Genomic DNA, 144,179 nt, shown 5'->3' with positions numbered 1-144,179 from the left:
TCGTGGATAAATACTTAACAAACTAAACAACGTAATTGTCTTTTTGTTTATTTAGTTTTTGGTAATAAAAGCATATTTCATTATATTGTAAACATGAATTTCGTGGTTCTTAGACTCATCATTCTCTACATGGATGAAACATTGTGAGAAAATTGAATGCCCTCCTCAATCGTCAGATTTAACTGCATATCATTATGTTACATAGAGACTCTTATAAACCACGGATGTCATCCATTATTCGCAAGACATAAAATACTCTTGTGAACCTCGGACTTGATCCGAGATCAATGATTTGCAGGAGTGTTTTATGACTTGAGAACCATACACATTGGATCATATTTGAACATGATTCCAGATAAATTGTATTTAAATTTATGAGATTCATTTATTATTTAAAATGTATTAGAATCACATATTATACTTTAGGTAAACTGACTTTTTCCTCTCTTGTAAGATTTCATAGTTTAAACAATGAAAAAACTATTTCCTATTTTTTTTTTACATTTATAAAATCTTAATTATAAAACTAAAGAAAATTACGAACTTTGTGTAATTATCTAATTTTCATTTTCATTTTCAATGAATGCAAACATTAAATAAATCGAGTAAAACATTTACAAAGCTCATGCAATAGTCTAGTCACGATTGCTCTTCACTAAATCACTTCACTCGTGTAATTTATTAAAATGTAACTATCACGGACCAAACAATAATGCCTAATTGATCATGTCGTTTAAACAGGTGTTACGACAAATCTGCCTAATTGCCTTATACAGAGGATCACGTGACATGAATAACTTGTCGTTTAAGACGAAGAGAAATGCTCAGCTTTTAAAATAAAAAAGAAAAAAATAATAAAATGTATATAATTATAAAACCTCAACGTATTAAAAAAAATTATAACATTAAATAATGCAATTTTGATGAGGTTTTTAGAAGAAGCATTGACTTCTTAATAAGTCAAAATGTATTTATGTGATATAAATTTAAAATTTATTATTTATTATTTCTATGATTATAAAATACAGTTCTTCAAATTAGCATTGTCATTTCTTGCCTCTGAAATTGATACTAAATCGATAATGGCGCTAGATTGAAGAGATTCAAGCGATAAGAATTATTTGTAGTAATGAGGTCTACTCAAGTTTGAGTTCAGGGTTTGAAAATCACTTGATTTGGTGATAATGCCGTTTGTAATATAAAATTTAAGACATTTAGCAATTCACAGATAATGAAGGATTCTATATTCAATACTTTTGGAGACGATTCTTTCTCTGGCGCTTTACAAGGTTGGCGCTAATTGGAAGAGCATTATATCGAGACTTGACTTTATTGATTTTTCACTTCTAAAGCGTTCTTCATAGGTTAAATTTATAATGTTGACATTAATATTTCAGTAATAAAGATCTTTACCATTTTGATATAAAACATTATAGTTCTTTATGCGCCTCTTTTGAACTTTAGACATAAATTATGCTTATAAAATAGCAACATAAAATTATTTACAATTTAACTAATTGACTCTTCTTTCGAAGGTTACTTTTCCTATATTAATTATTTATTAAATATAATATTTCCTTCCAGTGGCATACTCGAAAATATAAAGATAGCCTATACTACCCTTAGGAAGTACTAAAGAGATTTACAGAAGTCTTTCATATGGATATTGAGGCACTGCATACTTTGAGGTCACCACATTCGCGAATTACGAGGGCTAAAATAATAGTCCTCATAATTCTTGCAAATTATTTCAGTATAGTATTTTATAACTGTCCAAAAACAGATTTCTATTACTTTCTTTGTTAGATTAACCTCAGGAAAATTATAATTTTATAGGCGCAGTATATTGGATTAAAGAAAATATATAAGAATTTTTAATTATATTTATAAGCTTTTACAATTAATAAACTATTTTTAAACTTATTTTATTGTGTTAAAAATGTTTACGGAATTTTTAAATCTTGTTTTTTCATTACACCGTATCTTATCATTCCATTTATTAAATAATATAGTTATATATATATTATATATCACATCATTAAAATATCAACAATAATTTAATGTGTTATGTAATTAAAACAATAAATTTAAAAATAAATATATTTATATTTAAATAATTTATTAATTAAAGTTACATATTTTTTAATATAGACTTTAATGGATTTGTATAGTCTTTTACTCTACTGTCTACATCCTTATTGTAAAGATATTACTTTATGTAATGATAACCATTGTGTAAACATTTCTCAACAAATATCATATTTATTTTTATATACTTTTTGATTCACTCACACCCTGTCTGCTCTGTACCGTAATAGAATCTTTTCTTTTTTCTTATTCTCTTTCTCATCCCTTCACTCTTTCTTTCTTCAGCCAAGACTTTTGAGTAGACTATATCCTAATAATATTCAATAATAATACCCAAAAAGCAGTCTCCTTTATATAGTGCCTATATACATAGGACTCTTCTCTACATTGAAGTAGAAAATTATGTTAATATTTTTATTTCACTACTTTGATTTTATTGTTATTATTTTATTTTATGTTTTAATTTCAATCTATTAATCTAATTATCTTAATTTATAAATAGGCTATATGAATCAAATTTCTATAAAATTATCTATTTGTAATATATCGAAAAGTCTATATATGTAGCCTAATTGCATAAAAATCGAACAATATTTACAATAAAGACGACTTGACCTAGGATTATCTTGATTTTGAAGTTTTAAAAGACTTAAATAAAAAAAAATATGTAATTTTTTTCGAGTCTATATATATAAATATATATAATTCGAATCTATATACATAATGTTAATCGTCATTTTTCAAATATATGCAGCGTAATATGGTATATAGTAGGCCTATATAGTATATACAGTAGCGTATATTAAGACTTTTTTATTGTATAGAGCTTTATTTTTAGATCAATTTATTATTTATCACTAATAATAAACTTTAATTTAAATGTTTAATTAATTTAGTTTAGATTCTATTTATTATAAAATTTATTTTATCTCAATATAGATTTTATTTGTTTAAATATGCACAAATATATAGGCTATTATTTATTTATAGCCTACAGAAAAATATAATTTAATACAAAATTTAAAACATGCGGTAACTTTAATTTCTTATTTTTGTCTTGTTTATTACGTTTAATTATGCTAAAGAGGCCCATATAGAAATAATTATACTGTACAGTATATTGAATTCTGTAATAGATATTAAATAGAATATTCAATGAATAAATTAACTGGTGTTTAGGGCTCCAGTATATATTAATTCGCCAAAAATACGCATAAATATATTGTTTTTATTATTTTAAAAAATTTTATAACTTATTTCAATTACCAAAATTAAAATGAGAATCGATTAAATGCAATTAATTCAAGAGATGCATTTTGGATCACGACCTCCTCTTGACTGATCGATACGAAATAATACAAATAAATTTTCCTCTTTCATGATTAAAATGCTGGCATAACTGTAACGATATTTAAAATAGGGCCTAAGACTATATTTTATATAAATGCTTATGTTGCTATATAAACAACAGAAAAGAAAGGTTTCTATTAATTTAAAATTGACTAAACTACAATTTATTAGACTTTATTTTTTTAAATTATAAAGATATTTCTATAAAAAACAGAAAAAAAGCCAATATTTTATGTTGAGAATTTATAAGTAAATTCAATAGTTAATTTTTATTAATTAATAAATAATTTATTTAAAAGAACAGTCACATTTAATCAGTCACATTATACATTTAAAAGAACGTCTAAATATTAATTTTTTTAAAAAATATTTTGTTGTAAATAATTTAGAAAATTGTATTGAAATCAATTTATCAGAATACTTTTTAAAATTTCTTCAAAGTAAAGATACATCATCTACAGGTATACTTTATGCTTTATCTTCAAATATAACAATCTGTAACAATTATGTTACTTTACTGCTAAGTATATAACAAATATATTTATTATTGAATAGGCTATGTATGTATAATAGCCTATATATTCGTTGAATTTATGACATAGATTATGAAGTTTCCTGCGGAACGAAAATCTTAAAACTGTAACATTTTGTTTATGGTAAAATATTTTTATATTATGGATTTATTATAAAATATTTACTAGTTTTTTATAATTCATAAATATTTTTAACATTATGACTTTAATTACTCGAAATTAATAGATCGACAGCCTAAACAGATTTTTGAGCTTATTATGGAAAACTCGAATGAAACTTAATTAATTATATAAGAATAAGTCTAATCGATATTTTTATTCAAGAATATTCTCATTTAATACACTTTATTTCTATCAGTAGATTCATTTTTTTTTAAATATATATTCAGGTAGAATATTCTGTTTAAATATAATTTATTCATAGATATTTATTAATGATATATGCCCAATTATAAGTAATGTAAAGAAAATTTTTGAATCGAAATGAGTTTATTTTAAATCAGAATCCTATATTTTCACTGATTTAAATTCAAATTTTGTTTAAATTTACCATTTCTTTTATTTAATTGTAAACATATTCTTAGCTTTACTCGAAGCAAGTGTAAACCGGGGAATCAGTAACAAAAAATTTTTCATTCGGATAGTAATTGTTGGTTATTTAAATACCGGAGCTGTATTTAAGATCGCTTTGAATGGCCAAATTGAGAGGCGTGTCTTAAGTAACGTTTTAAATCAAGTAGATACATATTTACGCGTTTCTCTCTACACGAAATTATATAAAAAAAACGGCAAATTAGACCCGTTACAATGCCAAAAAATATTTCTCCTCCCGTTGCCTCAGCGACTACGAACGAGAAACAACGCCCCAGTTGGAGTAACGCCTCCTACCAGGAATAAATAAGGGATCATCTCATCTGTCAGATTGTAAATGAAAGGTTTGGTTATGTATGATATTTTGCATCGGGCGCTTTTTTTTCTATCGCTCTATTATAACGCATGCGGTCGTCGAGAACCTGGAGGGACCTTTGCGATTCCAACATGTAATTTCTCAGGCGCTTAAGTCCAACAACCATCTGCAAGGTAAATGATAGATTTTGTGTTGTTATCATTAATACTGGCTCGGTACTTACGGCCAGAACGGAGTCGCTTATGCCCGTTTTATGCCTGCAGAAATAGGCAGTTCAGAATTAGCCTTTTTGTGAATCTTAATAGAACCTATAATAATTTTTTTTTCCTTTCAAAATTACCATGTTGTTTGTTTAATTGGCTGCTATCTGCTCCTTGTTATTTTCTGGTTTGACCTAAACTCGGACCATTAATAGTTCTTTCTTTATTTTAAATCTTCTCTTTCGAGTTCAATATTTAGTATTAACTATAGACTATTTGGTTCAGTACATTAATCGAGTTTTTATATAGCTTGGTAATAGGACTATATTATAAATTAAGCCATCAGAAAGCTTTGATCAAAACATGTTTCGTAAGTTAGGCAATGACATATCTTTCTTCTTGGACTTGATCTACAACAATTTTTTTTCTTTTTTATACGTTAAAACAATTTTTGTCAAACAATTTTCTTTCTTACAGCTCAGTTTCTTTACACGTTTTGATAATTTCATTAACACTGTTTACTAGGAAGTATACTTTTTATACTTTTTGCAGCTATAAATCGGCAATAAATAAATATAGGCATTAAAAAATCCGGTAATTTGTAGAATGAGTAAAGCAGATGTCCACATGATTAACACCAACAGAGGTCGACAGATAAGCAAATTGGCGTTAACAAAAAAGGCTTTACAGCCACGCAAAGCGAGTATTGGATTTCCTGACATTTATATCATCATCCAAATTGTCACAGTTGTCAGAGACAAGCGCACGTGCTGTCGTTGTGCCCCAGCAGGTCGCGTGCTGCCAAATTGCATTAGAACCCTCTCGCCATGCTCCATCGATTAGACAATGATTGAGAGACAGTCTCTGGTGTCTTTGACTAATACATAATTGTTAAAAGCCTACATAAAAGAAGACGTTTTCCCACGATAAAGAGCCTATCGTAAATTACTTGTAGCCCTTAAAAGACTGAATGGTTTTTATGGGGATGCCTGACTTAATTTTTGTGACTTCATATAATTATTGAGACGATCACATAAAGATATATTTTAATGATCTGTAGTTACAGCTGTTTTTCTAGTATCTGAATTAGACGACACTTAGACTTAAACGTAAACGGTAACGTAGAATTTCGGTATTTTATGCATCTCAGAGTAGAAATATCAACCTCCAAATTGATTTAATATTGAATCTTTTGATGCATATAAACTAAGTTTAAGAGCCTAAGTAAACTTATCATTTGTGATTAGATCCACATTAAGACAAGTTCTTAATTCTGTATTATCACTTGTGGCCTCTAATAGCTCACCCACATGGCTTTAGAGCTCTTAATGTGTTTCTAATTTTCCTTTACGACGCCTTTTCCTGCTAAAACTGCAATTCCCTTCTGTCGTTAATAAGGCCTTCTAGTAATTGTGTAATATGTGCTCTGATGGCTATTCTTCTCGTGTAATTAAGTCTTTGTTGGTAAATTCTTGTTCCTGATTTATAATTAAATTATCTTTCTATTTATTTATTAATTTTGAAACGTAATATTTATTTGAAAATATTTATAAACAGCTTATTTTCTTCTATTTTACTCTTTAAAGATGAACTAAGGAGTTTTAAACAAAAAAAAAAGTTAAACTGTTTAAATTTATTTTTAAGAGGCTTTAATTAACATTTATTAAAGAATTGAGTAATATTTAAATTAATTAATTCAGCTTTTAATTAATAACATCAATATTTTTTTAATAATATAACAATATAATAGAATTTCAATCGTTAATAAAATTTATATTTATAAATGTCATTAGAGGAAGGCCCTGAGAAGATGGGATGAAACCATGACCTAACCGTAACAGGCCCTAAGGCCTAACTAACTCTTATTGACTGATGATAAATATCATTTTTAAGTCTTGTATTTAAGGCATAGAATAATTAATATAGCTTATAACGTTTTTTAAAAAAAATTTAATTTTCTTGTAAAATTTAATTCAACTTAAAAATACTTGAAGAATAAAATTATTTTTCATTTTATTATACTTATACACAGTAAATTATTTTCCATTTTAAGTCTTGTTCGATTATGATGCGAACGATCAATAAATGGCCTAAACTTTGCTTTATTTTGTACTCTTTGTTGTAATTAATCTGTGTTCTCAATTTAAAAATGATTTAGGCTTAAGTTATTTTTAAAATTTAAATATTTTTTAGCTTTTAAAAATGAAAATATTACAATTATTTTTCTTGAATCTCTATTAAATGAAATTAATATATGAAATAAGCTTTTTAAAAACTATTAATTGCCTATAATAACATGCCGTTATTTACGATTATTTTTAAAGTATTTATGTTTATTTTGAGCTGAAATTCTAAATCATTTTCCTATTCGTAATCTAAAATACAGAATACAGTTAAACCTCGATTTAGCGCTATTATTTGTTTGCTTTTGAAGCTGCACTAGATCGAACGAGGCACTAAGCTGAAATATCTGAAAAAAGTAAGAAAATATGGTATTGAGGTATATACACAAATTTGAGAGATTGAAAGCCACTGATTTAGTGATAACAATGCCGTTTGCGATACAAATTCTCATCTTTATTAATTCAAAGATACTAAAGGGTTGGCCATTTAATATATATTGGGGACATCCGTTTACAAATATTTATCGGCGCTTTACGAGGTAGCGCTATTTCAAAGGACGCTATTCTTGGATCGCTTTCAGTTTATGAAATAACAGAGGCCACCGATATTTATAATATATCGTACAACTGATCTGTAGCTAAATGTGAATATTTATACATCTCTAGCTAGGTATATTCAAAGATCCTTATTTGTGATATTCGAATATATATACATAAACAGTCAAGCCTCGATATTAGCGTCGTCTAAAATAGCGTTACCTCGTAAAGCACCAATATGAACGGATCTTCTATATACATATTTAATAGAGAACTTTCTCTCGATCTGTGAATTACTAAATATATGATTTTTACATTGCAAATGACATTGTTATCACCAAGAAACACGATTCTCAATCTTGTGTGTAGATCTCGTTACTGCACTTGATTCTTATTTTTTGGGGTACATTACTTCAGATAAAGCCACACGCTATTTAGTGTCGATTTCATAGACAAACAAATAAAGACTTTAAATCAAGGTTTACTGTATAATTTTTAAATTTATATGTTATATATTTAAGATTTATAGATATTTAGATATATATAGACTATATTTTTTTTTAATTGAAATGTTTTAATTATATTATAATTAAGAATAAAGCAAGTCTGCACATTTTAATTTTATCTATAAATGTTATTTAGATTGGCATAGATTTATTTCTACTGATAATAAGAAAAATTGAAATAATTTCTGCAATTAAAAAGATATAGTTATAAGAGGACATGTAAAGATTTTCTAATGCAGTTGAACGTCTAATAAAGACCACCTCCCGACAACGGCATTTTTACAAGAGGTTGTTGTTGTTGTTGTTGTTATTGTTATTATTATTATTATTAGTTTTTTAACAAAAAGCATATAAAACCTCTAAACAACGCACACATCCAGACGACGACCATTTTTTTAAATGTTTCCGTTGAGAGATTTAACTGTACTTTTATTTAAATTTATAGATCCTAATTATAAAAAATTTATTTTAAATTTTTATGTTTTTTACATTTTTCGTTGTTAAAATAGCATAAATCCTATTTTAATATGATGTAACGACAGACAACCGTACAGACTTGCTGTAATATTTTACGCTTTGTATAATCCTACACAACATAGTTTTTATTGTAAGTGGACTTATACAGGCCTAAATAGTACAACAATGAGGTATACAAGTACTATAGGCTGGCGGATATTATAATAATACGGTTTCATCGCATTACTGTAATAAAGTCTAAACTATGAGTAGAAAGTAAGGATTGAAAGATTAAAACATAAAATGTAAGGCTGTTATTTAGACCTATTTACAGCTAAGCAATTTTATTTTCAGAAAAAACTTCCTTAGAATATTATTTTAATGATCTTTTGCTATCCCTTTTTTATATATTACAGGTTGCTTTTTATTTGTTTGTCAGGTTTCTAGTTTTCAATCTGTCTTTCCAGGATCCGTTTAATCTCGGGTAGAGATCTTCCCGGTCCTAATGTGAAGCTAACTATATATTAGATAGGTACAACACCTATTGAGGTTTCACGACAACAAAACCCCTATGTTATTACCATCTCTCCAAACTACCATCCGGCCCCTAATGAGTCGTAATTCTCCTTCCACCAGGTACCGTACAGTCACGTGACCAGCACCAGGCTTGACAATTTCTTTGACAATTGTTTATACTCAAATCTTTTTCCGAGATGAATATTATGAAAAAATTATAATTTATTTAAAATTTGACACTTAAAACAGAGTTTGAATATAATTTAAATCGATCGTTATGCTTGAAACTGACATTAAAGCATTAATTCGTTTATCATCTATTATGCTTCAGATATGTGTTTAAACCGGATTTTAATGAGTTGTAAAGCTTAAAGATTTAATACTACTGTATATTATAGTATTAAATCTTTATGTCTCTTTATAATACTATATTATTCTTTTAATATTATACAACTGTACAGTATGGTATAGTACTGTACATTTAATATACCATACTATCAATAATATACAATACTTTTACTACTATATTAAACTATTAATGCTATATTATAGCATTAAATCTTTATTTCTTTTATCAATAGGCTATAGATATGTTAAAAGAGGGAAGCAACTTCATATATTTTGGCGTTGTCTTCTATTAACACAATAAATAAATAAATACATTAATTTAACTTCTACTTATGGATCTAATCCCATTAAAATTATTTTTACTGTTTTTTATTTTTATTTTTTAGTGTCTGACTATTAACTTTCATACCTTTATGAGTTTTACTTTATTTTTTTCCTTTTTTTATTTCAGGTAAAAATCAAAACGATGCTACTTATTGTGACTATTGTGCCAAAGGCTGTTGTTCAACTCAAGCAGAACAAATGACAGTTTTACGAGAATGGTCTTTTATAATTTTATTTATTAGCAAAATTGTATTGTAATAACGTGCATAATGTGAAGATAATCTATTAAAATTAATTACAATTGAATTATTTATAAAATATAAACTAATTGTTTAAATTATCGAACATATTAACATATTCAAATATAAAAAAATAACTTATATAGGCCTATATTTAAGTCTACTAATGATTTCATTTAATGAATATTTAGAAATATATTTATAATAATGTCACTAATTGGTTAGATTTTTTAAAATTATGAGTTTAAACTTAATTCTTATTCATGAAAATAAATAAAATATTATGCATATTATTGTTTCTTAACGAAACGGTCCTATAGTTTCATTGATCTTTGATTAATCTTTATTAATTATTTATATTAAAAACAATATAGAAAATATGCTCACAATGAACAACAATAGAAATTAAATATTGTAATAAAATTAGCAACGGAACAAAAGAAAGTTCAAAGTTCACTGTTGATTGATTTCACTGGATTATCATTAAAAATTATAAGTGTATATATGTACTGTACAAATGATAGTTATGAAGTATATATGCTTAAAATTTTGTGTATAAATATAGGCCTATATATTTGTACGGTACTTATATAAAGGCAGAACCATCGAGAGCTTCCATTGGGTGCGGAATAGAGAGGATCAGCAAATTTTTTTAACATAAAATATTCCTTTATTAATAAAATCAGTCTCCAATATTTTATTTTTTGTTATAAAAATAATATAAATTTATAGGGGTAGGAACCACTACGGATTTCTAAGTTTACCCCGGATTCGGGGAAAGGATCTTCAACTCCCCCTCGACGGTCCTGTACACAGTTTTATATTTATATATACACAGTATATATTTGTATGCATTTATATACTTGTATACAGACTAATATACTTATATATGCACTTAATATTTAACTTACACTGTTATGTACTAATATATTACACGGATTAAATATACTAATAAATGCATAAGTGTCGTTCACAATATAGCTTAATTTGTTAAAGAACAAGTAAATGTAAATAAATAAAACGATTCTTTATTTTTAGAAAAAAAAGCATATCCTGATAAAGAGATATCGCCTTAGATAGGCCATTACCACGCCCGCTTTTTCTGATTGGTAAAAAACTGTAACATCGGGCGTGGTTATTCCCAGGAGAATTTATGAATTATTGCTCTTTAAAGATATTTTTCTTACTGAAGAAAAAAAAGGAGCAACCGCTTACATTTTCAGGATGCAATTATCGAAGATAACTATAGTCTACGACTCAAAAGGGACGTCGTCGCATCATTAATGATCTTTTTCTAATCTGTAAGTTGGTTTGAAAGGAGAAAGTTATATTTTTCACATGTTTATTAAATGAACGGAATACGTATAAACAAAAGTCTTATTGGAATGATCGTTAACGATATTATCCCTATAAGAATATTTGTAGGCTACAGCCTATAGGCCTATAAGTTAAATCTGTGGTTAGATATTTTTATTTGTAAAAAGCCAGTCGTGATATTTTTCAAATTGTTTGTTTATATTAGAAACAAAGTAGTGAAAACCTAAATCTACTTGCTTAAAGAAGAAGAATGTTTATATAATAGCTTTTTTGTTTTGTTTTTTTTAAATATTATTAGTTGATTCTTTATTATACTCTTCTTTTATAGGCTTATATTTCTTATACAGTTGAATTTCCAAATAACGGCCACCTACCAACTGTAAACAGCGGCCATTTTCTTAGAAACTTTTTGAGTAGAAATAAGAATATATACAAAATAACATCCAAACAACGGCAATCTATAATGTCAGTAGTCGTTCTTTAGATTTATTTTATTTATGAGTCTACATATAAACTTAATACGTTACTCTTTTTACTAATATAAATCGAAATAATTTGACGTTATTTATTATCAAACTTATTATTAATTTTTATTATAAAGTACAATTTATTATTTATTTTGAAAAATATTATTTAAATTCTTAAAAAAATGTCTTCTAAATTGGTTGTTACTGTTTCTCCATTTACATTTTATTTAATCCTCTAGCGCTTTATTCTGAAGAACATTATGTTGCTTAGGCTTAAACATAAAACATAATGCAAATATTTATTTAAATATTATTATTGAGATACAGAAACATGAATATTTTAAATTAACTAACTAATTAAAAGCTACTTATTATATTTACTTTGTATTTACATATAATATGATATTGAAACATAATGTATTATACATTATACAAATAAAATGCTACATAAATAGGCTTTATATATTTTAGCTTTTAATTCTTTAAAAAATATTTCAGTATTTCTATAGATAAAGTTATTATTATTTTTAATATAATATAAAATTATAAATCTTAAATAAATCTAAATTCCAGACACAGTGACCATAAAATGAAATTCAGATGCCAAGTTTGCTGGCTGTTAAGAGTTAAAACATGCTTTAAAACTGTTCAGAAATCTATTATCTATATGTAGGATGGTCAAACTCAGTTAATCAATTGAATACCTCTGCTTTGAAGTGGTTAACTGAGTTTTGGGTTACCCTGACGTTATTATTAACTAGCCTATTGAAGAAGTAGGATAGAGTGGAAAATTTAATATTTAAATATTATTTTTATAATGCTGAAAACACGACGAAGCAAATCTTTATTATACACCGAAAATATTTAATATTCATTAATTTCTTTTTAAATTATTTATAGATTAAATTTACATTTTAAGCGTAATAAAATTGGCTATTTTTTAAAATAGTTACGTTTGTTATGACAGATATTTAGTCACATTATCCAACAGAATGTTAAAGTCACTTGTTTATCTTGCCTTCTAAATAAGAGAAGCCTTTACAATGCGCATAACTTCGGGGCATATGTAATCTACGTTTTAATCTGCACAATAATGAGGCATCTTAGGCGTAATCTTCCGGCTTAAATTAACCTTTCAGCCACTCGGAGGAGAGTATCTTTTCTTTAAATATAAAGCTAGAGACCAATGCACATACGAGATACATCATAATGCGTGTCCAAATGAAGGAATATGCTCAGTCTGTTTAAGAGAGCGGTATTAAACTAGAGATTGTATCTGAAAAAAGTCGGACATGTCTTTATATTGAGTGATGAGGCTTGTGGTCGTGCAAAAGTGTTTACTTTGCTTCCACACGAACCGGAACGCGCTCTGTTAAGTCCAAATCTAGACTTAATCCATCACTTTTGCCATAAAGACTTCTAATGACAAGTCTGGGGCAGACACGATGTTGAGCTGATATCAGTATAATGCATTCTTTTGTTCTTTCATCTTCTTTCCATACAAGTGGCTTTTGCCTAAGTGAAATGTTTAAGTAGGCTAAGCTGTGTATTCAGGTCTTTCACCCTATAGTTAACAGTTTATATTATGATATTGTGTAAAGCGAAATGATATATAAGCGTAATAACAACTCTATAGCTTATTCTTATATATATCTTGAATGTTACGATTATAGACCATTAAATATACATATAGCCTGTATTAAAGAGAAAATATCATTTATTTTTAGTATTTTAATAATCGTATATAATCTAATAATTTCATTTTTAAAGCTAATTTGATAATTAAAATATATACTCGAAAATCTTAATATATTAGAAAAATTTATGATTAAAATTATTCAAGAATATGATTAAGTATGAATTTAAATCCTATTCTTCAATATAGCCTATAAGTTACAGAGAGTCTATTCGTATAGAGAAGCTCATAAATTATATGCACTAACTTAATTGTTAATTTACGGGCTAAATTTAAATAATTTACCTTATTATTTTAATATTTTATTACAATTTTGAATATTTGAACGACTACAGTGGTTAACTGACTTTTGAGTCACCATGTATATCCTGTCAAGTACTAAATTCAGTATTACAAGCATATTTGTGCATACTAGATGTCCTTAAAAGTGCAAGATTCTAGATAAAATCCTAACTTATCCATTAATCTTTACAATGATTAACTGAGTTTTAAATCACCGTTTTTAAATTTATAGATATAATAAATAATTCATATTATTCTATTACAGTGTTTGCCTTATTTAATGTTTTAGTAAAAACAAAAAATTTCTGGAAAGTTTTCATAAAATTAAATATTTTTTTCTTATAACAATTTCATTTTCTATTGTTTATTTGAATAAAAAAATAAATAAAATAAGTTTTAAGAGTTAATTATCAAATTTTATTTTCTAAAACAGTAAAAGTATTTTTGTAAGCATTTTTTTTTTTTACAATTAAAAAGTTCTTTATATTTTCAAATTTCATATTTTAAAATATTTTATAACATTTGAAATATGTTATATCTAAAATAGTTTAGAGGATAGATCTTAAGGATAATTTTATATACACACTCTAAATTATGCAATGAAAGTAACAACTAAATTGATAATTAGAGGCTAAGAGAGATAAGATTATCAGCCCTTATCAGTTAAAAATATGAGGCTTATTCTTCTCCGAAAGCCATAAATATATACCTATATATATATATATATATGTATATAGTATATATATATATATAAAATTGTCATCACATATCAAAAGAAATTTTAATTTATATCGCTTACGTGTCGTGTTTTTATTTAAAATACTAAATGTTTAGGGTCTTCTTTCTTTTACTAGCTCCTATTTATTTGGGCTTGTTAACAACCGTTAAATATTATTTTATCTATTTACTGTGAGCCGAAAATTATATTTCAGTCTAAAATGTTTTTTGGCTTGTATTATTCTATAAATTCACTACATAACTTAAAAGATCTTAATATAAAAACGTAACGTTCAAAGATCGAAATTTTCGGTAAATTATCACCTTCATTTCGTAAAAATTTCTAACTTCTTCGATATACATTATGAAATTATACATTTAAAATATTTTCAATTTATTAGAAGGCAACCAGCAAGGCTTTTCGAACCGAGAGGTCCTCTTCTGTATTTCGATGGTCCTCTGGAGTAGGCTTCACATTTTTTGACTGGTTCGGGCCCTTTCTTGTTTCTCTCAGGTTCTAGTTCTACGCACAGATAATTATATATATATTTTTATATATCCTATTATTAATATTCAATCCATTAATCTATATATAGATTTGTATAAAACAAAACTTCATTAATTTTACCAACTCAAAATCCTTCTTAATATCAGATCGTGGAATTATTTTTTTTACTATTAATGCAAAAATGCAAGTTACATTGAGTTTATTAATAGAATATATTTACGCTAAAAGCTCCTATTGCAAAGGGCCAGCAGGGTCATTTTTGCGGGCTTTAAATTTAGGGACGTCAAAAATATTTGTTACAAATTATTCATTTCCTTGTATTTATTGTCTAATAAGAAAAAAACAGTTTATTTTTGTCAGATTTTTATGATTTAAAAATATAATACAATTTTTTACATTTGATTCTTACTCCTTTAAAATACTGAAGCAGCAAAAATTAAAGTGGTCTGGATCTAAGAGGCCCTGTAAAATAATGAATATATTTTTATAGTTATAGCTACATTTTTATGTGTAGATATGCCAAGACAGGAGGTTTAACAGGACCATTTGGTGAGAGTCCTGGACGTAGAGAGAGCTTCAAAGAAGTTAAAATTTCTTTTGATGAGAAGAAAAATCTACTTTAGCATATGTTTTTTAACGGTTTTTGCAGAAAAGGCCATACACCGAAATCTCTGAAAAAGTGAGCTGAAGTTCGGGCTTCATCTCATCACTTTGAACCTTTAAACCTTTATATATAGGCTCTCTATATAAAGGATTTATATATATTCTAATTTGGTATACTGGCACAATGAAGTGGCATTTTCTTAATCAACACTGGGCGAGTTTTCCATCTTTATTTATTTAGTTAGTCTAACTAAATAAAGATGGAAAACTCGCCCAGTGTTGATTAAGAAAACGCCATTTCATTGTGCCAGTATACCAAATATAAATAACAACACGGTTTCGATTGTACCAAAATATATTCTAATTACAAAAAGCATGTTTCTTCATGCTTCTATGCATAATATTGTATAGAAACGTAAATAATAATGAAATAAATGCTTTAAATGAATGCGTAAGATTTTATAAAATATATTAATAGGTCTTACAAGTTAGTTGTTTGCAGTTTCTTCATGTTTCTATACATTATTATGCATAAAAACATAATTATACACACATAAAAAAAATTAGTTTATGCTCGTATATTGAAGCCAAGTGTTTCTATTCATCGCACACGTTTCATGTTTCTGTACATTATTATACATAAAATCATAAAGAAATGTTCAGAAAACCAAGTTTTTTAATTTAGTATAATTTTGTGCATTCATTTAAAGCATTTATATTATATATATATATACAGTTTTCAATGTATAGTAAGTTATTTTCAGAAAAATTATTAATAGACTAATTATCCAAGAAACGGTTTCAGTAATGAATCTTTTCTTAACAGATAAAGCTTCAAAATATAATTAATTAAAAATGTTATAAATGTTTCGATTAGAATACATAAAAGATATCAATTGTGATGATACAATTTCATCACAATTGATTTAAAATTTTATTGTGATGTAAAGGACAAAGGTATTACAACTTAGAACACCTGCAAGATATAATGTAAAATGTAATCGTAGGTAAGAGATATTTTGTATTATATTTCCATTCATTGTACGTTTTGAGAAGCGGTCTTGCAGCTTCTTTATTTGCACATTTAGTAGTTGAAAAAGTCCATAAACGGGAGTAAATACCACCGTAGCAGTAGTTCTTTCTGAGCGTGTGATCTCACACGGATGTAGCTAATATAGAGAATTTATAAAGCCAAAGATATAATGTTATCATTCTTTTTTCTCAATTTAGACTTACGTCAAACGTCTCACAATTTAAAGATTGAAAGGGAACCAAGATATACGAATGTGGAATATGAATATCCGGAGACAACGCCTCTTCTGGGTGTTCTTTATTCAAATAGTCAGAAATTATATATATATTGAGGGTGGAGATCCGAGGCGTGTCATATTCACACATTCATACAACTGCAGGCGTTTTTCTTAATTCTTAAGAAGTTAATTTTATTGTGGGTTGATTCTACCGACCAATGTTTAGGATAAGCGCTAAGGTGTGCCGAAAATTTTTTTGAATTGTATTTTAATTAAGTTGGGTGGTGGTAAATACAAGATATTAAAATAATAAATATGGAAGTAAATGCGTGAAGTTACTCTGTTGGTCGAATGAAAAAAAAAAAAAAAGGCAGTTACTAATCGACAATATAATATGAGCCATTCAAGAAAATTTTCAAAAAGAAAGTAAGGATTACGTTATCGCGGGCAAAACAAACAGTTTTTATCTAGATTATTGACAAATGTAGCGTAGAAAAGTATGTTTTAATATAACATCGTTAATGGTAACCATATTAAATTTTTAAATCTACATTAATATTTTTCCAAAAACCCTCAATATTCTATGAATATCTTTAAATTATAGTCTATTTAATATTCTGACATAGGCATAGATATCAATTATCTGAAATAGAAAAGGTAACATAATAGAAAGACCTTTCCTCCTCCTATCGAATGTTTTGTAACAGGGGAAAGAAAAAGAAGAAAAAAAAAGACCGTCTGTCTTCCTCACCCAACTAATCGCAGAGAGACACTTTCAACTTTCTTATTGAAAACAGCCAGGAGGCAATTGTCTTTTTCTGTTTTCCCGGTAGTTATTCCTCTATTTTCAAAGTATAATTAACATAAAGATATGCCCGAAAGGTTGACTAAAGAACTTTGCGTAATGTTAATTTGTTATCAATGAATGAAGTCACCTTCGTTTGTTTAGTCACATTTTACTTGTAACCACACACATACACTCAACATAAAAAAAGGTATAGCCTATAAAATAAAATCAATATAAAGAGGAGTAAACGTGAGAACTCACAAGATCTATGATATTCAGTTTAATTACATTCTGAGTCTCAATTTAATTAAGTAAATCAACGAATATATTACTAAGTATATTTTTAAAGTGTTAAATAAAGTTTTATGTGACGAGTTTAAGGTTAAAAGTAAATTTAAAGCGTAATTAGAAATCTTTCTTGTAATATAAATAAGTGAAGTTGAGTCGATCGTCGTGGGCAATTCAGATAAAAAAAAAAAAAAAAAAAAAAAAAAAGTAGGTCACAGTTGAGGCAGAACACTTATTTGAACAAGTAGAAGAGGCGGACATAGAAGAGTCAATAGGAATTGTTACGATCCAGATGGCGCCATTGTGTCACTGCTGAGCCTTCTAATTGTACCTTCAATTCCCAGGTTGTGAAATGGTAATGATAGGTGAGAGGACGGCATTTCTTAGAAGTCGTCTGTCGGTCGTAAAAGTCGGATCAGCAATTGAATAATCGCCTTGTAATAGTCCGGACTATCAACAAATCTGTAACTGGAAATATGAACAAGTTTAATATCCACATAATTGGTTAATTAATTTTAATTTGACAATTTTAAATTTTATTTACGTTCATAAACCCCATAAAATTTATTTATATTAGAAAAAAATAGACCTGTAGTTTATATGTAATGTATAGACTATTGGATTTAGACTATAGGCCTAAACAAAATTTTATATTTAACATATAGAAATCAATACATCATAATTTAAAGTAAAGACTGTTAATTTTAATATAATTTGAAATTAATGTGTTATATATACTGGTTTAAATTACTAGATAAGCTAATAAAATATGTAATTTATAAGTTAAACAATAGGTCATACAAGTGAAGTTTTCCGATGAGATTTCTTAAGGTTTCGAGGTCTTTTTTAAATCATGTAAAACGAAATAATGATAATTATAACATCGTAGCCCTTCAGGGTCCGTTTCAAAGTAAATAATAATCGTAGCGTGTTGTTGCGCGACACGTTTTTGATATTATCAAATTGTTTCCGCTAGGATGGCATAGGGAAAAATGACATATAAGGCGCAGGAAAATGAAGAGCAGTTACACCTTCTAAAAGAAAGTGCGCACACAATATCCGGGTCCCGAATTCCTTCGAGCGTGTCACTTAGGCGGTAACGAGATACCAAGTAGAAACAATTGCTAGCGAGAGATCTTTCAGAACGCTAGTCACCTGGTGTTCTCTTTAATTACCCGCACCACATCACGTTGTAATAGAAGCCCTTAAAACCTAATGGGACTTCTTATAGACAAAACGTACAATTTTCTACAATACAATAGGATAAAAATGTATAAGGGAGAAAGGACGAGGCCATATTCGGGATGAATCGGTCATGTATATTCATGTCGGTTTTGGTTCTAATTGGTATCATTTGTAGCCCGGGGAATTTTTGAGATTTTAAGATGTCTCCGTGACTGTTTAGGAGATGAAGTGACACACGTTCTGCCAATGACGGGAAATCGCCAGGTAGGCCTAATAGTCACGAAGATCTGCCTTACTGACTTTTTCCTTCTCCTCTACCACTCGTTCCCTCTCCATTTGTCTTCATTAACGAAGTTAATTGATGCTATTTTTTACAGCAAAATGGCCGCCGCACGATTGTGTTAGGTGTTGAGATTGAATTTTATTTTATATATTAAAAACATTATTTTAACACGTTTAATTTTATAAAAAAATTAACAATTTTCTAGCATTTATTTTTTTAATTTTATAGAGTTTTTATAAAACTGTTTAATTAAAAAAATTTATTTATTAGATATAGATTTAACACAAGAGCATTCTATTATATAATATGAAAAAAATGAAATTTTAAAAATTGATAAATGCATTATGCTATAATTAGGAGAATGTGAAAGGAAAGAAGATGGAAAATTTCAATTAAGAGCCCCTCTTAACTAAAATTTATGAAGCAAGAATAATATTAATGTTCGGTAGCTTTATAGCGAATCGGCATGCATTACAGTTGTATATTTATTAAAAAGCCAAGTACAACGACCCTTTACGGATGCTCTAAAGAAATATGACGCGAGATTAGGGTCAATATGGTACCTCAGTATTTATTAAAATTTTAACAAGACCTTTATAGCTTCAGTTTTCTCTCTTAACTACTGTGCGTGGTAATTTGCAAGTTACTTAAATATTACATTATTATTTAAATAAACTAAACTATCTGAAAATTATAACTGAAAAAAAAATAAAAAATATATTTAACGTACTTATTTCAATTAATATATTAAATGACAACACCATAATATATTTTTTTAAAATTGTAATAAAAGAAACCGTTAACAGATGGCACTACGAGATAGAAGTGTCTTCGTAGTGTTTCTTGATTTAAATTTAAATATTTAAATTCACTGTTTGCTTTAATTTCTAGTGTTGTAATTTAAATATTTAAAAAAAATATAATTTAGAAATTTATTTTTTAATTAGAATTTCAGAAATTTTATATGTATAGTCGAACCTTTAATTATGGCCACCTATAAACTGCAGCCATTTTTTTCAAAACAGAAATGCATACCGAACAACGGCCACTTTTTATATCTTCTTCAGTGGCCTCTGTTCAGAGGCTTGGCTGTATATGTATATATATAAAAAAAGCAGAAAATGGGGAATTAAACAAATAAAACACACTTCTTATAATGTTTTTTTATAAATATAATACTCTATTTTTTATCTTCGCGAGCGGAAAAAGGACAACAAAATGTTAAAAAGTAACAATTTTATCCAAAATTGTAGGTCTGCCCGTTAGTATATTCTGAAATCTGCGCTCTTACTGTAATTACTACAAGCAGGGGTAGGCCTCTTTCCGTTACTATAGAAGCGGATGTGCAGAAACGTTTTCTTTCTTTCTTTTTTTTGTCTCTGTATTTATTATTATTTTTTTTTCAGGTCGAGTGGTAGACGTGATTGCTAGCTCCCCTAGTGGATAATTAGCGAATCACTGATATGCCGCATTGATTTGATGGATGGCACTGCGAGTCTGCAACTAATGATGGCTTTTATGGATGGAGAGGACGCGAACGTCGTAGTTTAAGAGCCGTTTGACCCTCGTATTTAGTCTGTGAATAGTCATTCTGCTTGAGTTTTAAGGCAAAGATAAAAATGTATTATTTAAATATCAACTCCCCAAAGTGGGATGTTGTAGTTTGTGTTTACTTTTTTGCTGTATTTATTTTAATTATTTCTACGGGTGTATTGGTTACTAAAGATATTTTTTTAAAAAATAAATAAATCTACGGTAATTTAGTAACAGTATTTATTGTTATGCACGAGAGAGAGAGAGAGAGAGAGAGAGAGAGAGAGAGAGAGAGAGAGAGAGAGAGATGAGCAGCGTATTTTAAATAATGGATAGTAAAATATGTCCCGAGGTGATAAATATATACACGTCATTTTGCTGTTGCTCGTATCATACAATCGTTTATTTATTAATGTGATTATTGTAAGGAGGAATATTCGATTTAGAGAAAACAGTTTATTACCTCGGGTGCCGACATTTCAATCAAGTATCTTCAACGTGTATCTTTTTATTTCTTTATGTCTAGAATATAAAAAGATTGAATTTATTGACACATAATGTTTCATGTTTTACGCTTTTTATTGTTAAATAAAAATAAAATCTATAAAATCTTCAGTTTTGTAAAGAAAACATGAAAATATAACAAATCTTATAAAAGGAATGTAATTAATTGATAATTCTTTATATAGGGCTTGTTATAAAGTCGTATGATAGTCACCCATCGAATACCTCGTTATACGCCTAAACGAGACCCTCAATGAGTAGGTTGGATGATAACAGATGAGACAAACTACTCTTGAACGTTTCTGAGGATTCGACTCGAATTCGAATCTTAAATCCTCATTTATTGGAAAAATTGCACTTAAATAATTAATCTCAGTCAGTTTGGCACTAGGAGGGATTAGGCTTCGAGTTCGAGTTCACAAATTTACATACATTGAATGCATAAAAGTGACTCTTATCAAGTGCAAAATAAGCATTTGTTGACTTATACATGTTGGATCGCATGCACCACTTGTAAGTCAACAAATGTTTATTTTGCAGTTCTTTTTGAGAAACACAGTCAAACTTTGATATAGCGCTCCCCTGAATAGCGCAACCTTCATAAAGCGCAGTTTCTAATTTTTCTAAGCATGTTTTCCAAAAGACTGTGAATTATTAAATGTAACATTTTGCATTGCAAACGACATTATCATCACCAAATTACACAATTTCGAATTCACAGCTAAACTTATAGGCTATATAGTATTCACTATTTAGCCTATATACATTCCTATTGCTTGGAGTACTTCAGTTTAGCGCCACATGTAATTTAGTGCTAATTTCAAAGGCGAAATCGAGGCGCTTAATCGAGATAAGACTGTATTTTCAACGCTAATTATTTCTTATATAACTCATATTAGGAGAATTTAAATAGCTTATATTATTTTTTAATTTTTTTTTTATAATTTATGGTTTATAGTTTATAGATTTAATGCAACGATGACTTTAAAATAATGAAGAAAAGACGAACACTTTATGAGAAGTACAGTAAAGTGTTTATCTAGGTTACGGAGGAAAATAGAGAGAATAAACTGACCGAAAGAATTCCAAATGAAAAGATTATAAAAGGGTGAATGAAGAAAGAGATAGTCTACAAGGAGAAAAGAAAGGAGGATCTTTGTATATTTTGACAGAAAATAGTTTATTGAAAGAAATAGTGGGAGGGAAATATGTAAAAGAACAGGTAGAAAGAGAAAAATGTTGATTGATGACCTAAAAGAAAAGTTATCAAATTCATCCTGAAGAGGACGGCCAACTAGCGTGCAAATTGAAAAAATGAGTTAAATTGATCTTTGCGCTTGATCTCATATCAGGTCTAAAGATCAGTTCATCTCATTCCTTTCTTTCTCGTTCTCCAGGGATGAACTAATCTTTGGACCTGATCTCAAATCAAGACCGAAGACCAGTTTATCTCAGAAAAAAAGAGAAAAAGAAAGACTTTGTTCAAGCAAGAATCTATTTTCTTGTTCAATATTTTGATTTTCCTCTTTAGATTTTACACAAGTATTATCATCATCACCATTAAGAAAATTACTCTATAAATAGTTATGAAACTATTGCACAGTTATGAAAACATATTCCGTAATTTAAAAGAGAATTAATTTATAAATTATAGTAATTTTTAAAATTTATTTGTAACAATACTCTCTTTCTTCATGACAAATAAACTGATAAAAGTTATATATATATATATAGTCTATTGCAGTTTAACAAGTATAAACAATTACGGATTTAATTATCTTTAGTTTAAAAAAAATAATCGTCCTGTCAGTGTTTTGGTAGTTTAATTCAAATTAAATGTGTAAGCGTATATTTCTGTACATTTTCGAGTAAATGTGTCTTCCTACCAGGATTTGATCCCAAAATCTTCACTTAATGCGCTTGAATCATTGAGTTTTACTTATAATAATGTAAAGACGTTCTTATTTCTTGTCTTGTGTTGGTATGTTTATTTATGAACTTTTTACAAAAATTCTTTAGCACAGATAATTAAAACACTTTTAGTTTAGAAGCCGTGACGACAATATTGACTGAACATTCTAAAAAGACTGTTCATTTGATTTTTATCAGTCATAAATTCTTGGCAAGCTCCAAAATAAGTTTGGTCAATTTCTTGATGAGTAGATTATTAACAATTATCGATTTGCGTCTTAACAAAACTTGTGTCTATAATAGTTAAACTTATTAAGGACATGGTTTGGCAGCATTCGAAAAGCCTCATGAAAGAATCTGATGGTAGCAGGTTTCGGTCCACATGATAGAGTTTATTCAAATATCAGAAATGACCGAACAAGACATAAAAATCATTACACTCTGCGACAAGTCACCTAATCTTTTTGTTTCAGGCTTATATACTTGTACAACGTTAAAAACTCATCTCTTCTATTTGCCATAAATTGAGACGACGAAGAATATTTTTCTACTCTCTCTCTTTCTCTCTCTCGCTGTTTGAACTCCTTCGTTAGCACTTTCGGAAATGCAAAACTATTTCTGCTTCCGATCTATGGCCATTGTATTCTGGCATTAACATTGTAAAGAAGTTACTACATCCCCAAAGAACATCCTTTAATTGCAATCTTTAAGTAGACTTAATTACAACAATAAATTTATCTGAAATTTTAGCTACTTGTTAACGAAATGGTTCTGACATGGCTTCAGCTTGTTTTATTGCGTTTAAATTTATATAGTCCGAATGTTTATGCTATAATTTTAGTGATAATGCTATTTTGATCATATCTTATATAGTACGCTTAGTATCTCTAGTACGCTTAAATAGGATGCATTCACTGTTTGATCACAAAATTTATTCATTAAAAATATATAAACATTAATTATAGGAATTTTGATATACCAGGTATATAAATTGCAACTGTTTTAAACGATAGATTGAATTTGCCAATTATTCAATTATAGCTAAGACTATTTTTCTTGATATCATTCTGTAATCTTTCAATACATTGAAAATAGTATCGTTGAGAGCATGACATGAGGCTTTGTTCTCTATACCGTATCATACTTTCTCGAGTAAATTGATACCAGATTTTCAGTACCTTTTTATTAAGTATATTCCGCTAACATTGTCTTTTGCTTCTCTTTTTGTTCTAATTGTTGAAAAACTGTACACCCATAAATTCCTGTCTGTCTGTCAATCCTTAATCTCAAGAACGGAGTTAGATAAATGAAAGATGAAACCAGGTATAGAAATCTTAGGGCAGGAAGACCCGATTAATTATACAACAACTTCCGATGCAAAGCGAAAGTCGTGTTATTTCAATTCAAAAATTTTTCTCTAAAAGGCGTTAGATAAATGACCGGCACAACTCTATTGTAAAAGCAAAAGTATGATGTACAGGGGCAAACCACTACTAATTTCAGGTGGAGAGTATATATTTTAAATTAAAAATATGATTAAAAATTGCAGCCCGGCATTGTGACGATATCACAAGAAATATTTTGCTTGTTTGTATTTAAATTTAAATTAATAATCACATTTTAAACTCATTCTCATTTAATTTTATATTAAAACAAATTTTAAGAATCCTTTCTGCCGGTTTCCGAAGTGAAGACGGTTAGAATTAGCAGTACTGTACATTTAGCAGTAACGAAATATCAACGTATATATTCGAGACAAATTAAAAATTTATTGTGAATAAATTGTTTATAATTCAAACAGAATATTTATCATCATTGTTTTCCAAACTGTGCACCATAGCAGACTTACAGAGGCGCGCGTATTTCAAGTCTTCGATAAAAACAATCTCCAGATTAAGTATCAAACACAAATTTATTTAGTCAACTAAATAAAGGTGGAAAAAAGCCAAGTGGTTGTTATTAACACCTTTATTTAGTCAACTAAATAAAGGTGTAAAAAAGCCAAGTGGTTGTTATTAACACGAATTTGTGTTTGATACTTCAAAGAATAATACAACACGGTTTCACAAGAATCAATCAATCTCCAGATTACATAATGTGACATCACTACGATTTCTTCAAAGCACTGAATGCATTGTATCTCTCTCTCTCTCTATCTGTGTGTGTGTAGAAATACAACATGTCTGTACATTCTGAAAATCGCAGAGAAAGTTTCAGCCTTCAGGAAAATTTACTATTATGAAGTGAAAAAGATTGCTTTCCCATTGCAGCAGTTTGTTGCTACTGAATTATCCATTGCTATTTGAATTCATCTCTGCAAAAGAAAATCTTATTGTACTGCCTTAGGTACACGAAATTAGGTACAGCTATCAAGAACTCGCTTTTTTTTTTCCATGCCTATATCATCAAAAGCACAACTACATATCTATCATTAGTCAGAATCCTCGAAATTACTAGGCTGAAACATTGGCATGAAAGAATAAAGACTGACAAAGAGCGATATGAATATTGGCTCACTTGGAGAACCATAAACCGACTTCATACTAGATTTGGTAAATCCAAGACCACTCTAAAGAAATATAGCTATATAGAAGAATGTGATGTTTGTGAATGTCGAGGATATTAAAAAATAAAACTACAGTATCTAAATCTAAGTCGTAATTGCTGTTTTAGGTGTCCTAAATCTGGCCTAGCTAAGGCAACAGAGAGAGTCATTCAATGAGCAAAAACAGTTTTGATAAAAAATCTGATAAAAAAAAATATATATATATATATATATATAAAACTTTGCCTTGTCTTAACAATACTCTTGTTCATCTATGTCGTCACAATAATTTTATTGCCATGCGCTCATTTACATTTTCTTGCGCCATAACACTCAGTACACTTTTTGTCATGGCTCAAATACAGTATTTATTTATTTTATGATGAAAAGATTTATTTAAAGTAGATTCCGGTAAATTCAAATTTAATTTCTTTTGATAAAAGTGTAAAGAATTAAGTTTAACTAAACAAAAATAAAGAAAACAATGAGAAAAGTAAAAATAAAGCTAAGTATGATAGATATAGCTGGACTAAATATGGCGAATAGACGGCTGAATTGTACGGACCATAACATTAGTTATATGGTAGTGCCATCTAGTATATAAACAGATAATTACATAAAAATAATTTTTTAAGCTATTACCAACAAAAATAAAAACAAAATAATTATATAATGCTAAATGAAAGTACTTTAAAACGAAATACTTTTATCTATCTCCAAGAGGTTACAGATAATAACAGATAAAAATTTAACTGTTGATATTTAAATTGACATTTTTAAAAACCATTAATTCTAAACGACTTGACAAAAGAGATAATCACAACTAACATGATAAAGTATAAAATACATTGTCTGATAAGTGACAAATTTTTGTAAAAATAAAATAAACAATATACTGTATACATGTATATGCATATAGGCATATTTCCTAAGTAAGAGTCATCACGAAATATGTAGAAAATATCTATTAATATCTGTGTTTATGTTTCTAAACAGATGGGGATAAAATTACAGCGAGTTTAATTGTAGAATATTTTGAGTCATTTATGCAAATCGCTGTACGACATCATCTGCATGTTGTGCCGATTGAAATTATCAGCGGAATGTCATAGCACTGCAATATCTAGTATACTCGTGTTTGCTGCAGTCTACAACCTAACCTGCAGTGTATAGGCTATATATATATATATATATATATATGTATGTGTGTGTGTGTGTGTGGTGTGTAGGGCACGCAAACATTTTTTTAAAAAATCTAAATTCTAATTAATAGTTGATCACCGTTTCTTTGTGAGAGACCGGGGCTAATTGTCAGTTTTTAGTCATTTCTAGGTTTAAGGTCTATAATATCAATTTATTTTGGTTTAAGTGAAAATGTACACCTACATATCTTTTGATTTGATTTATAATAAATATATAAACATTCAAAAATTTTTTGTCATAGTTATTAATTATTTTAGAAACTGTGTCACCGTGTGACAACATACCCTTCTAGGGGTATGTCCTTGGGACCTTAGAAGGGTATACCTCTAGGGATATGTTGTCAGAGGGTGACACAGTAGTCTAAGTTCTCACATTTCCTGAATTTATTTTGGTTATGTTAAATTATGCGTAATATGACATTTACTCGTGCCAATTCTATTAAGAAAATAGATTACTAATTTACTATTATTTATTCTGCGAAAGACAAGTAACTCGAATCTTTACATATTGTCTTCAGAGTCACAGTTGTGACAAACATAATATGGATTTACATCTATACATAGCTCGTGAGACCAAACTCTCACCACAAACCAAACAGTATTTTCTTTTTCTTCTGATGAGTCAGTCTTAGTGACAAGTTGCCCCGTTCGATGTATGACAATTTGCCCCAAATGAACTTCCTTAACAAATCGGTTCATAGTTTCTAATTTCAAAATAGAAAATTCGATTCCTCGTAATGTATATATACAATAAGGACCCATCTAATAAGATATACAGTTGTTACTCACCTTTTACTAATTGCAAGTTTCCAAACGGCACAAGACATGACACCAAAATTTACGCGACTTGCTGTAAATCTTTTAACCGCTAATTAACGGAAAACAATAAAACGGATATTATTCGAATTTTGTGATGACGTAGGCGAGCGGTAAATGAACCTACTCCTAGATGACGTGACCATTCAGTTTTGATTATATAGGCGATATTTGCACCGTGACAACATACCCCTTGTGACAACTAACCCCGGTCTCCTCTACTATATGGACTTATCAGTCATCAAGTAGATAAAACTATTGAATATAGGTCGTGGATTCGCTCCTCACCAATGGGCTAGCAATTTGGAGTTTTCCGGGTTTTCTTCATTTGGTGTTAAGTGTCTAAAACCTAAATAAGGGACAGTTTCTCATAGACAGGGCCCATTTAGCAGATATCCCACGTGTTACGTTTCCTTATATCAGTGATTCTCAAAGTGGGGGTCGCGACCCCCAAGGGGGTCGTGAAAAATATTTGGGGGTCGCTGAAAAATTGATGCCAGATCAATTTTTTCAAATATTTTATAAATTTACTATGGATTCATGTTTAGAAATAATAGAAATAAAAAATATATGAAATAATTTTTACTTAAATAAATTGCACATATAAATAATAAAAATAATATAAATATTTAAATACGAGCCTAACCTCCTCCCTCCGGGATGTTTTTTGACATATACTTATTCTTCGGGGGTCCTTTGAAATTTTTAAGTGCAGAAGGGGGGTCGCGGTCCAAAAAGTTTGAGAAACACTGCCTTATATGATCCAAATTTTCTAAAATTTGGATCATATAATGGAATCATATCCAACATTTATCTTACTGTTCATAGAATTAAAGAAATAATAACATTGTTGATTTTATCGAATATAGTAATTTTTTTTTAATTCCGAAAATGTCTAAGTAAGAAATAAATCAATAAATTTGCGAATAAACTAGAAATAACAATCCTTGGACCATTTTTCTTAATTTCGTCATCCGTTAGATCACAAATAGCGAAGAAAATCGCCGGCCAACAAGCAATTTTCTGAACGTCTTTGCATTTACATCGTGGAATTCGTGGATTTTTCAACCAAATTATAAATTTCCTACGCATTTTTAATATGAATCTTCTTCGAGCAATTAAGGTACTTTTAATTTCTGACATTCCACTATTAAATGTTTCATTCCAGTTGATTCTGAAGTTTTGAATCCACTTCGGCATGTTTCGAATCTGATTTAAGTAATGTCGAGTGAGGCTTATTTTCTGTTTTTCTTTACCTCGGAGTATCAATCTATGGAAATGATGTATGTAGGAATTGACACCGATCGTAGTTTTATTAAGAAGAAATTTCAAAAAAGGATAGAACTGGTCCACTTTTGAGATATTCCAAATTTTAAGAGAACTATTTAAAGTGTTCGGGAAGAACGTAGAAGTGAAATTTTCTAAACTGATGTTCCGATAAAGAATTCCCAAATTTTCTACTAAAATATAAGCGTAAGATACTTAAATATTATTGTATGTAAGCACATGACAAGTAATTCTAGAAGAAAAAAAAAATGTTACCGTGAACAGGTTTAGCTCCAAATTTCCAAATAATGCAGGTATATATTATGAATATAATAACATCTATAAATAAAATCATTAGTTTCCTATGCAAAAGAAATCATTTAATGGATTTATTATTGAAATTTACTCACAAAGAGGTTTCATTTTAAACAATAGGCTATAACGCTCAAGATACGAGTTAAGTGTGTTATTGTAAACAATAGTTAAACAATAAGTAATTGTTAAGTAAATAAAACTATAGAAATTTCTTTTATTTAAAATATTCAGTAATTGAATATTTAAAATATTTAAACAGAATGAAATGTGATTTAAACTTGGTTTGATATAATACAGCAATGTAACATATGGGCGATCTGTCAAGGAGATGCTTCCCAGAAAAACTTTCTATGAAAAGCTGGCCCATAATTAGCTGTTAGAAACACGAAGAAAACCCAAAAAATTTCATGTGGCCAGCCCGTTGGCCAACTACCACTGTAGTACAATGGTTTTATTCACTCAGCCCCTGGTAGTTCTTTTAAATTGTAAGTAGTTATACAAAATATGCTTATAATATATTCTGTATAAGAAAAAACTTTTTTGAGTCAAAAATCATCTCAGAAAATTAAACTTATATATCTAGTATACTTTTTTAAGTTTTGTCAAGCAGTTTTGCCCTAGAAGAGGAGGCAATAAAGCGAAAAAGATAACGCCTAGAGACAAGCGATTTTAAGGGCCTTACAAATTTGATAGTAAATTTTAGTATTTAAATCATCAAATTAGTAATTATTGGAAAATATAATTATACTGATAATTGTCTGTTGCACTGTAGAACGATCATTTTCAAATTAAAATTGATCAAGAACTATCTCCAATCAACGATATGTCAAAAAAGACTTTCATCACTTTCATCTTGTCTACTGAAAGAGCAGAATTTTTTTTTTTGTTTTGCAATTGATGAACTCGTGCTGCTAAAAGCAGAAGAAAACTTGTTATAAAATGCTTCACACTTCTTTTAATTATATTTTTTCTTATATCAATATAGCTACCAATTTGGATATTAATGAAGACTTACCACACCATAATCAAAATATGACCCGATTAGAACTTTTTATTCTTTTAAGTAAACTCCAAAAGTGTACATTTAGGATCTTTTGAACCCTTTTCAGTTGAAGCTTACAATTCTCATAAAAATTGAAAAAAGAAGAATAAATTTTGCCTAGGGTCTTTCTTCTTTCAAGTAAGATTTTTAAAAAAAACTAGTACATTAGTACCTCGTACTTCAAACGACTGTTTTTTAAACCATTTTGGCGTTATAGCCTTGCCAAAACTCAGAAAACATATGTCCCTTATGCTTTTTATCCAAAGACATTACAACTTGATTTTATTCAAACAAAATTTGAAGTAAAAATTTTAAAATATGTTTCTAAAGAAAGAATACAATCTCACATTAGCGATAATATGTTAAATTTCACAAGTGTTATAATTAAATCGTCCATCTATGATAAGTAGCCTAAGAACAGCTTTCAAAAATATGCAAAAACTGCCTGTTTAACTAATGCAATCTTTACTTAAATTAATAATAACCATGGCATCCGAGAAGTGGATGGAAGCAACGAAGCCAAAGAGGACGGTTGTAATATCGTTATATACGTTCTCCTCTGCCCCCCAGCATTACTGAAATTTTCATTTTAAATAGTTCACTACCAAAATACCAATATCAGATAAAAATTATTTTATTTCATCTTTTAAAATAATTTTGTAAAATCATATCTGCAGCTTTCTCCGCAATCATTATTACAGGAATATTGGTATGACCTCCGATCAGTGTCGGAATAACAGAAGCATCAATTACTCTTAAATTATGTATTCCTTTGACCCTATTATAAGAAAAATTATGATGATTTTGTTATATTCATCGTTCTAAGAATAATCGTATTTAAATACTTACTTGAGTGCAGTATCTACAACTGTAGAAGGATCATTAGGATGACCCATTTTGCAAGTTCCTACAAAATGATGAGCTGATAGGGGGAATGCTATGAGCATACATTCCAAATATTCGTCACTATATAATTTATATTTTTCACATCCAGGAATGATATAGGATAGAGGTCGAACTGAATATCTTTCCATAGCTTTTGTTGATGCCAGTTGTAAGCAGAATTTCATACCTATAAGATTTATTAAGTATAGTATATTTTAAGTCATTCGAAATAGTATCATTTTAAACTTTAATAAATTTACATTACCTACAATATGTAAGCTACTGTTGCTAATACTTCTATTGATTTAAAATTTTTATATGATAAATTGTTATACTTTTTACATGCAATTAAAATAATATTGTAATTATTATAATTTTTAAAATACGGCTTTCATTCACAAAGAGACACTCTTAGTATAAAACTCCTAGTAAAAACATTTTATGATTTTGGCAGATGAATAATGAAGGTATCAATAATCCATAACTAGAAAGGCCAAATAGTGCCTTGCCTCCCTCATTATGGATTATTAATGTTCATTATACTCCTGCCCTCAACCGCCCAATTATGGTCTGAACTGCCAAAAACCCATGAAAGTTTGTAAAGATTAAATCAAAAGTTTCTCAGAGCGAAAGGTTAAGTGATAGGTTAGCTGAGAAACTGTCCAACTCGACAATAACGTACTCGAAATACCCTACCAGCTTCCTCTACAACATTATAAATCATCAAATCGACGCCTTATGGCAAGACGACTGGGATAATGCCACAGCGGGCAGGCTCTGCCACCAATACCTATCTTCGATCACTGCAAGGCACAAGCAGTGATCGAAGATAGGTATTTCATAGTAGGTATGAGCGCCTTGGTCTCAGTTATGAATCGGGTCAAGGCCCTAAAAATTTTTTTGTTGTTAAAGTAGGTATTTCAGCTTTCAGCCTTCTTTCACCCTCACGCAATGTCTTACAGATCATGGGAGCTTTGGTGCCTATCTTTACCGCTTTAAAAAGAAAACCAATAACTTGTGTGAACTAAATACTGACTGTGAAGATACTGCAGAACATTTCCTTTTCGAATGCACTAAATACCAGGACTTAAGAGACACTTTCCAGGGAACTTGTCTGTACGAAGGACTAAACGCCGCCCGGGAAGCACCAGCTTTTTAACAACAAAAAAATCTTTAGGGCCTTGACCCGATTCATAACTGAGATCAAGGCACTCATACCTACTATGAACTTTCCTGAACAATAGGACTCCTGGCATCGGCCATTTGTTGTGGATTTCTGCTGGTTTTTTTTTCTCCCTGCATGTAAGCTACTTGTTATTACTGCGAAGCTCATCGACCAGCATGTACATATTGTATACCTTCTTTTTGTAATTCTACTCATGTTTATGTTATTCGGGCTACCCTATGAACTCTCTTCTCGGTAAGGAACAAATGGTTCCAATTCTCATCTATAACCGAAAGTTCCGAAATGCGTGTTTACCTCCGTAATTTTAGGCCATATGGCCAGCAATGGAAGGCAATCATCTACAATTTTGTTTTCGGGAAAGTCTTCCTAATTATTACTGTAATTTTTACTGGAAAAGCTTTCCATCACTGTATACTGTCTTTCTAATAATTATCGTAAGCGATGCAAATGCCCGTGGGGTTCCATGGGGCACCACAGTTGCTCTTATTCTTCACTTTCCTACCTTCCTTACTTCCTCTTCCAACTAACTTCTTCTCTTTGTTAATCTCTTCTTTCCGTTTCTTTAGGGCAAAAGTCTGACATAAAGGTCAGACAGCTTTCTACCTTCTTTAAGTAAAGTAAAGTAGCGGAGAAACTGTATAGGTAATGGGCTAGGAACGTAGACTTTTCGGGTTTTCGTCACGTATCTAATATTCAAATAAAAGTCAGTTTCCCGTAAAAGTCATCCCGAAAGACACTTTCCACTTGGCAGATCGCTGAAAGCTTTGTCACGACAGGAGCCATATACTGCTCATCAGAAATATACAAGAGCCGCATGCTCTATTGCAGTGGTATTCAATCTATGGGTCGCGACCCCATTTGGGGTCGCGGAAAATTACCTTGGGGTCGCACTGTTAAAATATTTGAATACCATTGCTCTATTGGAATGCCTACTGGAGGAAAACATGATCTATTTATATTATATATATTGTAGTTAAAATACTATAGTTATCACTGTTCTATAGTTAATATCATTGTTACTTAACTGGTACTTTATGACTAAATAGGTAAACATAATTTAACTTTTTTGATTTTATTGTATCACAAACGGTATCACAGTACGGTATCACAAACTTTCAGTTGACTGTTCGTGGTTAAGTTGCAAGTTAACTTACAGTTCCTGTATAATTATACTACGTAATAGTCAGAAAACTTACAAAAATGTTATACACTATATGTGTAAATAGAATGGAGTCCAAGTTGACTGAGATAATTTTACCAGTGGTGGATTGATTCGGATATATTGATTTAGATATATTTCCTGTTGCCATCCATCTGACACCTCATACCAGACCTGGCTAAATTCAATGATTTTTTCTAAAACTATTATTTAGTCAGGTATTTCATATAATTGTTATTTTAGTGCTCGCAGGAAGGAAATAATTAAATTTAAAAAAATCTAGTATTTACCTTCAACTGAAATCTTTATATCATAATAATTTGACAACAGATTTAAATCAATTACGGGATCATCATATGGATTATTAGATTTTAAGGTTAGCATTCCTCGACTCTTTGGGCGAGTTACACGTGAACTACAAGTAATGGTGTCTAATAATGAATATTTTTCAAAGATCCTTTCAAGCTGCAATATACAAAAAAAAAAAAAAAAAAAAAAAAAAATTATAAATTGTTACAAAACTGAGAAATTTAAGTTTTTCAGTAAATTATTTTAAAATTCGTTCTTTATTTTTGCCAGTTTAGAATCTTACTAATAAGTTTCTTACTTCTTCAACAGCACCTGTAATTTTTCTCAACGATGTATCTGATGAAGCTGTTCGACTTGCCCAAACGATTTCTATATCAGGCCATTCTGGGTCTTCATTATATTTAGAATTCATAAATCCAAGAACTTCAATTCCCAGTGATGTTAGTGGCCCTAATGAAATTTTTAATTCTTATTCACTCATTAATATTAAATGAATGTAATGAGTACGTCAAACTTATTACCAGCGCCATTAATCCATTAATTAACATCTCTTCATAATCTCTTTTAGTAATTCTTGTTTCTCTGAAAGTAGAGGAATTAGTCACGAATTGAAGCCCGAGTGTTGATACGTGATCGTGTAAATTTTCTCCTACCAGTAAATCTGATCGTACTGGTATCTAAAATTTATAAAATATACAAGTATTTAAACATTTTAAATATATTACAGAGAGAGAGCGACATTAAATCATTTAAAAATTAACGTTTTTAAATTATTTCCAAAACCTTTGAACACTGGTAGTCAGTTGCGGATTTGCGCCTGACGGACTGATTGAGTGCAGTTTTTCGGGTTTCTCCCAATTCGGACAATTCTCCCAAACTCCTAGTGGCGAGTCCGTTGGTAAGGCGTGAACCCGTGATCAACTAACTACCAGTTATCTGTGGTTTTATCCATTCGATCACTATAAGAACCAGAGTAGTTCTTATAGTCACTATATCACTATAACGATCACTATATATCACTATAAGAGCCAGATCACTATATATCACTATTCGATTACTATATATCACTATAAGAACCAGAGTAGTTCTTATATGGTATCAAGAGACTTTATCTGTAGTTTTATCCATTCGATAGGAATGGATAAAACTACAGATAAAGTCTCTTGATACCACAGAGTCTCTAGATACAGATAAATAAATTTATTATATTAAATACGATAGATATACTAACGTGAAATTTCTTCAAAATCTCCTTTCGTCCAATTCCTGATAACATTAAAAGTTTGGGAGAATTGAATGTTCCTGCTGATATAATCACTTCTTGCCTAGCCAATACTTTATATGTTTGGTTACGATAATCGAATAATACTCCATATGCACGATTATGGTCATCGATTAATATCTGATAAAAAACATTTTTTTTTTAACATATCATTAGTAACAAGTTAATCTTTATATACCTACTTTAGTGACAAAAGCCGAAGTTATAATGCGTAAATTTCTCCTTCCTTCAATAGGTTTAATAAATGCTTGATATGTCGTCCATTTTCTTCCGTCGACGGTTGTACTTTGACTAGGCATAAAGACTGAAATTACATATTATATGTTACCATATTCTTCATTTACTTTAAAACAACAGAATTTCATTCATTCAATTAACTAATGAGTTACAGCGAAGAATTTATTTGTATTTTCGTGTCACATTCAATAATTATAATCATAATTATTATAATAAAAGCATAAAATAAATATGATTATAATTAGGGTCATCAGAGACATGGCCTGAGCCACTCACAAATAGTCTTCAATTACTTTAATGTCATGAATCATCATATACAGGATTAAATTTTAAGGACTTTTTATGTGAGGTTCGGGCTAAATGACCTTGCATCTCCCCTTTTTACTTAGGTCTAATTTTAAATTTCAATTATAATTTATTACAGAAAATATCACTATTAACAAAAAATTGGAAGCAAAAAGTGTATAATTAACTAATATTAGTTAATTTAAAATAACAGCAAATTAAAATAATTAGATATTCAAAAATCCACTAATGAATTCTGTAACTTTCTGGTTGTTATGAGATTTTATTTAAAAATAACTTTTATATTTTTATTAATCATCAAAATAAAATTTGTGTCACGCTATCTGTTGTTAAATTTTGCTATAAAGCTCTTTTTATATTATCTATATATATAAAAACGAATGTATGCCAGTCTGTCTGTGTGTTTGTCCTTCATGCATTACCACACCATTTATCCGATTGCCATGAAGCTTCTGGAAGTTGTTTAATACACTCCCGCGAAGGTTTTTGGCATATGTGAAGACCACCATTTCCCCCCTTTCAAAAATATATTTATATATGGATTAAGGCTTTTATGTCCAACAGATGGCGCTAACTTCCGACGACCTAAGTTTGCTTTTCTGTGAGGCATTATGCTTTTCTGTGAGAATGGACTAAAGCAGATCATTTTCTATCTATCTATATAAATAAAATATAACGTTTGTTTGTTCCTACCGATTCCTCTGAAATTTTGACACCATGTTGCATTCGAATACGCACGTGTTTTTATATAATATACATGTCGAAATTCCCCCCACTGGGGGGAGAGGGACAGGATTAAGGCTTACTGTGAAGAACTTGGCTTCTATTTATACTATTTTACATGCGGTTTTTTGCGTTTTTAATTGCGTTTTAATAGGTTACGTCAACAGAATATACACTAAAAAGGGATATTTCGATATTTCCCAGCGGGGAAAGGGACAGGATTAAGGCTTACTTTGAAGAACTCGGCTTTTATTATACTATTTTAGATGCGTTTTTGATTGCGTTTTAATATGGTACGTCAAGAGAATGTACACTAAGAAGGGATTTTTTGAAATTCCCCCCACAGGAAAAGTGTTATACATTTATAATAGATACATTTTGAGCCATAACAACGCGTGGCCGGGTCAGCTAGTTAATTATAAAATGACAAAGAGCTTAATTTTGAATGTAGAGATGACTTTAATAATAATAAAAAAATTGTAAATGCTAATAACGAGGTCGAGAGAGGTCGGAATTAATGAAGATTAAGTCCGACTCCTCCTCTCGACTCCTCATACATAACTCCTCTAACTGCTCATCCTTTGACTTTTAACCACCAAAATTTAATAGCATCAATGCCTTTACACAAACGCTACCATGCCAGATTTCGTTTCTTAGTCTTTACTCCATCCTCAAATATTAAATGAAATATAAGCCAAAAGACATTCACGAAATTTTTTGCAGTTTTTTTTTAGACTTTGTTGGGTTGAGGAGATCTCAAAACGTGAAGATTTGCAAAAAATCCGGAGGTGAAATTTGATACAATTCCAATACTTTTCCTTGTTATGTAGCCTATACATAACAGCCGAAAAGTAAAACTGAAATTAAATTTACATGGTACATTAGCATAGAACATAACAAGTTTTATAACGTTACTCCATTTAATTATAATTTAATATAGTAATATTTCCAATTAAATCATGAAAAAGATTTTGGTACAGAATTAAGAAATACTTTCATTTAATTTAAAATATATGCTCGCCACCTCAAATTAATATTGTAGTGTCTTGCCCCTGTAAATCATACTTTTTCGTTAGCTGTAGAGTCGTGCCGTAGAATCTAACTCCTTTCAGGAGAAAAGTTTTGAATTGAAATAACATGATTTCCGATTTGTATTGGAAGTTCGTATATAGTTAATCTGGGCCTCCTACCCCTAAGCTTTCTATATCTGGTCTTGACTTTCATGTACCTAACTCGAGATTAAGGAAGAACAGACAGAAGGGAATTTTACAGGTCTACAATTTTTTAAACTGCAGCCCAGAAAGCATAATTCTATAAATAAAAGAATGAAACAAAAGAGAGTAACATTTCCTTGCCTAGCAATTAAACATTTAATGTTTATAGATTATATGTCTTCTTAACTTTTGTCTCCTTTACCCTGTAAGCACTATGAGGATTTTTTAAATCACTACCCATCGTGTGTTAAACAAGACCCATAATGGGGACGTTTCGAGGGATGAGAGACGAGCCCGAAATTTCCGGGACAGACCACCCATTAAAAATTCCTGGGTTACTCGCTCAGATTCTATCTTGAATCTTCAGTGCGATTAGTAATCCGACCGATATTATACAGGCCCACTAATAGTCGATTGGCTAAAACTACTAAACACTTGCAGTTGGTCGCAGGTTCGTACCTTATCATAGGGCTGACTCTTGCGATTTTTCGGGTTAGTTTACGTATATAATTTCAAAATAGGAACCAGCTTCCCATAAAAATCCCTTCTGAGAGGGGCCTTACAGATCGCTCACATGCCTTATCTTTTCAAACCAAACCGAAGATATACTATAATGTTCTTATAAGCATGGACTTCTGTAGAAGGGAAAAATGGGATCACTTGCGCTTCCCTTGGATCGAATAAAAAATTCCACAAATTATAATTGTAAAAGCGATTGAGATATGTAACTCATTCTCTCGACAATGAGATGCTTTATCTGTCTTTTTACCATATATCGATGCAATAGTGTATTCTATAATTTACTGGTGAAAAACCTAAAAAATTAGATAATTAAATTGAAATTTATTTCTGTAATTATTTGTCTCCAAGCTCTGTCGCCCTGGAAAATTTTCAAGTTTATTGTTTTTACTGTAAAAACTTTTATTATTGATCTACTGTTATTATTTTTATTAAAAATTTTTAGTATTATTGTTAAGAGCTATACCAGAAATAAAGTATTATTTCTATTATTCAGTAAATATTAAAAATGTGAAGATTTTGTCAAGATTTATTTTCTTATGTATTTGAACTTAATGCCTGCATGTTTATGTTTCTGTTGTTTATTCTGATATAGATATTTATAACTCTGCCAAAAGACAATCTTCTGTACTCGTAGTAATTATTAAATAAATAAATAATAATGTTAATCGCAATTGAAAATAATCTTACTTGAGATTTGCTATGCTTTCTGTTCTGCTTTTTCCTAATAGCAATTTTATAAAATAAAGATATTTTGTGTAAATAAACCCGAATGTACAGTACTGTACTGTACATGTCAGGGAGCACAGGGCAACTGCCGTCTTAAATTCGGCAAAATAGTAGGGAAAATTCAGATAAAGCAAGAACAAATAAACCAGCAACGAGTTGCTTAACTTTCCCGCCAACAATTAAAATATTGGTGGCGCCGTCTGTTATCATATTTTATTAAAATATGGTAACAGACTTTTTATATTTTTAACTATTATAAAATGGCAAAAAGTTTAATTTTGAGGGTAGAGATGGGTTTCATAAAAAATTGTAAATGCTATAACGAGTAAAATCGTCATTAAGTCCGACTCTACTGGAGATACACATGACCTCCATTATCTTCCCACCCCTCGACCTTTAATCACCAAAATTTAATAGCATCAATTCCCCTAATACACAAACCTCCTTGCAAAATTTCAGAAACTTTCGACAAAAAACACAGTAGTTATTAAGCTTCAAAGAAGATGAAGTAAATCGTACATATACACACACTAACATCCATACATACAGAAATAACCCCGATTTTTTTTTTTTTTTTTTTGCATTTCTCGACGTTTCAAGGTGTCCTAAATACAAAAATGTAAAAATCTTGTGGGTCCATTTTTCACCATTTTTTCCGATTGCCATTCTTTCCCTCTGTTATATATAACTGTCGGAAAGTAATTATCAAATGGTGGAAAATTAAAAATTAGTAATTGTGTAAAATTTCGGACAAATCAACTTTCTCTGCCTCATAGAAAACCAAAGTATCACCATACGACTATGTGAATAAGTTTATTTTAATATTCGCTACGTTGAAATAACTTCAATACCCACGGAAAGCAGGATTTATTTCAGGGGTACATCAATGTACTGTAAAATAGAACGATTATTTAAATAAAGTAATTAAAATTACACTCAAACCTGTTTTTGTGCGGTCTATTTTTGTGCGATTTTTTATTTATGCAATTTGTTTTGTGTGATTTTTTGTGTGCGGTATATGAATTTCAATCAAATTGGTATACTGCACAAAAATAATTGCACAAAACACATTGCACCTATAAAAAATCGCACAAAAAAAAGATTGCACAAAAACAAGTTTGAGTGTAATTACTGAAGTATTAGTTACGCAATATTAATGAAACTTTGTAATTATCATTATATTCTACTCTTTTTTCCTCATTTCCACATTTTTAGTTTGAGATAAGAGGTGCTAGTGAACCTCTTTGCACTTCGTTTGGCTCTAGGGTCTTTCATAACTTTCAAATAGTTCAGCTAATAGTCATAGTTTAAATATTGCAGTTCACCCGTTTGCTTATACATCCATAAACATTAATTTCCTTTTGTTTTTAAAATTCATCATATTTATATTATGTATGAATAGAATGTTACCAGATTGATTCATTCCGTTGATATCTCCCATATGGTATCCAAGTTCTTCTGCGGCTTCCAAGTATCCTTTACTAATGGTGTAAAAAATGGAGGATACTGAACAATCAATTCTCCTTCAGTGTTGTGGTATCCTACATATGTGAAGTAAAACATTTTTATAAACATTCACACTCAATTAATGTAAAAAAATAATATAAAATTATTCAAAAATCCAATTTGTTTTATATAAATCAATATATTTTAAAAAAGGTTTGTCTTTTTTTTCGCTCCGTGATCACTAAGAGGACCTTTTTTCTACAGATTTTTAAAGTTATAGAACATTTGTAAAATTTTATTATACGTTTTGGAATTTATAAAATTTATATATTCATATGCTTTTTCTACGGGAAAAGAATCTTCCCATAAAAGAGCATCAAATTTTTAACGGCATTTACTGGATATTGCGCACATAATGGTGGCATAAAAGGTGACAATTAGCTTTAATTACCTCAGCCATTAGGTCATCAAAAATAATAGTAAAAAATAAAGTTATAAGCTTACAAATATATTTACCATTATAGAGTATTCCTGGATCTCTATTATTTTCATTTCTAAGAAATAAGGAAAGACGTTTTGCCAATCCCACCCAATTGCACCATTCTTAGCCCAATTATCATAATCTTTTCTATTTCCTCTCACATAAACGTTATGAATATGCATAGGCGATCCGCCTAATACTTTGCTTGCTGCTATATTAAAAGACTAAACCATAATCATGTCTTAAAATACTAAAAAATGATATTTTATTTTAAGAAAATAAGACAAAAATTAGAAAGATTGTACCCGTCCTTTCCTGGCATGAGCGATTGTTGAACTTGGTACAGTTGAAAAGCGCCAATTATGTTTCATAAAAATCAAATCTAAATGAAGTAGATTTATATTAGGAATTAAGGGAGGTCTTTCGCCGGCTTCCAATAAGAGAACATTAATTGATGGATGATGAGATAATCTATTAGTTAAAACTGATCCAGCTGAACCAGATCCAACAGCAAAATAATGTCTAAACTGCTATAAAAATCATTCACAAAATTAATTGTAAAACTTATGAATTAGAATAGACTTACCTATTATATAATCATAACTTTTTTCATAAGTCAGTTCACTCGAAACAAAAATATTATAGTAATTAATTATATAAAATATAAGAACAGCATAAGCATTCATTATTCTGTTTCTTCTGACTAGAGACAGTTTAAATTAAAATCTCAGTTTCAGAAAATACAGTATTTACAGTTCAATGACTATAGTTTTCCTTTAGCAATAAGACTAGAAAAAAATGGAGCTTTGACGTAAGAAAATAAATTTATTTTCATACTCCATTATCGATACAAATGACATATGATAAGTAGAAAAAAAATGACATAAAAGTAGAAATCAGGTTATCAGATATGAATGTAAAATAAGTTAAAAATGTTCTTAAGTAAAGGTTAAACCGCTAACAACGGCCACTGACGAAAACAAGAATATGGCCGTTGTTCGAGGTTATCATTGTTTAAAAGTTATTTGTATGCATTTGAAAAATGAGCCACCATGTCGAAGTGGCCGTTATTGGAGGTTCGACTGTATTATTAAATAATTTAATATTCATTATTTTATGAATGAAATTCTGTTTATTCCTAAAGTTATGGAATCTCCTCCAGAATCTATAAATATTAAATTTTTGGATAATTAGATCTTACAGTAAGCGTAATTTTAAAATTGTATACATAATTCTATACTTCCAAAAATTTAAATTTAATATTTATAAGATAAGAGGGGAAGAGAGATCCAACACAGTGTTATAAATTAATTTTATTAAATTATCACTTTTACCTTCTGTTAAATATAGGAATATTTAAAGACACAGAATAGAAATATATAGTGTTTTCTTGTGTTTTAAATTCGGGCGGTTCAAAGTCTCTATACAAAAGACAAACTACTCGAGACATACATGTCTGATGCGTGTGTGCCAATATTAGGCATGAATTCACTCTGAGTGGGAAGAAAGTTTTCAAGTAAATAGTGCTCATATTTAACATATTCTGTAAACGTATGAAATATCATATATATATATACTTTGCATACGTACGGGGATTTATGAATCGCCCTTATAAACTTTTATGTATATTGACTTTAAATATAATCACTTAATATAAACTTATTATGTTGGCCAGTTGACAGTAGGTAAGGTCTGGATTAGAATTATATATCAAAGAAAAAATTATAACCTATTTTTAAAAATAGGTTCATATAATAAAAGTGCGACTAAAATCTGTGCCCATTTCTAACATTGCGAATAATTATATATATATATAAAAAAAGGAAAAAATTGTAAGGAAAAAATAATTATAAAAAATAAAAGGAAAAAATATAAATAGAATTAACTACCGATTAGTTTTATAACTGCAATTTTATCATCAAGGATCATTGTTTTATCTAGACTCCATGGCCTGTAGATTTCGCTTAAATAGAGAACGGGGTAGGGAAAAGTGGGGATCACTTCTACAATATAAAACTTTAACTGTTTTGTAAATGGTATAACATTGGTTTTCTAAAGCACTTCAACACTGTCCTGCATGCTCTATACGGTGTCCAAAAATTACTGTGTAGATGAAATTTGTAATGCAATACAATTCATATTAATGGTCAACTAGTACCGAATAGACAACATGCAAGTTTCGTATGCAATACCGTACGTATAACTTTAATATCATTTCGAATTTCTCACTGCACAATAGCGAGGTTGCGGCCGAAGTTTTCATCTCTAAATCGTTTTAGAGATGAAAACTTCGGCTGCAACCTCGCTAATAACTTTTCGGACGTCCTGTATATAACGTATGTTAATGAGTTTATTAAGGATTTATAGATGTTTCAATAATACTTTATTTTAGGACCCTATATGATATGTGTACGTTTTAATGTACAATACAGCACACATTGAGAACATAAACTGTAACGTTGCTCGCCGAAGACAAAAAGAAATCCAGGAACGAGTTGCGCAACTTTCCCGGCATGAATGGGTAATATCTCAGAAATAGTAAAGTAAAATTTTATTTCAAGTATTTCTGAAATATTACCGACAGTAACATCTAGTTTTTCCGTAGTGGCTTAGTAAATTTTCCAGCTCCCCCTCTCGGCGACTCTGGTAGTTTTTTTCAGTATTTACATAAGCTCACTCTTTAAATATCATAGTTATTGTTAAATACTTATAACTTTTATTAACATCGATAAAATTATATTGTATTTCGGTAATGATTTGTGATTATTTTATATATATTTAACATTTTTATTTATAAAGTATCGTACCGCCATCTGTAGTTTATTTATTTAAAAATGGCTTCCTTAGTGTTTTCGGTGTTGAAGGTTAGCCCTGCACTAAAATTGGGTTATTCACCACTAAAATTTGGTGGTTTGTTATCTGTCAGGTACATTTTGCTTCTTTATTATATCAAAATCCATAGTTTTATATAGTAAACTATGAATAATCTGCATCTTTGAATAAATTAATAAACACATTTTATTGTTATGCATAACATTGAATATTCACTAAAGTCAGAAGTAAAGTCATGGGCATATTGCCTGAGCCATGTCCACCAACCTAGTTGACTGCAAGTTTCTTGCAGATTCTTTTAGAAATGACATCATTGGGCAATGATCTTCAGCAGTAGGCTAACTTCACTCATTTTATTTTATTTTTTAATCCAACTGCAAGTCTCTTCTAACCTGTCTAACTCTGCAAGTTACTCCTACTCTTGATGTCATTCTGCTGCACAGTTGGATAGGTTGTTTGACACAACTCTGATAATGCAGCTTTAATATAGCTGAATAAGGAAATCAATTACATAGCCCATTTCCATTGAAACAGACTATCATTGGTTTGTTTATCCAGCTGTATCGAAACCACTTAGTTACTCATTTAATCCTTTTGTAATGATTATTTTAAAAATTTCTGTATTTATATAATTAAACCTTTATCAATGATACAAGTTTTTATTGTACTGCAAGGTTCTTAGGGCTGTAACATATGAGTGGATATTTTCACACAGAATTTTGCACTAGTACAGACAGGACTAGACTTCTGCCTGTGCATGAAAGTCATAGGACTGGGCCAGTTTGTGTGTTTCATTTGGAAATGGAGAATAAACAATAAGTCAGATTCTATGCTAATATTTTATGGCTCGTGTTTGCTCTCATTCATTCCCATGTGTTGTCAAGATTTGCACCAAGCTATTTCAACATAAATTATGGTGGTGCAGATGACAGTTTTCATTTCTCAGTGCTGAAATTGCTCTGTGCAGAGGCTGTATGTTTTCTTTCATTTCAGTCCATGTATTGTCATATTCTGCATTTAAATAATTTTGGATGTAAAATATCCACCACGTGTTCTAGCCTTTATACATTAACCATACAAAAACAATTTAAAGTAGTAAAGTTAGCAATGAACTTTAGGCTGGTTAGTAAAGATTTGATTATCCAATAACTGGTTTCCAGCTTGATTTTCTATGTCTTTTATAGGATAAATTTACATGCATACTGTGGATGTCATGCCAACAATTGTTTAGCTGAAGTGAAAATTCACACCAAAGGCATTAAGGAGCATTTTAAGTAACTTTTTATTTCTGGCTGGTGCTTTTGACATAGATAAGAATGTTGTCCTCAGGCAGTAATTAAAAACGAACAAATTTCAAACGTGTTCAAATTTAAACATGTTCGAAATCTTGTATGTATAGTCTGTCAAGAAATATATATTTTTTTTGCAAAAGTATAATTTAACTTGGGTTTTTTTGGACAAGCTAACTCTGATAAAAATTAGTTGATTAAAGCTTTATTTGTGATTACAATAATTAGCTTCTATTGTGTATGGCAACATACAGGTTTGCTATAATTTTGTTACTTCAAACCTATACTTTCAAACTTATATTGATGATTAATTAATGTTAGACTTATGTTTGTATTACATATGAAATAATTTTTTTAAAATTTATATCAAATCATTTTTTACTTGTAATGATTTCTGCTTTTAACTAAAACTGAATCATTAATTTCATCATTTAAATGTATGTTTATAAAATAATTTATTATATTATAACAATTTAATTATAATAATTAATAGATTTAAAAGATTTATTATTCATTAACTTATATTTTTTTATATTTTTTATTTTACATTATATCTTTTATCAAACAATTTATAAAGTAAGGAAATTTGTGTGTTATAGTTTAACTAAAAATATACTATTTTAGAGAACCTTTATTATTATTATGAATAAAATTAAAATTATTTTCATGTATTAAAGTGATATACAACAAGCTAAATTTAAATTTTATGTAATTTATTTTTATAAATATTAATTATCTTATAGCTAAATAATAATATTTTATCAATATTTTATACTTATTTAACAATTATTTATATTTATGTTAGGCACAAAACATGGTATCCAGATATTGAATTTCTTAAACAGTTTGATGGACCTGTTATGTATCCAAATGAGATTACATCCAAGTGGCAAGTGCCTTCACTTAAAGGTATTTCTTAGTTTTTTAGTGAGAACCATTGTGTTCAATACAATTTTGCCACCAGATATATAAAAATTTGGTGTTTTAGAAACCTGAGACTCATGGAACACATTTTTAACATCTTGTCTGAAGTATTTCTTCTTCAAGAAGATATCCAGAAAGTGAAAATGTGATAGTCTGTTGGGTAAAAGTCTTGCAATTAGGGGATAAGACAAAACTTGATGTTCAACTTATACAATTTCTGCACTGTTTTTCTTGCATTATGTTGCATTGTCATGCAGGAGGATGATGCTTTCTGTTTGATAAGATTCTGTCCTACATATGGTTATATAATACATTTGAGACAATGTTCTCAAACTATTGATAGCTGTCAAACACAAACAGTTGGTACTGTGTAGGAGTGCAGATTTCCTTTCAAGAGTGAATCACTTTTTAGAGCAGATTGGAATAGTAGTTTTAGCCAGGAACTCTTCTTAAATAATGGTGTCAAATAAGACATGAAGACTCAAGCAGTCAGGATTGGGGTCAGTGCTCTCAGGGACAGTTGGTCTATGATATGCTTCTTGTTTAGTCTTGGTATAAACTTGTGTGCACTATGTTGGCCTTTCTTTAATTCTAGACTTATTACACCATCATGATGGTGTAATAAGTCTAGAATTAAAGGAGGGCCAACATAAACATAGTGTTCAGGAAGGCCAACATAGTGTTCACAAGTTTAAACAGTTAATTTGCCAAAAAAAAAAAGTGATTACATGATCTAGAATGTTTTTTGAAGTCACGATACATAAAACACACTGACCATTATCAGGGGTTGCTCTGAAAAATTTAAAAATATCACCACAATTTTGCCAGTTTAAAATTTTTTTTGCCACTTCAAATTATTTATTGCCACTGGTTATACTTCCTAATTAATGCAGGTAGTGCTGGTAGCCTTATCAGTTTGGCATCTGGAAAGCAAAAGTAACATATTAAGCTTTCACTTGCAAGGAGAAGTCCAGACATTTAGGTCTCTAATTTGAACAAAACATAGTGAGCATGTAGCCTTAACATTGGGCTCCCTGTATCAGGTGTTTTAGCTGAACTCATCATGTGGGATACAGAATTCAAGATTTTCATTGCTCCTCTTAAAGTTTGCTATTTTATTATATATTTCAGATATGTTGATAATGTATTGTTGGCTTTGGAAGGCTCCCATCAAGAGTTAGTTGCTTTCTTACAGCTTTTATCCTTGATCTACCAAATGATATCCTCTACTATTGAGCAGGTGGATAACAAACATTCATCCTGTGTTTGGATCTGCAAGTACATGCATATATAATAATTTAAGATTGTTTAATTGTTATTTTTTTAAATCTAAAATTCAAATAAGTTGCAATTTTGCTACAATTAATTAGGATCAACCATCACATTAAGTGTAAACTTTTAATTAAATATAATAATTCAGTTACAAATTGTTTTATAATTTATATTCCCTATTTTTTAATTTCATTTCAAAGAAAGTTTTTGATGTGATAAATGAATATAGGCAAACTAAAGTTTATTTCAGTCAGGTGAGTGCCTGGAAGGAGATTATACAAATTATAAAAGAGGATATGTGAAATAGGTTGGAAACTCCTGTTATATACAATAAACTGCAGTAATTTAATCAAATTAGAACAACATTTTACTTTAGAAGAAGCTATTTGTTGGGCTGCAGTTTTCAAATTACAGACCTATAAATTCCCATCGTCTGTCCATCTTTTGTTAATCTCAAAAATGGAGTGAGTTAGATGAAAATTGAGACCAGATATAACCAGATGTAGAAAGCTTAGGGCCAGAGATCCCAATTAACTATGATGATTTTTTAAATTAACAGATGATTAAAATTGTAGCCTGGGGAAAAATAATAAAAAGTAATTTCAATTTAAAAGTTTTACCTTACTGTATAGAGTGATATATTTGGTATAGAATTGATCCTTATGATAATTTATATTAAAATACAATTAAAAACTGCAGCCTGGCATTGTGATGATGTCACAATAAGTAAATTCAATTTTTAATTATTTAATTATTTTAAAACTTGTAATAATTTATTATTATATTTTTGATATTTTGCTTTTATTTTTAATAAAAAGTTAAAGTAAATTATATGATTCATACAAAGAATTTTATATGTAATGATTCTTATGATATTTATTTATATTGTGTAGAAAAATATTTACCTATAGAAAGGACTGTTCGCAATATGGTACTAAATTTTGGCCCACAACATCCAGCTGCTCATGGAGTATTACGTTTAATTATAGAACTGGAAGGAGAAGTAAGTTGTTTATAGTTTAATGTAAATATGCTTTTATAGTTTCTCTTTGAATCAACCGAAATTTTAAATTGTTAAAAAATTTACTAATTATAAGATTATTTGATACTATATGCAGAAAATCAACCCTGACTTATTCTAACAACAAATGACATTGTCGGATTAACTGCTGGATTAGAATTTGGCTAATTAATATGATAAATACTATTAAATTTGGACATAAGGTGGGAAGTTAAGCTGCCATTTTGTACTAAATTTAATAATTAAATTTATTTTGAATTAAATAATTTAGACTATTCTAGAATGAAAAATCAATCTAGAATGGGATCCAAACTTGCAACTTTTGTTACTGTGCAAGTGTGCCAATTATACTACTCAGACTTTTGTTTGATCTTCCTTGAAGACTAATTAATGTAAGAGAGATAGATAACCATACAGATTATATCTAGAACATGTTTTTATATGTGTGGGTATATGTCTTATCCTTTTATCGACACAAACAAGAAATTTTCATGTCTGTATTTTTGGTAGTGCTGGCCCTTCTGAGAATGTTTTGTACTTAAATTGAGTACTATTCATTAAAATTTTAATTTTTATCATAAAATTTATAAGAATAATGATAAAAATGCATTAATATCAAAACAATGAAATAAAGATTATATCATCTACAAAAAAAATAAAATAATCAAAATTATTCTTAATTTTTAATTACCTTATTAAACATCTTTCAAAAATTGTAGTAAATGGAAAAGTATTTATTGCATGCAAATAAAATTCTTAGGCATATCACTGGAAAATACACATTTCATAAGAGATAAACAATAAAAATGTCATAAATTTCCTGTGTCAATTGTTTCCCGCATCAGTTGTTTTTCTTCCCAAGTCCCACCAAAAACAATAGATTGAGGTTTCACTATATACAGTAGATAGAAGATATTCAAGGAAGCTTACTTTTCTTGGTGTGATATATGAGTTGTGACAATAAAATTTAGTGAATGTTCCCATATATCAGATGCAGCAAATGTCAGCAATGAGGGTATTGTACAATGACATATCTAAAAAAATCTTCTAGCATTCAAAGCCCCAAGCCCATAATTGTGGTAGCACTATGAGCATGCACTGACAGGTCATTTAGTGCAAGGGTATCCAACTTTTTTGTTTCTCTGGGCCACATTAGAAGAAGACATGGAGTTTTGGGCCACAAGTATATTATATATGCTTGTGGCCCAATCCTTAAATATACAAGTATATTTAAGGATTAACATGTCACGATTTTAGTAATAAGTATTAAAACTTTATAACAAAAAAGGATATTTTAAAAAATTACTTCTACAGACACTTTCAATTTTTACTTAGAAATAGATAAATTCATTTATTATAAAGGAGACAAACAAAAATTTATTTAAAAAACATAAATATTTGTTTTATTTGGTTTCTAATTAATAAAAAAAAACGATAAAATGTCATTTTAAAGTGCATTTATATTCAACTAATATATTTAAAAATAATGTAGCTCAAAAAGTAGCCAATGCACCAAATGATATTTTTTAGGCCAAACTAAAAAAAAGGTAGCCAAATTTGGGGCAAAGTAGTCAAATCTTGCAATGCTGGAAGGAATACTAAATAAAGCTGGAGTTAGGACTCAAAGGATTATAGACCCAAATATGGGAAAGGAGAGAAAGGACAAAGATAAAGAAGTGAGGAAGGTTGGAAAATTAAGGGTTAATATTTGCATAACAGAAGGTCTTTTTAACCTTTCTCACTACTTTTTATCTTTTGGTCTCTCTCTCCTTTCCCCAAATTTGAGTCTATAATCCTTTCAGTCACAATTCCAGCTTTATTTAGTATTCCTTCCTTATTTACACATTTCCAAGTATTTGAAAATATTTTTTTCCACTCAAAAATAAAATATGTATAAAGATTTACGGTTGTGAAACTTCTTTTTTGAGTTTAATATAAATAAATAAAATAAAAAAATTGTCTGTTTTGTTTACACATTTATTGGGCTTCATTGGGACTTGCTGTAGGCTGTGGGTTGGACACCACTGATTTAGTGCTTACTTTCATGAACAACAATGAAACAGACTCAATATCAAAATTTTGTTTTAAACTAGATAAAATGTTCACAGAGATGCACAAATTATTAAAAAAAAAATCGTACACACTTTTTACTTATAGCATTCTTGTATGATTGGTTTGTATGCTTCCACTAAGGAAAAGAATTGTTAGATGATCAATCCCATCCTTGTCATCTTTGACAAGCAGAAATCCTGACACTGTTGAATATGTACAACAGGTGATAGCAAATGATTGTCAATTGACTGTTTGATTGATTGTAAAAGAATTAAGAATTAACTAAGAAACAGTACATATCATTGTTCATGAGGATTTGAGTAAACAAAAGATCTGTGTTTAATTTGTGCTGAACACTATCACAGATGAGCAAAACACATGCTAATTTGATGCTCTTGGAGATTTTATTAGCATATACAATTGTGATCCATTTCTTCTGGGATTGGTCATAACAGGCAATAAGAGTTAGTTATCAGTTTAATCCCAAAATGAGATGCTAGTCAGTGGAACAGGGGATCTCTATCCCCACCTCAACAAACAAAAGTGTCTCCATAAATCCATGATGAAAACAATGTTGATCACATTTTTTGAGAAGAATCAATCATAAGTAATATCCGGAAAGATAAATTGTGAATGTTGAATTCTGTGTCAAGTGCATCTGCTGTGTGTAGTTATAGTTTCATGAAACTGGTTGTTGGTTTCTGCTTCATAATAACATCTCAGTGCATTCTGCACCAGATCTTGAGTCAATGTGGCATTAATCACTACTCTCCTGATCTTTCACTGCCTTTTTTTCTTCCCTGACTTAAGGAGACACTAAAAGGAATTGGATTTGCAGACATCTCTGATATTCAGAAGCATGTGACAACACTTCTTAAGGGGATTGACAAAGAAGAATTCTCACAGTTTCTGCACTATCAGAACTATAGTACAAGCACTATCAGAACTATATTGTCTCCAGTAGAGACTATTTTGAAGGATATTTTTGATATTTAGGAGCATTCACCAAACTTTATTGTCACATCATGTATACGCTGGCATAGGATTTTGTTTCGATTTTGCTCTACAACTTTAATTTTATTTTTTATTGATATTGACAAAAAAAGAAACATTAGTCACTTATGTATATCCAGTTTCTTTTTATAAAACAAACCCTTTGAGTATAATTTTCTGATTAGCTAGATATGATATAAATGCAATTTGTAAAAATTACTAAGAAAACCTATCAAAAATTCATTTATGCTGATTGATTTCCATGTATTTGTAAATAAAATTAAATAACATTTTATTTTTAACTAATGTAATTGAGTGCAATTAATTTTCATAATCAGTTGCATAGATAAAAATTCCACACAATAAAAATTCCACATAAAAATTTAGAATGGCATTAGAATTATGATGGATTGTTGGTGAAAGCACAAGTATGAAGGGCTTTAAGAAATGCTTTACCAACAACTTAGACAGAACAGAGGATGATGCACTGAAATAAGAAGCAGGAATGATAGCAGTAAAAATTCTGGAGATGAAAGGGATGAAGTATTGTTTCAATTACTTTCCAAATTTTTTTAATGCAAATTTCTAATTTTTTGTATGTAAATAAAATTAATAATAAAGGATCAACTTATAATTTTTTTCAAAAAATAAGGATTTTAGAATTGGTAGTCAACTTATATTTGGACTAATATGATAATTAGTTTAGATGGGAAGATCAGACAGAGGTCCAGGTAGCATAATTGTTGGCATTCTTACACAGTAAACAGAAGTTGTGAGTTTGAGTCCTACTCTACGTTGATCTTTTCTTACAGAGTAGTCTAAACTTAATTTAAAATTAATTTTATTATTAAAATTAGTACAAGATAGCAACTTAACCACTTACCTTCAGTCCAAATTACATAGAATTTATTACAGTAATTAGCCAAGTTCTAGCAAAAGTTAATCTAGTTTGGTGATTTGATGTTATGACAAAATAGATAAATTTTCTAGAAGTTTCATAAAAAAATCTTTATTGTATCAGTGTCAAATATTGTATTTATTTTCAGATTTTAATTCTGAATATCAGAATAAATGCATACTTCTCAAAAAGAGAATCTGTTAGTTGCACAAGCGAGAAACTAAGTACAGTGGAACCTCGCTTAATGAGCACCTTGCACAACGAGTATTTCGCATAATGAGTGATGAGGAGAGGGGAAGTCCTAAATTGTGCGCATGCGGCATGCTCCATCAGTCTGTGTTTAGCACTTGTTCCACTAGCGTCTTAGTGTCGCTTTTGATCACACATTTTTCCAAACTTGTGTTCACACATATTACTTATAAACATCAACAACCGTGACCCATTATATAATAAACACTGCAAACGATATGCCAAATTCTTGGGTCATTAAATTTAATGACCTATTCCAAATTAAATTTTAGAAATGTCTGAATTAAAAATTAACTATTTAAAATTATTGAATTTAATATGAGATGGAAACATAACTGCCTACCTCTAGTCAAATTAATTAATTTCTAATATTTAATTATAGCCTTTACATAACCAAAGAATTTGGCATATCGTTTAGTGTGTTTATCAAACATATTAGCTGTGATTTTTTTTTTTTTTTTTTGTTTGTTTGTTTGTTTCTGCAAATCGAATTCTCATTCCAGGATGGTTCATTCTGCACTAGAAGAAAAGATGATGATGATTAACACTCCTTAACAGTGTATATTGTACATTTTTTTTTTAATAAACGTTATACATAAAACCTTTGAGCATTTTTTCGACGTGGAATGCATTATCGTATTTTACATTAATTTCTATGGGAAAAATTGTTTCGCTTAACGGGTGTTTCGCATTACGAGTAAGACTCTGGAATGAATTAGGCTCATTAAGTGTGGTTCCACTGTATTTCTGAAATGACATTTTAAAGTATCATAATCCAAGTACAGTAGTGAACCGAAAATCGGAATCAATTGGGGACTGGGGTTGTTCAGATTAGGGATTTGTTCTGATTACAGATTATGTACGAAAAAATATATTAACCTGTCCGATGTTCAAATTTTTCTCCGTTGCGTGTCGCTTCGTGTTGAATTTTTGTCGATTTTAAGCCTAACAAAAATTTTTATAATAATAATCGAGGCTATCGTATTGTTAAAAATTATTTCTGCATTTTGTACAAACAAAATAAATATATTAAAGAATATAAAAACATGAAAATGATACTTTAGAAGTAAATTTAGTATCAAAAGCGTTCGATTCAGCACGACACAGTCCGACTGAAAATCATACCGATTACCGGCAATTCCGATTACCGGGGTTTTACACGGGATTTAAGAGTCTCTACTGTACTTTTGAGTGCTATTGGCTCATATTCAAGACATGAACTTCTAAACTAAAATATAAATTGTAAAAATAAACTAAAAATTAATTAAAGAATATATTAATCATTATATGTTAAAGAACTTAAACTTTAATTCTTAAAAGTTCTACTTAAAAATTTTTATCAAATTGCCAAAGGACATATTTATGATCATTTGATTTAAATTAAGTTCTAGAATGTGTGATGGTTAAAGTTTTATAGTTTTTTAGTTTATCTTTGCAATTTATGTATTATTTTATGCATTAGTGTTATAATCTATTTTAGATTATAATATTAAATTTCACTTTAGCAAAGTCTCTCTCAAAATCATATGGCTTCTTGCTTTTGAACTCTACAGGGGGATGAAGAATTATAAAATATTTCCATTTGCATATTTTTAAAAGTTATTTATTTAATCAAAAATTATTATATTTGTTCAGTAAATAAAATGTTCAATTCATTAAGTCATTAAATTAATTATTATTTAAATTTTAGGTTGTAGCCAGAGCTGATCCTCACATAGGACTTTTACACAGAGGAACGGAAAAATTAATTGAGTATAAAACTTATACTCAAGCTCTGCCTTATTTTGACAGATTAGATTATGTTTCAATGATGTGTAATGAAGAATGTTATTCCTTAGCAGTTGAAAAGCTATTAAATATTGACATCCCTGTTCGTGCAAAATACATTAGAGGTAATTACAAAATATATATACAGTTGAATCTGTCTATCTTGAATCTCAAAGAAACAAGAAAAATTTTCAAAATAAACAGGTTTCAAGATATAAAGGTTCCTACACAGTAAACAGTAATAGATTTTATTGGAAGTACAATACTTTATTAAATCTATAGCAAGTATAGGACATACCTATATTAAGTATTAATTAAGTATAGATTTTTGATAAACCTTAACAGAAATAATTTGTCAATAGTTTCTGATGCCTGACTTTCTTCAACAAATAAACACAAGTAACAACAAAAAAACACAAGTCAAACTTGTACCAATCATAGAAAAACTACATTAATTGCAGCTATGTACTGTATTGCAAGAGATGTTTCTCAACTATAGTTTATACCAGGGGTGGCCAACCTTTTGCATACCATGTGCCAATTTTTTGACAGACGAGTTCAGATGCGCCATATAACTCGAACACTTTTTATACCATCTTATGTTCATTGTTAGGGGTTGATAAATAAAGATAGAAATAAATCTGCTTCGCTTAGGGGAGAAAAAGAATAACTTAATCACGCAGTTAAATTAATTAATTTATGCCAGTTTATTGAAGCTCCAATTTACAATAGTCAGCAATGACCTCCTCTACGAGAGGGTGATCCGCTTTATGATGGTGCTATAGCTGCCAGAGTCTCGTTTGGTGAAGATTACTCTGGACCACAATTGTTGGCACTGAGAGCGAGATCAGCTTGGAACTTGGATTTGTCTGTTCTTTAATCACAACTTTAATCACAACTTTAATCACAATAAATGTTTTTGGCCAGTTACACGCCTGTAAACTGATCGGAAATAAAAATCGCAAAACTCAAAATACATGCATACACTGTAATATACTATATGGAGAACACTCACTTTATCTGCAAAGTAGATTGCAACGAATTGTGCAACAAATGAACTTGCCAAGACAGACTATAAAAAATTAATTTTTCTATGTAATATTCTTAATTGCAAAGAAGCCAAATCTGGCAATGTTGCTCAGAACTGACTGAAGCGCCACTTGAAATCGTCCAATGCACCATGTTTTGGCCACCCCTGGTTTATAACATCAAAATGTAGTCGCTTGGTTTTGAAACTGTAATTGACACTTCAGTCCATAATTTGAGATATAGAGGTTTTGGAAGAAAATTGCTTGAGATAAACATGGAAAAATATATTGAATTTATGTTGAAAATGCAGGGGGGGAAATAAATTTTGAGATAAACATGTTCAACCATATATATATTTTATTGTATAATTTATAATTTATATTAAGTACTGTATATCTTGGCAGATAAGACGATAGTTGAATCATAAAAAAGACCCCCAAAATCCGGGGTCGTCTTATAGGACAGATACAAAAAAAATTAGATTGAAATTTATATAAATTAAAACCATTATAAAAAATGGACAAACCGTAATTATTTACTAGTAGAGAGTAGGGTATGTGCACAAAATAGAATAGCCCACACGGCGTTTTTGTGAATAGTCAAGGTCATTACCTGAATGCTGAATCAGAAATCACTGTGAATGTTTGCAACAATCGCAAGGCAGTGCAAGAAAATAAAATTTGTTCATTCGAAAAATTACAAATAGGACATAATTCCATATACGCTATACAGTATTATTATTCAGATGATGATCGCTGATCTAAACTAAATTCATAGGCCGTTGATAGTTTGGGAGTCATCTTATAGGACAGATATATGCTAAAGCTATAAAACTTCAACAAAAATTTATACCTCGTCTTATCTGCCGAGATATACGGTAATTTTAGAATGTTTAGTATTTTAATTTTTGGACTTTTTTATCTCTTGAAGTTGAGCCAGGAAGGCTGTAAATCAGTGATTGCCAAACTTTTTGAGCCACAGCCCCTTGGTTTCATAAACTGATACCCATGCCCCACAACAATACTCCAACACTCCTAACCCATTATCCTTGTGTGAGAAAGTATGGAATATTCTTAGGAAAACTTTTCTATGAATCTCATACTTTGTCCTTACTGTACATTGTTCTCCATATCCAGAAACCATTAAACACAATACTTCTTAACTGTTTTAATGGATGAAAGAGATCATTTGGTCAGGACCCTGACTCCAGCACCCCCTGCTGTCAGTTTGCTTCTTATCACCCCCCTGCTGCCACTTTGTTTCTTATCACCCCTCCTAAGTTTATTCACTACTTTGGGAACCACTGCTCTAAAATTATGTTGTTATGAGCATGTAAAGAATTTGCTACAATAAAACTCAGTTGGTTAGTTAATATTTATTTTTTTATTTTCTAGTGTTGTTTGCAGAAATCACAAGAATATTAAATCATATTATGGCTGTTGGTACCCATGCTTTAGACATTGGTGCATTAACTCCATTTTTTTGGTTGTTTGAAGAACGAGAAAAAGTAATTAATAATATATTCTCTTTTATCTTAAAATATTTTTTTATTTGTAAAATCTATATATATATTTACTTCTTTTTATGAAATATTTACAATTTTATAAAAAAAAGTAGGTAATATAACTGCAGATTTCAATTAACATAATGCTTTTGTGGAAAGTTTTGATCAATAAATTTTAATGTTAATGTAATATTGTATAATATAAAAATGTAATGATTAATTTGAATTATTATTTAATACTTTATAATTTTGTTATTTTCAGAAATAGAGCATTGTAATGAACAATGAAATATTTTCTTTGATTTTCAGCTAATGGAATTTTATGAGAGAGTCTCGGGAGCTCGTATGCATGCAGCTTATGTTAGACCAGGTGGAGTTTCTCAGGATCTTCCAATTGGATTACTGGATGATATATATGAATGGGCTGAGAAATTTGGTCAACGAATTGATGAAGTTGAAGATTTATTAACAAATAATAGAATATGGAAACAGCGCACAATTGATATTGGAATAGTATCTGCTGAAGATGCTTTGAACTATGGTTTCAGGTAAATGTATTTTTGCATTTTTTATATAAAAGTTTTTCCATTTACATATTTCTAACGTTTATTATTTCTTGAGATTGAGTTCTAAAGTGAGGTATTATTCTCTTAAATGCTAGACCATATATGGCACATTAGACTGTGTATTTGCTGCTGATGTTTTGATGGGATGTTCTTCATTATTCCTTCACATAGCTTGTATTTATTCCCTTTTGACTTTTGTGTTTTTCCACTTTTGAAGAAATGCACATATGTGGTTGCAATTTTGTTATTGATGATGTAGTGATATCTGTCATTGCTGGGAGGTCGTAGCAATGGAATTTTTTGAGGATGGGATGAAAAAGTAAAATGCCTGAACAGACTGGGTGTTTTTGTTTAAAAATATAATATTGTTTACAGATAAATTCTGTGCATATTTATTTCTACAATAAATTTGTTTATTTGCTTTATAAAGTTACTTTTTGATCACTTCATATAGAAGTAAATAAATTGCTTGTATCTTCATAATTATCTCTTAGTGTGAGATATGCCGAGGGCCGGGGTTAATCCTTTCTGACCACTTACCAGCATGGGCTGGTAACACACTGATCTCCATGTCTGGCTGGATAGGCTGGTAACACCTGATCTCCATGTCTGGCTGGATAGGCTGGTAACACCTGATCTCCATGTCTGGCCTCCTCACTCAAAATTTAGCCCTCCTAAAGGGCTAAATTTTGAGTGAGGAGGTCACGTGGGTAAGTCAATAGGTGTTTCGGATGTCTGAAAAAGAAAGACAGGTTAACAAACATAACAAAATAAAAGTTTATTATATAACTAACCCTATGATATATACAATTCTACTAATTAGGCTAATTTCTACAGAATATGCGATTAGAAGTGATTACATATACTCTTATCGAGTGGTGTAAAAAAAAGGTTTCAATTCAAGCTCGCATACTTGACCTATTGACCTAATTTGGGTGCTAAAGTCACGGGGAGAGAGTTTACAATAATCTACTGATACCTCAATATTCGTTGATTGATTAAATGATGATTGTTCGATCAGAGAGAGAGAGAGGGATTCGAAGTTGATGGGCTGGCGCATAGGAGTCTTCTCTTTGGCGACTTGCATGGGCCGGGGCTGTCCGTTCATGGAAGTCCATTAAACTTGGCACCTTGTCATCATCTTCCCTTGGCACTAATTAACTTTTGGATGTGGAGTTGTCCAGATTCCACATCCAGAAGACCGTGAAGATTCCTTTGTATGTGGCATGGGACGAACACCTTCCTTTCAACGTGGTATGGAATGAACGCCCAGAACTTTGGGGGAAGATTTGCAGGAGTGGGGTTTTGATCGATATGTGTGTGTCCACCAAGGACAGGTTGTCCGCCTTACACAGGTGTCGCAAACACAAGGTTGGCCGCCTTAGACAGGTTTCTAGTTTTTTTAAGATAAGTTGCTACTTTATGCTAGGTACCTATTGTATAGAGCATAATTAGAATGGAAGAGAATCCTAGAGCTATGTTAGGGAGCATTGGAGGATTAGTTCCTCTACTTCCCTCCTTTGCTAGGAGTCAAGAGGGGAGAAGTGTCACCGATTTTTTTGAGTCCTTAAATGATCTTTTGAGGGTAGCTACAGTACAAACGTATGCAGTACGGTTACAAGTGTTGGCTACCGAGATCGAAATAAAACTGGAAGGAGCGGATGTGGCTGAAGTTGCAATGATAAAGCAAATTCAGGAAAAGGAACGAGACAAATGACTCATGGCCCAATTTTTAAATGGATTGATCTTAAAATTAGACAACAAGTTATGTCTAGGGAACCCAAAACATTTGATGAGGCTTTGCAGGCAGCCATAAGCAAAGAAACTGTCGAACTGCTCACGACCTCTATGCACACAATCATTAGGCCTATAAAAGAGGAAAAAGTCAAGAGAAAAATGGGAAGTGTTAACAGAAGCTATAGAAGAACTTAGGGTGCAAATGGATGATCTAATTCAAACCTCCTGCCTATAAACAGGAAATTAGAAATAGGAAACGCGACAGACCGGATAGCAACCTATGAGGAAACCTTTATCAAGCAGAACGACGCTATAGTAATTCAAGTAGAAACTTTTCTCCACCCCAAAAACGATCTCGGACATATAGAGAGAAACCCCAAACAGATTTATCAGGAGATGAAGACAAGACGAGGTGGAAAGGCAAGATAGGGGTAACGTCAACCTTCTCAAGACAGGAACCTATAATATTAATCTATATTAATAACGTTCCCATGAAGATGCAAGTTAACCCCAAAGCAGAATGTACACACATATCAAACAACTTAGCGAATAGATTGAAGGGGAAATCTCGCATAAAGTTCGGTCTTAGACGAAAATTAGGAAACGTCTTAGGAAAGCCGATTACTGCTATAGGATCAGCGATGCCCACGTTTGAACTACGGGGATAGAAATTTTCCATGCCGTGTGCCATCGTACGAGTAGAGGTCACAAATCCGTGTGAAGGAATATTGGGACGAGATGTTATCGAAGCCGTACGATTAACTCTCAACTTTGCTAACGCTCAAGTAGTTCTGCCCAATCAGAAGCTCGTACATTTTTGTACACCCCTACAACCATGCAAGAGGACAAGAAGATGGAAAGAAGTCAATAAAATGGAGAAAAACTCCCCTCAGACTACTACGATAAAAGAAATTCCTTCAGACATCCTCCAAATTGTACTAGTAACTCCCGCCAAAAGGAACAGAGAGAATCCGAAGGAACAGAAAGGTCAAGGACAGCTCAGAGTGGTACAGTTACAACCGACTCACCAAAGAGATCTCACCTAAGAGGAAAAAGAAGGGGAAACAGCAAGACCATAGTGCAATAGAAGAAATTGCAGCCCATAGAAAGATTAAGTGATGTAGAATAGAGTGGGATGAAGATCAGGAGAAATTTCCTTCACCCATCCCACTGGATCCAGGGGAAATAAAAGAAGTTAATAATATTTCAGCTGACATAATGAGTGCTAACAGCCCCTGAAGTGATCTATTGGCAGAAATTCTGCGATGTTTATAAACTGTTAAATTTCAATTAAGATTCAAACTGAATCCCATGCTGACAGAGCATGGGATTCAGTTTGAATCCCGATAGAGAAAGATTAGTTGATATCTCACATAAGTAGACAATGTGGGAAAAATTATAGTTTCCCTTAATGCATATAGTTCACATTCAAGACAGAAGTTAAATTAGTATAGTTGAGATCAGTTAGCAAAATTTTTGCTGGAAAAATTAGAGAGAGAGAGAGTGTGTAGTTAGTTGCAAACATTTTTTTTGTAAATGATATGGTGAACTTTGTGCACCAAATATTTTCCAGTTAATCCTATATAAGAAGAGAACATAGAAGCATCACTGACCACCATCAGTCAACTTCCAGCAAGACTGCTGCATCAAATTTTGCTTCCATCCCGACTGAATGGTCAACAATCAACAAAAGGACGGTGAGACAAAGAACTGGAGCCACATGTCGAAGACCTCCTGCAGTTACTTGTTATTTTGGCCAATGTCTCGGAACATTTACCGTGCATGAAGTGAATGTCATGATGTGCAATTTAAAACTTTTTTGTGTGGAATTTTAGTATGTAGAAATTTTGTTGGCATATTTTCGCCTCATATGTAAAATGATTTGTTGTCATAGCTGAATTTGGGAAGCATTTGTAACCCACATCAGTTTGGATGTTTCACTTGTAAAGTAGGTCACGGGATCAGTGACAAATTTCTGTAGAGAGAGAGTCCGAAACAAAATTTGTTTCCTGGACTAGCATTTTCTTGATGTAATCATCCCTCTACCTGGTAAAATCACACTATCCAAATAGATGTCTGATTTTAAAGATGGCAGAGACTGGTGTGAGCCTGCGGACCTGAGAGTGGGCCTGAGCTAATTTTGCTTAAAATTATGACTTTGTAATTTAATTTCTTAACGCGATTGTTAGAAAAAAACATCGCACTAGAACAGATTGAATGACGTTCTCTATAAACAAATGGGAGAAGAATTTTAACAACAAGATGTCAAAAAGAAAACATCTCATTATGAAAGAGGGACAGCTGAATCAAGTGTCATCAAAGTCAACGGAAGAAACCTATGCTCGCACCTGGGAATTAACCTTCAACTCCATTCACAGTCAATCATGTAATCATTTTCCCAGGCCAATAGCTTAAAAGGTGGAGACACCGAAGTTCCGGGCATTCATCCCATACCACGTCAGAAGGAAGGTGTTCGTCCCATATTAGCAAATGGCATTATTGACAACCAATAGTTGCTTTGACTGAAATTTTAAACAGCTTGATAAGTCATTTTTGCTAATGAAGATAAAACTGGAAGATGAAAGAATACAAAATGCAGTAAAAGAAATTCTTTCATGTTATTACATATACATTTATGATTTCAGCCATTGATAAAGGAAAAAAAAAATTTTACATGTTATACATATTGAAGCAAGTAAAGAGCCTGCAGGAAAAGGTCAACTCCACTGTAAGACTGCTTATTTTTGAGGTGTGAAAAGGATGAAGAAAGATGAAGAATCCTTGTGTTTTCTTCTGTTAATTTTTTCTGAAATTTTTTAAAACTTGTAAATTTTTTAAATAGAAATTGTTTCAGTTAAACAAAAATTGGTTAACACACACAAACATGTCTACAGATTTTGCTGCATAACTTGAAATTTTAATTTTCAGCAGTACTGTTCTGATATTAGAATGTGGCTAAAAATTCTTTTTCCCTGTTCAGTAGCATATTTTTCATTTAAATTGTCATATCATCATTCTATTTTTTAAATATTACATTACTTACATCAAATATAAACATTTATTAAAATGTTCGCATGAATTTCTATATTTTTAGTTAACATTCAATCAATATTGTTTGTTTCAGTTTATAGTTGCAACTTGTTGATAACATTTCTTTTCAAAACCTATCATTGATCATGTAAATAAATTGTTAAGATTCAAATTAAAATCATTACATTTATTGTCTAATGCAAATTGTTGGTTTATCACAAATGTGTGAATGTATCTGATATTTGTATAAATATATCTGATTTATATAAAATGAAACTTTTGTTTCATATAATGCAAATCAAATTTAGTATAGATAACTGAACAGAAACTATATTTATGTATTTGTTTTCTAATACAGATTTCTACAGATGAAAACATATGGAGCTAAATTAGTTAGATATTATAAATTTATTATTTTATTATATTAAAAAGATTGTAATATGTACTCATGTATTATTTAGTGGTGTAATGCTTCGAGGTTCAGGAATCAAATGGGATCTTCGTAAAACACAACCATATGAAGTTTATGATAAGCTTCAGTTTGAAGTTCCAGTAGGTGTAAAGGGAGATTGTTATGACAGGTAAGGATCATGATTTGATATAAACATGCTATTTAATATATGCATTTATCTAATATAAATTATTTTGTGATGGATTTAGATATTTGTGTCGTGTTGAAGAAATGCGTCAAAGTCTTAATATAATTGACCAGTGTTTAAATCAAATGCCAGCGGGTGAAATAAAAGTAGATGATCATAAGATAGTTCCACCAAAAAGAGAAGAAATGAAAGTGAGTGTAATTCTTTTATCATTTGTTTGATTTTACTTTATTTAAATATTTGATTTTTGATGAAAATTTTGCTGTTATATACTGAAATTGACTTGGAATATTGGTTGAAAATGTCTTACAATATTTTAGTTATCTTTTTCAATTTCTGATTGACTGTATGATTGTTATTACTAATTTCTTTACTATGATTAAAAAAGGTTTCAAAATTTTATATAAAGTAATGAAAAAGAATTAGATAAATTTTCCTGATTTAAAGACCTTTTGTTTTCTATTATCTGCATTTTAGACTAATTTTATTTATTTTTTGAAATAAGTATTTTTATCTTTTCTATTAATTTGAAGTAAATATTTTAACAATAAAATAACAATACAGGCTGTCCTCATTTTACTCTAGTTTGATTTACATCAATTGACAATAACACTGGTGCATATTTCCAGGATAAACTTAAAAATTTTTTCCCATAATGAGTAAAATATTTGCCAATGCTAAATGCAATTTTTTTTCAGGCCTAGTGGTAGTGCTGGTAGAAACTTCACTTTAATAGTGATTCTAAGCAGTGTCAGTTTGTTGTCCAAGTGGTATTTTGCCATTTTATAGTAAAGTTATTATGTAATAATGAAAATAGAAAAAGAACATCATGTCAAATTATAGGAAATTAGTGAATTAAAATGTCCAAGTTGTCAATTCTTATAGTTTGCAAGCTGTAAGAATTGTACCAAATGTTGAAAAGTTGAGATAAGTGTGAGTTAGAAAATGCAGATATCAAAGCAGCTAAAGCATTCCTGTAGAATTCCAAGCCATTGTGAATATCCTGAAGATTTTACTTTCAATGCATATGAGGCAAGACTATACTGGAAGAGCAGTGGCATAGCGTAGTGGGGGCGGCAGGGGGACACTTATAGGGGCGGCAAAATTTCGCAAGAAAATAATAATATCTTGTAAAAATACCTAAATAAGGGGGCGGCGAAATTTTTCTCTTCCCCGGGCGGCTGACACCCACACTATGCCACTGTGGAAGAGAATGCCTTTTAGGATCTTTATTGTCTGCAATAGTATTTAAAGTTTCCAAGGATAGACTAATACTCCTACTTGGTGCTAATATTTCAAGAATTTTGAAATTGGATCCACTGTTAGTCTATCACTCAGAAACAACACTTCATGCATTGAAACGATTAAGATAGCTAGTACTATTTTACAATTATATCAATGAATGTTTTTCTTTTCTTTCTATACTTCATCTAAGTAGACTAAGTTAATTAAATTAGTTAACTTATCATTTTATTTTCTCATAATGAAAATAATCCATGTTTTCTTGTAAATCTTTTCTTTACATTAATTTATACTTTCTTAGATATAAACTGATAATTGGCAGTTATACTAAATTATTATGTGATCATTTACAATATTTTAAGTTCAAAAAGTAACTATTTGACAGAAATGAAGTTGCATATTGATGACCTTCACATAAAGCACTGACTCTCAATAGTGTATCCAGAAGAATCCAAAGAGGTCTTATAAAATATTTGAATAACTAATAAATATCTTTTATTAACATTTGCACAATGATTGCATTCTGACTGGTTTGATAAACCATGTTTGCTTGATAAATGTTGTTTGAAATAATGTTTTGAAATTTGAACAAGGCTTAATTCCCTGCAGTTTCCTCTGGATGCTTCTACTAACTCTTCTGACTTCTCTTTGTAGGCTACTAGGAAAGTGATATGAAATGATTCCCCAGATATGTAAAATTTACAAATTTACATATTCTAAAACATTGATTAAAAAAATTTACAAATATTTTAGAAATAAATGATATAAGTTTGAATATCTGGCAGAGCAATTAGATCATTTTACACAAAGCCTACAAAGAGAAGCCCAGAGGAGTTAATGCCTTGTTTATGTGAAAGCTGTCAATATATAATTCTTAATTTGTGACTGGAAAAAGTATTTTTAACTAATATTTTATAATTATTTACAATTTTTTATAACGTTCATAATCATTTATTTATAATAGAGATTCATTAGGTTTTTAATATTTTCCTAACTTTTATAATATGTTATGACTGTAATAAATTTGTATTCAAAAACTTTAGTAACTGTGAATTTCACAATTTTAAAATAATTTTTATTGTATTATTAAGTCATCTATGGAAGCATTGATACATCACTTCAAGTTATTTACTGAAGGTTATCAAGTACCACCTGGGGCTACGTATACAGCAGTAGAAGCACCAAAGGTAATTTTGTTTTCCCATTATTATAGGGTTTCTCAAACGGGATTCCGGTTGTTTTTTTAACCCAGGAAATATCCCAGGAAATCCCACAAATTTCTTAAAAATTCACTTTTTTCTTATTTTACGTTAAGGTTGAGGAAATTTTGCAAATAGAAAGTATAATTAACTCTTAAACTGTCAGAATACATTTGTATTTATTAATTTTAAACCTACTTATTAGTTTTTTTTAATTTTTGCTCGTTATGGCACGTCACAAATGGTCAATAATCAATACGTAGCTTATTTGTGGCAGAACTCTCAAAATTCTTTACCAGTAATATCTGGAATAATTGTGCTTATGCTGTCTTAATTTTTAACCATGCCCAGTAGCTTCAATGACTGCGTAATGCCAAGCTGTGCAAATTGGGCAAGGATACAAACGAGTACGAAGTCAGCGAGTATGAAGTTTTTTTCATAATCTGATTATTAAAGACAAACGAAGTGCCGAATTATTGGGCTATGATGTTTCTATTAAAGTAGTCAAGGTAGACAAATCAAGAATACTAGGGAACAAAAGAAGTACTACAATCTCAAAAATGAACTAGAAATCTTTTAGGATACAGGTGAGAAACACATAATATTTGTCTTCTCTTAAATGCATTAAACACGATTCCAATCACATCAATTGAATTGGAAAAGGCATTCTCGGTAGCAAGACTTTTCATTACTAAAATAAGAATTACATTGAGTGATCGGAGTATCTGACCATCTTTGCTTTTTAAAATCTTATAAAAATTTACAATATTTTGTATTATATTTTATTTAAAAAATCAAAAATTACCTTCTAAGTTAGAAGTTTGATCTAAATTCATTTTTCTTTAAATTTTCAACTCAATTTAAAGTCATTTTTTGTTGTTGTATGCAGTTTCCAGCAAACTTTAATAAATTTTTTCTATTTGTGAAAATTTCTACATAATTCAAAGGTAATTTTTAATATACATCTTACACAGCATTATTAATATGATTTTGGAGGTTGCAGAACGTATTAAATTACTTTAAAAAAGGAAAAATAATTATATCATTTGATTTCATGATATTTTGTATATCTTAAAAATAATTTTGTCCTGGGATTTCCTGGGATCCCGGGAAACAGTTCACTTTTATCCCAGAATCCTGGGACAAGCAAAAGACTGGGAAATGAGAAACCCTATTATTACACATTAATATTATAATATTAAATTATGAAATATATAATAATTTTTTAAAAATTAATCGTAATGAATAGATACTGTTTTTATTGATATTAAAAGTGTAAGATTAATTTTTTAAACAGTTAAATAAGATTAATGTCTTGTCCACAAGTTCCAACATATTCAATGAATGTTTTTCTTTTTACTCTAAAGAAGGAACCATCCATTTTGTTATTCTATGATGCATATGACAGATGACAGAGAAATGTAGTTTTTATGCTTTCAGCAAAGTGAAAGGATGTTGGATTTGAAATTTTAGAAATTATTTGGAAAATTTATGGATAGCATGCATTTCTCTACGAAAGATGTTTGAGTGGTTTAACACACTTCTTTATAGTTTTTTAAACACAAAATCTGCCAAAATCGATCTTATTCATTCAAAATGAAATTGACCAAAGAAAAAGTTGTCTGACTGGTTTTGCTGTACAAGTTCCCTTGTTGCCTGATGGGTAAAAACAATTTAGTTTCTAGCTATATAGCAGGAAAAAGATTTTCAGAGCTTAAAGAGTTAATAGTCATAGGGAGAAAGGTATGACATAGAGTTTATAAATTTGCTTCAACAGGATGCTCAATGGTGAGGCAATGAGTTGACTGCCTCAAGCAGCAAAATGAGAGGAGCAGCCAAAAGGAGAAAATAAATAAAAATATTAAGCTGAATACAGTAAAATCCCATAAATGTACTGTAAAGTTACAACTGTACTGTAAGGAAGGCAAGAAGAATAATTGCCCTATCAGATGTTTCAGCAATCCTAATTGGATCCCTTGATTCCCCTGAAACATTGCATATCCCAGACTGTTCTTCCAACCAAAAACGCATAAGGAAAACTGGCTGTTACGTCCACTTGTGAACAAAAGATCTCATCCCACTTATTATTTAGAAAAAGCACTTGTTAAATTCTTTTGTGCACTTCTTCCGGATTCTCCATATGTTACTCCTTCTTCAGTAGTTGCATAATCCACCATCGAGGCCAGCATTGGTAACCTACAGCCTAACACCTACACATTCTACAAACTGGATGTGATATCCTTATATCCTTCAGTGTCCACCTTCAAAGCTGTAATGCTAGCTAACTCTAATGCTAGCTTCTAAAAAAGGGCTTCAACATCCAACAAGTTCTCGATATATGAGATGTGCTCACCTTTGTAACAGAGAATAATTACTTCCGAATTAATCAGAAAATCTATTTACAAAAGCAAGGGGTCCCTATGGGTTCCCCTTTATCCCTTTATCCGCTATCCTAGCAGAATTCATCACGAGAGAGATTGAGCAGAGAACGTTCAATTCCCTGCTTGCTATACACTACCTGCGGCTCTATTTACGTTATGTTGACGACATTCTGATAGCGTGGGAAGACACGGACAAGACTTTCCTCATTTTTATGCAGCAACTCTCAAGAGTTTATCCTTCCATCAACTTTACGTGGGAGAAAGAAAAGAACGCTGCAATAACGTTCTTAGATTTACACATACGTAAAGCTCCTGAAGGGCCACAATTCTCGGTGCACCACAAATCTAATTTAGCACCACATATTATCCCAGCAGAGGCTTTCCAGCCCTCACGATATGTCAATGCTGCCATTGCCGCCCTCATCAGAAGGGCATTCTTAATATAATCTTTGCAAGGGCTGATAGACATCGAATTAGACAACATCTGTTTGGCGATATGCACTGCAGGTTTTCTACGTGCCAAGTTTACGTATGTGCTTATTTTGATAAAAAAATCTCTGTTCCCAAGTACTACACTATACAGCAAGAGGGAATTATCTGTGGTCCAAACATCATTGCCATACTTTGGACCCATTTCCATCCGAATTTGCCGCATTTTCAAGCAGAACAACCTTGTCCTACCACTAATACCACTTCCAAATCTATGCAAACTCATTTGCAATGATAGGAACAAGTTTTCCATACTCGAAAAGTCAGGCGTCTATGCTGTTCCAATGGAGAATCGTACCATGGGAGAGAACATGCAGTATATCGGGGCCACTACCAGAATGCTTGCCAGCCGGCTTGCAGAGCACCAGGATGATGTTATGAGGGGAAGAAACACTACAGAGCTATCAAGAAAGGAGCAGAGTTACAACCCACTGTAGTCCCAATCAGTTATGCTCAGAAACTGTAATAATCAGGAAATCGTTTTCATATGGGAGTCTCTACTAACCACCACCTTGGAAGCATGCAACTCTCCCACACTCGACCTACCCAGTGCATGGATCATGCTGTACAAGCGATTAAACAACGATAAACATCCTACAGCAAATGTGTAGCGTGAGCCTAGATCCACGCATGCGCTGCTTTGCCTTTCACGGAGTTTGCTGTATACAAGTTTGAACACTTTTGAACATTTGATGTGTGTTCTTAACAGTTTGGAAAGAAGTTTTTAATTCCAATTGTTAAGTGTTCTGTTTTTGTCGGATAATTTCCGTTCGATTTCTCATTAAGTTTCGTTTTCGCCTGATGACGACGTCCATAAGTGCGTTGAAAGTGCTTGCGATAAAAGGACACTAAGTATAATGCCAATCTCAGTGTTTTTCTTTAATTTAGAATACTGTAAAGTTGTTTATAGATAGATCATACAAGAATGCCAGTGCCAGAAGTGGTCTCTATTGGCAACCATTCTGGAAAGATGAGTAGCAGAAGTTGGTTTTGTCTCTGGCACAGGTTTTTATTGAACTGGCACTGTACTTCAACAAAAAAATTGAATGGAAATCTTTATTGATAATCAATTTGTAGATATTGCTTATTGTCTGAAATGATGCTTTGTTTATGCAAGTAAATTTTCTCTGATTCACAGTCTTTAATTTACTGTAGATTGAGATTGAAAACTTGTTTAAGTAATTGATCCAATAAATTAGAAATTTTATAATTAATGCTTTTCAGGGAGAATTTGGGGTGTATTTAATATCTGATGGCAGCAGTAGACCTTACAGATGTAAAATTAAGGCTCCTGGATTTGCTCATTTGGTAAATACAATATTGTCTTTACAATAATGTTTTTATTATTTAGGAAAGTTAAAAATATTATTTAAACTTCTCAAGTATTAATAAAAATTATTTAAATTTGTTTTCAGGCTGCCATAGATCATATTGGAAAAAGGCATCTGCTTGCAGATATAGTTGCAATTATTGGTATAATAATTCTTATATATATTTTAAGGTTTTAAAAGCTGTACATTATAGTAATTATGATTTTATTTCTTTTACAGGTACATTGGATGTTGTGTTTGGAGAGATTGATCGCTGAATGCTTGAATTAATTAATTGTGTTTATTTAAAGCTGTATAGAAAACAATAGTGTTATAAACTTTAATAAAACTTGTACAAAGATTAAAGTTTTAATCTGGATATGAAATAATTTTTTTAAAGTTTCGTTTTTTCTTTATTTGTTTTGACAATCTGAAATTTGACATTTGAAAACATTTTCATGTGGATAATCTGCAAAAAATTGCTAGAACAGAAACGAAACCTTCACATAATCCAAACCACTTTTAACAATATTTCAATCAAACTTGAGTTGTGAAAGAAATCAATTGATAAGTATCACATATAAAAAATCTTTTAATCATTTTTGAAATATCCAGAATTTCTATGCCATAAATATAGGGTGCCAGGGTGCATAGGAAAGTCCCTCTAACCGGAAAATTCTTGCGAACGGAGAGAACGACAGCTATGCAAGTGAGGTAACGGTATAGTAAAGCAACTACGCCCGACCTAATGCAAACGACAGCAGCGCCCCTAGTGGCAAAATTTGGAAGATAGACAGTGCAAATCGAAAACGAAAACAGATAGAGCAAACTTTCCAATTAGGAAGTTTTAGCGCATCAAATAATTAGTACGAAACGACATGTGGTTTACACGGATAAGATAAATTTCGCCTGTATACCCAAAAATGTCAAAATGCAATGCACGCCATTTTGTGTAAACGTTTGAAAGGAATAGCCATAGGTATGAAGAAATACGCACAATTTACTGCATAAAATACGTATTTACGTCAATACAGTTTGATAACATCACACAAAAAACAACGGAAAGGCAAACTGTCACACAGTGATAAGTTAATGTCGAGTATGTTTGAAAAGTTTGCCATTGCTCACGATACACACGTGTATTCGCGAGAGTAATTCTGCATGCACATTTCTCAGCATGGAAGGTGTCACATGCGCATCACATCAAAATTTATATATTTAAAAATAGTACATGTTACAAAAATAAATATCTAGATATATTATTATTAAAAATAAAACAACATATTTCAATATGTAAATTAGCTGTTAATTAATTTTGTTATTTAAAGTTTAAGGGGCCCCGCAAAAAAAAAAAAAAATTCAATCGGGCCTCGTACCTATTGGATCCAGCGCTGCCAATGAGGGCAAATCAAAACACTGATTTTTTCCTCACATGAAAATCAATCTGGGCCTTTGATACTTTCGAAGTATCACAGAACTCAATGTAGTTCTATGATTCCCAAAGGAAGCGGTAGCGCCCACTTTGGGAATCACTGATCTATCAGGTTATTGTTAATTGATAAATTGAAGTCTATGATGTCTAAAAATTATATTCCTACGTAAGATGATCTCCCACGTAAACTTCCCGATATATTATTGGATACAGCTTTAAAAAAATTATAAATGTATGTACAATATATACTGTAATTCCGAATTGAATATTGGAGTCTAATTAGTGAAGCCGGATAATTAAGATCGTTTGTAGCCCTGGAGGAGCCCGGGTTTAATTCATTGACGTTTTGGATTCCTCATCGCAATTAATGAAAAATGGCGGTTTAATCAAAATCGATTCATTAAGTTTTAAAAATGAAAGTGATCCTATAAGAGATGAAGAGAAGCCACATAAAGAGATTTCGCTAACGCTCCGTCTCAAATATATTGGAAAGGTACTTTGCATTGACACATCAATCAGTCAATTACTTGAGAATATAATTTTATTAGTATGTTTAAAATATTAAAATTAACAATTTTTACTGAATTTTGCTTTATATATTTAATTAAATTATATTTGTTAAATTTATAGCAGTAATGGAAACAGTAATCCTGATAAGAGCAAAGTCGCTATATGGGCATTGGGTCGATTTCCGGATCCAGCTGCAATACAATTACATTAAGAAATAAACGTCAGAAAGAAAATTTAGCAAAATATATTTTAATTTGAATCCATAAAAAGAAATTCACTTACTTGTAGCATTCTTTCCATTCCCTCCATCGTGATCCATGGTTTCTTTGGTACAGGCAAATGTTTCTTTGGGTATACTTTTGTCCATTTTAACTATAAAGGAAATTTGGAATGTTTTTAGTCTATTGATATAAAATATACCAAAATATCAATATAATCATAAATTATATTGACCACAGAATCCTTCTTCACAGGTAGAATCACTTGGACAAGCGGCACAGGCCTTTCCTACTTTATATGGTTTCATACCTAGGTCTGGAATACTAAATAAAACAGAAAAAATAAATATTAAAAAAATTCTAATAATACATTAAATTAATATTCGTTTTAATTAGCTCCGTTAATTATTAAGAATTTCACGTTATTTATTTATCTAAAAATCTAAACTTATTAAAATCTAAATATGTGAATTATTTTTCTATTGAAACTGTAATTACGAACGTGGATCTGCAATCAAACATGGATCCCAGCTTTGAGAATTAGCGTAGATAGATTCAAAAATTGAGAAAATTGACTGAGATATGTCAGGATGTTTCTCACCACAATCCCGGCAGGATAGTGAGGAATGGGGCCTGGACACACCCATGGGATAAAATTCCCTTGCCTACAATACTAAAAGAATTTTAAAAATAGAAGAAAAATATCTTAATTACATAACGCTATTAGTTTTAATGTAGCAAAAAGATTTATGACAGAAATATTTTTATATTTTAATTCTTTTTATTATGATTATCTCCATATTTATAAAATTCCAATTATAATGTTCACAGAAGACACACTGGTAAAAATGAAAAGCTTAGTCTGATTTGTTGAGACAAAACAACGCAATACAACAGCGGTCTGCCAAGGGGTTTCCTCTTCAAAGGACATTGTACGGAAAACTGGCCCCTATTTAGATGGTAGATAGTAAAGAAACCCAGAAATTCCACATGGTCAGCTGCGAATTTTGGACCATTTATCAATGTTTAGTGTTTTTATCTACTTGGCTACTGTGGGTAAGAAACAGAAGGCATTGTTTCCTTTTAAACTGAAGGGCATTCCACGTTTAATTCGATCACTTTTTAATTATTGTGTAAATTCTTTTGCCTTTTTGTAAATTAAGTAATTTTGTAATCTCCTGCTGACGGACTCGAAAGAACCAAAACACTCGAAAACTGACATTTGATTTTTAAACTCGAATAAAAAGATTTTTGTGTGTTGTTGAAATTTTAAATAAATTCAATAATTTTCTGTGAAATTATTTTAAAAATTAATTTAAAATAATGAAATGAAACTTCCATTCTCAACCAATGACATCTGGTTATGTCATAATTTCAAAAACTGTTCGATTGCAAGAGACATTCGTGGAACCATGCAGTTTCAAGAACTTTGCTAAGAGCGCTTAGCACTTTCTAGTCCAATATCGTATGACACACGTTCGACCTTGTACTCCCCCTAAGGCCCACAAACTTATTCTTTACGTTCCTTTATTTATTATTGTTTTAACTGTGTTTTCTTGTAATTTTTACGTTAATATAGCTTTTGATAGATATTATAACGCTAAGCTTCATATGTTGACAGAAAATAATCTCTATTGGATATATCATCATAAATTTTTGTCAGATGCTAAAAAACATCCGATAGAATAAAAATAACAACGTTCAAATTCAATCGCAAACTTTTCAAACAATACAATTACAAAGAAACCAAAACCTAATTTAAATTTCATGTAAACAAATGAAAATAAAAAATCTAAAATCCAGACTCTATCAACGAATCTTTACATAATACAGTATAAATCAGATTAAATAGAAGAAAAAAAAAGATCTTTAATACAGTTTAATAGTGAAAACCATAAAGTTATTCGTTTCAAACAGCGCTTTTGTAAAAATACGGTAAAAACTCAGCAGACAGAAGCAGAGCGTGGCAAAAGGTCAGACCAGAAAGTGTTAGTCCTTCGTGTGTGTTCTAAATTATACCTGCAAAGTGTTTTCAATTCATTTCCTTACGATCGTTTAATTTATTTATAAAGTGATAAACTGTGTTTTGTTTTTGATTTTATTGTTCGCTTGTGACTTATAATATATATATATATATACAAATTATATATATATAGGCCTAAATATATAAATGTATGTATGTATATATAAATATATATATATACATACATACATAGGAAGAATATAGGAAATAAAAATATATTAATTTGAACTCACGGAGGATAAAAATTGCATATCATAAAGTATCCGGTTTTAAAATTCTTGCACTCCGATTTTGAACATCCAACTGCGTAACTTCCGGCCCACATCAGCTAGTAATTTTTAAATTGAAATTTATTATAGTAAACAATTTTTATGAAATTCAACATTAAATGAATGCTCGCGTCGAATAATGTTGCAAGCTCCAAAATAGCGTTTTCAGATAACCGGAAAACCCCTAAATTGCAATTGAAATAATGACTGATTTCAGTTAAAGGTGTAGAAATGATATTGCTGCAACATTTTTATCTTGAAATACTTCAGAAAACGACGATAAAGTATTCTGTGTAATAAAGAAAGTTCCACGTATATATGTCGCATGCAACGTTTTTTCACGCAATATTTGAAAAGTTTAATTTATTTTGATTTAAAACCAGGGTTCTGCCTTTAAAGTACACATTTCTCTTGTAGCCGATGTTCTCATTTCTCATTTATGACATAGCATTTTATAAACTCCAAGTTTTACGGTACATACAAAAAAGTTGTTAATAGAAAAACGTTGCTTATGACGTAATAGCTCTCGCAAGTCGTGTATGAAAATACCTTTAATTGTCAAATTGTCAAATGGAAAGTCTGTTTTATTTCAATTTAGTCAGTATTATTACTTTCGTTATTATATTTTAGAGGTCTATAAAAGTCTGCATTTTCTAGACTCAGAAACTTGTACATGGATGGTAGGTTCATCCTTCTTGGCACTTTTCATTGGGAGCGGTCTACTGCAGATAGATGTTCTGCAGGCGATTAAAGAGATTCAGAACTTCATTGTATGCACGATTTCTCGTCGAGGGCAGTAAGGAAAATGCATCTCATGGCTATAAATCATCATGGGAGCGTCTTATTTTAATTACAGTGGGGTAATTTGAATCCACATCGCCTAGTAATTTTCAGATGCTTTGTCCTCAGAAAAAATTTTCTAAAACACTGAGATCCTTCATGTCATCTTTCTTTGTATGCTCCATGCTCAAAATTCGCACTAAGGGGCTTACAACGTTTTTCCATTACCTCAATCGGGTGCTTACAGCTGGCTTAATTTTTCAGTGTGTGACAAATATTCATTTCCTGAGTCCTGCATTTTCAATTTCTTATGATTCCGATTTCGAGGTTGATGATGCCATATAAATTTTGTATTCACGGTCCACAGTTCCAAAGAAGAACGCCTACTAGTCCGCCATTTTCTATGCATATACAACGTTTTTCCTTGCAGTTGATAAGAAGAAAGAATTTTTCAGGATTACCAGCCGGTTTTTTAAATGGCTCTGCGAAATGATGCAACGAATGTACTCTTCGTTGCATCATTTCGCAGAGCACAATTTATTATAAAAATTCAATTTTGGCTATTTTTATCTCTTGCAATGTTATACAACGCAAGTCTTCAAATATAAAATTCTAAAACTTACCACTTTGTATGAATCACAGATACCATTGCAGGTATTGGTTTTATAAGTATAATTAGAACCATCTGCCCAATCATTTACTTGGCGAAATTGATCAAGGAGATAATTGCTGATGATACCTCTATTTTGACTGAATTTTTTCTCACACGAAGGAGGACCGAATTCCATTTTGCATTGATCGCTCCATTTCTTAGCGATACTCGCTAAGTCTTCATTCCATTCCTGTAAAGTTATTAAAAATCATAAGAAAATTACATTTCTCCTTATGTACTGTACATACTCAAAAAAATAATAATTTTGTAAGTTATTTCATGTAAACAATTCTAGTCTTTTTCAACAACATTTTATTAATCAAACGTTTTCGGCTGACTAAGCAGTCATCTTCAAGATCAGTCTATTAATATGGGTTTGTATCGTAAAAATCGGAGTCTAAACAATTTTTTTAAATTTAAAAATTGCAAATTTTTAGAATGTATTCAAGATATGAATATGTAATTGAAATGAAACAAAATATTAATAAAAATAAAATATTAATAAAAATATGTAAGAAAATATAATTTGATGCAGACTGTGCATTGATACTTAGACGGTGTTGGTAACTCTCTGTCGGTTTAAAATATATTCCAATGCAGCGATACACGAATTCTTCGTATGATGTTTGTATGTGTTACTTGTTAAGCTGTCTTTGTCTCTGACAATCTTTAGGAGTTTAGCGTCTTCAAAGTGGAGAATGTTTTCAGCAACTGTGGCCATGAAACTAATGTCGTTGCCTTTTTCTTTACGCACTTTTTTAAAACTCTTTCCGTTCTGTGGGCACTAAGAGAGCTTCTTTTAGCAAGTCGATTATGGATTCGGCCAGGCCCCAGTGAAGCATCCGGGTGGTGAGAGACGGAGCCCAATATATCCGGACGGACCACCCCCGAAAAATTCCTGGAGATTTTTTGACCCGTTCGGATTCTATCCCAGGTCCCCCAGAGCGGTAGGATGCCACCTTGACCGCTCGGCTACCCGGCCGTCTGCTGTACATACTGTACAGTTGTATCGATGTTCTTTAAGCCAGTGTTCCGCAAATTTTTTGTGTTCAAGGTACAACTACCAAATCAAGAAATTTTAGAGGTACACCAAAGGAAAAACCAATGTTTATTTAATATTTATTTATTATAAAAATCAGTACAATGTTTAATGAGAAATGTGAGCCTGCTTAACTGAGAACAGACGATCAAAATTTGGAACAATCGTTGATAAGGTTGCTCTCATCTCTTGGTCGATCGTCCTCGGGCGTTCTCTTTTTCTTGATTTAATCGTAGTGAGAGTTGAAAACCCCAATTCGCATAAGTAGGTCGTGGCAAATGGTAAGAGAATTTCAATAGCACGCTTTGAAAGCAGTGGATACTCATTTTTTTATGCAGCCAAAAATGTGCTAGCTCTGTTTCGGAAAATTTTAGTTTTAATGTCCGATCAGTTTTTAGCTCCACGAATTCTTCCTGCTCGTTTATCGGTAGGTGTCCAATGCAAATGTTATCTGAAAATGGATTTCGTACCCAGTCCATAAGTTGCGGGTCACACTTAGGAAAATAAGAGTTCATTTTTTTCTCCTAATAGTTCCAAGTGTTTCACTTTTTTCTGAATCGGCAGCCATGACATTTGGGAACATTTCATTACTACCATCGGTAGCGTGGCTGATTCATAACACCAACTTAGCGCGAAAGCTTTCAATCGTGTCCGATAACGTTAAAATATTAGAATTTCTGCCTTGCAGTTTTTTGTTGAGTTCATTTAAACTGGCGAATATACCCGCCAGATATGCAAGTTTTGCTACTATTCTTCTCTTTTAAACAGAAAAGTAAAATCCTCTAAAAACGTCTGGGTCTCATTTTTTAGCTCGTGCATTCGAGAAAGCACTTTTTCCGCGAGAAAGCCATCGTACTTCTGTATGAAACAGAAGTAACTGATGATCTACTTTCATTTCCCGACACACTGCATTAAACAGACGAGAGTTCAGCGGTCGCGATTTGATGTAATTGACAATTTTGACGACTTCTTGTAGGACAGACAACAATTCATCAGGCAGAGACTTCGCCATCAGTGCTTCCCTGTGTAAAAAGCAATGTACATTTTTAATATTAGGGTTTTTTTTTCAGAAGCCCTGGTTATAAATTCCCTAATTTTTCCCGTCATAGCTGCTGTTCCGTCCGTGCAAATGCTTACGCAGTTGCGCCATTCCAAATTATACTCGCTGAAGTACTGGTCTGTTACTTAGAATATTCCTTCTGCAGTGGTATAACCAGGTAGTGGCAGACAAAATAAAAAGTCCTCTTTTATTTCGTATTCGTCAGTGTACCTCACATTTGATACGAGATGCGCGTGACCACTGATATCGGTAGCCTCGTCGACTTGTATCGCAAAAACTCCACTAAGCCTTAATTTTTCAATTAACGTTGATTGAATGTCGCTAGAAATATCATTAATTCGACGTGAGATCGTATCTGCCGACGCAGGTATTTTTTCGATTTCCTTAGCGGCTTCTTGGCTAATCATAATCTTGACGTCTTTGCAGACAGGTAAAATTAAAGTTTCAACGAGAGAATGAGGCTTCTTGGATTTAACGAGCATATTAGCGATCACGTAGCTCGCTTTCTGCGCTTTGTCTGATGTTTTGAAAGACGAACTCGTAAGAGTTACCTGTTTCTTAGACTGGTCTTTCAAACGTTGAAAAAAGGCTTTGTCTTTTTGAGCCACTGATGGGTGTTTAGTAGTTAAATGTCGTTAAAGTTTACTGGGCACCATCGAATTATTACCCAAAGTTACTCCATTTTGGGATTGGGCATGATTCGTCTCCGCAATATATAAAGCCATAACGTACATAGCTCTCATCATATTTTCGATTAACAAGCTTAGGTTTTTTCTTCGTTGACTCTGCTTCTTGGGAATCATTAGTTTCACTTGACGAACTTGCGGTAGGTTTAAGGAATTTATATACACATACATATATACACCATTATACACACATACATGTATTAGGGTCTATTTATTTGTAATAAAAAAGTCAATTAAGTTCGCGACGACACATTCACAAACTAGCGGCTAGTTACTGGCGAAAAGCGATTTGTTTCAGTTTACAAAAGCGCGTGACAACGATGACTAAGCGGGGCGCAGCGTTACAATATCACATTGACACGCGCGGGTGGGCTGTCCCGTTCCTCGTGCAACGAAGCGCTTCGCTCGCATAACTCTCAGCTATGTGTAGATGCATTATCTTCACAAAACTTGACATTTTTCCGCGGCACACCAACTATTGACCACGGTACACCAGTGTGCCGCGGCACACACTTTGCGGAACACTGCTTTAAGCCGTATGGTTTCAGGACATAAAATGAATACATTTTGCTAATACGGTTTTCGAAACTTAGGGTGAATGTTATTTCATAAATACAGTACTCTGGATTGTGGTAGAATCGACAGGTCTTTATCACTCCGCAGTAGGCTATAAACAGTGCTCTTACGTTATATAGTAATTACTTGTTCTTCAATTGAGTGACGTTACGGAAATTGTTATCTAGTGATCTGTTGTATGTCACTGGTGACGCCGAAGATGACTGGTCTGCCTTTCTTGGGGGTCTACTGTGCGTGTATGTGTTAATTAAACTATTAATGATGTGCGCTGAACCCGTGTGCGGCCACTATGTCACTTTGTTTAACTCTTCCAGTGCAGTGGATATGAGCGCTTACGACGAAGGCTTTGTAAGCTACCGTTTTATACCTGGGTGGATTATTCTAGCGGCTGGCAATATATAGAGGATGGATGATATTTTAACGTATACACTAGTGCCTAATCTCCCCATCTATAAGAGTTGTGTCTAGATCTAGAAAGTGTGCCCTATTGTTACTGAATTGGTATAGGGCTACTTTTAATCTGTATTGATTACTGTTGATTATGTTGACAAGCTGTCTACGTCTGCTTTGTGATCCATATAATTAGTACGTCATCGATGTAACGCTTGTGAAATAGAATACTGCTCTGTATTTCGGGAATGAGAGTATTTTCCAAATCCCTTAGTATTCATTTTTTTTATTTCATTTCATTAGATTTAATTAACATAACAGAGTTATATGCCCTGATTTCGCAAAGCATTATCAGGGTTACATAAAAGAAACAAGGATATACCATATGTACAAAATAGAATGTTAAATCACGTAACAGATTTTCTTACAATAATAAGAGGGGTAACGATGTTATTAATAGACAAGAGGTATTAACAATTGCAATATTAAAATATATAGCAGTTTGGAGAAGCTGCAATAAAATCTGTAGGAATAGAATATTTAGCGTACAATACAATAAAGCCAGACAATGTAGATTTACACAAATTAGTTAGATACATCAATAAGTGAGAACAATTTCTAAATCAGATGATTTGCGGATAAATAAGAGGAGACAAAGTTGTTAACCGTTGGTGACAATTGGTAACATTTGGTAACAATACGAAATTCAGATACGTATAACAACAGGGAAAAAGGTTACAACATGAACCCATAAAGTTGAAACATTTCGCGTAAGATACAGTAAAAACCCCTACAATGTGAGTTTGCCCAGATTAAACATTCCACCACTAGTATATCACAAACTGTAAGGTATTACAGATAAAATAATTTCTGTAATATAATACAATGATAAGTTTAAATATGTAAGATATGGGAATAGCTACAAGCATAATATATATATTAATATTAACAAATACAATATTTTTCATAAGAGATATGCTATATATAAAAGTGTTAACAGTTATTTACACTACATATCCTTAGTATATATAAGGTAACAAAATATAGTCTAATACTACAGTCAATTGCAGGTGTACTGTCCAGGAAAACGAGTACATTTCTTCTAAACTGTTGAATATGCAGTCTATATCTGTATTGTGAGGTCACTTTGACCACAATAGAGTCATTTTATCAGCAGCAATATCACCAGGAAAAGAAGACATTTCCTCTATACCACTGAAGTCTTGCAAACACGAAGACGATAAATCAAAGAGGTACCTAAATTAGATAATTAAGAAAACGAAGTGTTTACAGAATGAGCAAACCGTATCAGTAGTAATGTCACTCTAACCACAGCAAAGTTCTGAGGATAAAAAGGAGAATCTCTTTGTAAGCTGCTAAAATCCAACAGTTGAAATAAGGCGAAAACATTGCACGCAAAATACCTCCGAAGTAAAGTGACGAAGTCTATACACACAAAAGATGTCACATATGATGACGGTAGGTCATGTACTGTACAATAGAGATAAGAATATATACCTGGTATTTAAATACTGAGTTTAATTATCTGTTTTAAACTTGTCAAAGTATAGGTGTATTAGTTTGACCTAATCCTTAAATAAATGGTTTCTGTAAACCATGGTTTACTGTATAAAATAATAACATAGAATTATTTCAGAAAGTTAATTTTCTTGAAATAGAAAGAACCATTATTACTTTTATTTATTTTTCATCTTCTTTAGCAAGCACTTTTATCTACTTTGAAAAAGCCTTTGTTTAATTTAAACATTTATTTTAAAATGTAATAAAAATCTTTCTGACTAAATGGAACAATCTTTTAAATCTTAAAATATAATATGTTTTAAATTAATTCAAGAAAAAAATATATCATTTAAGCTTAAAATTTAAAAAAAATAATAATAAATATTGTTAAATTAAAATATCATTGGAAATTAATAAATCATCTGAAATACAATATATATATGTATATTTCATTTTCTTCCTTTTCTCAATATTTACATAAAAGTTTTAATTATAATTAGAATTACAACCATGTATAAGAAATATATTAATTTATAATTAATTATTGTACTTTATTTTCTTATAGTTTTGATTACAATTAATTTGACTAGGTAATAACTTATAATAATTAAAAGTTTGAATTTTTGATGAAATTTTAATAGTAAAAATGATCTGATTTTAAAAAATATTACTGAAAATCAAGGGAAATTTATTTAATTGTTTTTATAACTCAGATTATTTATTCACATTATAAAAGTAAATTTGTAAATTTAAGATTAAGTCTTTATGTATTGATGTTTCCCTTAGTATGAGTTCAGTTCACGTAGTAGGTCTGCCATGGGACGAACTGCCCTGCTTCAAATTTAAAGAAAGACGTGTAACATAATATAGTAATTCTACTATCTCTATCAATGATTAGAGGTTATGCTCAACCCGTTTATGCGTTTACTTAATTCCGATAGTAACCGACCATAGCAGGATTGAAATTTAATGGAAGGGTATAGATTTTCATAATCTATACCCTTCCATTGTACTGTACTCTATCTAATGTACTCTACCTAACTATTGAGTTGCAATTTTCAAATTGCAGACTTATGTACTATAAACTATTGAACTTTTCTTATTCAATACACTACAATCTGCGGAGTCTATAGCAATTCATCCAAAGACCCAATATTTGAGCTAGTCCTGTGTATAACATTTAATTCAACGTCGTATGAAATATAACAAATTTAAATATCTAGAAATCAGAGAATATTCGTTGGACTTTTGTTCCTAGATCATTGACACGAGAATCGAAATTCTAAATCTCAAAAATTCGAATATGAAAAAGTAAATAAATTCCAAACGAATTCAGAATTCTAACTTGTCTCTATAAGAAATCCATCGCCGATACCTTGTCTTCTGCTTCTAGTCTAAAATAATTTTTATGCTAATAAATAAAAAAACAATTAAAAAAAATTAATTTTAAACGATATTAAATGAGATGAATTTATAAAATGTTATATACACATGTAATTAAGCAGATTTTTTTTTGAAATAAGTCAAAAGATCTGACAGTAGAAAGGATTTCGCGCCCGCTTTTCATAACCGAATTTCTTAATTATTTTAAAGAGGGCCGGATGGCCGAGCGGCTGGGATGGCATCCTACTGTTTTGGGAATTTGGATCGTCCGGGATCCGTCTGAATATGTCAGGTCTCATCTCTCACCAACTAGGCCGTCCCATTGCAGGCCTTGTCGAACTCATAATACAGTATGCTTGAAGCGCTCTTAGTCCCCAGAGAACAGAAAGTGTTGTAAAAATCTTTAAAATTTTTTAAAGTTTTTTTAAAAAATTATCGACTGTTACCAATTCATTTTTCTAATGTATTTGTATATGTTAACTTACCATTCTCATTTTATTGGAAACTTGATTATATTCATCTCGTCCTCTGATTGAATTGATCAATTCTAAAATTCCTTCTTCTTGTTCCGTTGTGAATCCACTGTGTTCAGTGTGTTCCGTGGAATCTGCATCTTGGTACGAACGTTTATTGATACCCTCAAATCTATAATTTTTGTCGAAAATCTCTCCTTTCGCAGAAATGTCCACGGACAATAATACCAAAACCCAGAACTTTAACCACTTTCTAATCATGTTTCAAAGCTGCTAAGTAAATTTTTATGTTAATTAAATTTATTCAAGCACATTAAATAAACACGATTTTTCAATGATTTAACATTCAACACACTTTACCGAATCGTGTACAAATTGCTTCCAGAACCGTATCGAAATCGAATGATTATTTTCATTCGAATAGAGTTTGAATTCGTGGAATAATTCGAATTCGAAAATTTTATATTCAATAAAAACGGAACGTTTCAATCCTTAATGTTATTGGACGTTGACGCTGATATGTGTATAACCAGAAGTGACGTCATGAAAAGTTTGGAACGACTATCTTGTGTAAGTTCAAATTTCGAACCACAGAATACAATACTCTGTGGCACAATATCGACAGAATAATTAGTAATTTCATAGCTCGACTACTTGGTGATATTTATTAGGCCAGTGGAAGCCATTTCAGGGTAAAGGACATTGCACGAAATGTCAACAATGGCGCATTTTTACTTTGCTATCAACTACATTAACTGTTATAAGTAAGGTTCCGGCATTCGATTTCATAACTTAGGAAATATTTATTGTACGCAGCATATGTACAGTTGGTTTAGAAAAGGTCGAGAGACACGTGACAAGCGGTAAGCAATAGTAGGAAAGTAGTAGTGGTTTGACACGTACTGATCACAAATTTTAATTAATTATTAAATGTTTTTATAAATTTGAATTAAATTAATTTTATTTTAACAATAAGGCAAAGTTTCTTATTAATTATTAAATTAATAAAAATTTGTTGAGTAAATTAAAATGCTTCAATTTTTGGAGGCTGGTAACTAAATTTCTTTTTAAATGTATCAATTGGATATATGCTTACAATTTATCGTGTTGAAACTTCTAATGAAAAATTACTTTTTATTTATACTTAAATTTAAAAAATATTGCGGTTGAGAATATTTGCTATACTAATATTTGAGTAAATTTAAAATATGACAATCTGAAATAATATTATAACAATAAGGCAAAGTTTAATATATTTATTTTAATTATAAAATTAATTTGTGCTGATTTGCAATAATAATAATGATTTTTAAAACACAGCAATTTAAAATAATATAACATCAAAGTTTTGTTGACTGTTGAAACTTGTTGATTGTAACAAAAAATTACAGCTCTATTTATTACTTAAATTCAAAGGTAAACCTGATAAATGTCATCAGGTTCATTGAATGAACCTGATGACATTTATCAGGTTTACCTTTGAACAATTTTTGAAATTTTGCTTTATAAATTTTCAGTTTCATTTTATAACTATTGTAGTAAAAACCTGTCGATATACCTTTGAATTTAAGTAATAAATAGAGCTGTAATTTTTTGTTACAATCAACAAGTTTCAACAGTCAACAAAACTTTGATGTTATATTATTTTAAATTGCTGTGTTTTAAAAATCGTTATTATTATTGCAAATCAACGCAAATTAATTTTATAATTAAAATAAATATATTAAACTTTGCCTTATTGTTATAATATTATTTCAAATTGTCGTGTTTTAAATTTACTCGATAAATTTTTATTATATTTAATAATTAATACAGAAACTTTGCCTTATTGTTAAAATAAAATTAATTTAATTCAAATTTATAAAAACATTTAATAATTAATTAAAATTTGTGATCGGTATGTGTCAAACCACTACTACTTAGGAATGAGAGGTGACTTCACTTCTGATCCATCGATATAATCTAGTATTCAAGGCATTAACGGAAAACTGCAGGTGTCCCCCGAAAAATATTTTGGAGGGCTCCTTTCATTTGTTATAAATCCAGGAACAAATCTTAAGATCATTTTTAACATATTCAGATATAACTGCAACCTGAAATAGTTTTTAATGAACTCCATTTATATACGAGGGTCGGATGAAAAGTAATGCACAGTCGCACCTAACGCGAGACGAAAACATTTTACAGAGCAGCTCATGTTGCTATTTGGTTCGGCCGTTATATCCCTCTCCGGTGTGGAAATTTGGTCTCGTGACCTTATGTTTGTAGTGATGATACCTTCGAATGCGTCATTGACGGGCCGGCTAGGGCGTTGGGACACTCCCGCACTACAAACATGTCAAGATTTGTTGATTTCTGTTCATTGATTCTTTGTCAGTAACTTGTCATGGCGTCAAGTGTGCCTGCAATGCCAATGCATTTAAAACAACACGTGTCGTTTTAAATGCATTGACATTTCAGACACACTTTACCTTTCTTGCATTATAGGAACACATATAACCTTCCTTATCACATGATGAATATTTAACAGGTGAAAACGTGAATCCTAATGATGTTGTCGTTTACAAGCTGTATATGGTGATTTTTGATTGTTGATCAAAGTACTGTGAATAGGTTGATCTAAATTGTTGATCAAAGTACTGTGAATAGGTGAGAAAAAAAATTTTGTTTATCAGGAGTTGGAAAAGCAAATATTGAGGATGAACATCGCAGCAACCGATCAGGTTCTGTGATTGATGAAAAGTATTGAAAGTTCGTAGACAGATTGATTCAACACTTGAGAAGACGTGTGTGTTGTGTTTGAAAATTCCCCGAGCTGATAATCTAACATGATAATTCATTCAATTCACCATGGATGATGGTGTGAAGATCTGGGAATTGCTTTTCCGTAAATTTTAGCAGAAAGCTAATTTATAAGAGACTTTTCTTTATTCCCACCCGTTTCCCACGAAGGGAAAAAACAGGTGCTATTTTTAACATTAAACAATCCTCTAAGAAACTCGTGTTAAAGGGGGGGAACTTAAACGCAACAAGTCCCTTCCCCTCTCATCGATCTGAGAAAGTTTCGAAAGTTAAACAATTTCACGGTGTGAGTCTGTCAAGTCAGATTCCCAACGCCCTAGCCGGCCCGTCAATGACGCATTCGAAGGTATCATCACTACAAACATAAGGTCACGAGACCAAATTCCCACACCGGAGAGGGATATAACGGCCGGACCATCGTCGGAGCGGACATACTAGAAAGAGCATAGAAGTTCTACTGACCAGCTCCCAAAAAAGGCTATCTTTTGGTTTGGTGCCTTATCCGCGAATAGTCCCGAAGGCTTATCTTTATTCTTTAGTCAATGTGCAAGTGTCTTCCCAAACGTCTCCCCCGTCCTCCGTGGTGAAGTCTCCTCAGAAACAACAATCCACTACCGTAACGCGGTATGATAGTTAACCAATTTATGTGAACTCTCTCTCGGTTTATTAGCATATAAATACTTAGCTGTATATTGTAACTCGCTTTGTTTTTATATTAAATCGTTTATTTGTTAACCTGTTAACATGTCTTTACTCGGAGCTATCGACGGACTTATTGCGCCCTCTCCGGATATCGTCGAGAAGTAAATGTACAGTACAATCCTGTAGCCAATAAAATGTACTTTCATACTTTTTCATTTCCCGGATGTTTTGTATACAAAGTATTGGAATCGTGTCATATTTGACCATCCGAGTTTTTTGCAAATCACCATGTATTGAGACCTCCTGAACCGAAAAAAAAGGCAAACAAATTCCGTGGATATGTGTATGTATATATCCACTCGACGGCCGAACTAGCCTTCCTACTCAACATTTGTTTACGATTCGCGAGTTAGGACGCGTTAAATTTAATCCTAACTGGTGTCAGGTCCTGACGATGAAAGGATCTTGCAAATCCAGACGACAATTAATATATTACACCATCCAGTGATACTTGAGCAGCCCTTACCAGGCTGACGCCGATCAAAGGAGTTTAAACCGATATCCATCGACCCCCCGGCTTCTTACAAAAGGCACAGTGAGGTCGTGGATCAAGGAAAAACCGTCAGAATTCACCGTTCACCATTGGAAGAAATGTAAAGCTGTAAATGGCGATATCGTCGAGAAGTAAATGTACAGTACAATCTTGTAGCCAATAAAATGTACTTTCATACTTTTTCATTTCCCGGATGTTTTGTATACAAAGTATTGGAATCGTGTCATATTTGACCATCCGAGTTTTTTGCAAATCACCATGTATTGAGACCTCCTGAACCGAAAAAAAAGGCAAACAAATTCTGTGGATATGTGTATGTATATATATACGTGGTACGATCAGTGGCGTAGCGTAGTGGGGGCGGCAGGGGCGGCCCGCCCCGGGCGGCACTTTTAGGGGGCGGCAAAATTTCACAATAAATAATAATAATATCTTGTAAAAATTTTTGTAATAAATATGATTATTATATTGTAAAACATATATACATGACTTTTTTATTTGTAACCTGTACAATACACAATAATGATGATTGTTCTTGCTGAAAAGTTCTTTAGAATTACTGTATATTTTAGTCTTTTAAATTGAGATACTTAAATAAGGGGGCGGCAAAATTTTCCTCCGCCCCGGGTGGCTGACACCCACGCTACGCCACTGGGTACGATCCAAAAGTTCGGGGACTGCAGTAATCTATGACAACAAAAGCATGTATTTGAAGTTACAGCGTATGAAATGGATTCTATAAAACCACCTCTACGTGTTCAGGTTAATTTCACCCATGTCATGTGATTAAACCGCGAGCGCTGCTGTTTTTTTCCGAAGATAGTTACCTTTGTTCTGCGACGTAATAAAAGTGGAGTTTCAAGAACAACCTCCAACATTTCGACTTCACCGTGACCTTTCACCGTAGAATCACCGTACACCTTTCTTAGAAATTTTAAAATCTCCGTAGGTGTTTTACCTAAACGCTGACAAAATTTAATGTTGGAGGTTGTTCTGGAAACTCCACTTTTATTACGTCGCAGAACAAAGGTAACTATCTCCGGAAAAAAACAGCAGCGCTCGCGGTTTAATCACATGACATGGGTGAAATTAACATGAACACGTAGAAATGGTTTGGTAGAATCCATTTCATATGCTGTAACTTCAAATACATGCTTTTGTTGTCATAGATTAGTGCAGTCCCCGAACTTTTGGATCGTACCACGTATATATATATATAAGCCTATATGTATATATATATATATATATATATATATATATATACATATATAGGCTTTTGTATGAGAAGCATTGATGCTGTTATATTTTTGTGTTTGTTTGCTCTTTCTGCCCTGTGGCCTCTTTTCGCAAGCCCAATCATGGGTTCGGCAGGCCTACAATGGGGCGACCGTGTGGTGAGGGACGGGGGCCAACATATCCGGTCGGATCATCCCCGAAAAATTCCTGGAGATTTTTCGACCTGTTCGGATTCGAGTCTGGGTCCCCAGGAGGGCCGAATGATTAAGGTTACCACCTTGATCATTCGACGGCCGGATGGCCGAGCGGTAAAGGTGGCAGCCTACTGCTCTGGGGGACCCGGGATCGAATCCGAACGGGTCGAATAATCCCCAGGAATTTTTCGGGGGTGGTCCGTTCGGATATGTCGGGCCCCGTCCCTCACCACCCGGTCGCCCCATTGTGGGCCTGGCCGAACCCATAATGGGCCTACTAAAAGAGGCCCTCTTAGTGCCCACAGGGCGGAAAGAGTTAAAAAAAAAACCTTGATCATTCGGCCATCCAGCCACTATATTTTCGTGGTTAAAGGTCGAGAAGGTGAGGAGACAAAGAGATGTGTCATATCTCAAGAGGGGTAGGACTTAACGAAGATTTTATTCGTTATTAGCATATACACTTTTTTCTTTATAAAACTTATCCCAACTCTTAAAATTAAGCTTTTTGTTATTTTATGGGAATTAAAAATATAAAAAGTTTTTTAATAATAAAATCTCATAGCAGATGGTGCCACACACAATTTTATTTTTTTTAATAATATAAAAGTTATTTTTTAATAAAAACTCAGCGGGAAGGTTACGCAACTCTCGTTGCTAGGTTTTTTATCATTGCAAATACTGTATAGGACTTTAGCTTTCACATAATATTATTTAAAATAAAAATTTTATTTAGGTATATATAAATTATACTTTAATTAACATTAAATCATTATTAAAGCGTTGATAACTAAAATATATGACAGTATTATTTTGAAAAATTTTTTAAACTTTTTTAATTTTTCACGCTAGGTGGTTCATTTAAAGTAGGTAGGAATTCTTTGCTTAATGTTTCGCGGGCTTTTTCTATTATTAGTCTTGCTTGAATAACTGTTATGTTTAGGTTCATCACTTAGAATTAGGCTTAAAAGCTGCATAACTAAAGAATGTGAAATTTTGTCCGAAATGCTAATCTGTCAAAGCACTTACCGGTCAGTCTATTGAAAGTCATTTACATGAGAGTTAATATTCTTCCAGGTGATTATAATTTATTCGGAAGTATAAATGAGGCGACTTTAAGCATAAAATAAATTAATTCAGTAGCATCTAAATTTTTTAAAAACATTATTTAAAAACTTGCTTTTTGATGAATAAAAATTAGGTAGAAATTACTTTTAGGTGTTTCACCAGTGGCGTGCCGTCCATGGAAGCTGTGGAAGCGCCGCTTCCCTTGTATTTTTTAAAATATAACTACATATTGTGCGGTTATTTTCATATAACGTACTTTGAATTAATTAAAATTCATATTTTATTATAACCGCATTATGTATCTTATTACAAATTTCTATACTACATGTGAAAAAAACGATAAAACTGCTATTGTATATTTGAATATCAGTGGCGGAATGGAAGCGGTGTATTGTTGAATATGGGACAGCTTTCCATGGCAAAATATCTGAATGGTGTAGAACAGCCAGATTATATGCATTTGCACATGCACTTTACAGAGCACCAATCTCACTGGTGGATGCCAGACACTAAAATATATAACTCTTCGAATGATTCTGTCTAGAACTGGTTCTGGGGTGTTAGCCACCAGCCTGCTAGATATTTGGCCGCCCTCATCCCATTATCTGAATTGTTAGTAGATTTATAACTTAACCCAACTGATAGGAGTTTACTGGTATGTTTTTATGATAGTTCTGTATAGTTGATAGTTTTAAAAAAAATCCATTAAAATATTTGATATATTTATTCTGCACTCCCATCTTGTATTACTTACAGATTTCAATGTTAAACTAGTGCTATTACGATTTAGTATGTCTCATCTATAAGGGAATGCAGAAAAAAATGTGTACAATTCTAAATGTTAATTTTTTAACATTGTACAATGTTAAAAAATTAACTTACTTTGGCAGCATCATTTACAACTAAATTTAATGAATGAGATGCACAAGATACAAAAAAAGCTCTAGAATTTATTTTCCTTAAATTTACGATTTATGTATCCATTGTCGTAAAAATTTGTCTTTCCCCTTCTTTCCCAAGACTACAAATATTCAAGTAAAAAGTAACCAGTTTTGACTTATTTCTACTTATGTAGTAGTTAAATAATTAAGAGATTAGGGAATTAGGAACATAAATAAAACCCTGCTGAAAGAGCCGGAATTTTACTTAAACAAAAGCTTAACTGAACCAATCTCTAGCCAAGAACAGTGGGGACTGATAACTTTGTATTAGATGTAATAAAGACAAATTTTTCCAGTTCAATGAGAGTGAGTGAAAAGTTGTAAATTTTGGAAATTTCCGTGGACACCTGGTCCTAAAATGAATTAGTTAGAAAACAAATGATGGACAATCTATTAAGTTTAACGTATTTAGATTTTTACAGCTGTGGTAAGAAACATTTAAAATTTACAACAACTCTGTCATGTCCTTTGAGGTATGCTAGTGATGCGACAAAAGAGGCATTTGATATTGACCAGTATCGGCACCCAGGGGCGGACTGGTCATGTGGAAAATGTGGAAAATTCCACATGGGCCGTATACAATTTGGGCCGTTTTTTTAAATACAGTACGTACATAATATATCGTTTTGTTCGGTTTTATTTTTAAAAAATTTCATTTATTTTTTTTTCGTTAAGTAAGATAAATTTCAATTTTTAGGTGTAATATAGATATACGTGTAGGCCTTTATCGTTTTCCGGCCCTACCCGAGTCCGAAGTTAAATTAGTCCGGCCGACCCGAGTCCAACACTACATTGGCCCGACTCGGCCCAAACACAAAGCATCATAGGAGAAAAATAATCAAAACAGACAAAATCGATCATTTGTTTACATTGCTAGAAACTATTCACCACCCCTACGAATCTTAATGCTAAACTTTGAAAACACGAGTTGTTAGTTTTCCACCCGCTGACTGTAGTCATAACAGATTTAACGGCCGATTATGTTATTTCCTTTATTTTAGGTAAGTAAAAATTTTATTCAATAATAATTTCTCTATATTCCAAACGATTTAATTAAAAATAATCTATTTTTTAGGTTCGGCCAACTAATCTTTAGTTTGCCATTCACCCACGGTGGCGTTGCTTGTAGATGGGCAACCTGTGGCGTTGCACAAAATATTACAAGACAATATAACACTATATAAAATAAAAATTTAAAATATTGGCATCTAGTCGTTTGTAATCGTACTAAATATCAAGAGCCCGCTTCGTACATATATTCGACGCAACTAGAGTTGGCCCTCGGGTTGAGTCATTTTTGCATCTTTAAATATGAATAGAAAAAAAAACATTTTTTTATTTATTTATGGGCTGGGCCGGAAATAATTTTTTTCGCACAAAAATTTTAAGGCCAGTCCGCCCCTGTCGGCACCCTCGGGATTTGTCAGCCTGCGTGCATGCACACACTGCAAACCTATCAGGACCGTCTCTGATTCCATTCATTAGCCACTTGTAGGGAACTATTTGACTAAGTGGATTGTTTTATTTAAAAAGTAAAGAATATTTTGTGTTATTTTTATGTATGTTTCTTTTTACAAAGCTATATTGAATTATAATTTTCTTTAAAAGTATATTCATACAATTGAAGAATATTTTGTACCAGGTATGTATATCCACCACACATTTTAATTCACCAAGTAAGTTTTTATAATTTTTTTAATTTTAGCCCTTATATCATGGCTAGCGATTTAGAATGTAATTGTAATATTAAAAATACGTTTAGAGAAGTCTACAGATTTTACTGGCCTATCGAAGAAATGAATACGAGACCATCAGTGACACAATTAACTGATTGCCCCTGGAAGTCGACTTTTTACATAAACACAGCCTCCCTATCATTAGGGTTTCTCATTTCCCTGTCTTTTGTTTGTCCCGGGATTCTGGGAAAAAGATGAACTGTTTCCCGAAATCCCAGGATAGAATTAATTATTTTTAAGATATACAAAATACCTTGAAATTAAATGATATAATTATTTTTCATTTTTTAAAGTAATTTAATATGTTCTGCAACCTCTAAAATCATATTAATAATGCTGTGTGAGATATATATTAAAAATTACCTTTGAATTACATAGAAATTTTCACAAATTGAAAAGATTTATTAAAATTTGCTGGAAACTATTGAAAATTGAAATAGAAAAGTTGAAAATTTAAATAAAACATGAAATTTTCACGATTTAAATAAAACGTAATACAAAATATTATTGTAAATTTTTATAATAAGATTTTAAAAAGCAAAGATGGTCAATACTCGAATCACTCAATCTAATTCTTATTTTAGTAATGAAAAGTACTGCTAGTGAGAATGTTCTTTCTGATTCAATTGATATGAGTGGAATCATGTTTAATGCATTTAAGAGAAAATAGATGTTACGTTTTTTTTTCACCTGAAGCCTGGAAGATTTCTAGTTTGTTTTCGAGATTGTAGTACTTCTTTTGCTCTCTAGTATTCTTGATTTGTCTGTCTTGGCTGCTGTAATAGCAGCATCAAGCTTATAGCCCAGCAATTTGTTTGGCTTTAATAATTAGGTTTATGAAGAAAAACTTCATACTTGCAGACTTCGTACTCGTTTGTATCCTTGCCCACTTTGCATAACCTGGCATTACAGCTATGCAGTTATTGAAGCTACTGAGCATGGTTAAAAATTAAGACAGCATAAGCACAATTATTCCAGATATTATAGCTTCTGACAAGTAAAAGAATTTTCAGAGGCCTGCCACAAATAAGCTATAAATTGATTATTGACCATTTCTGACATGCCATAACAAGGAAACATTAAAAAAACTAATCAGTAGGTTTAAAATTAATAAATACAAATGTATTCTGACAGTTTATGAGTTAATTATGCTTTCTATTGGCAAAATTTCCACAACCTTAACATAAAATAAGAAAAAAGTGAACTTTTAAGAAATTTGCAGGATTTCTCGGGTTAAAAAAACAACCGGGATCCCAGGATCTTGTTTAAGAAACCCTGCCTATCATCAAATGTCACGGCATGCCACTATGTTTCACATATATTTATATATATAAAAAAATAATGTAGAACAGGGATGACAAACCTTTTTGAGCCTAAGTGTCATATAGTAAGCATACTTAGCTTTAAAGATGTTTGTGTGCCAAAGTTTTAGAATTCAAATGGTATTTAAAGAAATTAAACCAATATGCTTTAATTAGAATAAATGTAAAATAAGCTGATTGAAAAAAGATGATCAGGTGATAAACTGAATGGATTATTGAAAAAGACATGATAAATTGAAATCGTATGATGTGTTATGTGCCTGTTGAGTTCTCTTTGTGCCTTAGGTTTGCCACCCCCTGATGTAGAAGAAATGTTTTTTCTGATTTCCTCACTGGTTTAGTTATCTCTCAGCTTTGTACAATATAGAATACTGAATAAACAAATACTGAAAGATCATAATTAACAAAATTTATTTTTATATAATAATACATAATTTAATATTTACTTTTAATTTCAGAATGTCCAAATCTTTGTTGGAATTCAACTATTCAAAGTCATTTCAGCAAATTTTCACATTTTAAACTTGCAGCTTTAAGAAGTAATGTGAAAATAATACTGAATGAAAATAACAATAAACCGTTTTCAAATACTTTGCAAACTTTAAAATAATCAAAGTAATTTGGTCACTTTTGATAAAAACAAGAGTAAATCTGCGATGAATAATAAACGAGGAAGGAAAAGAAAATGTTCTTCGAGTCCTAAATCTATTGACAAACGACCTACAAGATCTTTGTCATTAAATTTAGACTCTTTGAAAACAAAATCTATCAAAATGAGATTTCTTAATAATGACAATAAAAAGACTAATGCAATTAATTCAAACTCTAAACACGAAGATAGTTATGAGACAGAAAAACAATCAAGTGATGAATATTGTAAGAATTTAAATTTCATAAATAATAATAATGTACAGCAGTTAAGGGCAACAAATTCATTAAAGTGTAAAGTTTAGTCTAAAATCACTTCATTTTTCAAAACATTTGAGGAAAAAGAAACTGTTACAAATGGTGGTTTGTCAGTAACAAAAATAAAAGCTGAGGAATGTCCTAAAAGTATTCTATTAGCTACTCAAGATGATAAAATTTTAAATCAGAGGAAGAGATACTGCCCATTTTATAAGAAGGTGCCAGGTAAGTATTTAAAAAATCTTTTAATTTAGTATTGTAAAAAAGAAATAATGGCTATATTTAAGTACTAATACAACTCCAAGAAAAAAATATTAGTCCACTCCAATTGAAATGTAACACAGAACTTTTTAATCCTGAATACACAAAGTGAAAAGAAGTAGAAATGAATATAATATTATTTAATCATATGCTGACATCTATGGAGATTATTTAACTTAAATGAGTGGTGTAGTGATCCATCACTTAATGTAACCGTATTTCCCCTGCATTATGGATGTTAGACTTTCTTTTTTTTGTCGGGTTGTAATTTTTGTATAATTATTCGTGCCTGTTTTTGTTTGTGTCGGGAGTTCACCTTTTGTGTAACCTCACGGGTCTCTTATTGGTTATGTGAAAGTTGACGTATGCAGGTTATGACGTCAACAATGGTATAAAAGGGAGGAGCTTCACTGGAGACGACACCTTTTTTGTTGGCCTTTGGACTGAACTCGTCAGAGATCATCGTGTACGATAAGAAGAGAGATTGGAGACCATTCAAATGTGTGAAGCAATCAGTTTTCATCCAAAGCCTGCCTGAAGACACGTGTATGAATTGGGTAGATATTCCTTATTAACTACAAAAGGACACATGTAAGACTGTTTTGTTAAGGTTTTCGATTTGTGGTGTTATAAAAATTTTGTTACCCCACAGAGAGGTAATAGAATAGTTTGTAAATTTATGTTATGTTATCTAGAATTTTGTATGTATATAAATAAGCCTGTAGGGTCCAGGAATAAATCTTTGTTAATACCTCACTGTATGAGAAAGTGTGAAGTCCTTTGTTTTTCTTTATATTGTATTGCCTGTTTCCCGCCTGTTTCCCAACTGTGTACCCTGTATACCCAGGTATATCAGGATCTTAACAGTGGACTATTGCATGTATCATAAAACAAAATATCAAGAAAGTTTTGCAACAAGGGATAAAAGTGTTAGACCACTCAATAGTAAGGACAAAATTATTAGATCACTGCATAAAAAATTTATGAGTTATGAAAATAAAATGTTAAAACTATAGAGAATAGGCATGTAAATGAACATATAAAATAATTTGGATAAAGAATATGTAATGTTTTCTGATTAGCTGCTGACAAAAGATCATAAATATGGCCCATGGAAAAGAGCTTTAAGATGATATTAGGAGGAGAATAACATTACGCAATGAACAAAAGTCACAAAGGAAAATAGCTGAACAACTTAAGATGTGTAAAACAACTGTGCAATATGTACTCAACAAATTTAAAGATACGGGAAGTATCAAGAACAAGAAAAAACTGGTAGACCAAAGGAAACAGCAGAGATAAAATAAAATATTAGGTGCAATTTGTAAAACAGAACCAGCTCTGATCAGGAAATGGCAAATGAATGAGAAAATATGTCGTCAATGTTTCTGCAAAAACAGGTTGGCATTTGAAATCAATGGGCTACATTTTGTAAAAAAACACCAAGCCTATTTTTAGACAAGTAAAATGCCAGATGACCTGGGCAAATGAGCACAAACATTGGACCACTGATGACTGCAACTGAATTATATTCTCTGATGAATCACATTTGCCTAGGATACAGTGATAATGTGGGAACCAAAGTTTGGTAACAACCTGAAGGGAAATTTAAAGATGAATATCTCCTGAAGGGTGTGAAATTTCCATTATCTGTGATATGGGATGCATGTCATCATATGGCATAGGAAAAATATGCATCTGTAATGAAATAGTAAATGGTGAGGCATATATTGACATTTTAAACAGTAACTTTCTATAGTTGAACAGTTTGGGATAATCCATTTACATTCCAAGATGATAATGCATCATGTCAAAGATGCTGCCATGTAACATCATGACTGCAGGCTAAGCATATTTCTTGTTTGAATTGGCCTGCAAATAGTTGCTTGCCTTAACCAATTGAATACATATGGACTGTTTTGAAACAAAAAAGGCCTGTACTAAAGAGGAATTGAAAGATGCAATTCAATGATCCTGGTCTGAAATATCTGAGTTGTGCCAACATTTAATTCAACAAATGCCACTATGGATCAAGGCTATTTTGAAAGCAAAAGTACATCCAATCAGATTTTAGACGAGATAGTCTAATAATTTTGTCTTTGATTTGTTTTTGCTTTTTTATTTTTTAATGAAACATGCAACAAGCAATGAATTAAAATATTGAATATATAGACATTAGTGAATCATTGTGTATTATTATATTCATTAATTTCTATTTGTTTTCACTTAGTGTATTCTGGTTTAAAAAGTTGTTTGTTACTACAAACAAACTACTTCAAACAACCTTTACTCTGCAGTAAAATTAATTCTTTAATCTAACGTTTTCGGTTAGCTTTACTAACCCTCTTCAGGATTGCCAAAAAAATCGTTATTTCGAAAATTACGTTCGAAAAACTCTTTACAATTTAGAATGTTTTTAAACTTTCCGGCTGCGCAATCTCAGATCATTCTTTCACAGCTGCATACCGGCTGCTCTCCAAGCTGAAGGGATTCGATATGATTCTTTAAAATTAATGCTTTGTTCTTTTTCATTATACTTGTTAATACACCATGCCTCCGTATATTTAAGTTGCCTTATATTTGCCACTTTCTGTACAATTTTCGCATTGTCCCAGTTGATAGACACCTCGTCCGGATCCGCTATCGCATAGTTGGCTAACGCCGTAACTGGTTGCCTGCATCTTACATTTCTTTTATGCTCCTCTAACCTTACTGCCAGCGATCTCTTCGTGGCCCCTATATAATACAGCTCCGTACTCCTCCTTTTATCCTGCACTGGTATTCTGTAAACCCCTGGAATTTTCATTCTGTCTATGGGCGCTTTGTCGTTCCGTAGCAACTGAAATATAGTAGGGTTCCTCCTGTATGCTACTTTTTTATTCTTCTCTATTCCTATTCTTCTATATATGTTGCTTAATTGAGCTCTATACTCCATTATGGTAAATTCTCCCTTTTCTTTACTCTCGTTATTACCTTTCTCTATTTCCTGCACCAACCGTTTTATTTTGCTACTCTTTACTCCTACATTTTCTGCTATTTTCTTGATGTATTCTACCTCCCTTCTTGTGTCTTGCATCCTGCTACAATGCGTGTACGCTCTTCTAAGCAGTGCTCTGAAGGCTGCCAACTTGTAGTTCGTCGGGTCATGGGAAGCCCATGGTATCATCTCTGGAATGTACGATGGTTTACGATACACTTTAGTAGTTATTTTTCCTTCTTCCTCCACTTCTACATCTATGTCCAGGAAATGTATTTTTCTATGGCTCTGCTGTTCTATTTCTAGTTCTAGCCCGAAGATATTGTTATTCATATCTCGACTGAATTTTTCCACGTCTGGCTTCTCGTTCCATATAATACATACATCATCTACATATCTTGCATACAGCACTATTTTTCCTTTATATTTATGCAATTTGCTACTTTCCAGAGATCTTACTACTAATTCGCATAATAACCCTGACACGGGGCTACCCATTGGCACGCCCCTATGTTGCTTGTATGTAGTATCTTCAAACTCGAAGAACGACGAAAAAGTGGCTAAGTGCGCCAATTCTAGTACTTGCCTTCTTACTTTTGCTGCATTTTCTACTTTTTCTAACAAAAAATCTCTCAAGTGCCCAAAACACGGCTCCAACTTTACCGATGGGTACGTTGCCTTAAAATCGAATACTGTCATGTAGCTTTTTTCGTTTAATTTCAATTGCTTTAACTTCTGTATTACCTCTACTGCCTGCGTTACGCTATACTGATGTGCAGGCATGTTTATCATCATAAATTCTTTGAGCTTTTTTTCTAGCAATATCGTAGGAGCAGAGCACTTATCTACCACCGGCCTTATGCTTTTTCCCGGTTTATGGGTCTTTTCCAAACCCGAATAGTAGAGCAGGCAGTAGAGGTAATACAGAAGTTAAAGCAATTGAAATTAAACGAAAAAAGCTACATGACAGTATTCGATTTTAAGGCAACGTACCCATCGGTAAAGTTGGAGTGTTTTGGGCACTTGAGAGATTTTTTGTTAGAAAAAGTAGAAAATGCAGCAAAAGTAAGAAGGCAAGTACTAGAATTGGCGCACTTAGCCACTTTTTCGTCGTTCTTCGAGTTTGAAGATACTACATACAAGCAACATAGGGGCGTGCCAATGGGTAGCCCCGTGTCAGGGTTATTATGCGAATTAGTAGTAAGATCTCTGGAAAGTAGCAAATTGCATAAATATAAAGGAAAAATAGTGCTGTATGCAAGATATGTAGATGATGTATGTATTATATGGAACGAGAAGCCAGACGTGGAAAAATTCAGTCGAGATATGAATAACAATATCTTCGGGCTAGAACTAGAAATAGAACAGCAGAGCCATAGAAAAATACATTTCCTGGACATAGATGTAGAAGTGGAGGAAGAAGGAAAAATAACTACTAAAGTGTATCGTAAACCATCGTACATTCCAGAGATGATACCATGGGCTTCCCATGACCCGACGAACTACAAGTTGGCAGCCTTCAGAGCACTGCTTAGAAGAGCGTACACGCATTGTAGCAGGATGCAAGACACAAGAAGGGAGGTAGAATACATCAAGAAAATAGCAGAAAATGTAGGAGTAAAGAGTAGCAAAATAAAACGGTTGGTGCAGGAAATAGAGAAAGGTAATAACGAGAGTAAAGAAAAGGGAGAATTTACCATAATGGAGTATAGAGCTCAATTAAGCAACATATATAGAAGAATAGAATAGAGAAGAATAAAAAAGTAGCATACAGGAGGAACCCTACTATATTTCAGTTGCTACGGAACGACAAAGCGCCCATAGACAGAATGAAAATTCCAGGGGTTTACAGAATACCAGTGCAGGATAAAAGGAGGAGTACGGAGCTGTATTATATAGGGGCCACGAAGAGATCGCTGGCAGTAAGGTTAGAGGAGCATAAAAGAAATGTAAGATGCAGGCAACCAGTTACGGCGTTAGCCAACTATGCGATAGCGGATCCGGACGAGGTGTCTATCAACTGGGACAATGCGAAAATTGTACAGAAAGTGGCAAATATAAGGCAACTTAAATATACGGAGGCATGGTGTATTAACAAGTATAATGAAAAAGAACAAAGCATTAATTTTAAAGAATCATATCGAATCCCTTCAGCTTGGAGAGCGGCCGGTATGCAGCTGTGAAAGAATGATCTGAGATTGCGCAGCCGGAAAGTTTAAAAACATTCTAAATTGTAAAGAGTTTTTCGAACGTAATTTTCGAAATAACGATTTTTTTGGCAATCCTGAAGAGGGTTAGTAAAGCTAACCGAAAACGTTAGATTAAAGAATTAATTTTACTGCAGAGTAAAGGTTGTTTGAAGTAGTTTGTGTGTAGTAATGCAGTGTACAGTACATAGTTGTTTGTTACATTTCAATTGGGATAGTCTAATACTTTTGTCTTACTATTGCTAATTATTATTACTATTACTTTTGTATTACTATTACCAAATCTTCAAGAAGTCTGAAACTTTCAATTGAAACATTTTTGAGATGATGTTTCATCAGCAACATAATAATAATCTTTAATATAGAATCTATATAAAGATTTTACATCTTAATTATTTTAAAATTATGATTTTTCCAAAACACAAGGCTAATGAAAATATTACTAAAAGTATAAATCAAAACATTTCCACTTTTTTGCTGCACTGGCAGCATTAAGAGAGTTCCCTATTTTTATATATCATGAGTTCAGCCAGACCTACAGTGGGGATGGCCAGACGGTGAGGGATTCTTTGATTATATCTGTTAAGAATAACAAACCACATTTGGTATTGATTAATTTAAAACTATCTTATAGTGTTATAAATTTTAATTAACAGAAAAAAAATTAAATTGAAGTTTAAAAAAATATGCAGTTTTTTTCTAATACTTCATCATCAGGAAATTGTAAAACACTGAAACAATATGTTCCTCTGTGTTACTTCCACACTGTGCATCACACATTTATGGCAGTTTTAATTTTGAATTTAATGTTATGCTTTATTTTTCAAATAAGCATTCAATTTTATTTTTGTTTTATGTAGATTGATGATGTCCATTTAAAACAGAAGAAAACATTTGCTTTCTTTAAAATATATTGGTTTTGTTTGCCAGTTATAGGTGTTTAGCTGTGTTTATTAGATAATGTCTTCATTCTTCTGCTATTTCTATTCTTTTATTATGTCCAATAATCTTTCTATTGTCAGTTTTATGTTGGAACTGTTTAAAATAATATTTTTCTCAATAAATATTAATTAAATCTTATTTTCACTTTAAAAATATGAAAATGATTCTTCAATTCATAATATTTTTATAAATTCTTTTATGATTAGGTTTACCCCACATCCCGTTTTGACCGGGATTGTTCCGGTTTGACGACGATGTCCCAGCATCCCGACCAGTTTGTCATTTTGTCCCGGTTATTTGGTAAAATTTAAAAGGGCCGAATATACAAGAAGTAAAAATAGTGCTACCTCGGGTAAAATGGCAATTTGGCAATTAAATAATCCCCTCTGTTAAACTCACTGTTGCCAGTTTAAATAGTTGTATATGAATCTAAGTACACCTATCCCTCGTTTTACACGGTACTTCTTTTACACGTTTTAAAAAATAAATGTAGAAAATAAACTGGCTATGATCAAAAGGAACAATTTTTAACTCTAATCTACATCTATATTCCAATCCACCTTAATTATATGTTGTTGTTGATATTTAGGATACTAGGTGACAGTTTTATTTCAATCCGTCAAATAGTAACCAATAAACCGATATAGGGTACTCCCCCATACGCATGAAGTTGCATTCATTGCACATAGTTTTAAACCAGAAAATTTTAATTTTTCACTTTTCATTTAAATTTCAATTTTTTTAAAAATAATTACATTATTTTTAATTATATTTTTTACATTACATTACATTACACAATTACATTACATTTTTATGAATCTTTCAGATTTTATTTTTTGTTCCTTTGTACTTTGTATTTAATTAATAAAAGAATATATATTTTTTCCTTGCCTTTCAATATTTTTGTTTGATTTATGTACCTTTAAAAAATTGAAAAAAATTCATAATTAATAAACAACAAAATTATGCGTTTTTTGCATACTTTTCGATTTACATGGTTTTACATTCAGAAAGATACAAATTTGATTTACATGTTTTTCTCAGGAACCTATCATCCGTGTAAATCGAGGGATAGGTGTACTTTTAATGTTGTCTAGATGTTTCCCCAAAATTTATAGCATTTGGCCTAATGAATTTAGATGTTTTATTTTTTCATTCAGATATTTTTTCACAGAATTTATAATAGCATGTAGCCTTTGAGATCCAGGTATTTTTATTGCATTTTTTAGACATTTTGTTTCAATTAGAGTTGGCAACACTGAAACTTACACTGGCCATGTCTTTGTTGCGCATGTCCTATCTTAGTTGAATTCAAATTGCTAGTCAGCATTTGTGACTATTTTGTACTGTACATTAAATAAATGTAATCTCCAAAATGCTAAAAAGAAACTGTTTACTGGTGATTGAAAAATGTCTGTGATTGTATTGACATAGTGAAATATGAACTGTGCTTTTCAGAATTTTCAGTAACTCATGGTGGGTGTTCAAACATTAAAAATTACTTGGGGTGTACTATAGATTACTATCTATGGAATTTCAAGACTTTGAGTATATGTCTGAACTGAGGAGACCAAGATGAGTTCAACAGTACCTTACTTTTGGGCCGGAGGCAAAAAATAAGAAAGTTATCATACTTTTTTCGGTGATCATGCAATGATCAGGAGTCGCGTTGCTTTCTCTGCTATCCTATCGTGTATTTAACAGGCGGTCCAGCAAGTGGCCATATATACCTTCAACAGTGGCAGATGTTGATTCATGAGCATCGTCTACAGTTCGAGTTAAGTCCTTTTCGCACATTCTTGCTAGTTGATCTCGGGCTACTGCCCCTAGTCTCGCTATCACTCGTGGTCGGCTAGTACTACGAGCTGACCATGCTATCGCAATCAGGAGTCGCGATGCTTGAACAAGGAAAAAAAAGGAAGTGGTGTTCGACTGTTTATGCTCCCGACGGACTCCCCCCAGGAGGGGAGCTGCCGGCAGGCCGCCGATTGTTTAACGTCGCTAGTTATTGATTCATGGTAGTTCCTGAACAAAAGAAAAAAAAGGAAGTGGCGTTTGACTGTTCATGCAATTTCTTGCCTTTCAGAGTGCTTTTTTTTAAATTTGTTTGCAGACTTTACCGCGAGATGGCAGCACTAGCAACTACAGTGCCGTCCATATGAAAGCATTAAAAAACTATGATAACTTTCTTATTTTTCGTCTCCGGTCAAAAAGTAGGGTATCGTTGAACTTGTCTCAGTCTCCTCAGTTCAGATATATACTCAAAGTCCCGAAATTCCATAGATAGTAATCTATAGTATCCCCATTACTTGAAATGTGCAAAATATAAGGCAATTCTAGTAGCAGGGGAAGGAACTTCCCTCTTACTAGGATTGCCTCAAATATATTGTCAGATTTTAAAGGTTCCAATTTAAATGACAAAGAATTTTTAAAGAAAGTTTACACTAGTGATAAATATTAATAACTTCTTAATAATAAGATATGTTTAGTTGAGTTATTAAAAATTGCTTTTAACTGGTTGTTTTTTGTAAACAACTTTTTATATAGCCTTTTCAATCATAGGTACTGTACTTATCCTAGTAGGCTTTATTTTCTGTTGTGACTATTTTCTCAAAATTGTCCCAGTTTGAGGAAAAAATATGGTAAGCCTGTCTATGATGATTGTGAGAAAATTCTTTGGCCATATTTGTGTAAATACATTGTACACAAATAGTTATTAATTTTATTAATTAAACTTTTATATCTTTTAAAAATTATTGACATAAAAGAAATTATCATTTAAATATTTAAATTTATATATATTTAACTAATACTGGAGAGAGATGCTTCAAGAGCTGCATGTAAGGGCTGATGATGGAGTAGAGCAATATCACTGTTATGCTAATGATGCAATGACAGTACTGCATTTTTGTTGTTAATTAGATTATTTACTGCATATATATTGATATATAATGTGGTATATCCATTATAACATATTATTTTTATCATTTTTGAAAGGATATAGCAATATCTAGGCTTTTCATTTAGTATCTGAATAGTCATATGTATTGCATAGATCATATCACTTACATTTGAGAGTCACATGTAGCTCATAAGTCATACTTTGTCATCTGTTGTCATATATGAGTGTAATCTTAATGCAGTCATGTCATTCTCTAGATCTGGTAAATATATACACACAATGATTTAAAATTATACATATTTTATTTATTTGTTTAGATACATCATTTTGCATTGATGCCTTTTCTTATGGTTCAATACCTGGTATAAAATACTATTTCCTTAGTCATTTTCATCATGACCATTATATGGGATTGACAAAAAACTTTTCACATCCATTATACTGTAGTAAAGTAAGTAAAATACATTATTTTCTATAAATAATAATAGTTAAGATTTAAAATTAAAGAATAATTTTAATGTTGAATTGTTAAATTAGGTTACAGCCAATTTGGTTTCACTAAAAATTAAGGTTCGTACACATATGTTGCATCACATAAACGTAAATGAGCCGATAATTCTTGACGGCGTAGAAGTAACTGCTTTGGATGCAAATCAGTTTGTTCACATATTTATTATTTGAATTTTTCAATATTTTCATAACAAATTTTTGATTATAATTTTTAAATATATATATTTTCAGTTGTCCTGGTTCCTTGATGTTTTTATTCAACTTACCTGATGGACGTTGTTTCTTGCACACAGGAGACTTCCGTGCCACTGATAAAATGGAAAAATATCCTTTACTCTTAAAAGGTTCAATAGATGAAATATATCTAGATACTACGTAAGCATTATTAAAATTTATTTTAGTATTTATCATTTAAAAACACTTTAACTTTCTTATTAAATGCTCTGAGTAACAATAAATCAGTTTATTATAATTATGTTGATATATATTTATGGTTGCATATTTAAAATTTCAGACAAATATAAATTATTTACTTATTTTATTATTTAATACAAAAGTAATATCTAAATGCATGTGATTATTGTTTCAAAAAATAGTACCTTATTAAAATATACAACATACAAGAACACAGGACTAAAACATTTAGTAAAATGATAAAAAATGAAGGTCAGATATAGACATACATATGCAGTATAAGAGCAAAGTATATAATGCAACTGAGATGTACATGTTATATGTATGATACATACAATAAAATACAAAGGATAAAACACAAGTAGTGATAGATAAATGTAGCAATTAAGATACATTCTAAAAATAAAAAAATACAGTGCTATAATAAAAAAAATCAGACCAAACTTATTTAAATGTTAAGGATGACAGAAAGAGTGGACTCTTCCCTTCATTCCTAATATTTTATATCTTACTTAAGTAGATGTAACTCAGTCATATTTTTGAAGACATTTATAAAATGATAGTTTGTTAATAACAATGCCTTTGACATTTGTTACCAAAAATTTATGGCTCTCATTATAATTGTAGTTGCAATGTTGTGCTATGACAAACCTGCAAGACATTAAAAACATACATAATGAACTTCAGATTTCATAGATTAATATCAAAAGAGTCTAGAATGAATGGTTTTAATATGGGACAATAGCTACAAATTATTCTAAATATGGTAGAAAATACTGAATGAACATGACAGAATTTTAAAGCATCTTGCTCAGCAAAACCAACACAAATCATGAACTTGTGATACTGTTCAACTAGATGTGATATAAAATATCCACAAGAATTTAATCAAAGAAGACACAGTCTGTTCAAAAATAGTTTTGAATCCACCATTTATTTCTTATTACATGTTCCAGAACACCTTTCGACGACCGGACCTTTCCTTTGAGGCTGCTAGGTCGCCAGGTAAAAATCGTTCTTTTAAAAAAACACCAAAGTTAAAACAAGAGTAAAAAATTTGGAACTGGCAGATCTTGCAGACATCTTCAGGTTTTTATCCTATCCAGTAAGGGACTTCCAGACTTTTATATCCACTTAGAGAGTGCTGTTTAATGTAGATTTCAATGGTGTCCCTCTGGTGACGAATTAACTTTAAAATTTTTTATTGTTAAATTTCGTCTTTAGATAATTTTTTTAACTTAATCAAAGAAGACACAATTTAATCAAAAAATTTTTTACTCTTGTTTTAACTTTGGTGTTTATGTGTTTTTTAAAGGAACGATTTTTACCTGGTGACCTAGCAGCCTCAAAGGAAAAGTCCAGTTGTCGAAAGGTGTTCTGGAACACGTAATAAGAAATAAATGGTGGATTCAAAACTATTTTTGAACAGACTGTGTCTTCTTTGATTAAATTTTAAAAATTACCTAAAGACAAATTCAACAATCCACAAGAATCTTCTTGGGGGTTGTTGACTGTGGGTGTTCGGAGCTGTTACCAGTGTAAACTACTATTTTGTATGCAAACTATAAAAAACACCTACATTTTATTATAACTCAAAGACTAGGCTTTTGTTGACTGTGAGGTTTATTTTGAACCTCACAGTCACTTACATGTTTTTGTGCTTTTTCTCTGTGAAAAACTGAATTATAAACAGTAATTTATGTCAAACCTGAAGTGGGAGAGATTGTGTTATGGTGAGAAAGTGGCTGAGAGGAAACAGCAGTTTTAAGTCTAAATACACAAAAAGAAAATGAAGAAAGTACTTTACATGTCAATTAGGCAATCCGTCCAGATGTCCAACTCTTAGCAATAAAACATCTCCTTAATTACAGGCTATCACCCCATGGAGTTTGTAAGTAAACTCTGGGAAAGTATGGGAATGAGAGAGATGCCCATCCCTTCTGATTCAAATCCAGCTCTAACAACAGAATGGGAGCCATTAAGGGAGAGGGAAGAGCCAGATCAGTGCTTTCTGTAAAACATGAGTGTGAAAAGGTCAAAACTAAATAAACAGTCATCTCTTTAGACTGATAAATTGCTTTGTATTTTTTTCCGTGTCTTCATTTTTGTGTAGTAGCTTTTGTAGACTGTAACTTGTAATTCTTTACTAAATATTATTGTCTTTCTCTCACTCTCATTTTCTTTCAGTTTTCAGTAATTTGTTCTTTCTAGCATCTCACTTTGAGAATTTTCTTCAAATTACAACATTTAGTTGCATCAGTAAGAGTTCAAAGAAGAAATTTGTAAAATATAAATTATTAAATTTGTAGCATTTTTTTTCCCCTATTTTTTCCTGCATTTTTTTCCAGTTTTCATATTTATTAAATCTCCATTTGAGATTTTCTTTGCTACATTACATTTTTATCTTGCATATAATTTTATGTTTAATTGTTTCACACTTATCATTTATTTATTATTGCAGATATTGTGATCCATTCTACAATTTCCCTTCTCAAGATGATGTATTACTCTACGTGCAATCACTAGTGATAGATAAAGCAACCAACAATTCTTCTCTGTTAATTGTTTGTGGCAGTTACACTGTTGGAAAAGAAAAAGTATTTAAAAGTAAATATTCATATCGTTAAAAGTTTATGTTATGCATGTTTGTTTAGTTTAGTGATTTGTAACCGTGGGTGCAAGACAGTTTTTTAGTGAGCAAGACTCTTTCTGGCTGATAAAGTATTTTTTGAATAAACTTTTGAAATCTAAACCAACAAAATTGAAACCTAAATACTAATTTCAGCAGTAAATGAACAAGTAACTTTAATGCTGGAACGTTTTTGGCCGTCTTTCAGAGGTCCTTGTCAGGAAAAATGCACAAAACAGAAAAACAGTTCTATCTTTTGAAAAGTTTTAGCTTTCTAACGTAGCTGTGTTCTAATTTTTTAAACATTTAACCGATGTTCAATACAAAGATTGTTACATATTACAACATATGAATAAATTATTTTTAAAATAAAGCTATAAATAAATTCATTAATAATATAATATATGGTGTTGTAAAAGTTAGCCCGATGTTTGATAAGGAAAATGTTTTTTTTTTTTCTATTTTGTGCATTTTTCCTGACGAGGACCTCTGAAAGACAGCCAATAACGTTCGAGCATTAAACTTACTTGTTCATTTACTGCTGGAATTAGCATTTAGGTGTGAATTTTGTTGGTTTAGTACAGGCCTGGCCGGCCCGTGGGCCGCATGTGGCCCATCACATTAAATTGTGTGGCCCGCTAAGCAATATTATATATCTATTAAAACTTTTGTTTCCCATTATGTGTATACCAAAACAATTAAATAAATGAAAATTTGCATGTGTCATTGTTATAATGCGCAAGTGCGAATACGAACTCTTGGTATAACAATAAAATCTTATTCATTTTGTATTTGTTTTACTTTTCTAAAAGCATGTTTGCCTAAATTGTGGCCCACCATAATATTACGCGTGATGAAAGTGGCCCGCGAAACAATTTGGGTTGGCCAGGCCTAGTTTAGTATATAGTTCCAATTTGTGTGCGCCAGTTTTTTATGTCTGACTTTTGAAATCTTTTCCCAGTTTTATTACTGAAAATTGAATCTTTTGAAAAATGTGATCTTAATAAAAATGTATCAGTATCAGATTTAAATACAGTCAAACTTCCATATTACAAACTTCTATGTAGTGAATTTCTCCGTGTAATGAATTTTTGTATCATACACTGCTCTTTCAGCCAAAAATATATGTAAAATTGCTTCTAAATAACGATGTTAAATTTCTATATAATGATTTTTTTTTATTTGTAAGAACCATCAATCATTAAAAGTCGATTACTCCTTCTGGGTTGAGTTGGATTTAGGTTCAATTTCAGGTATCAATCTGTAAACCCTTTGTAAAACTGCAGCTTAGGTGTGAGAAATACTGATTGTTAGCTTTTAAAACCATTATGTACTTTGCCCCCCACATGGCTACCAGTGGTAAAGAAGGGAGAGTGAGATTAAGTCCAAGTGCCATCCTTGAAAGATAAATGATTTACAATTAATGAATGTTGAAAACATTAGAAAGGTGATAATTTTGACAACTACTAGACTAATTTTTGAGGTTAGTGACATTTTATTTTATTTAATAAGTTGTCCAGTTGGAATTTGAAGAACTATAAATATGAGGCTGTCCATAAATGATGTGCACACTGGAAGGGCGGAAGGAGGTTATGAGAAGTCGGACAAGGGAGGGAGGGGTTGAACTTGAAATAGAATGAACAGGAATAGGATGTTCATTCTATTTCATTAAATTTTACACAGTTTATACATTTTATTATTCATAAAGTGATAAAGATTTTGAAGGGGTTGAGTTTTGTTGGATGTCCAAAGATGGGAGGAAGTTATGGAAACTTGGACAAACTGGGACAATGGAGGAGGGGTAGTAAAAATGTTAAGAAAGATTTGAATATAATTTATGGACAACTACAGTGTTTAAGCATTACTAAAAAATTAATGTATTGTGGGAATTTGATAAAGGCTCAAAAAAAGAAAGACATTATAGCAAAGTTTGGAATTCCTGTTAGTAGTTTATCAACCATAATAAATAGTGAATCAATTTTGAAATTAGCCAATGATGCGAGACATACAAGAAAATGTACTAGAACCTGCATTTACATTGATGTAGGTGAAGCAGTTTTAATGCTTTTAATAAGTATGAAGCATATTACAAAGAGAAAACATTTTTGAATTGTTCTGTGCAACAAAATAATTACAATTTTTTTTGCAAAAATGTAGTTAGACTAAGTTGTAAGTATTTTAATAAAAATTTATATTGATAGTTCTATGACAGTTAATCCAGAATATTACTATATGCCAGAAATTACACTAATAAAATGAAACATTTTCAGGCAAACCTATGGCACACATGCCCAAAGTGGCACATCAGAACACTCATCTACCATGTAACATATAATTTCGGTTTATCGCCCTTCTTTTCAATCATGTTTTTAGTTTATCACCTGTCATTTTTTTTTTCAATCAGTTTAATTACATTTATGCTAATTAAAGCACATTCATTTTATTTATTTAAACAAGGACGATACCATCCAATGGGCCAGGGGGATGCAAGATGATGTAAATTGATAGAGGATATGAATTGTATGTAGGTAAAATAGAAACAATTCATAAAGTTTTAATCATTTACTATGTACCGGAAAAGAGATATCTTAATTAAAACATTTTTTTTTAATTTACAAGAAGCCTAAGAAGATTATTTTAATTAAAACTTAGCATTTAAATAATTTTTTCGAATTTCTAGGGGAGGGCAGCTGCCCCTCTGCCCCCTCGCGAAGCCCTTGTATTTAAACATAGTTATTTGAAGCTTTGGCATGCATAAACATTTTTAAAGATAAGTGCACTTACTATATGGCACGTGGACTCAAAAAGGTTCACTATCCCTGCATTAGATATTAAATAATATAATTTAAAATACTTGGTTTAATTATCAAATTTGTGGTTTATTCTAATATATAATGCTGTTATTGTATTATAGATTTGCTTTGTTAATTTTTTACTTTTAATAATAATTAATAAACATTATAAATATCTTTATTTTATAGTCTAGTTGTATTTTTTAATATATGAATTAATTTAATTATGAAATATAATTTAGCTGTAGCTGCTGCTTTAGAATGTAAAATTTGGGTTTCTGCCAGCAAGCGGAAGGTTCTTCAATGCTTAGATGATGATTTTATTAATAACCATCTTGTATCATCTGCACAAGATGCAAAAGTTCATGTTCTTCCTATGATGCAACTGAATGCAAAGGTGTTTATTGTAAATTTTTAATTTTATCTTAATTAATAATACAATTCTGTATGTTGAATATGCAATAAAGGTTAAGTAATGTCTTGAAGTGAATAGAATAAAATAAAATAGAAGTGAAAGTGACATTAAAATGGCTTATATTACTGTTTTCTGATTTAAAGGAAAAGTAGGACAGCTGTACTTTGTATACATCATATCCAACAATTCTTTGTTCTGTTAATTATGGAGACTAATAAATATGGAATCATTATTGAAATATTTAAACATTGTTTCTTGCATTTTCAAAAAAAGAAAATTTATACAAATATAGAAGTCTTGTTGAAAAAACTATTTAATAAAACAAATGTTTTTGATCAGTTTTACATTGTCAGGTTACCATTTAAAGATGATAAAAGAGGATCCTGTATTTTTTGTTCATTACTAGTTCTAAAAGATTACAACAGAATGTACTTTCTGATGCTCCCATAGCTTGCTTATAATATATTGAATGATCATAATTAAAGTACCTTGTATTCTATGTTTTCTAGACATATTTAGCAATCTAAATGAAACCCAGTGCACTTATATTTTAGGACACTTGGAAGACATGTTCATAAAAATAAGTTAGTATTTAAACTTACCACTATGGCACATTAGTCTGCAAGAAACTAACATTTTATTTATATAAGATGTGCTATACTAAGACGAGTAATTCTTGGGATACTGCTCAATGTTGTCATTATTTTGAATGATGTGTAGTGTGTTCAATAGCTGACTATAATTGATCCTTTGATACTGTCTTTCAAGGCTGCCAAATTTGCAACATGTCCTTGATAACCATCCTTTTTAAATTTCTTGGAACCAAAAATCACACAAGTTAAGATCCAGAGAACAAGATATCAGGCAGTAGGAAATGCACAACTAATCACTCTGTTAATGGTGAAATATCTCAGTAAATGCTGTACACAGATGTTTTTGATCCACCCTAGGACCTCCTTAAGGTGTTCTTTAAAAATTTTTCTGGTGTGATCCAAGTTTGATTTAGCTTATGATTTTAAATGTTCCAGTTTCAAATGTTTCTTTCTTTGAATTTTGAATTATTTTTTTAAATTTTAAATTTTCAAAAGATGTGCGTCTGCATCGATTGTTATAGCACCGGGTCATATATAGCCTGCCATGCTCTCAAGAGTTGTTTTTTGTCTTTAAAATTGATTGACAGTCCTTTGCAGTCTGCTTTAAAAATTTCTAATGCCTCCAGATTCCATAGTTGGTTTATATGCCAAGTTTGCCAGATTATTGTCACTTGTTGAAGTTAGATATATATGCCGTTTTCACTGGCTTATATATCTAAGGCAGTAGTGTTGCATATAAACCAACTACGGAATCTGGAAGAAATTTTTAAAGTGGACTGCAAAGGCCTGTCAATCGATTTTAAAAGACAAAAAACAACTCTTGACAGCATGGCAGGCTATGTATGACCTGGCCTATTACAATCGATGCATGTGCACATCTTTTGGAAAGTTAAAATTTAAAAAATTTTTAAGATAGAAACATTTGAAACTGGAATGTTTAAAGTCGGAAGCTAAGTTGAACTGAGATTGCACCAGAAAAATTTTTATAGAACACCTGAAGAAGGTCCTAGGGTGGATTGAAAACATTAGTGTTACATTTCTAAAATTAACTGCAAAGCTATACAAGGTTAGTGTGATGTGTTTGCTGTACACAGCATCCAATATGGAGATGCTCCATCTTGCATGCAAAAGATTGACTCAAGACATTGTTACTGTTGCAATTGGGGTATGACGAAAGTGTTGAGCATCTTTCAGTATCTCAGTATTACAGAGCGTGTCAAAATCCACTGGAAGTAGCTTTTCATTTGCACATTCCATCAATGGCCATCTTATAAGAATGACATCACTGAATTCAGAACTTAGATGAAATTTGTGTGCTTATATAAAGCAAATTGGATTTTCGTTGCGTGCAGTGCCAAAATAGTGCGATAGTAGTAAGTTTTGGTACTAACATTTTTTACAGAAATGTTTTTCAATGTTTATAATGTCACTATTATCAGGTTTGATTGTACAAGAGTAATCCCAAAGTAAGGTCTCCTATTTTTTTTAAAATACAAAGAAATGTTTATTTTCAATAATGTTCATATCATTTTAAAGCTTGAACATTTATCTATTTTTCTAATAATGTAATTGCCATTTTGGTTGATCTTTGCATCTTTGTATGTGGTGTGGCAATTTTTGTATGCACATGTCATAACAGCTCGCCTCCATGTCGTGTTAAACTGATTGAAATTCATCGCCAATTGACAGAAGTGTATGGTGAGTTGTGCAGAGATAAACTCTTGAGCCTTCTTCAGTTCAGTCTTTCAAAAAATGCTTGTTGGAAAAACTTTTTTGCACCTCAGTGCTTTAGTTAATGACCTCTACCTTTTTAATTTATCATACCCTTGTTTCAAGAATGATGCAACTAAAAAATGTACATTTCTAGAAAAAAATACAAACCATTATCATTGGTGTGATAAGCCCTTACTATTATCTTATTACAGTTATAAATATTTTAATTAATTTAAATACAAGAAATTGTTTTTTAACAACAAAAATGGCTATTGATTCCTAGTTTTATGAGCATTTTTCTTATTGCTAATAATTTGATTACTAATGTTTGTTATGTTTAAAAACGGTTTTGCATTTTTCTAAAAACATTTGCTTCAAAAGTGACAAAAAAATAAGTAATATATTTAAATCCAGAAAATTTATGCTTTCAAAACTCTGTTAGCTTGATATATATTTTTGTAGAATTATTATTTACTGCTTTTATAAGTTTTTGAATCTTGGCTTTACTATTTCAAAAATTAAATATTGTCCACATATCATAATATTAATTTGATGCTGCTCAAAAAGTCCACAATACTCCTTCCTACCTTCCATCCATTTAAGAAAATCTAATGTCACGCAATGCTGGGAATCCCATGGGGACTCTTATTAGTTGCTGATTTTTTTTATTAATGTTTATTTCTTGAATTGTGTTTTCAGTATTTTAAACAAATTAGGAAACTTGACATTATTATAAAATAAATCCTGAAAATCTAACAGTTGAAAAAAATATTATTAAAAAGTCTTATTGTTTTTAAGAGTCCAGCTTTATCATCAGATGCAGTTTCAAATATAAATTGCATAAATTGAACCATCTTGGCTTCCAAAGCATTAATATACAATAAATAAGACTTCTTAATAAGTTAAGTTTATTATGTTGCTACTTATTGTAGAGTTGTAGTTTCTCTCAATATTAATTAACTATTCAGGAGTGATCCTCAATAAATTGTGTTTAACGGATCTTTCAAATATAAGATTATATTTTGAAGATCCATTGCACTGTAGGTGGAAGTAAATCTTTAATGTTTAAATTGTAACTAATGTCAATTTCTCTGTGAATTTGTTCAACAGATAGCTATATATTTTTGTGTACAGCTGATGATGGTCTTTTGTACCAAAATACATATCGGTAATAAAGTTGCATTTTGATGATAGAAGTGCCATTTTGATGTTACCAATAGCAGTGTGATAAGTCTCTATTAGTATAGTATTTGAGATTTAGTTTCAACAGTTTTTGAGACAAGAAGCTCTTTTATAATATAAGGTTATAGTTTAAAGAAAAAGTTTTGATTTATTAATAATTTGTAAAAATTACAATTTAATGGTTCTGATGAATTATTTTACATTGCTTATAATTATAATTATTGATATTATTCTTAGGGTCTTTATCAACATCTTGAAAAGTTTCAAGGAAAATTTAGTGAAATTCTAGCATTGAAACCAACTGGATGGGAATTTAATTCTCAGTTACAAAATAAAAATTTGCATAATATAAGACCTAAATTGCTTGGTTCCATAACTATCTATGGTAAGTTTTGAAGTAATAGTTTTATTTTAAAATGTATTTAATTATAATTTATTTTATTTTAAAGGTATTCCTTACAGTGAACATTCCAGTTTTGAAGAATTAAAACAATTTGTGCAGTTTTTGAAACCTAAACGTGTTATACCTACTGTTAATTGCAGTAATAAAGCGAAGCGAGAAGAAATGAACTTATTATTTAGCAAATGGCTCAATTTTAAAGTTTAACTTGTTCTTCAATAGGATTGATAAAGTAATTAATTTGTATGGTTATTTATTGTTAAATATGTTTTAAATATTTTTTTATTAATAAATGAGAATTTTTATAATGAGATCTTATGACGATTATTTTTAATATATTATAAGCACTGGATCAAATATCTAGCAAGCTTGGAACTAGAAATGGTCTGGATTTCTAGATTTTCCAGTGCTCTGGATACAGGCTAAATTTGTAAAAATATAAAAGAAACAATGGAAACAAGTAAAAGATGAAATTGTATTTGACATATGCCAGCAGTCACACTGAAATGCACTGTATGATGCGTACCATATAAATCAAAACAAAGTGTGTGGTTAACTACAAATTCAAAATTCAAAAATAGCCAGATTTCTGGAAGCCAGATATTTTGTCTGGGACTGTGTTTAAATATGATTTATTGTTCCATTAACATCTAGCTGCATAAATATTTATATTAGATTCACTTTAATTTGCCGAAAGTGTTTTTTTAAATGTTCTTTTTCTAATGAATAGATGAAGCTAAATGGTTGCCAAGCGTTTATATAATGTAGATTTAGAAATTCTCATGTAGAATAAAAAAATAGATAAAAATATAAAAACTGCACTTATTTCCATAGATAAAGGCACGATTCATTTTAGTCTCTTTTCAAAGACTTCATTTAATTCATCATTCAAGTTCCAAACATTTGATTTCTTCAATCTACATTTTGGAAAAACGTCTTTTTTACATCGACTATGGATCTTGTTAAGCTTCTTTCTTTTCGAAAACATCTCGCCGAAAGATTTTCCAGAATCAGTCAAAACGTTTCTACAGTTTGGAAAAGTCAAAAAATGAATTCAGAATTTTAACCAATCGTGCATTCCGCAACTCTGCAATTGTATTACATCTGATGTAGCTTTGCCGACACATTTCTTAATCACTGTATCGGTAAAAATGTTTGCTTTCAAAATAACCTGTACATGACGTCGCCACTTGACTGAACTGTAAATATTTACGCGCCTGGCCCGTAAAAAGTGCAACAATATCGCTGGAGAAAAATTCGGTTTTTACAAAATATAATAATTTTTTTTTTCTTTTACACAAGAAAACAAAATTTATTTACAGTATTCTGTATGTGTGGTCCAGGCCACTTCCGGAGCCCCACACAAACGATTATAATGAAAGCTGAAATATATGTTGCGAAAACGAAAATTTCTAATTATCATAGTCGGCGAGAAATTCTTTAAAGATTAGTTTAAAACACGATCCTTTTTTTAAAAAAAAGGAAATGAAATTATAACTTCTGAGTAGTAGGAAAGCCAAGAATCTGATCTGTGGGACCGAGGTTTATTTCGAGGGGAAATCTATAAAACGAAATATGCAGAGGCGTTATACATCTATAAAACGCTACTGTTTCCTGTTTATAGAATTTAAGTAATAAGTGATCCAAACTGGTCACGGATTGTATTAAAACAGACAAATACATTTACTCGCACTTTTTCGTATTACTAATGATTGTGATTAACCTCCTTGTAATGAACTAAGGTACTGTACAAGAATTGAAATATTTTTTGACTTTATTACAGCAAAATTTAACGAAAGTAGACAAAGAAAATCATAATAAAACAAAGAAACGCCACTTCTATAAGTGTAAATGACCAGTAACGATTTTTCCTTTGAATATCGTAAATTTCTTAAAAGAATGTTATTACTTTTAAAACTTGACACATTTAAACTAGAATTACTATTGATATTTTAAATTTTAAGATAAATCCTTAAAATCTTGTATTTATTTTAAAAAATTTGCTTCCAGAAGAACATTGAATTCATTGACTTTTTTCTGTAGAGCAGTGGTTCTTAACCGGTGGTCCGTGGACCACTGGTGATCCCTGAAAGCACCCGAAGTGGTCCGTGAAGTCATCCTAAAATTATTAAATAAATGACGACGAGTTTTGTCAGTTCAAATTTCAAATACATTTTGCTTATTTAGTGGATTTTTTTGCACAAACTAAATAAATTGAGCCTTCAACTGCAACGGTCAGGAAATATGAAATTGGAAGGCACTAGCAATATATTTGCATTTGAAGATAAAATCAGTACGTTTATCGCTAAAATCGACCTATTGATCAGCAAAGTTGAAAGAGAGAATTTTTCTGCGTTTGATACATTGAACCTAATTATTGACAGGCAGTGTGCTGAGATGCTCACCAGTGGCCGAGTGGTTCTGTCGCTAAACACTGGGAGTTTGGTCGCGGGTTCCCACTGCTTTCGGACGGGCTGACCACGTGGAGTTCTCCGGGTTTTCTCCACTTTTGTAATACCTGAATAGGGGCCAGTTTCCTTTAAAAGACCTCCTGGAAGGCACAGTGGCGTAGCGTGGGTGTCAACCGCCCGGAGCGGAGGAAAATTTCGCCGCCCCCTTATTTAGGTATCTCAATTTAAAAGACTAAAATATACAGTAATTTTAAAGAACTTTTCGGCAAGAACAATCATCATTATTGTGTATTGTACATGTTACAAATAAAAAAATCATGTATATATGTTTTACAACATAATAATCACATTTATTACAAAAATTTTTACAAGATATTATTATTATTTATTGTGAAATTTTGCCGCCCCCTAAAAGCGCCGCCCGGGGCGGGCCGCCCCTGCCGCCCCCACTACGCTACGCCACTGGGAAGGCATTATTCGGAAACTGATTCACAATCCTTTCATAGTCAACATTTCTGAGGTGCCGGATAAAATACAAGAAGAGTTAATTGAAATGTAACACGATAGTAACTGCAAGGATACTTTCGAGACAGGAATTAATCTTGAAGATTTTTGGAGCCATAAAGCTATTGCTTTCTCTAAAATTCGAGAAATTGCTTTACGGTACCTAACTTTATTTTCAACCACATATTTATGCAAGCAAGGATTCTCAGTGCTTTTGATAAGGCCGGATGGCCGAGCGGTAAAGGTGGCAGCCTACCGCTCTGGGGGACCCGGGATCGAATCCGAACGGGTCGAATAATCCCCAGGAATTTTTCGGGGGGTGGTCCGTTCGGATATGTCGGGCCCCGTCCCTCACCACCCGGTCGCACCATTGTGGGCCTGGCCGAACCCATAATGGGCCTACTAAAAGAGGCCCTCTTAGTGCCCACAGGGCGGAAAGAGTTAAAAAAAAAAAAAAAAAAAAAAGTGCTTTTGATAATTAAAAATAAACATCGAAATCGGTTGGATGCCAGTGCCGACATGCGTTTGGCTTTGAGTAGCACTGAATCCAGCAGTTGGTAAACACTATGCAGTTACAAAAATTGCACTAAAATAATATAATTAATGTAACATTTTCGCAAATAATATAATACTCTTGGTTTCGAATAATTTTATACATGTTTAATTTATAGAACAACCTTATAAGAACTTATATTACTGCCAAACAGCTCGTGGTCCACGGCAAACGAAAAATTTTGATAAATGGTCCCTCATCACTAAAAGGTTAAGAACCACTGCTGTAGAGTGACTTTCTAAAGTAGTGTGGGGACTTGGGCCTGTCAAAAATCGAGTTCTGGGACTTTTAGGTAAAATGTTGCCATCAGGTGTGTATTATCGAATACACCTCTGATTTAGACTCTAGAGAAGACAGATATGTAAGACAAAAACTAAACAAGCACCTGATCACTCGCTGAGAGATATTTATTCTTAACACAAACGTTTTCAATCCAATCAATGGATCATCATCAGGTAAAAATAGAACATTACAAAATAGAACAACAAGTTCAAAATACAAAAAATATAACGGCTAACCAATATGTAACTAACAGCACAATAACGTTTCTAAATATCAACAAATTAATAAAAATGCTGCTAAAAATTAACAATAAAATATTAATATATAACAAACAAATAGTGTATACAAAATATTAATACCTCCGTCTTAATAAACAAATTAATAACACTAAATATTAACACTGCTTAATAAGCTGTACAGAGTTTTTCATTTAACTATACATATTAATAAAGCTACCGTTCTTATTTGAAGTTTATAACTGCAAACTTCCATGCGGAAGGAAGCCCCTCGGCATCTCTTGTGTTAATGCAATTCCCTTTAAGCTTGCTTTTATAGATTTCTAATTTTCTTATTTGAAGTTTATAACTGTTTATATGTAAGACGACATTCTGAAGTCCAGGCATGAGCCTCTCAGGAGGGTGAATGCAAAATCGATTAAACCAACTTAAGAATAAAAAGATTCATTGCCAATTTAAATTTTGGGATAAGAGCAATGATGGTAATTATAAAAATTTGATAAATAATAATTATGACTAAACACTACAAAAAGCGTTAATTTAAAATTTTTATCACATAGCGTTTACGTGTTCTATAATTTTATCATTAATTTATATTTTCATCAACGGATACTGGCAACACTGATTCGTTCTTCCACCATCTTGGAAGTGTTGTTAAAGTAGCAGGTTGGGTGAGATTTCTGTAGGTCAGTAAAATCTTTGTAAGTTTTGCTTATTTTTAAGCATCCGACGCGAATTTTACTATATTACGAAAGCAAACTTTATATTCTTTTGTTATCAGATATTAGTTTAAGCCTATTTTACATATAAAGTACGAATTTTGAACATAATATAATCATTACTTTGAATTCATTAGTGTTAAATTCTCGAATAAATTGAAATGTAAATGAATTAAACGCTTGATTTTTAATTTTATAATTAGATTTCCATTCAAAATGAAGATGAACAAGTTGGTTACTTCCTCTCGAAGGAAGAATCGAAAGAGGCATTTCAATGCACCTTCTCATATAAGAAGAGTTATTATGAGTTCTCCATTATCTAAAGAACTTCGTCAAAAATATGGAGTTCGTAGTATGCCAATTAGAAAAGACGATGAGGTTCAGGTTAGTAATTATTAAAGTAATTGATTTTTAATGAACAAAGTCATTTTCAGCATAAAATATGGTTAATTCTGGTATCCAACATACAGAAGTATTTATAAATGAGAAATTAGATTTTTCACTCATTTAAATCAGTTTTATTTAGATGTATTTGCTAATAATGGGTAGCATATTGAAGATTATGATTTTGTGAAGAATTGGTTATATGTAATCCTCCTTTCAAAGTTATATCGTGGGCCTGTTCATTGGGTATCTTGGATGCATAATTCTTTTTTAAAAAAGAGACATATATGATAGACATTTCCAAAACATATAGAATTTTTTGGGAGCAACATACACAAAAAATGCTGTAAACTAAAAATCAGTATCGTTCAAGATGCCATTGCTTAAGCTTGCTTTTGTTATGAAGCAGTATGCCAAATGGCAAATGCATATAAAGTGTGTCTTGTGACCTCACTTCACTGTTATTTGGTCATGCAACTTCTGATGTATTTCCTGACAATTTGTTCTTTTCAACTAAACTTGAGGTAATTTCATATTTTTTTAACATGCAATTCACCCATCTTGAAATTCTGAAGTCTTCAGACTATAGTTTGAGTTATAAACTCCATAACGTAACCGTATCCATATTCATAAATGTTTGCTACATTGGATACCTATAGCAATAGTTATAAACTACTGTAAGGCCTTTTATGTATTTGTAAAGGAACAAACTTTCTTACATTATACAAAGCAGTCCATTGTGAGCTTGCGCAAAATCATCAGCTGCTGTTGCCACATCTAATACTGTAATTATTTATTCATTTTTTTATTTTTTTATGACCAAAGTAATTCTTATCTTAAAATTTTATATTATTCAGAAGCAGCATTGTCAGTCAAAAGTTATGTTTCAACCAATTTGTCAAAGTTTCATTGGTTGCTTCCGACACAACTTCGATTGTATATCGACAGATAGTGACTAGTGCATGTGCAGTTGGTCAATTCTCTGTATCCCTATTGTAAAAGTTTGATTGATCCAAACTTTTCTTATGGAATATGGTATCGCCATACAGATACGATATGGAGTTTATAACCATGCTATGCGGATATGCTTACAGCTATGGATATAGTATAGATATGGTTACGTTACTGAGTTTATAACTCGACCCTTAAGATTTGGTTACAATTTATTTTTCAAGATTAACTTCACAAAAATTAACAAAGGAAGTAACAAGTTATTGAATAACTTTGAAATTTGGATTAAATGTTTATAATCATAAATAAATAAATATAAATTTGTTATCTAAACTTACAAATATATATGTTTTATATAATTAATCATTTTATTTTAAAATTTAAACTAAAGTTATATAATAATTATATGTAAGATAGATGACCAATATTATAAAGACACTTGTGTTTGGAAATCAAACATTTTATTTAAGACGATTGATGTAATGTGTGTTAGAACAATGCTTCTCAAAGTTTTTGTTCATGTATCATTATTTTTGTGAAATGAAATACGGTAGAGCATCTATTATCCGAAACAATTCAGGACTGGGGTTGTTCGGATAACTGATTATGTATGAAAAAATATACTAACCTATTCCATGTTGAAATTTTTCTCTATTGCATGTCACTTTGCATTGAATTTTTGTTGATGTTAAGCCTGACAAAATTTTTTTAAAATAATAATTGTGGCTATTGTATCGTTAAAAATTATTTCTTTATTTTGCACAAACAAAATACAGTAGAGCATCGATTATCTGACTCAATTGGGACTAAGGTTGGTCAGGTAACTGTAAAAACGGATAACCGAAAAGTATGAAAAAATACATTATTAATATAGTATATTAGTATATCCCATGTAATAAGCATATTAGTATATTGCTATTAACCTACTTCGCGTTGAATTTTCATCGATGTTAAGCCTAACAAAAATTTTTTTAAAATAATAATCATCGTTAAATTATTTCTTTTAAATTATTTCTTTATTTTGCACAAAATAAATACAGAAATAAAGAAAAAATAGAAAATTAAGCCTGGTTTAAATACTGGCCTCCCTTTCATGGTCGAGCCAGTGTTTCCAGCTAAAACACGCAAAAATTTAACAAAAGTAATATTAAAGTATCGTATTTTACAGACTATAAGACGCACTTTTTTCTTCGAAAAATTGCCTCCAAAATTCAGGTGCATCTTATAGTCCGTAGCGTCTTATAGGTATTTTTTTTTTTTTTTTTTTTTTTAAATTGCTTAAAAATTAAGGTGCTTCTTATAGTCCGTAGCGTCTTATAGTTCATAAAATATGGTAGCCAAGACAGCCAAATATTGTAGCGCCACATCACTAGCAGACATTTGAATTTGCCGACTAGAACACGGTCAGTTAACCAATGTGATGGTTGATCGGGGGTCGGGTAATCAATTCTCTACTGTAAATATATTGAAAAATATAAAAGTTAGATTTTTTTGAAATCTAATTTTTATATTTCAAAAGTTAATCTAGTATTAAAAATGTTCCGATTCAGCATGACACACAGTCCTCAGAAAAACACTACACAAAACAAGCAAAACTCACCACTCACGATGGGGAAAAAAGCCTTGTTCAAATACTGGCACATCCTCTCATGGTCACGCCAATGCTGCCAACTAAAGCATGCACACCAACAAAAATAATATTAGAGTAGCCCAAGACAGCCAACTATTGCAGCACCACAGCACTAGAGGAAATTTGAATTTGCTGACTGGAACGCTTTTGGTTAACCATGTTTTGGTTGATCGGTATTTGGATAATCGATGCTCTACTGCAATTATAAAACAGTTATTACTTCAATTTATTTTCATTGATTACACGAAACAACAAAGATGAAACATACAGTAATTTTCTTATGATATACTTGTAGATTATCATGATAAATATTAATCAGATACAACAAAAGATGGCAAATGTCCTGAAGTAAATACACTCATGTTTGTAAAAATTGCAACACCATGAAGGAATCATCAGAAATAAAGGAAATTTATCCCATGTGTAACCTATAGTGATACAAAGAAATGATTAAATTTACAGAGCAATCAAACAATATTACATGCCAAAAATCAGTATTTGGTGAAGTTTCTACACATTGTGGCATTAAATCAAACAGGTTTTGAATGTCTACTTGAGGAATAGCATTTGTGTTGATGTCTCTGTTATTGGTGCATTTTCATCGATTAATGCTGATAATTTGGATTGTACTTGAATATATTTTTTTTCTACTTCTTCATAATCTTTTTCTTGAGCTGCTGATTGTGCATCTGTACTATACATGATTATATTGTTTGGGTTCAAATTGCTTCTCTCTGAACCAAAGTCCATCTGTATCGGCTATGGGACGAGTATCACCAGTGAGTTTATGACACTTGAAATCCCTGACACAATAGGCAACAGGTCATGTGAATAGGCATACCAGGAAAGAAGCAGTATCTTTGTACTGAGAAGTTAGAACATTCCTAGCAACATGTGAACAGGCATTGTCGTGTTGAAATACAGCTCCAGAAATGCATTGAAGGAGGGGTATGACTTTAGGCTCCACAACTTTTCTTGTAGTGGTTGTTGAGAGTACCCTCAATGCTGAGCACCAAGATCACTCATGATATCCAATAGCACCTAAACCATCCATCATGCTTTGTGATTGCCAGTATGACACTGGATAATGCACTGTGGAAGATGGTGTTCATTTCTATAGCATCTAACACATACTCAGCCATCATTGTACTCTAAATTGAAGTGGTCTTCATCAGAGAAGACAATTAGTTGCCAATTGGCATGCTGGTGGCCGTGTTGATGAGCCCATTATACTGCAAATATCAATGGTTTTGCATCAGGGGAATCCTGCACAAAGGAATGCTTGCATGCAATCCATGGCACAGCAGATGGACACCTGTAATAGTGGTCCAATGTTGTGTCAGCTGTCGTGATGAAGCTGTATAGTCTGTAATTGTTGTGTGGATGAGGTGTCAGCACGGTCTGTCATCCCATGCTGACGTAACATTTAATTATCCAATGCCAGATTTGTGTCTTGTCTGGTACTCTTCAGCCCACAGCTTTTATGGTTGCATCACTGTTGTAGCATTATGCCTCACATGAGCAGAAATTTTGTGATAATAAAACTCCCCTTCACCCAGTCTGAACTCTGTAACATATGATGCCTTTTGTTGTCTATGAGGCATAGTGACTTCTCATGAAACCTTTACTACTGGCAGACAAAAATACACAACTTTCTGCTACTATACAACTAACATGACTATTTAGAAGGCACTTCTCAGCCCATGTGTATGTTATCACTGATATTCTAATCATTTGTATGACATACCCTGCTTTTCATTTCCTGTAAGTTTCAGTTTATTTTCATGATTCCTTCTGAGTGCTGCAATTTTTACAAACATGAGTCTATATGTATTGGGTTGTTTGGAAAGTAATTTTGCTTTTTACATAGAAAAATAAATGCAATATTTTAATAATAAATAAAAATTTTATTGAATTATATATTGACCATTTTGGTCAAATACCTGTTGTCATTGTTTCTGGTAGTAGCATGATTTCACATTGATAAAAATTTTGATTGTTGTTTACAAAAAAACTGATCCAAGTGATTTTTGACAGTCATTTCAAGTAAATGACTTACAGTTAAAAAGAATTTGTATAGACTGGAACAAGTAATAATCTGAGTGTGCCTGATCTGGCAAATATGGTTGGTATGATAATACATCTCATCTAAGCTATAACAGTTTCTGACGAGCTACCAAACTTGTGTGAAATTTGGCATTATCATGGTAAAACACTACACTTTGTTTGTTGATCAATTTTGGCCTTTTTTGTTTGATGATATTACTCAATTTGTTTACTCGATGGCAGTACACTTTCAAATCAATTGTTAAATTGTCTGGTAAAAGCTCAAAAAAAATTTCTTTAAAATCCAACCATAGAGAGCATCTCTTGTTAATAACATGTGGAACCCATATACCGAGCTTTGAAACGAAACCAATTTGTTTTAAGTAATAATAAATGGTTAAATTTAACAGATTTAATCTTTTAGTGATTTCATGTGTTGTTATACAGCAGATTGCTTCAATCAGTACCTTTATTTTGTTTTCATTGGCTTCAAATGGCCATCCAGAATGTGGTGTATCTTCGATATTAAAATTGCCAGAGCGCAATTTTGTAAACCAGTTTTGGCACTGTCTTTCTCTCAACACATCTTTTCCAAACATGTACCACAATATTTTTCTTGTTTGAACAGCATTTTGATTTTTTAGTTATAAAAAAGCAAAATATGCCGAAAATGATGCTTTTGATTTTCCATATTTGATGGGTCACCGAAAAAAAACAATTGTACGGAATCAAACAAAATTTTTTACAAATAAGTCTTAAAATGTCAGCTGTCGAAGTATATAATGAAAATGTGGTTTAAAACAAAATTGGCTGGTAAAAATACATCTAATTCCTCTAGTAATAAAAAAAATGAAATTACTTTCCAAACAACCAAATAACAACTCAATTTTGGTTAATTTTAAAATAAAATAAAATGATTAGTTACATAAAACATAAATTTGTAAATTTAGATAACAAATTTCTAATTATTTAGGATTATAAGCATTTAATCTGAATTTTAAAGTAATTTAATAATTTATTACTTCTGTTTTTTTACAAAGTAGTCTTGCAAAATAAATTGTCAAATTTTAACTCAAGCTGTGCAAGGTCTGCACCTTTCTGAGACCAAAAAGAGATGAATCATATGTTTAAAAAAAATGTGACATTGCCTCCCAAAGTTTAGCCCAAAAGAACGAAGTTTTCTGCAAGAAGAATAAGTTGTCAGGAAATGGTCAGAGATGTTGCATGGACTAGGTGAGCGACATTTTGAGGTAGTTAATGACCAAATGTCATCAAAGTGAGGTCCTGTGACACGCTTTATGCACATTTGCTGTCTGTGATGAAAACAGGCTTAGGCAACAGCATCTCAAATGGTGAATATCTGGTAAGTAGTCTTATGATTTTTTGTTTATAGCCTTTTTTTTTACGGGTTACCCCAAACAAAATTCTATGTTTTGGAAATATCTATCAAAATACCTCACTTCAAGAAAAAGAATTAAAAGAAAACATGTATTGGTCTTATCAAAAAGTTCTGCTGTTTTTTTTAGACTGAGGAATACATATGTTATCAGCACTCTGATATTGTTTTATAATATTGACAAACTGCAAAGCACTGGTAACAGAGTTGTTTCCATTAAAAGTGTAAACTGCTTAAGTAATCTCCAGCGTCTTAACTAAAGCGGCTTTACCAGATAGCACCTACATTAATATGAGCATTGTGCTTTCAACATAAACATGTTGCTATTTAATTGGCTTAACACTAAGCATTTGAGGTGATTGCAATTTCTGTTCATTTATAGATCTCCTGTAAAGGAATGCAGATCAAGGTACAGAGTTGTATCTCACTTTGTGATTCTTTTACATTTTCACAGAGAGTCCTATTCTGTATTAATCATGACTAAACAATTTGCCAAAAACTCAAAGAATAGTTTTATTCATATTTTTTGGTGCTGTGATCTGACAATGAAGCAAAATGTTTGAAAAATGTTTGGTCAAATTAAAATATTAAATGACACCTTAATAACTACTATAGCATTTTATATTGTATAGAAAGCTGTCTTCAGCAGAGTGCTATCTTGCTTCAAGTTGAAAATTTCAATCAGTTTACAATTATTGATTTTTGTACATTCTTCTTAACTATTTTATAAGAATAAGTTAAAAGCTGAATAATAAAAAATAAATCCATTTTGAATGATTTAATTAATAACAAAATCCATATTTATCAATTAGAGACTTGCCTAAAAGAGGATATAAATTTGATTAATTTTATTAAAAAAAATTTTTTCCACTACATTGCTACACTTTTTATATACTATTTATTTGTTTTTATTCAAATCAAAATTAAAATATAAGCTGAAAGTTCAGTAAATCTTTCTATTCAGTTTTGTTAATTAGCAGTTTGTCAGCATTTGATGTAATAAGGCCAAGATTTGTCTATTTTGAAAACTAAAGGCTTTCTATTAACAACCTAAAACCATTGATTTTAGAAAAAGTAATTTTTAGAGAGATAATGGTATTAGAAGAAAATTAATAAAAATTAATATATTAAAAAACACAAATGGGAATAATAAAAGTAAATAATAAAAGCACAAAGAAAAGAGTTACAAAGTAACTTTTTTTTATCATTTTATCTTTAAAAAGAATGTTCTGTTAAAATTTGAAAAGCTTTGGTAAACTTCTACATGTGAAGAACACTGGGATGAAATCAATCACATACCTGGAACCTGGAACCAGTGTGGGTGATAGGACAGATAAATATATTGCAAACATTTTCGAACAATAATAGTTCTTCCTCAGGCGATACAAAAAACAAGTGACGGAACATAGAACAAAATAGGACATGAATATTTAAAATTATAATCGAATCCGTGTCTCATGCAACAATGTTGTGTTGGACATGCATATTCCTGTGGGTAGTCAGTAATTAAAGATCGGTGTCCATGAGGGCCTGCCAGGCAATGGACAAATTCAGCTTTTCTGTAATTTATGCAGGTGGTGGTGCAGCTAGTTTTATAAATGGAAATAACCTCCCAACTATCTCAGGTGCTTAGGGAAAGGCAAAGTAATGATGATCCTCGCTTGGTTGAAGGTGGCCTCGATGTCAGGGTCAGTCGTGTAAACAGCAAGAGCTGTAATGTTCCATGCCGAATGTCTGCGGAGTGCTCACATATTCTAACTCCCAAGGAGCATTTGGTGGAATTGATGTATTTATAAATAAGGTGCCTATCATACCTATGGTCCTTAAGAGGGATGGAGTAAACTCCTGGGAATCTGTTCTGATTGGGAGAGTCTTTCCCATTGTGGAGGATGTCCAAGATGGTCAGACATCTCCTGTAGGTGATCCGAAAGTGGTGTTTGTTGGCGATCTCCATATATAATGATTTAATGTATGGATTAAATGTGATGGGGACACATGTTTTACCTTCCGGTCAGTTGTCACTGCAAGTGTGGATGGTGGACACACGTACAGAGCGGTGGTAGTGATCAATCAACCTACAGATCAGATTAGGGTACCTGTGGTTGGTTGCTATGCGTTTAATATATGCTAATTCAGTGGCTAGAGCTTGTGGAATGGAGGAATGTGAAAATGCTCTTCTTATTAAAGCGTTAAATGCAGCAGTCTTTAATGCCGCTTTCGGATCACCTATAGGACATCCTCCACAATGGGAAAGACTCCCAATCAGAACAGACTCCCAGGAGTTTACTCCATCCCTCTTAAGGACCACAGGTATGATAGGCACCTTATTTACATCGGTTCCACCAAACACTTCTTGGGAGTTAGAATACGTGAGCACTCTGTGTACATTCGGCATGGAACACTACAGCTCTTGCTGTTTACGCGACTGACCCTGACATCAAGGCCATCTTCAACCAAGTGAGGGTCATCATCACTTTGCCTCTCCCTGAGTACCTGAGATGGTTGAGAGGCTATTTCTATTTATAAAACTAGCCGCACCACCACCTGCATAAATTACAGAAAAGCTGAATTTGTCCATTGCCTGGCAGGCCCTCATGGACACCGATCTGTAATTACTGACTACCCACAGGAATATGCATGTCCAACACAACATTGTTGCATGAGACATAGATTTGATTATAATTTTAAATATTCATGTCCTATTTTGTTCTCTGTTCTGTCACTTGTTTTTTTTTTTTTTTTTGTCTCACCTGAGGAAGAACTATTATTGTTCGAAAGTGTTTGCGATATATTTATCTGTCCTATCACCCACACCAGTTACAGGTTCCAGGTACGTGATTAAAGAGCTTTGTTTCATTTTTCATTCATGAAGCTTGCAATGTCACAAGCAAAAGTGCTTGAATTAAATGTTTTTTTCCTACTTGTTTTTGTTGAATTTTTTGATGCCTGATTCAAAGCATCAAATTTACATTTAATGATTGTGGTGTGTATACCTCCACTAATTGTCTTATATTGAGCTTACATGTGTGAATACAAATTGAGTTGGAATTTTTTCTTGTTAAAAGCATGATACCAACAAATTACAAATTTATATCACTGCAATGAATGGCTATGTATCAAAAAAAATTCATGGAAATGATACTTTGTTTGGTCACTGAAACATGCAGTCTGCATGAAATATCCCAATCTCAATTGTAATGATTATTACAGTAGAGCGTCGATAACTGGAACCAATTGGGGACTGGGGTCGTTCCAAGTAGTGATTTTTTTCCAATTTCCGATTATGTACGAAAAAATATATTAACCTGTCCAATGTTCAAATTTTTCTCCCTTGCATATCGCTTCCTGTTGAATTTTTCTCCGTTGCGTGTCGCTTCGTGTTGAATTTTCGTCGATTTTAAGCCTAACAAAAATTTTTATAATAATAATTGAGGCTATCTTATCGTTAAAAATTATTTCTTTATTTTGTACAAACAAAATAAATATATTGAAGAATATAAAAAACATGAAAATTATACTTTAGAAGTAAATTTAGTATCAAAAACGTTCGATTCAGCACGACACAGTCCGACTGAAAATCGTTCCAGTTTCCGGCCATTTCAATTACCGACGTTCCAATTTTCGACGCTCTACTGTAATTGCTGCTTCAGGATGATGCATGCCCGCATATTACTAATGTAGTGGCTGAGTTTGGCACGATAGATCTTTTGTGTCCTACAACAACTGTACAGTACATACTAGATTTAGCATTCTTTGACTTTTTTCTGGATTCAGCATTCAAATTGAACTTTTGTTAACTTCAAAAACTTTAAACAAAACATCAATAACTGCTTCAATGGTATCCACAAGTGTCCTGAGAAGGTTTGTGTACTTTCTTGTATTATACCACCACTGTTGTGCTGCCATTAAGATACTGCAGAACTATAGTATTAAGAATGTAATTGATTTTGAAATTACTAATAGAAATTTGTTCATAATGCCCACTTTGTTAGTAATTATAAGGGATTTTATATTTTAAATTATAAAGAGTGGTTTTTCAATCGTTTTTACACACATTTAAATTTTTTCTAACAAAAGAAGTGTGCTACGTGCATCATTGGGAAATATCTTTTAAGACTGATAATAATTTAAAGTAAAATTAAGAAAACTTAAATCCTCTTTTTTTTTTTTTTTATAGAAAATAATTGGCTTCTATAATTTTACTAATTTTTCTATAAAGTTGTATTTCCTAATTTATTTTCAGATAAACAGTCATTTCCACCAATTAGTACTATAAAATCTTGGAATAATGATGAGAGAATGGCCACTTTTAGAGTATCCAGTTATATTTGAATATCTTATTAAAAGTAAAGCCTATGATTACTAAGAAATGCTTAATTACATGAGTCTTGACTCTCATAATTATTTTTCAAGTGGTAAAGTAGGTGAAATTTTAATTAATAAATTGTCACAAAACATTTGTGTTCTTAAGACAAATGTAGAGCCATCACAAACCTTATCTGTAAGTAATCATTCTGTATGGACTTGTATGTCTAATGATAGAAAAGTTATTTATCTAGATGGATATACATGCATGGCACCCATTCTCTTCTTAAATTTTCATCACATCGAAATGAATATAACTGGAACGGTTGAATACATGGACAATCTTGATGTATCATGTTATGTTTATTGTGTATAGTTTCAAACCACTTTCAGGAACATACTGGCTATTTTAACAGCTAACCACTGCACAATATCTACCTGAAATGGTTTTATAAGGCCTGTCACCAATAAAAAACTAAAAATTGTAGACCTACTCTAACAACTAGCAGTATCTTAATGGCTGCCAAGACATGTGCTTTCTCATTGCAAAATTCAAAAACGTGTTCTTGAAACCCATCGTCAGGGTATAATGCTATATTATCATTAAATTTCATGGCCAAAAGCAAGAAGTATGAACTAAAACATTTTGGAATGTTCTTAAATTTGAAGCTTAAATTGGTTTACTGTACTTTCAGTTTGTTATTGTTCATTAAAAGTAATATTTAAAAAAGTAAAAAAAAATGAAGAATTTTACATCAACAGTTCTTATTATCAACCAGCATGTTTTGTTTTATTTATGTCAATATTCTTCATTTCAGACCTTTCCTGTCAAAAATAATACTATTCTATCATTTGGATGAATGATTCAATATATAAATGATATAAGACAAATTAACCTTTGTTTTTTTGGAGTGATAGCAGTTTGGTTGATGCTTTTGCCATTTGAATAGCTCAGGACTATAAAACAATATGCTGTTGGTTGTTAGAAATAAAACTGGGCATTAATGCAACATAAAAAAAGTTTACTAAACCCTCACCATTCAAGAAAAATGGCAGAAAATTGAGATTTGAATTGAAAGCTAAGGACATCATGCTACTTTCAGTATATGTATTTTCCTTCAGTAACCAAATAATTTCTTGAACTAGAAAAGTGTTTTATTTGACATAAATTTATACTTAATTTATACAATATGATGATTATTATTTATTGCATTAAATTTAATATGATTTCAAATTATAATGTAGGTGGTAAGAGGACATTATAAAGGCCAGCAAGTGGGAAAGGTAGTACAAGTTTATCGTAAAAAATATGTTGTGTATATTGAAAGAATCCAGAGAGAGAAGGCAAATGGAGCTACTGTATATGTTGGAATTCATCCTTCTAAGGTAGTGTTATCATATTTTTTATTTTTACTTTTCATTATATTAAGTCATAATTTCTATATATATATAAAAGATGATCTTGTTAAATATTAATCCAATTAAGTTAAATGTGTAACTTTTTTAAAAAGTTAGTTTAAAAAAAATATATCACGTTGAACATAATAAATACTCAAAAAGATATACATATTAAATATATATTATAATCAAATTTTATAATTTTAGCATATTGGCAGATCTGTTAAACTTGTACTTTCAAAAGAATGTTACTCTGTTGTTATATGTATAATGTTGAGGATTGCCACATATTTGACCAAAACTCTTTATTAAACCTTTTAAGTTTTCAAAAAGATCTTTATATCCTCTGGGAATAAAAGTCTTTTCTGCTCAAGCTGCAATTGGTTGATATAAGGGCAATGTATGGATGTAGTGTGTTAATTTGGAAAAAATTCATCAGAAAAGTAGGAAAGGTGATGTGATTTTTATGGTTCAATGAGGGTTTGTTATCTGAGTAAGCTTTTGAATTAATATACAAATATATATATATATATTTAAAATATGTAAAGTAGATGATGATAATATAACTTCAGTTTAGAATTTTCTAATACTTTTTTCTCTTATTGTAAATCTAAATTTAATAAAAATTAATGATTTCTGTTGATTTTAAGTTATAAAAATGTAAATCACTGGAAAATGAATATGATGAAAATTGTAGTGATTTTATTGGGTTGAGTCATAAATAAGTTCCGTTTTGTAAGCTGAAATTTATTTGTCAATAAAATATACAACAATAGACTTTAATCTAATACATATTCACTATCATTATTGATGGCTTCTTGCCATTTTTCTGGCAACTTGTCAATTCCCCTTGCATAAAGTTCAGGTGGTTTCGAATCAAAAAACTCTTGGACAAACTCCTGAACCATGTCATAATTTTGGGAGCATTGCTCTTGTAAAGCATTCTGCATTGCTCAGAAAAGATGGAAATCTGTTAGTGCCAGGTCCAGTGAATACGTTAGATGAGGCAAAACAGACCAGCCAAACTTCAAAATTTTTTCTTGAGTAATCTTTGCTGTGTGCAGTCTTGCATAGTCATGAAATAAGGTGATCTTTTTTCTGTTAACAAGTGCAGGACGCTTTTCTTGAAGTTTTAGCCGAAGTTGCTCTAATTGATGTACGTATACATTTGCAGTAACAGTTTCATTGCATGGAAACAACTCAAAATGGATAATTCCTTGACGATCCTACCATACAAACAAAATTTTTCTTCCATGTATACTGGGCTTGGGGTCCAGTTTTGGCTGATCATCTTTGTCAACCCATTGTCTTTTTCAAATGATATTTTCATATGTGATCCACTTTTTATTTCTTGTAACAATTTTAGTCAAAAAAGGTTCCTCTTTATGCCAAAAAAGCAAGTAGCAGCTATTGACCTGTCAGCCTTATTCCATTCACTGAGGTTATGCGGAACCCAAACTCCCAGCATGCTCACTTTTCCTAGTTTTTCGAGGTGACGATTGATGGTTGATTGGGATGTGTGCAGCTTCTCTGCTAACTCCCTTGTTGTTTGCTGTTGATTCTGCTCAATCAGGATCTTTCAAATGTCATCATCGAAGTCTGAGGAGTGGCCTGATCTTTCTTCATCTTTTAAGGACAAATCACCAGAACAGAATTTTGTGAACCAGTTTTGAACTGTTCTGTCTGAAATTACTCCACTGTCGTAGACATTGCAACTCTTTTTTGCTGTTTCTGTAGTGTTATTGACAACTTTAAACTCCCACAACATGATATGGCATACATACACTTTCAAATGTTCCATTTTAAATGGATTCATAAACAATTTTTTATTACATTATTGACATTTACGTGTTAAAATTTACATTTAGAGACTATTTGCTAATAGCCACTAATAAAACTCAGTTGAAGCAACACATCATTTCACAAGTATCTGACAGTCATTTACACCTACCCACCAGAACTTGTTTATGACTCAACCCAATATATGGTAAAAAAGTCAGTGTATTTTTTTTTTTTTTTTTTTTGCTTTGTAAAGTCTGATTATTATATAGAAACATCACCAAATGATCATCTAAATAAAATTTTGAATAGTTGAATGATTATTAATCTATTGTGTTTTTGTGTGGGTTATTTGAAATACAGTGTGATTGGTAAGATGGGTTATGTGAAAGTTTGTTATAGCAGTTTTTGCCAGGGTATATAACATTGGAGGTTATATACATAAAAGTATGGTTCTTATTTTGTAATATTAATATCAAGTTTCTTAAGATGTTAATAAAAGAATTTTATTTTTGAATATTATTTTAGATGGTGATTGTCAAATTAAAAATGGATAAGGACAGAAAGCGTATTTTAGAACGCAGAGCGAAAGGAAAACAACTGGCAGATAAAGGAAAAGGCAAGCATACAGAAGAATCAGTAGCTATGGAAACTTCATAAAATACAAATTTTTCTGAAAATAAAAAAACAAGCTATTATTGAATGAGTATTTATGAGTTATTTATTTGAAATCACAAATTTTTTAGTGTTTCATTAATTCTGTTTTGATTTTTCGTATCAGTTTTAATTAATTAGTTATGTGTTGAATATTTGTTATTCTTGTATATAACTGTTTTATCTATAAATTTTTGAATTATTTCATGGAAAAATTACATACATGAATATACATTTTACAACAGTGGTGAAATTTAGCTCATGCAAGACATCTGACAAACATGATATTTTATTTTAAAAATAACATTTGTATTGTATTAATCAAAATAAATAGCTAAGATTATATGTGGTGCCATCAGTTATCAGATATTGTTATAAAAACTTCATATATTTTCAATTATAAAATTGAAAATATATGAAGTTTTTTTTTGAGGGTAGAGATGAGTTTTATAAAACACTAAATGTTTGCAAGTAAAATCTTTAAGTGACCCCTTGCGAGATATATCACATGACCACCCTTTCTTCATCCCCTTGACCTTTCACAACCAAAATTTAATAGCTTCAATACCCCTTATATACAAGCTCCCGTTCCAAATTTTTGTCTCTCTTCACCCTGTCCTGATATATTAAGGGAAATAAATGCTAACACATAACGAAATTTTTAGGTTCGGGAGTTCTCAAAACGGAGATTTGCAAAAAACTCGAGGGTCAAATTTGACACAATTCCATTACTTTCTCTTGTTATTTATACATAACAGGCGGGAAAGTAAAAGCCAAGATTACATAATTACATATTTAAAATGTTACAGTACTTGGTCTTTATATCACTATATTATGCAATTGCTATTAATTTGACAATATATATGGGGTGTCCTTTGTAAAGTTAGTGTTTTATTGTCTATATGTATCAATAATTTCTTTGTCTCACTTCATATAGACAAAATTCTAATATAAAGGGAGCTCCACTTAAAAACACCTAGACAAGAATGAAAGCTAGTGAAATATATATAGTCTAACCTTGGATTTCGAATGCCTCGCTTTTCGAATAATTTGGTTTACGAACAAAATTTGAACTTTTACTCCCAGTTGCCGAAAAATCTCTGCAGAACCGGCCACCGATGGTCAATTTCCTATATTAAAATCGACGGCCTACCAATCGACAGGACTACCGATTCAGAAGTTATTGGCACCAAAATCGTCTCGCGTCAAAATACGAATAATCGATGTCGTTGCTATTTAAATTACATTTCACTGTGCATGCGGGAAAGATATTTGTTCGTCGGTGCGCATTACAGTTGACTTTAATAAAAATGCGTTATTTAACATTCACGTAATATAATGGCATTCAAGAATTGGTGTTTAAATATGCTTAAATTAAATGACAAAAATTTATATTTATTAATACTAAATAGTCAGTTAATTAAGCCTGGAAAGAAATGCGCACATCCATCTTAGAAATATCCAAAATCTTACCTAGAGAATACAGACCAAGGAAACCATAGTTTAACAGCATATGTGAAGAAGTGGTAAATCAAAATAAGAAAGCAAGAATGAATTGGCTAGACAACCCAGAAGACCACATCAAAAACCGATATGAAGAAGCATCAAAACATCTTAGAAGACTATTAGACAGCAGAAAATGAAATTTCTCAGATTTCATTAAGGAAGCAGAGAATAATCACAAGAAGCAGAACGTGAGAGATTTCTTCAGACATTAAGACTACAACACATCGACCAAAATCGCTGGTCATCAAGGATGCATGTGGGAGGCTGTTAGCCAACGAACAGGAAGTTTCCAAAAGATGGAAAGAATATTTTCAGGATCTGAACTGTCCAGACCCCATGACTCCAACCACATTCCTCCCAAAACACACTGTCCAACCAGAAGTTAAATAACCTACTCAGAGTGAAGTTTAGGTCATTTTACAAAATCTCCATAATTACGAAGCTGCAGGGACTGACAATATCAAACCCGAACCATGGGTGAACAGCAGCTTGCAAAGACAATCTATAATCTGTCTTAATCTGTGAAGAAAGCAGGCATAATCCCCATCCATAAGAAAGGATGTGTAAAAACTACAGGGGGATCTCCCTACTCCAGGTGACATACAAGATCCTGTCCTCTAGTTATGATGAGATTGACTCCATACATGGAGGGAATCGTGGATGAATATCAAACTGGTTTCCGAAAAAATAGAGCCACAACCAATCAAATCTTTGCATTAAGACAGGTTCTTGAGAAGAACTGGGAATACAATGTCGACACCTGTTGTCCATTGATTTTCAAAAGGCGTACCACGGCATTCACTGGCAGTCAGTGTGGAAGGCCATGAAGGAGTTTGAGATACCAGACAAACTCTCCTGAATTGCGGAAATTTGCATTAATGAGATGTGGTATACATGGGCGTAGCCAGGAAGGGGCATGTGTAAGGACCCAGACGAGGTCCGAAATCGCAAAAATGCAGAATCCTGTTGTGAAAAAAATAACGATAAATTATGAGAAAGAGAGAGAGGAAAAAAACTCTTAATCAAAACAACGTAACGAAAAATGTAAACGAGTCTCGGGATGACGTCAACGCGTGTTAAACGACCTGTTAATGTTTAATCCAAAGGTAGAACTCTGACACACGCACTCATAAAGAGGTATAAGTTTGACACAAGTATTCAAAGGAAAAAATTGAACTTAGGAAAACAATTTCAGAAAAAGGGAAAAATTGGAGAGATAGAAAAATATCGCGTGATCGTTAGAATTCCAAAATGACATCAATTATAAACAACGGATTAAATTATGAGTGCAGGTGTTGTGGTTCTATCAACAATCTTGGAGCATAGTCGACAAAGGGTGTCAAATAGACACCTCGAATCGGACCTTTCCCGCGACCCGACATGGTCTCGTTTTGCGCTTGAAAACAAAGGGGAGACCAATCGGGAAGCGAGGAAAGGGACGAGGGACCAATCCGCAAGGTGGATAGTACACGAGAAAAACGTATAAAAACTGGGACTTCAAGGTCAAAAGGAGTTTTTCCGGAAGAACGGACATGCCTCTTGTGGATTAAGACAGTGAGTGTAGTGTCGTCACTCGGAACTTTAAGTGTGTCGCCGCCCGTCACCATCGTCCAACAGCCCTTCTCGTCCGCCCGGGACTAGATAGATCTACCTGCCGAACTCTCACGTTCTGAAGATCGCCGAGATTTGGAACAACCTAACCGATGTAAGCATGTATTCGTCCAAATAAACGGTTTTCTGCATGTAAACACTTGTCATCATTTGCCTCCTTCGCAATCGCCCACATACACGGGTTCCCTTAAGCTCATCCTGACGCGGGATTAATTGTATCCCCCCTTAAAGTCGGCGAATCTTACACATGGGTGGGCACGCTCCCCAGTTAACCTGGTGCCCCTCCCCAGAAAATTACAGCCTCTACTAGACCCCCATAACCAGAACCGGATTTTAGGCGATTGGAGCGATTGGTGCCAATTGGGCCCCGCGCTTGAAGGGGTCCCGCATCACATCAAAATTTATATATTTAAAAATAGATATGTTACAAAAATAAATATCTAGGTATACTGTTATGAAAAATAAAACAACATATTTCAATATGTAAATTAACTGTTAATTAATTTTGTTATTTAAAGTTTGAGGGGCCCGCAAAAAAGAATTCAATCGGACCTCGTAACTATTGGATCCGGTGTTGCCCATAACACCCTGGCTATGCCGATGGTGGTATGCAATAAAAACCAGGGCCACAAGGTAGGACAGCTTTCAGAGGAAAACAGGGAGACGCCCTGTCTCCTCTTTAACATCGCTCTAGTAAAAGTTGTCAGAATGACCCAGGAGATAGACAATAAAAGTGAAAATGACTCAAGAGACAAACTGTCACCACTAACGGACGGCTTTACGAGGTCTTTACTATGAAGGGAAAGGAAAGAGGCCAAGAGGCCGTCCCAGAAAAAGATGGATAGATGGGGTCACTTTTCAAGGGGCAGATCTTCAAGACCTCGGAACTGAAGATTGGCAGAGGCAGGCTACAGACCGAACGAGATGGAGAAGGATTCTGACTGCGGCTAAGGACATTCAAGCCCCATAATGCCAGATGAAGAAGAAGTCACTTAATTAAAACGGATCTTTACACTGAAATTAAAATTAATTAATTACAGGAAATCGTCAGTTCGAAATTATCCTAGATTTTCATATTTCTGTACAATATTCCAAATGCCATGTAACTGATCTAATTTATTAAGTAAGCAGAATACGGCTATTTTGCTAATAATTATTAATTAGTAATATAAATAAATTGCAGGTAAACAGCACTTGTCCGGTGAAATATCACAGGTTGCTAGATAAGTTTTCCGAAAGTGAAGCAGAACTCCTGAAAATGTAGCCCAAATTATTTTTTAAAGTGACTTAAAAGTAGAAACCTAGAGCTCTACAATGTCTCAATCTGCTACTCGTAGCCCAATTTTGAAATCCCGAAAACCAGCCATATTATATGAGATAAGAAATGGTTAGTCCATGGGTAAGGTGACACCCGAAAATCTGTTACTGTAAAAGCAAAGCCATAATTGTTCTTGGTCTATTGTTCTCTTATATCATGGAGACACTTCGATCTAAACGAACGAATTAACATACGTTTTATCACAGTTCGGACAGAATTTTTTCTTTGAATTTCGATGTAGCCGTATTTCGAACTGACTGAATTCCTTAATATGTAAATTTCTATACACGCGAACGGGACAAAAGTACGGGATCGAATTAACGAGGATTTTCTGTAATTAATTGAAATCAATTCAAATGAAACATAATATTTCGGAAAGTGTGGATAAAGTACTTGTCCGTCTTGATTGATTTGGTTATATTTCATCTTGGCAGTCAGAGTTGATTCTCTATTTTTTTATAGCACTTCTTTGTAAAGTGTTAGTTTCGGTTTCGGTTGGCTGCGAAGGAACATTTTGCTGTTAAATAATATATATAGATTGTATTCAATTTATAATGTAATGTATTTTTAATTTTATCTAATTTTCTTCGTTTTTATGTATATTTGTCAATCTTGGGGTAGATATCAACTGCCTTTCGGGACTTTCCTAAAGTATTTACTTGTAAAAGTAAATAAAGTATGTAACATGTATGGCCTACCAGTGACCAAGCGATTCTGTTCCCTGAACACTGGGAGTTCGCGCCTCGCCAAGATGGGCTTGCCACATGGAGTTTTCCGGGTTTTTCCCTGTCTGTAACGCCTGAATAGGGGCCAGTTACCCTTAAAAAGACCTCCCGGATGGTATCCCGTAGGCAGATCGCCCAAGTGTTGCGTTGCCGTTACTTAACAAAACAAATAAACAATGTAACATGTATAAATATGTTTGTAATAATTACAAATCGTTCTTTTAACTTGTTTCTTAAAAAAAATTATTTAAATTTATTGGGTACCGAATCAATAAAAAATAATGGCAGTTTTAATAAAGAAAACAATAAAAAGCTTTGTATTTTGTCGCACAGATGTCCCGCATCCAGTTGGGGGTAGCTCCGTTGACCATCGACCACTCACCGTCGCCTAGTTGATAGTGTCCCCTCATCGGTTGAGACCACTGAGCTCAATGGTGAACCAACGCTGACGTCATGGGCTTCAATAGTCCATTTAAAAATGTCGTTTTCTCCCCCTTGAATCAATAGTTGAATATAGAAGAGTACCTAAGATATAGACAAATGACCAACTTTTTACAGTATTGGAATTTTTCAAATTAGCCAATCATCAGCCATTAAAGTTTATGTTAACACTCAAATGGCAGATATTGAAAACAATTTAGTAGAGTAACTCGGAAGCAGGATGTAGAAATATAACCAAGAAGAATTTACTTTGTACTTGAATTGTTTTTAATTTCCTATCTACACCATACAAAGAATAGATATTTAACTTTTGTGTGCTTATTAAATATGTTGTTTAAAAGGTCATATATCTGTCATTTAAATATGTTTTGAAAGGCAAAATGAAATAATCACAAAAAATTTTGGGAGCAAAGAATTATTTATTATGAAGTACATTATACTTATTGCAATATTTGTTCAAGTAATATTAATGCATTGAACCATATTAGTACATCCATATTAAAAAATTTTGAATAAGTTTTCATATAATATCAAATTTTTTTTTAACAAACATCTTTTGAATATAATGATTAGTTAACTAGTAATTAATGCCAGACACCGCGCATATTTTGCCAGTAGATTATACTGTTAATGGCTGAGACAATTAAATCCTGTATTCAATCCCAGAGAACCAAGATTGAATCTGGGCAAGTGATCTGAAGAATTTTTCATAGGCAATTGTTCTATATTGGCCTATTGTAGGCCTGCCGAATCTATGATGAGCATGGGTAAAAAGGCCGTCTTAATGCAATTCACACTATTGCAAGGTTTTACACGCTGTATTCTCGCTGAGGAGAAACAGTGTAGACACCTAAAAAGTCAGCCGTTATAATTCTGTCGTGGTCACGAATTTTCTCATTGTAAGAAACTACAACTTATTCCACTTTCCAAACGCTGGAGATGATGTCATAACCTAAATTCTATGCTGAAACCACGATAGTGTGAACTTAGCTTTTAGTGTGCTTAGAATGGAGAATAATAAAAAAAACTATATGGCTGACCACAATTTCATCTATTACGAGTGGTATTGACTGCAATGGGGCCGAAAAATGGAAAGACAATGCCTTGACTATTCTGTCTATGATAAACTATGGAGCTGTGGACCAAATTCAAACCTGGATCCATCGTTGCATTAGGCTTAACATCTTATCTAAGCAATTGTATGCACTTTACTCTACAGTAATATTGGGCTGGTCTTGTAAACAATGACATTTATACGTTATAATCTAAAAGTATTTAAAGAAAACAAGGAAAATAAATCGATTATAAAATGTTAAGACATTTATTTGTGCACACAATAAACAATTATTAAGTGCCAATGTGAAAAGTTAATTGTAATTCCACTATAAGGAATGATATATTTTTTATATCACTGTAAAAAGGTGTGTGAGAGAAAAAAAGAGATAAAAAGTGTTGATTGCATCTAATCACCTGCTTAAATGGTGATATAAAGCTTTTAGTGCAAATTTTTCACTAAAGTAAGCACAAACATCAAAATATCTCAAAAAATATTACGTTGATCGTCATGATAAGATATAATACTGGATATAATTATTTTTGAACCACTTTATACTTCTATAGTCAAAATTTTAATTTTAATTATTCCATATATTTGTAATTAAGACATCAAAAAATATTTTAAATGCAAGAATATCATAATCTGGACGAAACAATGCTGTCAATATAGCCCCATTCTTCTCTTCTTAATGAATCTATAGAAATGGAGGGGATGAATAATTGATTTTGCTTATCTTCATTAAACAATTCATTATCATTTTCATAAAGGAAATGATAATCATAAACACAGGAAGGGTAATTACTCATTACTGTATGTGTTTGAGTCGAATTTTCAGGAAGAGTTTCATCTTGATGATGATCACAATTCTCTTCACTTGTTAATTTCTCGTTGCTCAATAAATGTTCAATAGATTTATTTGATTTTTCTTTGTGTAAATAGTTCTTGGTCTTCATTTGAAATTCGGAATTCATTTTGAATCTTCGAATTTGTTTACGTAGAAAATTCCTATGATTCACTTTCCTTTTATGTTGAGAGGGTTTGCAAAGGATGGATTTGATGTTGTCGGATGCAGAATTTGCAAAATTCAATAGATCTTTTGTGGATGAATGCATATCCTTTTAACTCTTATCTCGCTGATAAATTACTTTTACTCTTGAAATTCTGTCAAAAATTAAATAAATTTGGGTAAATTGTGACTAATTCGTTATCTTTAAAGGAAGTTTTAGATAACTTATTTCTATAAAAGAAAAATTATCATTTTGTTTGAGTAAAAAATATTTTAAAATATATTTTATCTTTATATTTATATTTATTATATTTATTTTTATATTTTTATTCAAACTTTTATACTAAAAATTTGGATTGGAATGATGGAATTGGGTAATGCAACACACGAGCAGCAATCTGAGAAGGGAATGCCTTCTGTGAGGACTTTATATCAGAAGTTGGCCTCCATTTTGGTACATGAAAAAAACTTGAGTAGTTCGAACCCCGTGTGGTCAGCCCGTGGTTATGTACGAACCTGCTATCTATCAGTGTTTAGTGGTTTTATTCGCTCGGCCACTTGGTAGCATTCTTAAACGTTGGAAAATGTCAAGTAAAAGTTTTTCTTAGCATTTTAAAAGTATTTTAAAAATTTTTCTCAAGCTTTATATTAATAAAGGAAAACAATACAGTCAAATCTCTGAACAACGGCCACTGACGGGAACATAAAATGTGGCTGTTGTCTGGAGGCTATTGTGTATGTAGTTTTGATGAAAAAAACTTTTAAAATAGCCATTAGAGTTTTTATTGGAAGATCTACTATATTGTGTAATTATCAATTTTCTTTACCAATAGGCTGGCCGAGTGATATTTTACGGATTTCCTATAACACCTAAATAGGGTCCAACTTTCCATATTGTGTTACTCCATGTTCCTATATTACAAAAGTTAAAAAATTAAGTTATGAGTGAACAATGTATTTTTTTTTCTTTTTGTTTATTTTTTGAAAATTATGCACCTGGTTTGAATTCGCTCTGGATGGCAATAACTGTGCTTTACACGTACGCGAAGTTATCTTTATACACGCAATATCTTTACAGGATATTTTCCATTCAATGCAACGCCGCGTATGTTGCATCGAATGGAAAAGATCCTGCATGAATTAATTGTAAAAGCCTTACTGTCCTTACAGAAATTATTACTACAGGTGATATAATGAAGGAATTTTGTTTTTTCCTGAACTAACTCTCATTACTGTGCCAATCTTTAAACACCAGTATAAAGTCCTATTAATAAGTAAAGTCTAAGTAGACAATTAACAATAATATCCTGCATGAATGTTTCTGATACGTTGGGTCTAAACACAGGCATCGCGGGAACTGTACAGGAGGGTCTAATGATGTGTTCACTTGTTTATAATCGATCAGCGCAAATCGCAACCGTCAATCTCGTAACGGTCAAATCGTAACGGTCAACTCTTTGATAACAGGTGCGTGTCTGGGAATTGTAACGGATAAGTTACGGCGGCGCTGATCGATTATAAACAAGTGAACACATCATTAGACCCTCCTGTACCTCTGTTCAGACCGAAAAGTTATTTTCAGCAGACGAGTCTCAGTGTGGTCTGGCATAAAAAGTATGTTTTTGCATATTCAATGGATAATAAATCTAGTGATCTCTCAGGCCAAGACAGAAGTGTATCGTGTCTTGCTTCTCCTGCAGACATATGTCGCGCGTGGTCGTGCACAATGGATGGCGAATAAAGAGTTCCTTATGCAACAAAAGCAGTTTTTCAGAACTTGCAGACATCTTGTAATGTGTGACACTTTTCCATTATTGCTGAGGCATGATTAATAATTTTTCCGAATATTAGTTATCATTAATGTTAGATTTTGATTATCATTAATTAGAATTATGTTTATCAAATAGTTATTTATAATTCAGTTTCATGATTTAATTTATCGTATTACAATAAAGAAATTTTAATCTTAAATCGTTAATCTCTTTTAATTTTAATGAAATAATTTTTAATATATTGTATTTTAAAAAATTTTAAAAACGCTTTTATTGCTTATGATTTTCTAGATGGAGATAGTGGGTGTGACCGCCAATAGCAGTTCAGAAATCTTTAGAAACAATATGCCTTACAAAAGTTTTTACTATCTGTTTTATTCTGCATGCTATTATATGTTTTATTCTGGTAAATTCCCAGAAGTGGATACAGCTGCGCCCTATGCACTATCTAAAACTACTCTTAGCAACCACATCCCACCATGTACAGTACAATACCACAGTGCATGTACAACACTACAGTGCATTTACACACACATTTACTACAGTGTTTATCGGGTTCCGGAATGGGTAGGATGGTGAGGCGAGGACATTCCCTAAAAATTATTAAAATATTAAATAGAACTGGATGAAATTTAAGTTGTAAGATTTCGTAAAATTCATGTCTGATGCTCTAAATTCTTTATTGATGATATCCGATACTCAAAATAAATATACAGTGTAATATTAATGGGTTCGTTGAACTCTTATAAAATTTTGAAGGAAGAAAATTTAATTTGTTAAGTGATTTTGGCCGATTATAGTGTTCACATAAAGTATATTATAGTAAAGGAATTGCCTAAAAGTGTAAATACATTTAATCTTTAAATAAATGAGCGTATATATGCAAGGGCGTCGCCAGAGGGGGGCAGAGGGGCAGTTGCCCCTCCCTAGACATGCGAAAAAAATTATTTAAATGCTAAGTCATTTATTGCCCGATTTATAATTCCCGCGCGATGCGACCTGAAACGCACACCTATGCGTGTTTATGTTGAATGTAAAAACGATGCCATGCATTTGTAATAAATATAATTTTTTTAAATCATAAAGTGACATATCTTTTCTATAATAAAGTTATCTATTGGACTGCGTTATTTTCATGAGAAAAACAACAAAGTCCAAGAAGTGTTTGTTGGATTTGTTGAGCTAAAAGGTCTGGATGCGAAATCTATCGCACAAACCATTGATGAATTTTTGACAAAAGAAGAACTTATTCCAGTAAAATGCGTTGGATTAGGATTTGATGGTTGTTCGACAATGTCCGGAAAAGAAAGTGGTGTACAAGCAATCTTACGCAAAAAATACACTAAAGCTTTGTTCTTTCATTGTTCTTCGCACAAACTAAATCTAGTAATCAATGATCTCAATGCTCTGCCTGAAATTCGGAACACCATAGGAACCACGAAAGACATTATTTCATTTTTTCGGGAATCAATTTTGAGGAGGAAGTTAATACCTAATATTTCCACGCTCTGCGAAACAAGGTGGAGCGAGAAACATAAAACCATCAGAGTTTTTAAGGATAATTTTCATGTTATAATGGAGGCCTTAGAAACTTTATCGCGTGATGGAAACAGTGCGACTCGAAATCATGCATTCCAGCTCCGTGC

The 144,179-nt window shown here is 31.5% G+C and overlaps 7 protein-coding genes across 9 annotated transcripts; 4 read left to right on the top strand and 3 right to left on the bottom strand.

The window, feature by feature from the left end:
- Positions 1-31,283: 31,283 nt before the first annotated feature.
- LOC136975448 (glucose dehydrogenase [FAD, quinone]-like) lies at positions 31,284-43,933 on the bottom strand. The gene is made up of 11 exons (XM_067270508.1): positions 43,928-43,933; positions 41,426-41,650; positions 41,229-41,344; positions 40,604-40,674; positions 35,648-35,769; positions 35,415-35,585; positions 34,698-34,860; positions 34,482-34,633; positions 34,165-34,339; positions 31,494-31,716; positions 31,284-31,422 (listed from the first exon to the last, which is right to left on the bottom strand). Exons 1-11 carry the CDS (start codon positions 43,931-43,933, stop codon positions 31,284-31,286), a joined length of 1,563 nt encoding a protein of 520 aa, XP_067126609.1.
- Positions 32,801-133,146, top strand: RpL26 (ribosomal protein L26). Of its 2 annotated transcripts, none has more exons than XM_067270430.1 (4): positions 32,801-32,811; positions 118,758-118,938; positions 130,512-130,652; positions 132,972-133,146. In XM_067270430.1, exons 2-4 carry the CDS (start codon positions 118,771-118,773, stop codon positions 133,101-133,103), a joined length of 441 nt encoding a protein of 146 aa, XP_067126531.1. In that variant the 5' UTR covers positions 32,801-32,811; positions 118,758-118,770; the 3' UTR covers positions 133,104-133,146. The 2 variants fall into 2 exon arrangements, with proteins under 2 accessions (XP_067126531.1, XP_067126530.1); XM_067270429.1 differs by lacking the exon at positions 32,801-32,811 and adding an exon at positions 118,431-118,521.
- ND-49 (NADH dehydrogenase (ubiquinone) 49 kDa subunit) lies at positions 43,945-69,892 on the top strand. The gene is made up of 12 exons (XM_067270426.1): positions 43,945-44,046; positions 46,047-46,150; positions 48,331-48,440; positions 54,341-54,542; positions 56,841-56,953; positions 57,260-57,498; positions 62,745-62,864; positions 62,944-63,073; positions 65,216-65,311; positions 69,418-69,501; positions 69,609-69,666; positions 69,744-69,892. The coding sequence occupies exons 1-12, from the start codon at positions 43,955-43,957 to the stop codon at positions 69,779-69,781; spliced, it is 1,386 nt and encodes a 461-aa protein (XP_067126527.1). The 5' UTR covers positions 43,945-43,954; the 3' UTR covers positions 69,782-69,892.
- LOC136975447 (uncharacterized) lies at positions 71,882-83,013 on the bottom strand. The gene is made up of 5 exons (XM_067270507.1): positions 82,876-83,013; positions 82,528-82,785; positions 75,359-75,577; positions 73,920-74,014; positions 71,882-71,987 (listed from the first exon to the last, which is right to left on the bottom strand). The coding sequence occupies exons 2-5, from the start codon at positions 82,774-82,776 to the stop codon at positions 71,882-71,884; spliced, it is 669 nt and encodes a 222-aa protein (XP_067126608.1). The 5' UTR covers positions 82,777-82,785; positions 82,876-83,013.
- Positions 86,605-114,160, top strand: LOC136975385 (uncharacterized). Of its 2 annotated transcripts, XM_067270427.1 has the most exons (9): positions 86,605-86,620; positions 93,465-94,137; positions 103,519-103,652; positions 103,739-103,857; positions 103,943-104,086; positions 106,587-106,732; positions 109,789-109,943; positions 113,687-113,834; positions 113,899-114,160. In XM_067270427.1, the coding sequence occupies exons 3-9, from the start codon at positions 103,608-103,610 to the stop codon at positions 114,054-114,056; spliced, it is 915 nt and encodes a 304-aa protein (XP_067126528.1). In that variant the 5' UTR covers positions 86,605-86,620; positions 93,465-94,137; positions 103,519-103,607; the 3' UTR covers positions 114,057-114,160. The 2 variants fall into 2 exon arrangements, with proteins under 2 accessions (XP_067126528.1, XP_067126529.1); XM_067270428.1 differs by lacking the exons at positions 86,605-86,620; positions 93,465-94,137; positions 103,739-103,857 and having other exon boundaries at positions 103,517-103,652.
- LOC136975446 (uncharacterized) lies at positions 96,626-97,933 on the bottom strand. The gene has a single exon (XM_067270506.1). It carries the CDS (start codon positions 97,931-97,933, stop codon positions 96,626-96,628), a length of 1,308 nt encoding a protein of 435 aa, XP_067126607.1.
- LOC136975445 (uncharacterized) lies at positions 98,114-98,899 on the top strand. Its single transcript, XM_067270505.1, has one exon. It carries the CDS (start codon positions 98,114-98,116, stop codon positions 98,897-98,899), a length of 786 nt encoding a protein of 261 aa, XP_067126606.1.
- Positions 133,147-144,179: the final 11,033 nt, after the last annotated feature.

This window comes from Centruroides vittatus, unplaced genomic scaffold, assembly GCF_030686945.1.
Source record: "Centruroides vittatus isolate TY-2023 unplaced genomic scaffold, ASM3068694v2 contig_371, whole genome shotgun sequence".
In the NCBI taxonomy this organism is placed as follows: domain Eukaryota; kingdom Metazoa; phylum Arthropoda; class Arachnida; order Scorpiones; family Buthidae; genus Centruroides; species Centruroides vittatus.
Note: the sequence above shows the minus strand (reverse complement) of the source record. Positions and strands in the feature narration are given on the sequence as shown.

What these genes read in the sequence shown, in the direction of transcription:
- LOC136975448 (XM_067270508.1), bottom strand. An exon ending in CTCATGCCAGGAAAGGACGG is followed by an intron (nt 41,345 to 41,425) that starts GTACAATCTTTC and finishes ATTATGGTTTAG; the next exon opens with TCTTTTAATATAGCAGCAAG. An exon ending in GTTGTAGATACTGCACTCAA is followed by an intron (nt 31,423 to 31,493) that starts GTAAGTATTTAA and finishes TTCTTATAATAG; the next exon opens with GGTCAAAGGAATACATAATT.
- ND-49 (XM_067270426.1), top strand. Translation starts at nt 43,955, where the DNA reads ATGGCTTCCTTAGTGTTTTCGGTGTTGAAGGTTAGCCCTGCACTAAAA. An exon ending in GGTGGTTTGTTATCTGTCAG is followed by an intron (nt 44,047 to 46,046) that starts GTACATTTTGCT and finishes TATTTATGTTAG; the next exon opens with GCACAAAACATGGTATCCAG. An exon ending in GCTTTGAACTATGGTTTCAG is followed by an intron (nt 57,499 to 62,744) that starts GTAAATGTATTT and finishes TGTATTATTTAG; the next exon opens with TGGTGTAATGCTTCGAGGTT.
- LOC136975447 (XM_067270507.1), bottom strand. Translation starts at nt 82,776, where the DNA reads ATGATTAGAAAGTGGTTAAAGTTCTGGGTTTTGGTATTATTGTCCGTG. An exon ending in TTTCCAATAAAATGAGAATG is followed by an intron (nt 75,578 to 82,527) that starts GTAAGTTAACAT and finishes ATAACTTTACAG; the next exon opens with GAATGGAATGAAGACTTAGC. An exon ending in TCTGTGATTCATACAAAGTG is followed by an intron (nt 74,015 to 75,358) that starts GTAAGTTTTAGA and finishes AAAAATTACTAG; the next exon opens with CTGATGTGGGCCGGAAGTTA.
- RpL26 (XM_067270430.1), top strand. Translation starts at nt 118,771, where the DNA reads ATGAAGATGAACAAGTTGGTTACTTCCTCTCGAAGGAAGAATCGAAAG. An exon ending in GAAAAGACGATGAGGTTCAG is followed by an intron (nt 118,939 to 130,511) that starts GTTAGTAATTAT and finishes ATTATAATGTAG; the next exon opens with GTGGTAAGAGGACATTATAA. An exon ending in TTGGAATTCATCCTTCTAAG is followed by an intron (nt 130,653 to 132,971) that starts GTAGTGTTATCA and finishes ATATTATTTTAG; the next exon opens with ATGGTGATTGTCAAATTAAA.
- LOC136975385 (XM_067270427.1), top strand. Translation starts at nt 103,608, where the DNA reads ATGGGATTGACAAAAAACTTTTCACATCCATTATACTGTAGTAAA. An exon ending in GAAATATATCTAGATACTAC is followed by an intron (nt 104,087 to 106,586) that starts GTAAGCATTATT and finishes TTATTATTGCAG; the next exon opens with ATATTGTGATCCATTCTACA. An exon ending in TGGTTCCATAACTATCTATG is followed by an intron (nt 113,835 to 113,898) that starts GTAAGTTTTGAA and finishes TTTATTTTAAAG; the next exon opens with GTATTCCTTACAGTGAACAT.
- LOC136975446 (XM_067270506.1), bottom strand. Translation starts at nt 97,933, where the DNA reads ATGCCTGCACATCAGTATAGCGTAACGCAGGCAGTAGAGGTAATACAG.
- LOC136975445 (XM_067270505.1), top strand. Translation starts at nt 98,114, where the DNA reads ATGACAGTATTCGATTTTAAGGCAACGTACCCATCGGTAAAGTTGGAG.